The sequence below is a fragment of the Hyla sarda genome, chromosome 13, assembly GCF_029499605.1.
Source record: "Hyla sarda isolate aHylSar1 chromosome 13, aHylSar1.hap1, whole genome shotgun sequence".
NCBI classification, from domain to species: domain Eukaryota; kingdom Metazoa; phylum Chordata; class Amphibia; order Anura; family Hylidae; genus Hyla; species Hyla sarda.
This window is the reverse complement of record NC_079201.1, coordinates 35474691-35596586: the sequence shown is the minus strand read 5'-3', so window position 1 is coordinate 35596586 and position 121896 is coordinate 35474691. Positions and strand designations below refer to the sequence as shown.

Genomic DNA, 121896 nt, shown 5'->3' with positions numbered 1-121896 from the left:
TTCCAGCAACACAGTGTCCCTTTTATGGACTGGTGACCAAAACTGAACAGCATATTCCAGGTGTATTATGTCCCTGTCCCTCAAGTCCATGCCTCTTTTGATACATGACAATATCCTGCCGACCTTGGAAGCAGCAGCCTGACATTGCATGCTATTCTGTAGTCTGTGATCTACAAGTACACCCAGATCCTTCTCTACCAGTGACTGCCAGTTTAATCCCCCCTAAGACATACGACGCATGCAGGTTATTAGTACCCAGATGCATAACTTTACATTTATCCACATTGAACCTCATTTGCCAAGTGGATGCCCAGACACTTAGTCTATCCAAGTCATCTTGTAACCTATACACATCCTTTATAGACTGTACCGTGCTACAAAGCTTGGTGTCATCTGCAAAGATAGAAACAGAGCTGTTAATACCATCCTCTATATCATTGATAAATAAATGAAACAACAGCGGGCCCAGTACTGAACCTTGGGGTACACCACTAATAACCGGGGACCAATCAGAGTATGAATCATTGACCACCACTCGCTGGGTACAATCCATGAGCCAGTGTTCAATCCAGTTACAAACTAAAGTTTCCAAACCCAAAGACCTTAACTTACTTGTCAGACGTCTATGAGGGACAGTATCAAACGCTTTTGCAAAATCCAGAAACACTATATCCACAGCCATTCCTCTGTCAAGGCTTCTACTCACCTCTTCATAAAAGCAAATTGGTTTGACAACTTCTATCCTTAGTAAACCCATGCTGGCTATCACTTATAATACTATTATCCCCTATGTATTCCTGTATGTAATCCCGTATAAGTCCTTCAAACAATTTACCCACAATGCACGTTAAACTTACCGGTCTATAGTTTCCTGGGGAAGACCTAGAGCCCTTCTTGAAGATTGGTACCACATTCGCCTTGCGCCAGTCCCTTGGCACAATACCAGACACCAAAGAATCTCTAAATATCATGAACAAGGGTACAGATATTACTGAACTTACCTCTCTAAGAACTCTTGGGTGTAGTCCATCCGGTCCTGGAGATTTGCTTACATTTACTTTACTTAACTTACCTTGTACCATCTCTACATTAAGCCAGTTCAGTACATTACATAGTTACATAGTTAGTACTGTGGAAAAAAGACATATGTCCATCAAGTTCAACCAGGGAATTAAGGGGTAGGGGTGTGGCGCGATATTGGGGAAGGGATGGGATTTTATATTTCTTCATAAGCATTAATGTTATTTTGTTCCAGGAATGTATCTAATCCTGTTTTAAAGCTGTTAATTGTTCCTGCTGTGACCAGTTCCTGAGGTAGACCGTTCCATAAATTCACATTCCTCACGGTAAAGAAGGCGTGTCACCCCTTGAGACTAAACTTTTTCTTCTCCAGACGGACGGAGTGCCCCCTCGTCCTTTGGGGGGGTTTAACCTGGAACAGATTTTCTCCATATTTTTTGCATGGGCCATTAATATACTTATATACGTTTATCATATCCCCCCTTAAACGTCTCTTCTCAAGACTAAACAATTGTAACTCCTTTAATCGCTCCTCATAGCTAAGATGATCCATGCCCCATATTAGTTTAGTCGCGCGTCCCTGCACCCTTTCCAACTCCGCAGTGTCCCTTTTATGGACAGGTGCCCAAAACTGAACAGCATATTCCAGGTGAGGCCGAACCAATGCTTTATAAAGGGGGAGTATTATGTCCCTGTCCCTTGAGTCCATGCCTCTTTTGATACATGACAATATCCTGCCGGCTTTGGAAGCAGCAGCCTGACATTGCATGCTATTCTGTAGTCTGTGATCTACAAGTATACCCAGATCCTTCTCTACCAGTGACTCTGACAGTTTAATCCCCCCTAAGATATACGATGCATGCAGGTTATTAGTACCCAGATGCATAACTTTACATTTATCCACATTGAACCTCATTTGCCAAGTGGATGCCCAGACACTTAGTCTATCCAAGTCATCCTGTAACTTATGCACATCCTCTATAGACTGTACAGTGCTACAAAGCTTGGTGTCATCTGCAAAGATAGAAACAGAGCTGTTAATACCATCCTCTATATCATTGATAAATAAATGGAAAGGCAAACAAGGTAAGAGCCAGCTCACCCCGCCCCAAACAGTAGAGCACGGATCCAGGCGCTGGACGGCACCAGCCAATGGAAAAATGAAGGAGATTGGAACCAGCTCAATGCAGATAAAATCGGGTTTAATCCATGTTCCTTCCTTGTCCTATGGATTAAACCCGATTTTATCTGCATTGAGCTGGTTCCAATCTCCTTCATTTTTCCATTGATAAATAAATGAAACAACAGCGGGCCCAGTACAGAACCTTGGGGTACACCACTAATTACCGGGGACCAATCAGTTTACGAATCATTGACCACCACTCTCTGGGTACGATCCATGAGCCAGTGTTCAATCCAGTTACAAACTAAAATTTCCAAACCCAAAGACCTTAACTTACCTGTTAGACTTCTATGAGGGACAGTATCAAACGCTTTAGCAAAATCCAGAAACACTATATCCACAGCCATTCCTCTGTCAAGGCTTCTACTCACCTCTTCATAAAAGCAAATTAGATTGGTTTGACAACTTCTATCCTTAGTAAACCCATGCTGGCTATCACTTATAATACAATTATCCTCTATGTATTCCTGTATGTAATCCCTTATAAGTCCTTCAAACAATTTACCCACAATGCACGTTAAACTTACTGGTCTATAGTTTCCTGGGGAAGACCTAGAGCCCTTTTTGAAGATTGGCACCACATTCGCCTTGCGCCAGTCCCTTGGCACAATACCAGACACCAGAGAATCTCTAAATATCATGAACAGGGGTACAGATATTACTGAACTTACCTCTCTAAGAACTCTTGGGTGTAGTCCATCCGGTCCTGGAGATTTGCTTACATTTACTTTACTTAACTTACCTTGTACCATCTCTACATTAAGCCAGTTCAGTACATTACATGATGTGTTACCAGCACTGACCTGGCCAATGTCAGCTCCTTTTTCCATAGTGTATACAGAACTAAAGAACCCATTCAGTAGCTCCGCCTTCTCTTGATCGCCCGTGACAACCTCCCCATTATCATTATTAAGGGGTCCTACATGCTCTGTCCTTGTTTTTTTTTGCATTTATATATCTAAAAAACTATTTAGGATTAGTTTTGCTTTCTTTGGCCACCTGTCTCTCATTTTGAATTTTTGCTGTTTTTATTACATTTTTACAGATTTTATTAAGCTCTTTGTACTGTTTAAATGTTATCGCTGACCCATCAGATTTGTATTTTTTGAAGGCTATTTTTTTGTTGTTTATTGCTCTTTTAACATCATTTGTCAGCCATGTAGGATTTAGTTTTAATCGTTTATATTTGTTCCCCTTTGGTATATATTTAGCTGTATAGTTATTTAGAGTTGATCAGATCCAACAAGGCATCACTTCTTGTTGGGTCCTCCACAAACTGGCCCATAAAATTATCCTGCAATAAATTTAGGAATTTTCTCCCCTTTGTAGTTTTAGCCAACCCCGGACCCCAATCTATATCTGACCCCAACTATATCAATATGTTCCTCCAGTATCAAGGCCTCAAGCTCCCCCATTTTATTTGCTAGGCTTCTGGCATTTGTGAACATACACTTTACATTTCCATCCTTTATGTTATTGGGGTTAATGGGATTCAAGGGTGTAAGTTTTATTTTCCTATGAAGCCTATTCCTATTAACTATTCTAACCCCTCCCTCCGCTCCACCCCCAGGTACATTTATAATTCCCACCTCTCTATCTACACTATCTTCCCCCTCTTTGCTGTAGGTTCCCTCCCCCCAAGTCCCTAGTTTAAACACTCCTCCACCCTTCTAGCCATCTTCTCCCCAAGCAAAGCTGCACCCTCCCCATTGAGGTGCAGCCCGTCCCTACGGTAGAGCCGGTAACCGACAGCGAAGTCAGCCCAGTTCTCCATGAACCCAAACCCTTCCTTCCTACACCAGCTTACCAGCACTGACCTGTCCAATGTCAGCTCCTTCTTCCATAGTATATACAGAACTAAAGAACCCATTCAGTAGCTCCGCCTTCTCTTGATCGCCCATGACAACCTCCCCATTATCATTATTAAGGGGTCCTACATGCTCTGTCCTTGTTTTTTTTGTATTTATATATCTAAAAAAATATTAAGGATTAGTTTTGCTTTCTTTGGCCACCTTTTTGCTGTTTTTATTAAATTTTTACAGATTTTATTAAGCTCCTTGTACTGTTTAAATGTTATAGCTGACCCATCAGATTTGAATTTTTTGAAGGCTATTTTTTTGTTGTTTATTGCTCTTTTAACATCATTTGTCAACCATGTAGGATTTAGTTTTAATCGTTTATATTTGTTCCCCTTTGGTATATATTTAGCTGTATAGTTATTTAGAGTTGATTTAAAGATGTCCCATTTACCTTCTGTATCAGTATTTGAGAACACCTCCCCCCAGTCCATGTCCTGTAGTGCAGCTCTCAGCCCAGGGAAATTTGCCTTTTTGAAGATATATGTTTTTGCCTTCCCCGTCTGTCTTTGTTTTCTACATTTTAAGTCAAAAGTAACTATATTGTGGTCGCTATTACCAAGGTTTTCCCGCACAGTTACATTACCAACCAGCTCTGCGTTGTTGGAAATGATCAGATCCAACAAGGCATCACTTCTTGTTGGGTCCTCCACAAACTGGCCCATAAAATTATCCTGCAATAAATTTAGGAATTTTCTCCCCTTTGTAGTTTTAGCCAACCCCGGACCCCAATCTATATCTGGATAGTTAAAATCTCCCATTATTACCACTGTACCTGCCCGGGCAGCCCTCTCTATTTGTTTATGCAGCCGACCTTCTATCTCTTCAGTGATATTAGGGGGTCTGTAGATTACACCAAGTATAATTTTTTCAGTATTTCCCTCCTTTTGTAATTCTACCCACAATGATTCCACATCCTCAGAATCATCACACACTATGGCATCGTTCACACTGGCTTTCATACCACTTCTAACATACAGACAGACTCCACCACCTTTTCTGTTCATTCTATCCTTGCAAAACAATGTAAACCCCCTGCAGATTGACAGCCCAGTCATGCGAGGGGTCCAGCCATGTCTCAGTGACCCCAACTATATCAATATGTTCCTCCAGTATCAAGGCCTCAAGCTCCCCCATTTTATTTGCTAGGCTTCTGGCATTTGTGAACATACACTTTACATTTCCATTAAGTTTTACACATATAGTCTCACTAATGAGTTTTTCTGAGTTATTGGGGTTAATGTTATTATTTGAGTTATAAGGGCTAATTGTACTATTTAAGTTATTGGGGCTAATGGGATTTTTTGAGTTATTGGGTCTAACGTTATTATTTAAGTTATTGGGGCTAATGGTATTTTTTGCGTTATTGGGTCTAACGTTATTATTTAAGTTATTGGGGCTAATGGTATTTTTTGAGTTAATGGGGCTTATTGTAGTTATTGAGGCTAATGGAATTTTTTGAATTATTGAGATTACAATTTTTCGGGCTTCATTTATTTTTACGGCTGGTTTGTAACCCATGGATCTCCTTATCCACTGCTCTTAACCTCCGCCCACAGGACTCCTCTCCACCCACCATTATGTCCTGACCCCTCTCTAACCTATCCATCCCACTGTCTGCTTTCTTTGCTTTATTATCCCCCCCCCCCACTCACCTAGTTTAAATACTCTGCCACCCCTTCCAGGATTCTCTCCCCCAGCACAGTGGACCCCCTTCCATTCAGATGCAAATTATCCGTAGAATAGAGTTTGTACCCCAATGAAAAGTCAGCCCAGTGCTCTAAAAACCCAAACCCTTCCCCCTTACACCAAGACTTAAGCCATGCATTTAACTCCCTAAGCTCCCGCTGTCTTTCCTGCGATGCGCATGGCACAGGAAGTATATATAACACTTAGGATAGCAAAATACGCCCAAATGCGGTTACACCTGATTTAGGCGATAAAAGCAGGTGTGTAGGTAATTCTGGCCTTTAACAATAACTGGCCCCTATGAGTTTACCAGGAAAAAATTTAAAAGCGCTAAGTGTGTATATATTACACTTAGGACAGGAAAATACGCCCCAGTACGGTTACACCTGAACTTGGCGTTAAAAGCAGGTGACTAGGTCTTTTAGTGCTCACACTAACTGGCCCCTATTAGCTTTAAAGTAATACACCCTAGTATAGTTGCAACATAAAGTATACTCTCTCCCCTATCCCTGTCTATGTGCCTGCCTGCAGTGATGTGGGCTTCAGGTGAATGGATTTGCCGCTGTAAAGATCTTTTTTCTCAGTACCACACACAGACAGACACTGTCTGCTCTCTCAGGAAAAAATCCCAGCAATGCCTGTCTGCAACGATGGCTGCTGAATATATAGGGCTGTGACATCACAGGGCTGGCTGGCTGCTGATAGCCTGCATGCCACATGTGATTCAGGGTGATCCTGCCTACCTGCCTTCCCAGAGTTCTTTGCCCCATGACCTCAGACGTGTAGCCGCCATTTTAGATCCCCTGGTCTAGACCGCATTAAATGGAGTTTAATGAAGCGACTCGTTTTATCGAATCGCGGCGATATTCAGATTCATTACATATCAAATTTTTTACAAAATTCGTAACGAATTTGGATTCGTCCAATTCGATTCGCTCATCTCTAGTGGCCAACAAGGGTTTTGCCACCAAGAACTGATTTATGTTTCGCAAAGGTGTCAAATACTTATTTCATTAATCAACACATAGAAAAATTAGGGCACTATCTCCGTAATAGACCATGGGCCGCTAATACATATACACCGAAAATAGAGGCCAGAAAACTTGGTCATAAAAGTATTAATCTTTATTACAAAAATACTTAAAACAATTAAACAGATTAAAACAACATTAGTGAAAAGACGGTTACACATACAGAAGAAAAAGAGAAGAGGATATCGCATAAGGCGCCTACTAACAGTTCTCAATCTACATGAGGTGGAATTATATAGGTGGAAGATTGGAACAGGATTACAGGTAAGTAATATGTCTAATAGAATAAAAATGGCGCAACAGCAACTGATACAATGATAGTTATGTAATACAAGGGTGGAGGCTGGAAGGAGATAGGGTCACAAATAACAATGTAAAGACTGGCCACACCATATACCCCACATACAATACCTCACCTCACCCCGAACGCGTTTTCGTTAAGGCTTTATCAAGGGACGCCCACACACACACACCAACTATTCATGAGGGGGATAGCTGCTTAGTATTATGGTTGCACACAGATAAGGCATATACGGGGTGCCAGTAACATGATAACGTGTAGTGCACCATGCTGGCTTACAACCTATTAATGATGCCCATACTATCGGCCTGCCCAGCATCTTATGTACACCCCACATCGCACTGACACCCCAGGCTCCCCCCTCATCACAAGGCCACACCACATCATAAAAAATATATACTTCATATGTTAAACATGAGTTGATATTTTGGCCAAAATAATGGTGTTGGCGAGCTTGCATATTTTGGGCAAAATATCAACTAATACGTCATGTTTATCATATGTAGTATATATTTTATATGATTTGGTCTAGCCTTATGATGCTGGGGCAGCCTGGGGTGTCAGGGCATTGTGGGTGCATAGATAAGATGCTGGGTAGCCCTCGTGATCGAATAGTATGGGCGTCACTAATAGGTTGTAAGCCAGCATGGTGCACTACACACTATCATGTAACTGCCACCCTTTGTATGCCTTATCTTTATGCAGCTTTAATACTAAGCAGCTACCCCCCTCATGAATAGTAGGCATGCATGGTTGTTCATCAGTATTTTGCACCTATGCCACCTCCCCTTATATAGCATTGTGGCTGATCGGCATCATAAAGGAAATAGGTGCCTAACCTGCCCTTGTACCAGTTAGGCTTCTTTCACACTGCTGTTAGTACACGGCAGCGTGACGGCCGTCGGGAGAGCTGGGCAGAATAGCAGGAGAAAAATTACTGCATGTGCCGTCTTTTTCTCCCGCTATTCATAATGGTGCCCATAATAGTAAATGGGAGCTGCTGGGACCAGTGGTTGCCCGTTGCTTCCCGTCATGAGAATGGCTGTTAAAGTCAGAAAATAAAAAGAGACTTTGACGTCCATTCTCGACGGGGAGCAAGGCCAGTGTGAAAGGGGCCTAACCAGTAAGTATGGCCTTTTTTCTGTGATCAGCCTTTTTGCTGGATTGTTGTCCTATTTTCTGTGAAAATGTTCTGTTTGTAGTAGAATTTTGCAGACCTTGAGATGGAAGAACCATATTAAGAAGTGACATAGACTTCAAGCAACCCGCCAACACTGTGCATCCTGTAAAAGACTGATAGCGGGAGCCCAAAGTTGAGAATGGAAAACCAGACTGAAAAGCCATAGTATTCCCGTTCCAGACCATTTGTATACTGAGGATGTTCTCCAAAAGCTGACATGATCCATAGCTGCAAAACAAAGAAAAACATCTAAGTCTATAATGTAGAGAAGGAACCAATGTAGTTTACATGTGATTTGTGTCAAGCACAGTTTAAGCTCATGCTCTACATGAAGTATCTTCCTTCTCATATTGCTTAATCCTTGGTTGAAAGGTCTTTTCCAGTCAAAAATTCAAATCTACAAATATCACACTGATGAGGTATTGGAAATAAACAGTGTACAGGAGCTGGAAGTCCTGACTCCATACATTGTTTGTAATAGTGGCGCTGGTGGAGCTTCCATTTACTTCAGTTATCCAGCACCACCTCTACAAACAATCTATGGGACGGGGCTTCTGACTCTCATATACTCTTATTTTACGCTGCCACAGCAGTGCCAATCAGCTGAACGCCAAGAATAACGAGTGTTGATATTTCTAATCAACTAATGGTGGCCCATTCTGTGGATATCATAACCAAAACCTTCTGGAGGGATGACCACCTTGGGGACTAGAACCCTGTACTAGGGTTTCACTAAAAACAACCTTTATTGGTATATGTTAAAATTATATAAATGTAAATAAAGATAATGATAAACTGTTTTTAAAATTAATCAGAGATCTCTCTTATTAGCTAGCTATTAAAAGTGTATTACTGGCCAAATTGACAACCTCCAAGCCAATTATTCCAACAATGGCTATTTATTACAGGCTCTAATAACCTCGTATAGATGGCCTGCACTTTTAGATGTCTCTCACACCTCTATATGGTGTGCTCTATTAATGCTCCAGTGTGATATATAGGATTACAATAAGGTATCTGAGAGCTATAGTGGGTATCAAACATTTCTCATGCTTTGCAAATGATTCACTTTGCTCTCACTCACACATGGTGGGCATTAATAATGGATCTCTCACACCCAATGAACATTAATTGGGGGTTTCTCACACCCTCCAGTATACATCCCCAGTGGATCTCTCACACCCTCTATTGTAACATAGTAACTGTTACGCCTAGCGCTCCGGGTCCCCGCTCCTCCCCGGAGCGCTTACGGCGTCTCTCTCTCCGCAGCGCCCCGGTCGGTCCCGCTGACCGGGAGCGCTGCACTGTCATGCCCTTCGGGGATGCGATTCGCACAGCGGGACGCGCCCGCTCGCGAATCGCATCCTAGGTCACTTACCCGTCCCGGTCCCCTGCTGTCATGTGCTGGCGCGCGCGGCTCCGCTCTCTAGGGCGCGCGCGCGCCAGCTCCCTGAGACTTAAAGGGCCAGTGCACCAATGATTGGTGCTTGGCCCAATTAGCTTAATTGGCTTCCACCTGCTCCCAGACTATATCTAATCACTGCCCCTACACTCCCCTGCCGGATCTTGTTGCCTTAGAGCCTAGTGAAAGCGTTACTGTGTTTGTCCATACTGTGTACTTGACCTCCTGCTATTGCCTTATTGACTACGATTCTTGCTGCCTGCCCCGACCTTCTGCTACGTCCGACCTTGCTTCTGTCTACTCCCTTGTACCGCGCCTATCTTCAGCAGTCAGAGAGGTTGAGCCGTTGCTAGTGGATACGACCTGGTCACTACCGCCGCAGCAAGACCATCCCGCTTTGCGGCGGGCTCTGGTGAACACCAGTAGTGACTTAGAACCGGTCCACTAGCACGGTCCACGCCAATCCCTCTCTGGCACAGAGGATCCACCTCCTGCCAGCCGGCATCGTGACAGTAGATCCGGCCATGGATCCCGCTGAAGTTCCTCTGCCAGTTGTCGCCGACCTCACTACACTGGTCGCCCAGCAAGCCCGACAGATCGCCCAACAAGATCACCAGCTGTCGTACTTGACCACCATGACACAGCAACTCCAGTCGCAGCTACAGCAGCTTCAGTCACAGCTACAGCAATTTCAGTCTCAGCTACAGCAGCAACAACCATCTCCTCCGCCAGCTCCTGCACCTCTTCCGCAGCGAGTGGCCACTCCTAGCCTCCGCTTGTCCCTGCCGGACAAATTTGATGGGGACTCTAAGTTTTGCCGTGGCTTTCTTTCACAATGTTCCCTGCACTTGGAGATGATGTCGGACCAGTTTCCTACTGAAAGGTCTAAGGTGGCTTTCGTAGTCAGCCTTCTGTCTGGGAAAGCTCTGTCTTGTGCCACACCGCTCTGGGACCGCAATGACCCCATCACTGCCTCTGTACACTCCTTCTTCTCGGAAATTCGAAGTGTCTTTGAGGAACCTGCCCGAGCCTCTTCTGCTGAGACTGCCCTGCTGAACCTGGTCCAGGGTAATTCTTCCGTTGGCGAGTACGCCATACAATTCCGTACTCTTGCTTCTGAACTATCCTGGAATAATGAGGCCCTCTGCGCGACCTTTAAAAAAGGCCTATCCAGCAACATTAAAGATGTTCTGGCCGCACGAGAAACTCCTGCTAACCTGCATGAACTCATTCATCTAGCCACTCGCATTGACATGCGTTTTTCTGAGAGGCATCAAGAGCTCCGCCAGGAAAAAGACTTAGATCTCTGGACACCTCTCCCACAGTCTCCATTGCAATCTACGCCTAGGCCTCCCGCCGAGGAGGCCATGCAAGTGGATCGGTCTCGCCTGACCCAGGAAGAGAGGAATCGCCGTAGGGAAGAGAATCTTTGTCTGTACTGTGCCAGTACCGAACATTTCTTGGTGGATTGCCCTATCCGTCCTCCACGTCTGGGAAACGCACGCTCGCACCCAGCTCTCGTGGGTGTGGCGTCTCTTGATGCTAAGTCGGCTTCTCCACGTCTCACGGTGCCCGTACGGATTTCTCCTTCAGCCAACTCTTCCCTCTCAGCCGTGGCCTGCTTGGACTCCGGTGCCTCTGGGAATTTTATTCTGGATTCCTTGGTGAATAAATTCCACATCCCGGTGACCCGTCTCGTCAAGCCACTCTACATTTCCGCGGTCAACGGAGTCAGGTTGGATTGCACCGTGCGTTACCGCACGGAGCCCCTCCTAATGTGCATCGGACCTCATCACGAAAAAATTGAGTTTTTGGTCCTCTCCAATTGCACTTCCGAAATTCTCCTTGGACTACCCTGGCTTCAACACCATTCCCCAACCCTGGATTGGTCCACAGGGGAGATCAAGAGCTGGGGTACCTCTTGTTTCAAGGACTGCCTTAAACCGGTTCCCAGTACTCCCTGCCGTGACCCTGTGGTTCCCCCTGTAACCGGTCTCCCTAAGGTCTTTATGGACTCTGCCTTCCATAAGAAGTGCCTCTCCCCCCCTCCCAGTCCAGTCAGGCAAGCCTCGGTGCCTCCTCATGGCCCCCGTCCTGGTGTCACACTGCCCCATGCCAGGCCTCGCCCTCTGCCCTCCCTCCCCATTCCCACTCCTGCTGTACTGCCTGCCGTTGAGGAAACCCTCCATTCTTTCCCGGTGTCCTCATCCCAGGGGAGGCAGTTACCGGACAAAGAGAAGGGGAGACCTAAGGGGGGGGTACTGTTACGCCTAGCGCTCCGGGTCCCCGCTCCTCCCCGGAGCGCTTACGGCGTCTCTCTCTCCGCAGCGCCCCGGTCGGTCCCGCTGACCGGGAGCGCTGCACTGTCATGGCCGTCGGGGATGCGATTCGCACAGCGGGACGCGCCCGCTCGCGAATCGCATCCCAGGTCACTTACCCGTCCCGGTCCCCTGCTGTCATGTGCTGGCGCGCGCGGCTCCGCTCTCTAGGGCGCGCGCGCGCCAGCTCCCTGAGACTTAAAGGGCCAGTGCACCAATGATTGGTGCCTGGCCCAATTAGCTTAATTGGCTTCCACCTGCTCCCAGACTATATCTGATCACTGCCCCTGCACTCCCCTGCCGGATCTTGTTGCCTTAGAGCCTAGTGAAAGCGTTACTGTGTTTGTCCATACTGTGTACTTGACCTCCTGCTATTGCCTTATTGACTACGATTCTTGCTGCCTGCCCCGACCTTCTGCTACGTCCGACCTTGCTTCTGTCTACTCCCTTGTACCGCGCCTATCTTCAGCAGTCAGAGAGGTTGAGCCATTGCTAGTGGATACGACCTGGTCACTACCGCCGCAGCAAGACCATCCCGCTTTGCGGCGGGCTCTGGTGACTTAGTGGCTTAGAACCGGTCCACTAGCACGGTCCACGCCAATCCCTCTCTGGCACAGAGGATCCTCCTCCTGCCAGCCGGCATCGTGACAGTAACATAGTTCATAAGGTTGAAAAAAGACCATCAAGTTCAACCTATAACCCTAATAAGCCCCTATTGAGTTGAGTTGATCCAGAAGAACGCAAAAAACCCTCATACTAGAGGTAAAAATTCATTCCCGACTCCAAATATGGCAGTCAGAATAAATCCCTGGATCAACCTTCTGTCCCTATAAATCTAGGATACATAACCAGCAATGTTATTACTCTCCAGATATGCATCAAGCCCCTTTTTGAACTCTATTACAGAGTTCATCATGACCACCTCCTCCGGGAGAGAATTCCACAGTCTCAATGCTCTTACAGTAAAGAACCCCCGTCTGTGCTGGTGTAGGAACCTTCTTTCCTCTAGACGTAGAGGATGCCCCCTTGTTATTGATACAGTCCTGGGTATAAATAGATCATGGGAGAGATCTCTGTATTGTCCCCTGATATATTTATACATAGTTATTAGGTCTCCCCTAAGCCTTTTTTTGTTCGCCCCCCAGTGCTGGGTCTGCTAGGAGGTTAAATTTTTGCTCAGTACGTTTAATACATTATTATTATAAGCTGCTACAGAGGATCTCTGTATAAAATATCACCAGCCTCCCCAACGTTTCACCAGAGTATTGGCTTTTTCAAGGGCAATTGGCTTATGATGGCAATTGGCTCACGCTTCCCTATTTATAGACTTTTATTGTGACGCCACTTCCGTTCCCTCTATTGCGTCCCTTCCGATTATTTACACCAATCAATAAATGTCACGTCATTCACCACATGTTCTCTTGTTGTGATCATGTTATGATCCAGTCACATGATCACGTGTCCGCATCACATGATCACGTGTCCGCACCACATGACTTCAATCCCAGCGTTTATGTCCTTGCGCATTCTCGCGTTAATATAAATGTTCACACATGCGCGCAGACTTAATCTTTGTGTCCTATTCAATGGGATCTGCGCATGCCCGGGATTCCCAATCAAGGGCTTCCTTCTTCATGTTATATATTGCGGACCATAAATTCATTGGTTGCACAATGAGGTGGACATCTCTATTGCTATGGAATTATTCTTCAAAAGGTTATTTTCCAAAATGGTTACTTCTTCATATAATATATTATGGGCTATTAGTTTATTTATTGCACTAGGAGATGAACATTACTATTACTATGCGATTGTCATTCAAAAGGATTATTATTCAGAAAAGTATCAACATGAGCTTAGAATAAGAAGGTGCTCAGTATTAATTAAACTGAGCTAGATATAAATTGGACTAGATGTAGTTAAAGGGTAACCCCTTAATAAAACTAATTTTTGCTATTGAACTCCTTTGTTTAAAAAAAATGAAGTTTTCTATGTTTTATTTGTGCTTAAAAAAAAGCTCAAGAGCACATTTACCCCCATCTTATACACAGACTTTGGACCGAAGTCCAAACACAGAAAGTGCAGCCTGGAGTGCAGAGGGGGGGGGGAGGGGTGTACAGCCTCATCCAATCATAGCTCCTATCACACTTAACTGCCATATGCTGTTGGTTGTACACCCCCCCCCCCCCCCCGCACTCCCGGTTGCACTCCCTATGTTTGGGCTTCGTTCCAAAGTCTGTGTACAAGATGGGGGAAAATGTGCTCTTGAGCTTTTTTAAGCACAAAGAAGACATAGAAATATTTTTTTTAAACAAAGTATATTAGAAATATTTTTTATTTGCCATAAGGAGTGCAATAGCAAAATTAGTTTTAATGAGAGTGCCCATTTAAATTAGACTAGATGTCAGTACCAATCATGGGTAGCCTTCCCGTAGCTAGATATCCTACTACATTATATTCCATCTCCATATTTACATATTACATCATGGCATACTGGAATCTTGAAAAAATCTCATAGGGAATCGTATACCAACCTGAAGTATTTTCCGTATCATCTCTATCTATCAAACATATTAATTATTACTATTGCTAAAGTACATTAGGAATCTATCATACAGGAATAGGAATACATATAAAAGTATCCTCATCTACTGCCATGTGGTCTTTATGTATAGACAAATTTTGGTACCGAATGATTCCTCACCTATGGGGATCAATAAATTATTGCACCTCATCTAGAATTTGACTGGCTTGTTGCCATGATATGTTGTATATTAGTTCTTATTAGTTGGGACATCTAGTTCTCTAAACGCTCTTGTCCCAATCCCGTAATCCCCCTCTTGTAATCATAGTACTGTTGTACTATTGGTAGATGATGTGGTCTTAGTCCTATCTTTCTGTTATCTCATGTTATTAGTCTAAACAATCTCCTTATTATTTTTCATGAGGATCTTCATCATTCCATCCATCCAGTTCACCAGACTCAAGCAACCTCCTCCATTCCTCATCTCCCAGGTAAGTATCAACCGAAATTCTAATTACAGGATATCGTGTCTTACCATTGTTCCATTTACAGTATCTTTTCCAATCTTATTTAGAACTACTCTTATGTCTCATGTTAAAAATGCTGAATATGAAAATCCCTCATTTAAACCCATTGGAAATCTACTGTTCATTCTAAATATCCATTTTGCCTCTTCCTTTAATAAGGACTTGTCAATGTCTCCCTTCCTTGGGCCTATTTTAAAGTTTAATGTTAATGTTGTTTCTGTGTACAGTATTAATATGTCTGGCCAATGGCGTATCTGCTCTTGTTCGTTTTGTACTTAAGAGTTTCCCAATCCTTTTCGCTACTGTTGGGTGGTTTTCCCCACATACAGTTTCGGACAGGAGCACTTTGCTATGTAAATAACATTGCGACTACTGCAGTTGATAAACTGTCTATATTTACGTTTATCTAAGGGATTTTCAAAAGTTTTTGTCTTAGGCATCATCTTGCATACCAAGCTGTGCTCACATGGGTATGACCCCTCCGGTGGTTTGGGAAGCCACATCTCTGCTCTTTCCTCCATTGGTTCATAATAACTATGTACCAAAAGATCTCTCAAATTGGATCCTCTCCTATATGTGATATTTGGGTTCTCACCTAGTACTTCCTTCAGGTCAGGGTCCAGTCTTAAAATGTTCCAATATGATCTTAAGATTCTCATTACTTGCAAGGTATATGCATCATATGTTCCGATGCATCTAATAATTTTCAGATCTTCTTTTTTCCTAGCCCAATCTGCTAATAGGATATCTCGTTCACTATGTCGGGCCTTATGAAAGGTTTTCCTCATCCCCTTTTTAGGGTACCCTCTGTTAAAAAAGCATTCCATCTGGTTTTGGCTCTCTGCTATGAAATTAAAGTCTTCCGAGCAATTCCTTCTGGCTCACAGATATTGACCTGTTGGGATGCTGCGTTTTAATGGGACCACATGCCAGCTTGTCCAATGCAGAAAGCTGTTCGTAGCTGTCGGCTTTCGATATATATTAGTTTGTATGGGATTATTTGCATCTATATATCGTGAGATCCAAAAAATTCAGAGATCTACCTCCTACTTCTGCTGTAAACTTCATCCCTATGTCATTGGTGTTCAATTTCTCCACAAACTCATAGAATAAAGTGCAACCCCCTTCCCTAAAAAATTAAATCTCATCTATGTATCTACCCCACTATAGAATGTGTTATGTGTAATGTGAGAAATCATCTCCAAAAACAATTGTACTCTCCCACCACCCTAAAAACAAATTAGCAAATGTTGGTGCACATGCTGTCCCCATTGCTGATTCTTGCGTATTATCAATGTTTTCTCTTCTATCATTAGTCTCATGTACTTTATGTAAAGCTAATTTGCGGCAAATAAATTCATGTCTTTCACCCAATTATACACATCAAACTTAGGTGTCGGTGTAAACGGGAGTCCCTTCATTAATAATGATCTTTCTGTTTTTGTTATAACTCGTGAAGAGAAATTAAAAACTGAATAGCTATTCACCAATCAGAGCTCCCGTCTTCCGGCGGTGGGGATTATGAATTATGACAGCTGTATACAGGAGTCGGTGGGCAGTGCAGTGGAGCCGCATGTGCCACTGGCTTGTACAGTTAATAAATACGGATCGCAGCGGGTCTCTGGAGAATGAACTGCTGCGATCTGCCCCTCAGCCCCTGGACTATAACTCCCATCATGGGCAGAGTCTGTCCATGATGGGAATAGTAGCCTTAACTGTCCCAAAAGAGTCCCGCAGCCGGGGGATGTGCAAGTGCCATCCCATGATGGGATTAGTTGTCATTCAGCAGTGTTGAGGGACGGCTCCTGCATCCCTCGGCTGTGTCGGTAGAACACTTTCCTACGTGTCCTTTTTGATGGTGTATTTTTGCGTAAAAATTTTTTATTTGCGCCAAAAAAATGCGTCTAAACAAAAAAAGCACAAATTAGTATGCACTGCAAAATGCATTCCACAATACACAAAAAAATAGAGTACTTGATTTTTGCTCTATGAAAAGAGACGCAAAATAACTCACTGCGCAGAAATTTGCGCTACATATAGAAAAGAAAAAGCTTTTACCACTAATGATAAATTCCCCCCTATGTGTTTGCGTGGATGATATATGTTGGCCCTCAGATGACTAGTTAGACACTTCCTACTCCTTTCCCGTCTTGTTGCTTGTATCCTTGTTAGTTAGGTTTCCCTTGATTGAGGACAACTGGATCTTTGAGATGTATGTTACAAACTATATAATAAAAATAAATGCAATTATTAAGGCACCCCAAACCGAACAGTTTCTCCAGAAGGACTTGGCATTTAGTAAGTCTCTGTACTTGGCTCTCTCTATACCTTGGCAGAATTACTTAGTTTTTCACATTAAAACAGTGCGGGGAAGAATATAACTTACTATAATATTACAAAGCACTAGAAAGAGGGCCATCTCCTTCACCAGTCTGCGGCTGACATTGAGACGTCCAACATCTTGTAAGTAAGCCAGAGATGCCCTGCGGATCTCAACCATGGAGAGCCTACGAGGGGCTTCATTATGTTCCTCTTTGCTCTCCTTGGTTGCCTGTAAATAATAATGTTCATTGTGCTCCTTTTTCATGCCCTCTATTATGAAAATATTTTGGAACATGTGCTGTAAAATAATCAGAATGGAGTATGACAGGTTTAAAGTGTTGAGTAGATTCCATGAACCAGTGGCTATGATGGCAACCATGGAATAATAAGAAATAGAAAACTGACCAAGGGCAGCCCCAAGCAGGAGCATAATTTCCAGACTGCGGGTATAGTTTTTAGGGGGACTCCTATGTCTAACGATCATCTCCTGATGATGTGCGTCTATCTCTGTGCTGTGTTGCTTTGTTTGATGATTGATATCTAGATGGTCCATCTTATTTTCCTTGCACAAGTCCTGCATTCCAATATGTCCATTGCAGATTTCATTCTCTGCTTGCTTTTCAGTGTCCTCACACTTTCCCTCCTCTTCTGATGTGTGATACTCAATATGTTCCTGATCCTCAAAGTTCTTATTCTGTTCTCCATTTGGCTCCTTGTCCCCTTCTGCTTCTCCCTCTGATTGCCAATGGTCTTTATACTTCTCTACATTACGATGCCTACATTCACATTTACTCTTTTTTTGCCTCTTTTCTTTATTCTGTTTATCGGGGTCTTCACCATTTTCATTATCATGTCTTGTGTATTTCACATGTTGTTTATCTCTAAAGGTTTGAGCAATTATCCCTATAAAGCAGGCTATAACCATGACGGACAGCAGAATGATACTGTACATAAAATATATGACGAAGGAAATGGTGGTTACAGCTCCTGCTGAAGCTTGTATCTGATACTGGATGAAGATGTAAATTCCAACTAGTAACGCAACAGCTCCTAGAATTGGACCATAAAGGACCCCTCGCAGATGAAATCTGGGGTGAGACAATCCAGAATGGTGCACTTCTCTCCTGCCAACATTCCTCCACATTATGAAAAGCATGGAAGCACACATCAAACTGTATTCAAGGTTGAAAGGATATAAAGTCACATATCCCCGCTGAAAGATGAAACAAGATGAAAATTTAGGGCACAAGCATCCATTTTCAACTCCATCTGGAAAGAAAGGTAACATCATGTTATTTATAGGACTCAGTGATGGTCAAGTATTCAAAAGGCATGGAATGGTAAAAAATATATTGCACAGATACTGAAGGTGTTGGGTTAGGGTTACTTGCCTGATGTGTCATTTGGTTGTAAACTTTCTATCTCTCGGTGCACTGAATCATTTATCACAGCCAGGAGCCACAGAAGAAAATTGGTGGCCATAGCCAAGATAATGCCCCATCTGCAAAATAAACTTGAATGAATAGCTGTACAGTACAGAAGTTAAATTGCAACCCTTGGAAAAGTGGATTTTCACACATGGGCTGTACACGTGTACTGTATATAAAGTATTATCAGTGGCTAAAATTTACAGGCTATTTAGGGTCAGTTCACATGTCCTTATTTTTGCTGTCCATTGACAAATTTGTAGAAAAATAAGGTTGTGTGAACGTACCATTCATACTGGAGCGCATCTGCAGCGTATTTGACCCCGCGGATGTGCTGCCGGCACACACAGTTAAGGCAGAGCGAATTCCTTGCTGCTACTCTGTGTGTCCCTCGTGACCGCTGGCAGGAAATCCATAGATAAGAGCAGACACACAGAGCTATGGCAGCAGCAACAGGATGCTCGCTTTGCCTGAACTCTGAGTATGGCGGCAGTGCATCCGCGGCATCAAATACGCTGTGGATGCACTCTCGTGTGAACGTACCCTTAGGCTGTTTTTCTTTATTTTCCACTCAATAGGGGATAGAAAGTGACTTAGGAAGTTGATCATCACTTCTTTTTTTTTCATCCCCACTTTATGTCTTCAGGTAATAGTCTTACTGCTTTCACTTCTTTCCTGTAGACACGTGTACGTACAGTGCTGTGCCTGGATAAACAACCAAGAGGCTAAGGCAGCATTTCCCAACCGGGTTGCCTGTAGGCCCTGCCAGGGGGGTCAGGACTCTCCGATTAAAAAGATGGCACCCCCTGTCAGCCATGTCCACCCTTCTGTCATCCATGTCCACCTTGGCCACCCCTCTGTCACCCCTGTCCATCCCCCTGTCACCCATGTTCACCCACCCCTGTCTACCCCCTCCCAGTCTACCCCCCTCTCACCCCTGTCCCACTCCCTATTCACCCCTCTCTGTCACTCCTGTCCACCCCTCTTTTACCCCCTTGTCACCCCTGTCCACCCCTCTGACCCCCTGTCTCCCATGTCCACCCTCCTGTCATCCATGTCAACCTTGGCCACCCCCCTATCCACCTCTGTCCATCCTCCTTTCACCCATGTTCACCCCCTTTGACCACCCCCCTTTTCATCCATATCCACCCCCTATTCACCCCTTTGTTCCTTTGTCACCCCTATCCACCCCTCTCCGTCACCCATGTCTACTCCTCTGTTACCCCCTTGTCAATCCTGTCCACCCTTCTGTCACCCTGGTCCATCCCCTTGTCACCCCTGTCCACCCCTCAGACTCCCAGTCTCCCATGTCCACCCTCCGGTCATCCATGTCCACCTTGCCCCCCCCCCCTATCCACCTCTCTATCACCTCTGTCCATCCCCCTGTCACCCATGTTCACCCCCCATTGTCCACCCCTCTGACCACCCCCTTGTCACCAATGTCAACCCCTATTCACCCCTCTGTCCCTTTGTCACCCCTGTCCAACCCTCTGTTACCACCTTGTCACTCCTGTCCACCCCTCTGTCACCCTGGTCTATCCCCCAGTCACCCATGTTCACCCCCTTATTCACCCCTTTGACCACCCCCTTGTCTACCCCCTATCACCCATGTTTACCCACTGTCACCCCCCTTTTCACCCCCGTCCACCCCTCTGTCTACCCATCACCCTGCCTACCACCCGTCCACCCCTGTCCTCCCCTCTGTTACCTATGTACACCCTGCTACACCCCTCTGTCACCCATATTCACTCCTCTGCCACCAATGTACACCCCTCTACACCCCTGTGTCACCCATGTACACCAATCTATCACCCATGTACACTCCTCTTCACCCCTCTGACACCCATGTACACTCCTACTCCCCTCTGTCACCCCCTATGCCCCCCCCCCATTACCAATGTACACTCTTCTACACCCCTTTCACTAATGTACACTCTTCTACACCCCTCTACCACCCATGCACATCTCTCTGCCATCCATGTACACTACTCTGTCACCCATGTACACTCCTCTACACCCATCCGTTACCCATGCACACCCCTCTGTCACCCCCTACATGCCTCTGTCACCCATGTACACTCCTCTACACCCCTCTGTCACCCCCTACACCCCTCTGTCACCCATGATCACCCCTCTGCCACCCAATTACACCCCTCTGTCACTCATGTACACTCCTCTACACCCTTTTTCACCCATGTACACCCCTCTGTCAGCCCCTACACCCCTCTGTCACCCATATAAACTCCTCTACACCCCTCTGTCACCCATGTACACCCCTCTGTCACCCATGTACATCCCTCTGTCACCCAGGTACACACTTCTACACCCCTCTGTCACCCAGGTACACTCCTCTACACCCATCTGTCACCCATTTACACCCCTCTGTCAACCCCTAAACCCCTCTGTCACCCATGTAAACTCCTTTACACCTTTCTGTCACAAATGTACACCCATCTATCACCCCTGTACACCCCTCTGTCACCCATGTACACTCCCCTACACCTCTCTGTCACCCATGTACACCCCTCTGTCACCCATGGACACCCCTCTACACTTCTATCACCAATGTACACTCCTCTACACCCCAATATCCCTCTGTTTCCCATGTATACTCCTCTGTCACCCATGTACACTCCTCTACCTGTCACCCCTCTACAAGTTTCTACACCCCTCTGGTACTCCTTTACACCTTTACACCCCTGTATTCCTCTTCACTTGTAAAAGGGGTAAGATCGGAGTCAAGCTACCTACCTACAGGCTAGAGGCATTGTGTGTGGGTGAGGCTGGAGGCATTTGGGTGCGTTTGTTGGGAAGTAGGATACATTATGTGTGGCGGAATCTGGATGCTGATGCTGGTAAAGTGCAGAGCAGGTTTTACGGTGAAGAGTTTTGGCTGGAAGAAATCGTTATGATGGCCCGGACCAGATGGAGAAGAAAAGGGAACGACACTGATCAGAGAAGATGTCATTTGTGAGTTGCTGTATATAGCAGCACTGTAATCTACATAGCCGACAGATATATAGGTATTGTGCATTTCTTCTTTTTAGCCTTTATTTTTTGGTTGTGCGTCAAAAAATTAGGGACGCCCCGCGAAAACATTTTTCTCAAGGGGCGCTCTGAGTTGAAAAAGGTTGGGAACCACAGGGCTAAGGTGATGATAGGTGAGGGCTCTGGGGTTGGGACTTACCTGTTCATACTATGACGCCTTAAATCACCATAACATGAAAAAACAGTACAACCTGTTTAATCCCATTCCATAATACAATGGTTATTCTAAACACCATATTCATCTATGTTTTAATATTTTAACTCTGTACACCCACCTATTAAGGTTGTGTTGCACCTGGACACAGTCCCTGCAGGAAAGCCACAGAAAAGACGTCTGCAAAGAAAAGCCACTATGAACTACAGTTGTACTTTGGTTAAAAAAAACACATATCTGAATCTAGCTTTCACTGTTTGAAGAGGATTTTCAAGCAACGTGTAAAGGTGGTCATTGGTCTGTAAAACAGAAATTAGAGCTGCAGACACCATTTAGCATTTATGTAACTACTACTTACAGAAATATTGGCATTTTTCTATTTGTTTGCGATGGCTGTGGGAGGTGGTCAGGTGGCCAAAAACAGTCAGTCCAGGTGTTTTATGGGTCAGTAACACTTATTTATCTTATTTATTTATCATAGACTTTGTTAATGGTTGACAAATTAATCCCATTTCCAGATTAGGTGGTAAAATAAGCTCTCAAGACTTAGTGGTACAGTAGATAACCATGCTATATTACATAGGGTAGTGACCAACTAGGGCAGACAGATGCATATCATATCAAATATAGTAATTCAGGACCTTATTACATTGCCCAACCCTACACTGTAAAACAAAGCAAGCTTGCAAATTGACTCTTGTTTACAGGGCCTTCCCATCTTGCCTCAGGCCATGGATAGTTTTGCGGTACTTTATTGCAATCACTTTGTTGGCAACACATTCCCTTTTAAATGGAGAGATGTGTAGCAGGTGGCCAATGATTTTTTTGACAGGTGACCCGATCAGCTGATGAGGGGGCATTTGCTTATTAGTCGGCCTATCCCTGACCCTTTTACATAGGGCAATATCAGTCTGGGTAATAACCTCAGTGATTACTTCAAGTACATATGTATTTAAAGGAGCATTCTGGAGAAAAAAAATTGTTCAAATCAACTGGTGCCAGTATGTTATACAAATTTGTAAATTAGTTATATTCAAAAATCTTAAAGAGTACCTTTAATGAGCTTGATAAATTTTTTAATCCTCCCAGTTCACTCCCCCCCCCCACCCTGATAAACCATCATCTGCCTTTATTTCTATTTTTTTTTTTTTTTAGTTTTCTACCTTGGTATCTTCTTCTTAGTCTTAGTGAGCTCCATAGACTGGGAAGGGCTGTTCCTCAGCAGGCATGACATCATCTAAAGCCCTGCAGGGAAGAACTTCCTCCCTCACTCTGCTACACACAACCAAGAGCAGTTCAGTGTGAGAACTCTATCGGCACTGAACGCTATCATGTGTAATCTCTGCTCAGCAGCTACAAAAGGGAGCTGAAATATTCAGTTTTACATACTCTATACACTGTGCTGAGCTTAGGCCCCACCTGCATTTCCTAACTTTTGTTTCTGCCAGGCTGCTGCAGGAAACAATCTGCAAGAAGGACTGTAGGCAGGACAAGAAGGAGGACTCCTTGTGGTCAAACTTATAGGGGTTAATTTAACACATAAAGTTGCATAATTTTATTAAGATGTATATTAGTAAGGTAATTTCAATAGACAAATCTATAACATATACATTTTTATTACTAATGACAGGTACTATTTAAGCCTTCTAGTACTTATCAGCTGCTGTATGCCTGGAGAAAGTTGTGTAGTTTTTCCAATCAGGCATGGAGCTCTCTACTGCCACCTCTGTCTGTGTCAGGAACTGTCCAGAGCGGGAGCAAACTCTCCTGGTCCCAACTTTGTCTGATTGGAAAAACTACACAACTTACTACAGGGCATACAGCAGCTGATAAGTACTGTAAAGGATTGAGATTTTTTTATAATATAATTTGTATACACTTTTTTTTTTACTTTGAGTACCCTTTAATGACTGCAGCCGATTATTGGCCTCATCTTCCTCATCCTCCATGTACAGTAGGTGACAGCTAAGGCCAGCGATTGGCTGTAGCTTCACATGCACAATGATGTCATTGCAGCACTTCTAGTAGCAGACACTGGAGCCATGGCGGTATACTGAGTTGTGAGTAAAGTATTTTTTTTTACCCCAGTCCCAGCCTGTATGAGAATTTTTTAAACTAATGGAAAACCCCTTTAACCAGTTGCCAACTGCCCATAGACTTAAAATATCTGGAGGTTGACAATTAACCCTGTGCGGATGTTATAGAAAGTCTGTGCAGTGTTCTGAGACTGCAGAGAGATTGTGCCACTGCTAAAGAAAAGATCCGTCAGCTAGCGACAGCTGAGGTCATCAGACAAAAGCATGGACAGTTTATTTTTTTCCCTTCCTGATGGCTGTATACACAGAACTCAATGAGCCCTGTGTTTACAGCTCAGCAGGAATCCATCATATCTGCAGGGTGTCTGCAAGAGTTGCTTAGTCTAAGGCTATGTTTACACCACGGAAGGTCAGCATAGAAAATCTCCCTGCTGACATTACACAGACTGCGGACGCCGGCACAATATGCCGGTGCTAGGACCGCTCGGGAATGTGTCATCTCATAGACTACAATGCATTCCATGCAGAGTCCACAAAAAGAGTGAGCAGGTTCTTTCTTTCTGCTGAAACGGAAATCGGAATTTCCGTGGCAGAAAAATCTGGTGCAGAAATTTTGCCGTGTGCACAACGCAGCATAATCAAATTGAAAATAATGGGACTCTGCTGCTGCGCAATCTCCGTGCAGCATTCTGCACAGAAATTCTGGCGTCTGAACATAGCATTAGGGGGCTGTATTCCTGCTGTAACTGAAGCTACTATTTCAGCCCCAGTTACAGGGAAAATTCCAGCAATAAAAAGTATAAGTATAGTATAGTGTGAAATGTATACTAGCTGAGTACCCGGGGTTGCCCCGTTTTTCCTTCCTAATCCTTGTTGGGGAGGAAAATCAACAAAGGATGAAGCTTTTGACTTCATATCCTGTCCTCATATACTTTTGTCATATCCTGTCCCCATATCCCGTCCTCATATCTCAACCTCATATCCTGTCCTCATATCCCAACCTCCTATCCAGTCCTCATATCCCATCAAATCTCAACCTCATATCCTGACCACCTATCCTGTCCTCATATCTCGACCTCATATCCCGTCATCATATCCCAACCTCCTATCCAGTTCTAATATCCCATCAAATCTCAACCTCATATCCTGACCACCTATCCTGTCCTCATATCTCGACCTCATATCCCGTCCTCGTATCCCGACCTCCTATCTCGAACTCATATCACGTCCTCATATCCCGACCTCCTATCCCATCCTCCTATCCTGACCTCATATCTAGAGATGAGCGAATTTACAGTAAATTCGATTCGTCATGAACTTCTCGGCTCGGCAGTTGATGACTTATCCTGCATAAATGAGTTCAGCTTTCAGGTGCTCCCGTGGGCTGGAAAAGATGGATACAGTCCTAGGAGACTCTTTCCTAGGACTATATCCACCTTTTCCAGCCCACCGGAGCACCGGAAAGCTGAACTAATTTATGCAGGATAAGTCATCAACTGCCGAGCCGAGAAGTTCGTGACAAATCGAATTTACTGTAAGTTCGCTCATCATTACTCATATCCATCCTCATATCCCATCATATCTCGACCTCATATCCTAACCTCCTATCTTATTCTCATATCTTGACGTCCTGTCTCGACCTCATATGCTGTCCTCACATCCCATTCTCATATCCTGTCCTCATATCCAGACCTCCTATCCCGCCCTCCTATTTCGACCTCATATCCTGTCTTCTTATCCCATCCTCATATCCTGACCTCCTATCCTGATCTCATATTCCGTCCTCATATGTCGACCTCATATCCCATCCTCATATCCCGTCCTCATATCCCAACCTCATATCCAGTCCTCATATTCCATCAAATCTCAACCTCATATCCTGACCACCTATCCTGTCCTCATATTTCGACCTCATATCCCGTCCTCATATCCTGACCTCCTATCTCAAACTCATATCACGTCCTCATATCCTGACCTCCTATCCCATCCTCCTATCCTGACCTCATATCCCATCCTCATATCCCATCATATCTCGACCTCATATCCTGACCTCCTATCTTAGTCTCATATCTTGACCTCCTGTCTCGACCTAATATGCTGTCCTCATATCCCATTCTCATATCCTGTCCTCATATCCAGACTTCCTATCCCGTCCTCCTATCTCGACCTCATATCCTGTCCTCTTATCCCATCCTCATATCCCGACCTCCTATCCTGATCTCATATTCCGTCCTCATATTCCGTCCTCATATCTCGACCTCATATCCCGACCTCATATCCCGACCTCATATCTCGATCTCATATCCCATCCTCATATCCCATCCTCATATCCTGACCTCCTGTCTCGAACTCATATCCCGACCTCATAGCCTGCCCCAATATCCAGTCCCCATATCCCATCCCATCTTTGTGAGATGGGGTGTGGCTTGCAAGCCAGACCGAAACATTCACCAGGAGATGCAGAGCGGAGCTTGTGGAGTAAGGTACTGGAAGTCCCATATACTTGCATGGGACTTAAAACAAAAAAAACATATATTTTTTTTTCCCCCCATAATAAATTTTTATTAAAGATTTACCAAACAATGGTAAACATACAACTTCATGTCAAGAGGTAAGGCTGGGTTCACACTACGGTTTGTAACTACGGTTCCCGTATACAGCTGGGAGGAGGGGTGGGCGGGGCTTAATTGCGGCGCCTGCACTCAGCCGTATTCGGGAACCGTAGTTAATGTATGTCTATGAGGTCGACCACGTTTTTGCCTGCGGTCGGGAAACCGCATATGGCCGAAAAAGCAGCCAACCGGAGGCTGCGATTCACTCCGGTCAGCTCATATACATACATTAACTACGGTTCCCGAATACGGCTGAGTGCGGGCGCTGCGATTAAGCCCCGCCCACCCCTCCCCCCAGCCGTATACGGGAACCGTAGTTACAAACCGTAGTGTGAACCCAGCCTAACATAGAAAAAAGGATGGAGAGGCATATTTCAATACACAGCCAGGAAGGCAAAATAATGCAGTAAGAGCATACATATCAGGTCTCGGTGGTTGTCATAGGGCTTACAGTGTGAGAGCGACAAAGAAGCCTCCCAGCAGAGGGGAATAAACATGAAAACCAATTCAGGCGATCTACGTAAAACAATCACACAAATATGGAGGAATTAGGGAATGCACTTTCCATGTTACGGTGTGCAGACTAGCATAGGAGAAAAAGCACAGAAAGAGGAGAGGAGAGGGAGAGGAGAAGGAAGAAAGAGAGTACTAGCAAATGGAGTAAGTAGGGGAGTAGAAGAAGAGTAGATGGAATAACACTGGACATACCTCTCAGGATGGCAGGCGCCGGCGGGCCCCTCAGGGGGAAGGATATCGAAAATGACACATGGCGGTTAACACGCCCGAGAAGCAAATGAGTGGGTTAATGAGTATTTTGCGGTGAGAGGTCTAGAGATCTGAATTCAGGCGAGGAAACAAAGGTGGTTCGAGGCTCCCAGATCAAACAGTGTTTCACAAATTGACGTTTGGAGTCAGCCATAAGTTCCTCCATGCAGTGGATATGTGAAAGTTCTTGAGCCCATGAGGAGAAGGAGGGGGTGAGGTGGTTTTCCATAAGTGCGGTATTACCGACTTGGCTGCTAGAAGCATGAATCTAATTAGACGGGCGTTCCATTTCGGGACCAATGGGGGTAAGATGGAGAGGAGCAGAGGGGCCGGGGTCAGTGTAAGGCATATTGTAGTCAGTTTATGTATCACGTCAATGACACTATTCCAAAAGGGCCTTATACCCAGATATGCGACATCGTGCCGCCACATCGCCAACAGGAGTCCTCCACATTTGGGTAAATGCGGGACAACACATCTGGCACTCTGTACCACCTCAATAACACTTTGTAGTTCATTTCAAGAGCTTTGCACAAGATGGACGTTTTATGCCAGTGTTGAAGTGCTGCATTCCAGTCCCCATCTGAGAATGAACTACTAATCTATTTTTCCCAACCTTTCAGGTAGGGCAGGGGCTCATTATGATGAGCTCCTAGTATAAGAGCATATATTTGTCTCACCGGGGGAGTCTCGCCGGTAGGAGAGCAGCAGAGTTTCTCGAATGGGGAGGGAGAGCGGGTCAACAGAAGCGAAGCGGAGCAAGAGTTAAAAAAATGTTTAAGTTGCATGTATTGGAAGTGATGAGTCGGTGTGAGAGTTGGCAGAGCAACAATGTCGCGTAGTGGTTTCAAGCCCGTGGCATCTAGGAAGGCGGAGAATGAAATGCCTTCAGATCTATGGTGACCCAGGAAGGAGGAGGAGGACAGGGCAGGCGGGAAGTACTGGTTATTGAAAACTGGGGCAAGAGGTCCATTAGGAGAGAATCGAATATTACCGACCGGGAGTAGGCGTTTAACATTCACAATGGAGAGAGTTACTGGGGGAACCATGGGGGCCAGGCCAGCCGGGACCGTTCGCATGGGCAGCCAGAGTACAGATTTGGGGTCAAGTGGAGAGACATGTCTTTCCAGGGCAACCCATTGCTTTGTGGTCTGGCCAGTGCTGCATTCGAGAACTCTTGTCAGGACAGCTGCTAGAAAATAATACAGACAATCCGGCAAACCCAGACCCCTGTGTTCTTTACGTCCAGTCAGGACGCGTCGGGATATTCTCGGGTGTTTGCGGGCCCAGACAAAGCTAGAGAGGAACGAAGCAATCCCTCCGAAGAACGACCTGGGGGGGGCATATCGGCGTGCAGGAGAAGAGGTAGAGGAGTCTCGGCAGCACATTCATTTTTATTATATTAATCCTCCCAAGCCAGGAGAAATCTTTCTGCTCCCATCCAGCCAAGTCTGTTTTAATAAGATGCAAAAGGGGAGGGAAATTGAGTTGAAAGGCGTCCTTGGGGTCTTTAGGTACTTGGATCCCAAGATAGGTGAGAGAAGTGGGCCACCACTTGAAGGGGTAGTTGGCTTGCAATTGTCGGACGATTTCTGGGGAGAGGGAAACGTTAAGCGCTTCGCTTTTAGAGGAGTTTAATTTGTAGTTCGAGTGAAGAGCAAAGGTGCGTATGGTCGCAAGTAGGGCAGGCAGGGAAGTGTGCGGGGAGGAGAGGAATAACAGTAGATCGTCCGCAAAGGCCGAACATTTATGATGGTGAGAGGCAGCGGGAAAGCCCCTGATGTCCACATTATCACGAATCGCTATGAGTAAATGTTCCATGCAGAGCACGAACAAGAGGGGCGATAAGGGACACCCCTGCCTAGTACCATTACAAGTGTGGAAAGGGTGTGACCATTAACTCTGACCTGGGCTTGCGGGTCCGAGTAAAGGGCCATAATGCGAGCGAGCATCTGCAATCCCAAGCTTATCTGAGAGAGGGTTGCCCTCATTAAGCCCCAGTCCATACGATCAAAGGCTTTCTCGGCGTCTAAAGAGAGCAGGCATAAGGGTGTCTTAGTCCTGCGTGCCTGGTGTATAATTGAGAAGGTGTTATCCCTTGCTTCTCTGCCCCGTATGAAGCCAACTTGATCGTTGTGGACTAGGGCCTCCATGTATGGGGCCAATCTGTTCGAGATCAGTTTTGCAAAGAGCTTCGTGTCTGTGTTCAACAGTTATATGGGGCGGCAGTTTTGGCATAGGGATGGGTCTTTATCTCCCTTGGGGATCACTGTAATAAAGGCCCGCAGGAAGGATTGAGGAAGAGCGGTGGAGTCAGAGATAGTGTTGAAGGCAGAGAGAAGGGGTGAAGACAGTTCTGACCCAAGGAATTTATAAAATTTGTCTGTGTAGCCATCCGGTCCTGGGCTTTTGCCCGCCAGGAGAGATGTGATTGTGGAGCTCAATTCCTCAGGTGAGAACGGTGCTTCCAGAGCCGATATGGCATCCGGCGGCAGTGACGGCAGCGCCGTCGTGTTAATATAGGAATAAAGAGAGGACTGGTTTGAAGGAGAGGATGATGGGAGGCTGTATAGCTTAGCGTAATAGGAGCGAAAGACGTCAAGAATGTTCGAGGTAAGATGGGTGAGGGATCCTGACGAATCTCTGATACCAGAGACAAAAAGGGAGGCTCTCTTTTGTCTGAGAGCCCTGGCTAATATTTTACCAGGCTTATTCCCCCATTCATAAAAGGACTTTCCCCCAATCTGTTTATAATTAGTGTTGCTCGCGAATATTCGCAAAGCGAATTTTATTCGCGAATATCGCATATTCGCGAATATTCGCGAATATAGCACTATATATTCGTAATTACGAATTTTCGCCTATGCTAATTTATATATATGCTAATTTTTGCATATGCCAATTTTCGCATACGCAAATTTTCGCATACACGAAAATAAAATGAGAGTATTACGAATATGCGAATATTCGCGAATATATGGCAAATATTCGTCCATATATTTGCGAATATTCGCGAATTCGAATATGGCCTATGCCGATCAACACTATTTAGAATATCTGTGTTTCACGTTCAGGATGGTTAGGATTTCCTGACGGACTCGTATAATGTCACGGAGGGTGTGTTCCAGTTGAGATTGCTTGTGTTGGGATTCTAGGGCATGTAGTTCCGTTTGAAGGGAGGACAGTTTAAATGACGCCTCCCTCTTCAGCCTCGCCCCATGTTTCACCAACACCCCGCGGAGCATGCATTTCAATGCTTCCCATTTAATAAGTGGAGAGGAAGCATCTGAGTCGTGGTCCGTGAGGAAATTGGCAATCGATTCTTTCAGTTCCTGGGCACAGAGGGAGTCCAGAAGGAGACTCTCATTAAGCCTCCAGGTGGCGTGGGGTTTGGCGAAAGAGGGGAGCGTAAAGGTAAGCCTCACGGAAGCATGGTCTGAGATGGTTATAGATCCAATGGACGCGTGGATGATCGATGAGAGAAGATTATGGGGGCAGAAGATGTAATCAATACGGGAATATGAGTTGCGAGGATGGGAAAAGAAGGTATAGTCTCTGCCATTTGGGTGTAGGGAGCGCCATGTATCGGCGAGTTGTAATTCATGAAGTTTAGAACGAATGAGCCTCAGTCTGCTGTTGGGGAGGAGGGAGCGGCCAGAAGAGGTGTCTAGTGTGGGGAATAGAGGGAGGTTAAGGTCTCCGCAGAGTAAAATTTGACCCGTCGCAAAGGAGGCGAGAGCCTCCAGGGTATTTAGGAGGAATGTGGTTTGATGACGATTAGGTGCGTATATGGAGGCGATGGTAAGCTTATGACCAGAGCGGTCACAGTTAGCAAATAGATATCTGGCATGAGGATCAGAGACAGAGTCCAGAATTTTTAATGGGAGGGATTTATGGAAAGCTAGGGAGACGCCTTTAGTGCGCGCATCAGGGTTCGTGCTGTGCAGCCAGGTCGAGTAATATCTGGTGATAAGGGTGTGGAGGTGATCTGTTTTGAAGTGTGTCTCCTGTAGGGCAAGTATATGTGTGCGTTGCTTATGTTGGGAGTTCAGAATTTGCACACACTTCTCGGGCCTGTTGAACCATTTGACATTCAGTGTAGTGACATTAATGTCAGCTGCCATGTGTGCGTGAGGGATGAAGAAAAAGCTTACCAACCCCCCAGGAGTCCGCCCACACCGCCATCCATCGAGGCCGCACAGTTAGAGGATTACGCCATCTAGGAAGGAAGAGAGGTGAAGAGAGGTGAAAGCAGGTGAAAAGTAGGAGCTGAAAAAGCAGCTGTAAGAGAACGGATACAAAGGGACTATGTGTGGAAGCCATAAGGGCTAAGGTAAGGTGCAACCAGGACCGGCCTGGACACTCAACTAGTGGGTAGCGGGGAAGAGGCGCTAGCCGCCCACTCGTGGGGGAACTAAAATGAACTGTAGCGGGACAACAAGAGTACGGCAGGTGGCCCACTATGTACTAGAGGAATTTCCCCTCATAACAGAGGGAACCAAGGAGGGTTTGAGAGCTAAGGACACCTACGTGGCATGGGAAACGTAGCGAAGTATAACTGGTAATGAAATACAATGACTAGAGTGTAAGAATAACTTGTAAGGAGCAATATACTACGTCTGGGGCGACACTAAACGGAAAGTCAGCCCCCAAGAACAGTCAACAGGAGAAGCAGTGCACAGTGACCATGTGAAACATCACACGGGGGAAGAAGAACCAGATGACTTGCAGGATGTCTCAGCCTCAGGTCGTGCGGCCTCTCCTCTGGGGGAGAGGTGCCAAGTCCTTCTCTTTTCCGGTATGCCTCAAGGCTTGGCGAATCTCAGCCGAGTGACTCGCTGGCAATTTAACAGGGGAGAACAGCCTTTCCCATTCCGGGAGGTTCACTGGAGGTAACTTGAAAGCTGCCAAGAATTCAGGGAGGTCATCCGGCTTGCGAAGGGTGGCCGCTGTTGAACCATGTCGAGCTGTTAGGGAGAACGGGTAACCCCGGCGGTATACAATCTTTGCGTTCTGGAGAATAGAGAGCAGGGGCTTCAGCGTGGCCCGCAGGCGGAGGGTGCGAAGCGACAGATCAGGGAACAGGAAAATTTCAGCCCCTTTGCACTGTATCGACTTCAGGTTACGCGATTTTCTCATAATGTCCTCCTTCAAAGTATAATGATGGACCCTGCATATGACATCCCTCGGTTTGAGCGGGTCTGGGGACTTCACTTTTAGAGTGTGGTGGGCTCGATCTAACTCCAGGGGGGTGTCAGGGGGTCTTTGGAGTATATTATTGAACAATTTTTGAAGGGTAGTAGGGATCTCTTGGGGGTAACAGATTCAGGCAGTCCCTTAATGCGTATGTTATTTCGCCTGTTTCTGTTATCCATATCGTCCATATGGTCAACCATTTGAGCATGCTGGGCAAGAAGAGAGGTAGTAGCATCCCGCAGGGGGTGGACTTCCGACGAAATGGATGATCGAAAAGTCTCTAGATCAGTCATTCTGGTTGATAATTGGGCAACATCCGCCTTGACAGGTTCCAGATCTTGGCGTAAAGATTTTTTCATTTCCTCGGCCATGGAGAGCATATCCATTTTGGTCGGGATCAGAGCTAACAACGCCTGCCGTTCTGGATGATTTTTCAATGTGTTGGCAGCAGCCTCAGGACTAGGCAATGCAGGCGCTGTCTTTCTATTAGTGAGTTGAGCAGCAGAGGGTTGTGAGGGAGGTACCGGTGGACCACCTGATGTATCATGATGCGACCTCTTAGTGCCGGCAGGGTCCTGCGAGTCATCAGAGGAAGAGTAAGCACCACTGTATGCTGCCCGCGGGCGAGACTTGGAGGGCGTGCGGAATAATTTCTGTTTAGCAGGAGGGCTATCACCCCAGTATTCTGGGACATCACTATTGTCCGTGAAGTCATCATCACAGGGCGAGGCATCTGAGTCCATATGTTGAGAATATGGGGGGGTTAGCTGCATCTGGGCCCAATAGAGGAGGACCATATGGAGCAGGAGTGGTACAAGATTTCTGTGTGGCAGCAGTCCCCTTCTTGTTAAGTGACATTGGTGGTGTGGCGTTTGCTGCAAGGGGTTGTCCCTCCTCCAAGGTGGAGGAGGGGGTTAATACAATGTCCATTTCGGCAGCCGGAGTTGTGGCTTACCCACAGCTCAAAGGTGGGGAGATGGGGAAGAGCGGACTCACCATATTCTGCACAGCAGGGCTGTTTGGTACCTCCATGGATGTAGCTGTCTGCGACCCGGATGCAGGCCTGACGGTCACATGGGTAGCCGGGACTGCCAGCGCCGCTGTCTGAAGCAACTGCAGCGGCGGGAACTCGGTCCAGGAGACTTCAGCAGGGACCCCCGGAGGAACCGCAGTGGGGTCGCAGATCCTGGGCGAGTGAAGCGCTCACTCCGGCAGCAGAGGGTGAGCCAGCGGCTCGAGCCGTGGGGACGGGCGGCGGGGAACTCACAGGCGCCGGCAGGCTTTTATAGAAGGCAGTGATCTGCCGAGTCGGGTGGCTGGTGTCTGGCGAGCTCCCGCTGTGCTTTTTGTGGCGGTTTCCCATGCCAGGGATAATCCTCCTTTTAGCAGGGCTAAAGTGCTATCTCTAAGTGCGTGCGGTCGCCAGCGCGTCAAGCCACGCCCCCCTGGCCCGGTTTTTCTTTACTAATCCTTGTTGGGGAGGAAAATCAACAAAAGAGGATGCTTTTGACTTAATATCCCATCCTCATATATTGTTGTCATATCCCATCCTCCTCAACCTCATATGCTGTCCTCATATCCTGTCATCATATCTTGACCTCATAGACTGACCTCCTATCCCATCCTCCTATCCCAACCTCCTATCTCGACCTCCTATCTTGACCTCATATCCTGTCCTTATATCCAAAACTCCTATCCCGTCCTTCTATCTCGACCTCATATCCTGTCCTCATATCCCGTCCTCATATCCAGACCTCATAACTCGGCCTCCTATCCCGACCTCATATCCTGTCCTCATATCCTGACCTCCTATTCCGTCCTCCTATCTCTACCTCATAGACGGACCTCCTATCCCATCCTCATATCTTGATCTCCTATCCCGTCCTCCTATCCCAAACTCCTATCTCGACCTCATATCCTGTCCTCATATCCTGAGCTTCTATCCGGTCCTCCTATCTCGACCTCATATCCCGACCTCATATCCCATCCACATATCTTGACCTCTTATCCCGACCTCCTATCTTGACCTCCTATCCTGTCCTCATATTCTGTCCTCCTATATCAACCTCATCTCCCATCTTCATATCCCGTCTTCATATCCCGTCCTCATATCCTGACCTCCTATCCCATCCTCCGATCTCGACCTCATATGCCGACCTCATATCCCATCCTCATATCTCGACCTCCTATCCCATCCTCATATCTCATGCTCATATACCGTCCTCATATCCCGACCAACTACCTCAACCTCATATCCCGTCCTCATATTCCGTCCTCATATCCCGACCTCATATCCTGTCCTCATATCCTGTCCTCAGGTGGGAGAGATTTGTGATGAAGGTGATGAAGATATTGTAAGCTGAAAATAGAAAGGGATGTGGCTTTGTGGGACTCGGCATGATTTGCAAGCCAGACCGATGCACAAAAAGGGAAGACAATAAAAGGGATGGGGCTTAAAATGTGGGCATGTCTTTGTGAGATGGGGTGTGGCTTGCAAACCGGATTGACGCATTCACTGGGAGATGCAGAGTGGAGATTGTGGAGTAAGGTACTGGAAGTCCCATATACTTGCATGGGACGCGAAGCAAAAACCCATCTTTAATGTAAGGGTGAAGGTAAGGGTTAATTTAACTATCATATCTTTTTATTTGACATATAAGTAATATGTGTACCAGGTTTTATTGAAATATCTCCAGCCGTACGGAAGTTATGTGGGAACATTCATTTCCATTGATTTGCATGGGACCGACCCTCACAAATGGGGGTAGTTAAGGGTTAAATTAACTATCCTCTATTTTAAGTGGACATATAAGTAATTAGCCGTTTGGACGTGATGCTGGAACATACACACACACACACACACACACACACACACACAAACACACATTGGGGGACATGTATCATTATTTGTGTATGGTACAAGCAGTTTACCCCTTTTGCCGAATTCTAAATTATGCGAAGAAGCGCTAAATTTATCAATCAAGTGCAATGAGTTTCATAAATTGCAGGAAAATATAGTAATCTCCTCATACCTCCACTCTTTGAAAAATAGAATCTATGATTTAGAGCATCTTACTATTTAAACACAAAACAGGGCTAAAGTCATTGATACATGTCCCCCTTTGAGTTATATATATATGTGTGTGTATATATATATATATATATATATATATATATATATATATATATATAAAAATAAAGATGTATTAATTGGCACAAACATGATTTAAATTCTACTTTAACAAGAATAAACCATATAGCTTTGAAATCTACATATACTTAAAACAAAATGTGTCTGGTCAGAAAAGGGGGTAAGGATCCAAGTCTGGAAGCAGTTATGTTACTTTGGCCATATATTTTCAGATGTGCAGTTTTAGATTTTGAGTTTCTATTTCTTCCCCATATAGAACTAAATAAATACTGTAACTTAAAGGGGTACTCCAGTGGAAAAAAAATATTTTAAATCAACTGGTGCCAGAAAGTTAAAGAAAGAACAGGCTGCACTCACCGATCTGTTTTCTTCACTGCTTTATTTGAGCATAGTGGTGGTTACACATAGCGGGTGCTTTCATGGCTCTCAAATGAACCTTCAGGACAATGCTGTATAAATACACAGAACCAATTAATGTTCACCTGAATAGATGATTGCCGTTCCGGGTTATTCATGCTCTTCTTCCTTCCCTGTGCACCTACGGCAGGAACCGAGTGGTGGGTCCGGAAGTCGCCGCGCTCGCCAAATCACGTGATCCGACTCATGTGACTGCCGCCCCGCCCTCCGCACGAGGAGGAAAACTGGGGCGCTTAGCAACCAGGGACGCCACTCTGTCCAGCGGCCATGCATATCAGGGGAAGGAAACCGGAAGACCGCACGCAACAACTTAACCCTAGCATGTCTGAAGGCAAAGGTGCAATACAAACCAAGTGAAGGATAATGAAGGGGAGGATACAATAAATAAAACTAAAAATATTAATCTAATCATAGAAAAGGGGCTGAAACTAGAAGATTACTAGAGAAAGACTGACATGTCAGTTTTATCATTTAGACCTGGGGGGCCCATTGCATTTGTGCGTAAGATCCACTTCGCTTCCTGCTGGAGTAGTAACTTATTTCTGTCACCCCCATTTTACATGAATCTTAAAACATAGGATAACCCCCATTAAATACTCTTCACATGTTCAATTAAACGAGGTGATCCTATTCCCATGCGGACTGACTTAACCTCTTCAGGACCCATGACGTATGCATACGTCATCACACCCTGGGTCTTAAGAACCCAGGACGTATGCATACGTCATGTCTTTTCCTGGTCTCCGCCGCTCACCCGGCGGAGATCGGAAGCGGATCCCTGCTGAAATCCTTCAGCAGGGATCCAGAGCAAACGCCGAGGGGGGCCATGTAGGCCCCCCATGTCGGCGATCGCCGCAAATCGCAAGGGAAATCGCCCTTGCGATCTGCGGCGATACCGGGCTGATCGGGTCTCTGGGACCCGACCGCCCGGTAATTTCGCATGATCCCGGCTGTCACAGACAGCCAGGACCATGCTGGAGTATAGGAGCGAGGTGGCAAGCCTGCCACCTCCTCCTCTTCCCTGCGATCTGTCGGTTAGTTAACCGACCAATCGCAGGAGGGGGGGGGGGGAGGTTACTTCCTCCCATCCTGCCCGGCCCCTGGAAGTCCGGAGAGGACGGGCGGAAGACCGGAGGACACGGCGGGGGACGGGGGAGTGCTGGGGACCGGCCCCGGTACTTACCTCGTCCCTGAAGACCCGGATCCCGGCGAGGAAGATGGCGGCGGCGGCGACAGGTGAGTAGATCTTAAGCCGCGGTCGGGCCCTTTACAGCAATGCACGTCGCCGTAAAGCGACATGCATTGCTGTATTGGGACCCTATATACTACAACTCCCAGCATGCCCAGACAGCCCTTGGCATCTGGGCATGCTGGTAGTTGCAGTTTTGCAACATCTGGAGGTCCACAGTTTGGAGACCACTGTGCCCTTCCAGATGTTGCAAAACTACACATTCTCAGCATGCCCTTACTGTCCAGGCATGCTGAGAGTTGTAGTTCTGTAACATCTGGCCCTTCAGATGTTGCAGAACTACAACACCCAGCATGCCTGGACAGTTTTGGCATACTGGGAGTTGTAGTTTTGCAACATCTGGAAGGGCACAGATTGGGAACCACTGTATTAGTGGTCTGCAAACTGTAGTCCTCCAGATGTTGCAAACTACAACTCCAAGCATGCTGGGAGTTGTAGTTTGGCAACATCTGGCTCTAAAGATGTTGCCGAACTACTACTCCCAGCATGCCTGAGAATGTTTGGGAGTTGTGGTTTTGCAACAACAGGAGGCACACTGGTTGGGAAACATTGTCTGTTTCCTAACTCAGTGTTTCCCAACCCGTGTGCCTCCAGCTGTTGCAAAACTATAACTACCAGCATGCACTGATAGACTGTGCATGCTGGGAGTTGTAGTTTTGCAACAGCTGGAGGTCCCCCCCTTGTGAATGTACAGGGTACATTCACATGGGCAGGGGGCTTACAGTGAGCATCAGGCTGCAAGTTTGCGATGCAGCAAATTTTGCGCGGCAGCTCAAACTCGCAGCGGGAAAATCGCTGTAACCCCCCCCTGCCCGTGTGACTGTACCCTAAAAACACTACACTACACTAACACAAAATAAAATAAAAAGTAAAAAACACTACATATACACATACCCCTACACAGCCCCCCCTCCCCAATAAAAATGAAAAACGTCTGGTACGCCACTTTTTTCAAAATGGAGCCTCCAGCTGTTGCAAAACAACAACTCCCAGTATTGCCGGATAGCCGTTGACTGTCCAAGCATGCTGGGAGTTTTGCAACAGCTGGAGGCACCCTGTTTGGGAATCACTGGCGTAGAATACCCCTATGTCCACCCCAATGCAAATCCCTAATTCAGGCCTCAAATGCGCATGGCGCTCTCACTTCGGAGCCCTGTCGTATTTCAAGGCAACAGTTTAGGGTCACATATGGGGTATCGCCGTACTCGGGAGAAATTGCCTTACAAATTAAATTTTTTACACTAACACGCTGGTGTTGCCCTATACTTTTCATTTTGACAAGAGGTAAAAGGGAAAAAAGCCCCCCAAAATTTGTAATGCAACTTCTCCCGACTACGGAGATACCCCATATGTGGGCGCAAAGTGCTCTGGGGGCGCACAACAAGGCTCAGAAGGGAGAGTCCACCATGTACATTTGAGGTGATTTGCACAGGGGTGGCTGATTGTTACAGCGGTTTTGACAAACGCAAAAAAAAAACCCACATGTGACCCCATTTCGGAAACTACACCCCTCACTGAATGTAATGAGGGGTGCAGTGAGAATTTACACCCCACTGGTGTCTGACAGATCTTTGGAACAGTGGGCTGCGCAAATTAAAAATTTTGTACAGCCCACTGTTCCAAAGATCTGACAGACACCAGTGGGGGGTAAATGCTCACTGTACCCCTTGTTACGTTCCTCAAGGGGTCTAGTTTCCAAAATGGTATGCCATGTGGGGGTTATATTGCTGTTCTGGAACCATTGGGGCTTCCTAAATGCGACAAGCCCCCTGAGCAAAATTTGCTCTCAAAAAGCCAAATATGACTCCTTCTCTTCTGAGCATTGTAGTTCGCCCGTAGTGTGCTTCAGGTCAACTTATGGGGTACCTCCATACTCGGAAGAGATGGGGTTACAAATTTTGCAGGGTATTTTCTGCTATTAACCGTTGTAAAAATGTAAAATTTGGGGGGGAAACACACATTTTAGTGAAATTTTTTTTTTTTTACGTATGCAAAAGTCGTGAAACCCCTGTGGGGTATTAAGGCTCACTTTATTCCTTGTTACATTCCTCAAGGGGTCTAGTTTCCAAAATGGTATGGCATGCGGGTATTTTTTGCTGTCCTGGCACCATAGGGGCTTCCTAAATGCGACATGCCCCCGAGCTAAATTTGCTCTCAAAAAGCCAAATATGACTCCTTCTCTTCTGAGCATTGTAGTTCGCCCATAGTGCACTTCATGTCAACTTATGGGGTACCGCCATACTCAGAAGAGATGGGGTTACAAATTTTGGGGGGTATTTTCTGCTATTAACCCTTGCAAAAATGTGAAATTTGGGGGGAAACACACATTTTATTGAAATTTTTTAAATTTTTTTTTTTACATATGCAAAAGTCGTGAAACACCTGTGGGGTATTAAGGCTCACTTTATTCCTTGTTACGTTCCTCAAGGGGTCTAGTTTCCTAAAATGGTATGCCATGCCATAGGGGCTTCCTAAATGCAACATGCCCCCCAAAAACCATTTCAGAAAAACGTACGCTCCAAAATCCCCTTGTCGCTCCTTCCCTTCTGAGCCCTCTACTGCGCCCCCCGAACACTTTACATAGACTATTGAGGTATGTGCTTACTCGAGAGAAATTGGGCTACAAATATAAGTATACATTTTCTCCTTTTACCCCTTGTAAAAATTCAAAAATTGGGTCTACAAGAACATGCGAGTGTAAAAAATGGAAATTGTGAATTTTCTCCTTCACTTTGCTGCTATTCCTGTGAAACACCTAAAGGGTTAAAATGCTGACTGAATGTCATTTTGAATATTTTGGGGGGTGCAGTTTTTATAATGGGGTCATTTGTGGGGTATTTCTAGGATGAAGATCCTTCAAATCCACTTCAAACCTGAACTGGTCCCTGAAAAATTGTGATTTTGGAAATTTTGTGAAAAATTGGAAAATTGCTGCTGATCTTTGAAGCCCTCTGATGTCTTCCAAAAGTAAAAACTCGTCAATTTTATGATGCAAATATAAAGTAGACATATTGTATATGTGAATAAAATAAAATAATATTTGGAATATCCATTTTCATTACAAGCAGAGAGCTTCAAAGTTAGAAAAATGCTAAATTTTCTAATTTTTCATCAAATTTGGGGATTTTTGAAGCAGAGAGCTTCAACGTTAGAAAAATGCAAAATTTTCACATTTTTCATCAAATTTTGGGATTTTTCACCAAGAAAGGATGCAAGTTACCAAAATTTTTTACCACTAAGTTAAAGTAGAATATGTCACGAAAAAACAATCTCGGATTCAGAATGATAACTAAAAGCATTCCAGAGTTATTAATGTTTAAAGTGACAGTGGTCAGATGTGCAAAAAATGTCCGGGTCCTAAGGTGTAAAATGGCTGGGTCCTTAAGGGGTTGAAATGCTCACGAATTCTATGGTAAAGACTGCGAATAGTCTTACCTATGTAAAATCATCCACAGGGACATAGGATTGCGTAAACCACGTACTTACTCTTACAGGTTATAAAGTTTCTAACCCTATGTTCTATTCCTCCAAGCCTTAGGAATTTTGTTTCAAGATTGAAGACACAATGGGAACATTGTTTACATTTGAAATTTCCCTGTAGGACAGCACTTTCCAACCAGGAACTTTTCTTTTCTTCCTTATATTGGTTAGTACCCAAAAGACTAGCCAGTCTTTAGTTTTTCCGATAACTAAACTCTTGCCGCTACTTCTTTTAAGTCAGGGTCATTTTCTATGATGCACCAGTGCTTACAAATTGCATTTTGGATAATAGTTTCCACATTTGTATGTTTGAAGGAGAAGACAAACCGTTTGTCAGTTTTTCTTTTTCTCTTCTCCTTCAACAAATCTTCCCGTTTCAGGGTTTTAGCTTTTTCGTAAGCTTTCTGGATCACATCAACTGGGTAGCCTCGTTCCTTTAATCGGCCTGACAGTTCTTTGCCCTGCCATTCAAAGGTGTTGTCATCACTATTTTTTCGTTTTATATGAATGACCTGACCATAGGGGATGGCCTTTTTGACATGCAGGGGATGGAAGCTCTGGAAGTGGAGTAGCGAATTAGTAGCTGTAGATTTTCTTAAATTAGAAGGTTTTATTGTATAGTTTTCGATTTCCACTTTTCCATTCAGAAATTCCATCTCCCGGCCGCCAAGCACATAAATGAAGTGCATTCCAAAATTTTTGTTTAGATACTCTGCGAACTGACTAAATTGGGACTCACTGCCCCTCCAGACCACAAAAATATCATCCATATACCTGATGAATGTACCAATGAACCGAGCAAAAGGATTCCTATCCGGAAATTTATTTATTTTTTTTAAACTGCCAAAAATAAATAGCAAACGTACAAGCCACGGGTTTGTGTAACGCCAAGCGCTCCGGGTCCCGCTCCTCCCCCGGAGCGCTCGCAGCATTCTGATCTTGCTTGCAGCACCCTGGTCAGACTCGCTGACCGGGAGTTCTGCTCTGTGTCCCCCGGCGGGGATGCGATCCGCGCTGCGGGACGTGCCTGCCCGTGGGTCGCATCCCATTCCATTCACGTGCCCCGTCCTCCTGCTCAGTCCCGGGTGCGCCCGGTCTCTCAGATTTAAAGGGTCAGTGCACCATTAATTGGTGCCTGGTCCAATCAGTTCCAATGACTCCCTACACATATAAACCCACTTCCCCTTCCTGTCCTTGCCGGATCTTGTTGCCCTAGTGACCTGAGAAAGTGTTTTGCGTGTATCCCTAGCCTGTGTATCCAGACCCTTTGCCGTTGCTCCTGACTACGAACCATTGGCGCCTGCCTTGACCTTTTGCCACGTCTGACCTTGCCTTCGCCTTATTCTTGTGTACCATGCCTGTCTCAGCTGTCAGGGGATACGACCTGGGAGTTACCGCTGCAGCAAGGCGGCGGGCTCTGGTGAAAACCGGTAACTTCTTAGAACCGGTCCCCTGGTACGGCCCACGTCATCGCCTCACTGACACAGAGGATCCACTACCCGCATACCAGTCCGGTTCCTGACAGTTTGCTAATTTATTTTTGGCGGATATGATTTTTGTTTTTCCGGATAGGAATCCTTTAGCCCGGTTCATCGGTACATTCAGGTACATTCAGGTATATGGACGATATTTTTGCGGTCCATAGCCTCTTCACACCAGAAATCAAGAAGACATGGCTTGAAAAACCGATCATGGGCACGTGCCCATGTGGCAAATGTAGCTTTTGTGGCTACATCGCCAGACGAAAAGAGTTTACCAATCCAGCAGATGGTAAAGTCAATAAATTTGATTATGTGAATTGCCGGAGTCAAGGAGTGATCTATGGGGCCCTGTGCCCATGTCCTATGCTATACATAGGCAAAGCCATACAGGAGCTTAGAAGGAGGGTATCAAAGCATGTAACTCATGCTGATACACCTCTGACCCGACATACATGGCTGAAACATGATGGAAATCCTAAGAGTCTACAATTTTTCGGACTAAGGCAGATCAAGCTAGGCCCAAGAGGAGTGAGCTTGGATAAGATCCTCCTCAAAGAGGAGTCCAAATGGATTTTTAGGCTCCGGTGCCTGGCCCCAACGGGACTAAATGAAGGTTTTACCTTCACATCTTTTATATGAGGTATCTATGAATGGATATGATATTAAACCTATAATTTGTGTATATATTTTAATTTGATTTATTGGAGTTAGTGCACAGAGGGATGAGAGCATGTGTCACCCGGCCTGAGACCTCTAATGAATATATGTCAACTTCTGACCAGTTAGATACTACATGTTGTGGTTCACAATAAGGGTTTTGAGTTATGAGGTAATCTTCCTATAATATACAGATATAAAAATGACACAAGATTATGGCCATGTTAAATATGGTTTAATATAAGTTTAATTGACAACTAAAATACATCAGGTAATATCCTAACTGTCAGACTTAATACTGTTGACAAATTGTGGTCACATAAACCACTATTAAACCTGTTCATTTTGAGACTAACACCTGGCCGTGGATGCTCAGGCGCAGTGCTGTTGTACTGCGTGAATGCGCGTCTGCGAGCGGGGTCCGGGATCAGAGCCTGGATCCGGGTCTCCGTGGCAACTTCTAAACATCGACAGGTAGGACGCTACAGCTGATTGGCTGAGACCAATAGGTATATGAGTAACAGAGTATCAATGGTATGACATCATACTGATGCGACCTGCGATCGTTGTGATGTCATGAACAGAGGTCTTAAGAGCCGTGTGTGGCGCATGGACTCTCAGTCTGCTACTGACATCCTTGAGAAAGCCACGCTCCAGTGGCAAAACATGTAGGATGTAGCAGTACACTTATATTTTAAGCCGCACCACTGTCTTTAGGCACCATAAGAGCAGGGTGTAGTATACACTTGCTCATTGGCAAATACCACAAGTTAGTGCCATTTCAGCACTAATATCCCAAACCCCATAAGGACTGGTTAATAAAGTGTTTAAAGGGGTTATCCAGGAAAAAAAAAATGTTTATATATCAACTGGCTTCAGAAAGTTAAACAGATTTGTAAATTACTTCTATTAAAATATCTTAATCCTTTCAGTACTTATGAGCTTCTGAAGTTAAAGTTGTTCTTTTATGTCTAAGTCCTCTCTGACACGTGTCTCGGGAACCGCCCAGTTTAGAAGCAAATCCCCATAGCAAACCTCTTCTAAACTGGGCGTTTCCCGAGACAGGTGTCATCATAGAGGACTTAGACAGAAAAGAACAACCTTAAATTCAGAAGCTCACTAGTACTGCAAGAATTAAGATTTTTTAATAGAAATAATTTACAAATCTGTTTAACTTTCTGGAGCCAGTTGATATATATATAAAAAGTTTTTTCCTGGAATACCCCTTTAATGCTGGATTTAATAAAAGGATTAATCCAGCATATACATAGTGACAGGGGTGGAGATAAGTAAATTAGTGCTTTGACAGTGGATGTGCTTTTAACCTACGTGCACATGATTTTATATGTTTATAAAAAAATAAAAGTTAAGTTTTACGGTGGAGGGATTTATGAGGGATTGTTGTTGTAGCATGGTAAGTCACCAGCACCAGCTGGCAGCACGTCATCTTTGGTGTTCCGACCACCGCTTCTCCGGTCCCGGGACCTACTGCTATGGTCTATAGGCCATAGCAGTAGATCGTGACCCCGGACCGAAGAAAAGTGGAATAGTGGAGAAGGACCAGGAGTGTTGAAGGGGGGACTTAAGGACCAGGGGAGGACTAAGGCTAAGTTTGCAGAGAAGGCAAAAGCACAAGAAAAAAATTCCAAAAAAATTACCACAACACAGGAAAAAGCAGTAGCAGTTTTTCTGTGCTTTTGCAGGTAAAAAAAAATAGGGAGAAACCTAGCCTTAGGGGTCTCTGGGAGCAGGAGTCTGGAGGAGGGCTTGGAGGGCAGAGGGGTCTGGGGGAATTAGGACTCGTCCACACTACGAACTTCCACCAGCAGAATTTTGCTTGTTTGCAATGGGATGCTGCTGCTCTGTGCACACCATGGAAGACAGTGTGTGGTAGTATTATTTTTAGAGGGCATGATGTTTGGCAGTATAAAATACAGGGTACACAGGGTTTGGCAGTATTATATTTAGGAAGCACAGCAAGGGTCAAGTTCTGGAAAAAAAAGTGCAGGAACTCACCCAAGATTTCCACTGAAGGGCTGGTCCTGCAGAACTCCTGCTAATGGGAACTGTGTTCCTGCTGTGGAAAAAGTGCAAGAACTTAGATCCCACGCGTTCCTGCAGGACTTGAGCCCTGAAGCACAGTCTCTCAAAGGGTTATAATGATTGTTGTCTTTATACAGAGGATGAGGATCGGCTGGCAGAGTGAGGAACCAATGATGTCCAGGCATCGAACTTTACAGAGGAAGATGGAGCTGGAAGAAGACCTGGCGTCTGGACCAGATGAAGAAGAAAAGGAAAGACAACAGAGAAGACGTCTCCTGTGAGTCATTTTATGTTTGTGTATTCTCCTCACTGTTCCATTAGATCTCTCGTCACTTCAAGTTTTGCAGTACTAATGGATGAAACTGTACCCCAATATGAGCTGATACAAAACTACAACTCCAATAGTGCCTGTAGCTCTCCAGACATAATGGGTGTTGTAGCTTTGCAACAGCTGGAAAGAGTGACTTGAACTGAAGTGACTTTAGACCATGCAGCCCATTTTATTTTAACGGGGCCGGACTCCTGTGACACCCAAAAAAAAAAAAAAAGACATAGTCTAATATGCCCAGGCCTATTTTTGGTCTCAGTCTGTTCCCTACTTGACAGGCCCGCAACAAGTCTCAGTGGAAGGGAAGAGGGGGGGGGGGGGGGACATCATAAAGAAGTGCTCCGTCTTCCAGGCAGCCTTAATCTTGCCCTGAGAGCAGGATAGATTTGCAATGAGGATTTCCTCCTGCTCTGCACAGTTCCTGACATGGACAGAGGGGTCAGCAGAGAGCACTGTGGACAGACAGAAATGAAATTAAAAAAGAAAATAACTTTCTCTGTAGTAAACAGCAGCTGAGTAGTACTGGAAGGATTAAGATTTTTTAATAGAAGTAACTTACAAATCTGTTTAACTTTCTGGCACCAGTTGACACCGGCCTCTAACAACGTCCGGGACTCGTGGCTAATAGTGCGTGGTACTGATCGCGGTGCCACACTCTATTAACCCTTTAGACACGGCGTTCAAAGTTGAATGCCGCATCTAAAGTGAAAGTAAAACGTTGCCAGTTAGCTGTGGGGGCTGTTCGGGATCGCCGTGGGATGCTGGGCATGCTGGAAAGTCTGGGCATGCTTGGAGTTGTAGTTTTGCAACATCTGGAGGACTACAGTTTGGAGACCACTACTTAGCGGTCTCCAAACTGTTCTTCCCCAGTTGTTGCATAACTACAACTCCTAGCATGCCCAGACTGAAGGGCCAGATATTGCAGAACTACATGCCCAGCATCCCTGATTGTCTGGCCATGCTGGGAATTGTAGTTTAGCAACAGCTGTAGGCACACTGATTGGTAAACACTGAGCTAGAGTCTGTTTCCTAACTCAGTGATTCTAACCCCTGTGCCTCAAGGTGTTGCAAAACTACAACTCCCAGAATGCACTGACAGACCGTACATGCTGGGAGTTGTAGTTTTGCAACAGCTGGAGGCACATTGGTTGGAATCACTGAGCTAGAGTCTGTTTTCTAACTCAGTGGTTCCCGACCAGTGTGCCTACAGCTGTTGTAAAACTACAGCTCCCAGCAAGTACGGTCTGTCAGTGCATTCTGGGAGTTGTCATTTTGCCACAGCTGAAGGTTTGGGGCATCCCCCCCATGTGAATGTACAGGGTACATTCACACGGGCGGGTTTATAGTGGGTTTCCTTCAACAAGTTTGAGCTGCGGCAAATCTTCTGCCGCAGCTAAAACTCCCAGCTGAAAACTTACTGTGAACATCCGCCTGTGTGAATGTACCCTAAAAACACTACACTACACTAACAAATAATAAAATGTAAAACACTACATATACACTTACATGTCCCCCCCCCCCCCAAATAAAAATGAAAAACATCTCATACGGTAGTGTTTCCTAAACGGAGCCTCCAGCTGTTGCAAAACCTCAACTCCCACAACTCCCAGGCTGGGAATCTTGCAACAGCTGGAGGCACCCTGTTTGGGAAACACTGCTGTAGGGTTTTACTGTAGGTAACTGGGTCCGTCACTATTGCAAATTCCTTATTTAAGCCTCAAATGCGCATGGCGCCCTCTCACTTCAGAACCCTGTCGTATTTCAAGGCAACAGTTTAGGGCCACATATGGGGTATTTCCATACTCGGGAGAAATTGCACTACAAATTTTGGGGGGATTTTTCTCCTTTTACCCCTTATGAAAAGGTAACGTTGGGGGCTACACCGGCATGTTAGTGTAAAAAAAATTAACATTTTTACACTAATATGCTGGTGTTGCCCCACACTTTTCATTTTCACAAGAGGTAAAAGGAGAAAATGACCCCCAAAATTTGTAACACAATTTCTTCTAAGTACAGTAATACCCCATATGTGTATGTAAAATGCACTGCGGACGAACTACATGGCTCAGGAGTGAGAGAGCGCCATGTACATTTGAGGCCTAAATTGATGATTTGCACAGGGGTGGCTGATCGTTACAGCGGTTCTGACACGCAAAAAAAAAAGAAAACACCCACATGTGACCCCATTTTGGAAACTACACCCCTCATGGAACGTAACAAGGGGTATAGTGAGCCTTAACACCCTACAGGTCTTTGACAAATTTTCACTAAAGTTGGACATGAAAATAAAAAAATAAACATTTTCCCCTGAAATGCTGGCATTACCCCAAATTTTTGATTTTCACAAGGGGTAATAGGAAAAAAAGCCCCCCCAAATTTGTAACCCCATTTCTTCTGAGTATATAAATACCCCATTTGTGGAAGTAAAGTGCTCTGCGGGCGAATTACAATGCTCAGAAGAGAAGGAGCACCATTGGGCTTTTTGGGAGAGAATTAGGCTGGAATTGAAGGCTATGTGTGTTTACAAAGCCCCCATGGTGCCAGAACAGTGGACCCCCTCCACATGTGACCCCATTTTGGAAACTACACCCCTCATGGAATGTAACAAGGGGTACAGTGAGCATTTACTCCCCACAGGTGTCTGACAGATTTTTTAAACAGTCGTCCGTAAAAATGAAAAATGTAATTTTTCATTTGCACAGCCAACTGTTCCAAAGATCTGTCAAACGCCAGTGGGGTGTAAATGCTCACTGCACCCCTTATTAAGTTCTTTGAGGGGTGTAGTTTTCAAAATAAGTATGCTATGTGTTTTTTTTTTTTTTTTTTTTTTTTTTTTACTGTTCTGCCATCATGGGGGCTTCCCAAATGCAACATGCCCCAAAAAAACAATTTCAGCAAAATTCGCTCTCCAAAAGCCTAATGTTGCTCCTTCCCTTCTGAGCCCTCTAGTGGACCCACAGAGCACTTTACATACACATATGAGGTATTTCCTTACTCGAGAAAAATGGGGTTACAAATTTTGTGGGGCATTTTCTCCTATTACTCCTTATGAAAATGAAAAGTTTGGGGTAACACCAGCATTTCAGTGTTAAAAATCAAATTTTTCATTTTCACGTCCCACTTTAACGAAAAGTCGTCAAACACCTGTGGGGGGTTAAGGCTCACTGGACCCCTTGTTACGTGCCTTGAGGGATGTAGTTTCCAAAATAATATGCCATGTGGGGTTTTCTTTTGCTGTTCTGGCATCATAGGGGCTTCCTAAATGTGACATGCCCCTCAAAAACCATTTCCGAAAAATTCACTCTCCAAAATCCCATTGTTGCTCCTTCCCTTCTGTGCCCTCTACTGCATCCACCGAACACTTGACATACACATATGAGGTATTTCCTTAGAGAAATTGGGTTACAAATTTTGGTGGCTTTTTCTCCTTTCCCCTTGTAAAAATTCAAAAACTGGGTCTACAAGAACATGCGAGTGTAAAAAATGAAGATTTTGAATTTTCTCCTTCACTTTGCTGCTATTCCTGTGAAACACCTAAAGGGTTAACAAACTTTCTGAATGTCATTTTGAATACTTTGAGGGTGCAGTTTTTATAATGGGGTCATTATGGGGTATTTCTAATATGAAGGCCCTTCAAATCCACTTCAAAACCGAACTGATCCCTGAAAAATTCCGATTTTGAAAATTTTGTGAAAAATTGAAAAATTGCTGCTGAACTTTGAAGCCCTCTGAAGTTTTCCAAAAGTAAAAACATGTCAACTTTATGATGAAAATATAAAGTAGACATATTGTATTTGTGAATCAATATATCATTTATTTGGAATGTCTGTTTTCCTTACAAGCAGAGAGCTTAGAGAAATACATTTTACATTTTTTCATCAAATTTTGGAATTTTTCACCAAGAAATGATGCACGTATCGACAAAAATTTACCACTAACATGAAATAGAATATGTCACGAAAAAACTATCTCTGAATCAGAATGAAAAGTAAAAGCATCCCAGAGTTATTAATGCTTAAAGGGACAGTGGTCAGAATTGCAAAAAATGCTCCCGTCCTTAGGGTTATAATGGGCTCCGTCCCCAAGGAGTTAAACGTATAAATTTTCCTGCATGTAGTTATGATTTTTCCCAGAAGTATGACAAAATCAAACCCATAAAAGTAGGGGATCATTTTAATTGTGTGGACCTACAGAATAGACCTACAGAATTAGGTGTTATTTTTACTGAAAAATGTACTGCGTAGAAACGGAAGCCCCCAAAAGTTACAAGATGGCGTTTTTTCTTCCATTTTGTCGCACAATGATTTTTTTTCCGTTTCAACATAGATTTTTGGGTGACATGACTGATGTAATTAAGTAGAATTGGTGGCGCAAAAATAAGCCATCATATGGATTTTTAGGTGTAAAATTCAAAGGGTTAGGATTTTTAAAAGGTAAGTAGGAAAAAACGAAAGTGCAGAAATGGAAAAATGCTGAGTCCTTAAGGGGTTAACTGTGTGTATATTTACAAAGCACAAAATCAAATTGTTTTTCATTAGATACATAGTTTTTTTATTACTGTCAAAAAGTTTAACATGTATCATGCATTTAAAAAAAACTAATCCAGTGCCTGACAAAGACGTGGCCTTATGTGTTACCTGTATCATTATAAAGATGATTTCCGTGACGGAGAAGACAATATCAGTCGGCTGCTTACATGTTAACAGACTTGAATCATAACAAATCTTAAAGACAGAAACTAGAAGACTGCAGGTTCCAAACAATACAAGACAAACTGAAAAAAAGGAAAAATAGTTAGAATTTTCAAAAGAGGTTTCAATATTTAGTGTTTAGCAGAGCAGAGTGTGTGTGTTTAGCAGAGCTGAGTGTGTGCATGTGTACATCACAGCTGAGTGTGTAGGGCTTTGTGTATTGCGCTTTAGTAGTATGCTGTGTGTATTCAGCAGAGCTGAGTATGTAGGCTAGGTGTGAAGGGCTAAGCTGTGTGTGTGTGTGAGTAGTAGAAATGTGTATGTAGTTGTGTTTCCTTCTGCTCTGTGTATCTTGGAGGTGAACATAGAGAAAACTGTAGGGGGGACTGCAGCTGATTGGCTGCTGATGCAGCTGATTGGCTGCTGATGCAGCCTGGCAACTAAGGGACAAGAAGTTTACAGCAGTGAGGCCAAGCATCATCACTGCCTGGGAGCACCCACAGAGTGCAGGAGAACTGCAGAAGCTCATACAGGAGATAAAGGGTGCTTCCAGCATAGGGACAAAAAAAAAAAAGAAAAAAAGGCTGGAAATGATCAGAGACCATTACAAGTATGGCTGCAGGGTCTCTTTTTTGTTTTTGATTACTGATGACATGTACGCTTTAAGTATGAGGGATTTAGAATTTATGTTATATATTGCTTAACAGGTCAGCTCCAGTGTTCAAAATACAGCTTTGAACAAAGACATTATTATCAACAAATTAGTGCTCACCCAATTTGTGTGAAGGTATTATACATAATGGGCACCATCATTTAAAAAAACTTTTGAAATGTTACAGAGACATACATTTTGATATATATATATATATATATATATATATATATATATGTATAAAAAAATTGGATCAGTCTGGGTTTGGGTTTTTGCTAGATAGAGCTGGGAAAAGTATGCTCTAAGTGTATTTTCTCATTCGTCACTAAGAGACCAAGATGGTCTCATAGTGTAAGTCTCAAATGCAGGCTTTTCTCCCCACTAGAGATTGGTCAGGGTCTGATTAAAATTTTTTTACATTTTTCTAGGACATTTCAAAAGCTATTAACACCTATAGTATATGTGCTGTAAATGTATGGTGCTGCAGGCTAGTACTTCACACACAGTGCTGTACATTTACAGGGTGGTTATGAAGCAAATGCAGGAGTGCTGGAGATCACAATGATGTCTGCTGATCATGGCATGTATGGGGAAATTAACAGATGCCAGTGGGTTCAATGGGCTTATCGCACCCCTGCAGTGCGTTCAAGAGGGGTCAAGTGAGTTTAAATGATGGCCAATGGTCTATTACCCTCATTAGTGCTGCAGAATAGCTCACCTTCTTGTACAGTCTGCCTAGGCAGGCTGTACAAGAAAATCACCAATAGTACAGCTCAGTACAGTGTTATTGCATAGTACTGATCAGTTCATGCAATCTAATGATTGTAAAATAAATAATAAAGTTGGAAATAAATAAATAAAGGCACCCTAAAAACATTGTAAATCACCTTCCCTTTCCCATTAAAAAATTCAAAAAAGCAACAACCACAAAAAAATAATTTGGTATTGCAACAATGCCAAAACTATTAAAATATAATATTTATGATCACGCATGATGAAAGGCGTAAACATAAAAAAAATACCAAAAACCAGAATTGCAGATTTTTGGTCAAATAATGTATCAGAAAACAATAAATAAAAATTCATTAAAAAGTCCCTTCAAAACAAAGGTACAAACAAATAATAGAATATGTAGAAATATAGAATATGTCGACAGATAAGAACCATTCTGCCCATTTAGCCTGGCCAATATCCTGAATACTATAAATAGTCCTTGGCCCTATTTTATATGAAGGATAGCCTTATGCTAATCCCATGCATGCTTAAATGGGCACTGCCAGATCCAAAAACTTTTTCTATATGATGTTACTGATGAAAATAAAAAACCTTTTGTAATATAGTTGATTAAATTTTTTTTTATATTTAATAAAGAAATTGGCTTCTGAAAATGCCACCACTAGGGGTCCCCATACCTACTGGGACACAAACTAGTTCTGTAGCAGCATCAGCTTGTCCATGAGTCATGGACAAGAGATGACTCATGGACAAGGCTGCATATGCAGGTCCACCAATCACCTCCCACCAGCACAAGGATTTCTAACACTATGAGCTAATGAAAATAGGTATTTAAAAAAAAAATAAATATAGGTGATAGATGTACATAGTCAGAATTAGATACTGAGTAACCATATTTTTTTTTTTGTGGGATCTGACAGGTACGTTTTAAATTTCTTTATTGTATTTGCAGTTATCACTTTTACAGGAAGGCTACTCCATGCATCCACTACTCTCAGAGATAAGTAATACTTTCTGATATTACTGCAGAAACCTTTGCCCCTTTCATTTAAAACTATGTCCTCTTGTAGTAGTGTTTGTTACTTTAAAGAGTTCCTGTCACCAAACTAAACTTTTAATGGAAAACTGTCCACTTGCTCCTCCTGCATTAACCAGCAGTACTGGTTGGTAGTGCGGGGGACGCTGATCAGTTTGATGCATACCATGCAGAGATCATTCGTCCATTGCAAATGCAAATGCAAATTAGCTGCTAACTGGCACGGGAGGGGTTACTGCCTTCATCTGGCACTGTGACGTAACTGCCGCCCGGCCCGCAGCACTGTCCGGCTTATGAATATTCATGTTCTCCCTCAGTGGAGTCCTGAAATCAGTGGAGAGGAGAGGGAGATGATGAGGGAGAACATGAATATTCATAAGCCGGGCGGTGCTGCGGGCCAGGTGGAGATTAAATCACAGTGCCAGATGAAGGCAGTAACCCCTGCCAATTAGCAGCTAATTTGCATATCAAGAACAAAGAAGATAAAGGACGAACGGCGCGGCAGATCCGGGCATGGTATGCATTAAACTGATCAGCGTTCCCCGCACTACCAGCCAGTACCGCTGGTTAGTGCGGGGGGGAGCAAGCTGACAGTTTTCTTTAACCCCTAAACGACCACGGGTGTAAATGTACGAACTGGTTTGGCGGTACTTCGCGCACCAGGACGTACATTGACGTCCTATGTATGACCGGGAGCATCAGAGCGGTGGTCGCGTCATACACTGCAGGTTCCGGCTGCTGTCAGCAGCCGGGGACCCGCCGGTAATGGCTAACATCGGCGATCACGCGGATGTCTGCCATTAACCCCTCAGATGCCATGATCAGTACAGATCACGGCATCTGTGGCAATGCGCAAGTTAAAATGGATGATCGGATCACCCGCAGCACTGCCGCGGTGATCCGATCATCTGTAGTGGTGGACTGAGGTCCCCTCACCTGCCTCCGTGTGTCTCCCGGCATCTCCTGCTCTGGTCTGAGATCGAGCAGACCATAGCAGAAGATCACCGATAATACTGATTAGTGCTATGTCCTTTGCATAGCACTGAACAGTATTAGCAATCAAATGATTGCTATAAATGGGGACATCCCCCCCTATGGGGTCATAAAAAGTGTAAAAAAAAAGTTGAAAATTGTAAAAATTAAAAAGTAAAAAAAATTAAAAATCCCCTCCCCCAATAAAAATGAAAATTGTCAGTTCTTCCCATTTTACCCCCAAAAAGCGTAATTTAAAAAAAAATAAACATATTTGGTATCGCTGCATGCGTAAATGTCCGGTCTATCAAAATATAATGTTAATGATCCTGTACGGTGAACGGCGTAAACGTATAAAAATTTAAAAAAGGCCAAAAATTCAGCTTTTTTGTCCCGTTTTATTCCCCCCCCCAAAAAATCATAAAAAATGATCTAAAAGTTTTATATAGGCAAATGTGGTATCAATAAAAAGTACAGATGACGGCACAAAAAATAAGCCCTCATACCCCCCTATATACGGAAAAATGAAAAAGTTATAGGTGGTCAAAATAGGGCGATTTTAGATATTTTAGATTACTGATTTTGTACAAAAATTTTTAGAGTTACATTTTTTTTAAAGGGCAGGAAGGGTGTTAGGAGTAATTAGGGAATATAGTCTGAGTTAGTGAGAAAATATGGTTTGATTGACAGGTACTCTTTAACCCCTTGAAAACGCAAGAATTATAAATTTTAGCATTTTTGTTTTTTACCCCTCACTTTCTAATATACACTTAAAAGTTTCCTCCTATAGACCAATATGAGGGCTTGGTTTTTTGAGCCGCCAATTGTTCTTTCTAATGAAATCAATGATTTTACCACAAAATCTACAGAGAATAAAAAAATATATATTTGTGGTGCGAAAATGAAAAAAAAATGCCATTTTGTAAATTTTGGGGGCTTCCATTTCTACGCAGTGCACTTTTTGGTAAAAATTACACATTATCTTTACTCTGTAGTTCCATACAATTACAACAATATTCAATTAGTTTTGGTTTTAATTTAGTTGTAAAATATAACTTTTGGTACAAAATTATTCTTAAAATTGGTCTCTTCTAGGGATGTATGAGCACCGGGATCTATGGTTTTGATCTGTGCCATTTTTGTTTTTATGGGATTTTTGTTGGCTTTTTATGAATTTATGGTATATGAAGTGACCAAAAATATAGTTACATATAGTTACATAGTTAGTACTGTTGAAAAAAGACATACGTCCATCAAGTTCAGCCAGGGAATTGAAGGGTAGGGGTGTGTATGCATTGTGTGTATGCAATATGCATTTCTGGACTTTGGTATTTTTTCTTATGTATACACCATTGACTGTGCACTTAAATTAACATTCTATTTTAATAGTTTAGAAATTTGCACATGCCAAATATGTTTATGTTTATTTTTATTTACATTATTTTATTTAAAAATGGGAAAACAGGGGGTGAGTAAAACTTTTATTAGGGAAGGGGCTTATTTACATTTATTAACATTCTTTAATCTTAAGGTCACAATTTTTTAGTCCCCATGAGGGACTAATACGTGCAATCTTTCGATTGACTGGCTGCCATTCTATCAGAGCCTGTAGGGAAGCGAGGGAGGTAAGTACAGCCTTTTTCTTACAGCCTGGGCATATTTATGTTAAAAACACTTTTTTTTTCCAGACATCTCCTGTTACAACAATGGATATAGATTTATGTCCATTGTTGACTCCCGCTGTATAAGTCACACTTCATACCCAGTGGGTCCCTATTGCTATCGGCAACCAAGACCTGTGGCTAATGATGGACATCACCGATCAGGCTGATGTTCAGCAATAACCCTTTAGAGAACTAATCCCGGATAGTCCAGTGAGCTGATCTGAACTACCGAGACAAAATTGCGACATCTCGATCAGCTGCGAGGACTGCAGGGGGTCCTTTCCTTGGCTTCTTGCCCTTCAATCATTGCTCCAATGTCCAGTCAGCCATGACAGGCTGGAGCATTGGAGTGCCGATAACACTAATCATTGCAGTGCAATGGCATAGCATGAAATGGGTATTCCCCTAGCCAAAGCAATGCTGCTGGCCAAAAATTTTTGCCAGGAGAATGTTAAAGGGGTATTCCAGGCAAAAACGTTTTTTTATATATCAACTGGCTCCGGAAAGTTAAACAGATTTGTAAATGACTTCTATTAAAAAATCTTAATCCTTCCAATAGTTATTCGCTTCTGAAGTTGAGTTGCTGTTTTCTGTCTAACTGCTTTCTGATGACTCACGTCCCGGGAGCTGTCCAGCTCCTATGGGGATATTTTCTCATCATGCAAGGGATATTCTCCCATCATGCACAGCTCCCGAGATGTGACATCATCATTGAGCAGTTAGACAGAAAACTTCAGAAGCTAATAACTATTGGAAGGATTAAGATTTTTTAATAGAAGTAATTTACAAATCTGTTTAACTTTCCGGAGCCAGTTGATATATATAAAAAAAGTTTTTGCCTGGAATACCCCTTTAACACAGGATTTTTTTGACGTTTTTGGAAAAGTGCCTCTGCAATTTTTGAGCCAAAGCCAGAAGTGTATTTAAAAGGAATGAGAAATATAATGGAAGGATTTATACTTCTTCTTCCTACTGTTTGAAACCTGTGTGGATACCTAGTCTAAACAGGATAGGGGATAACTAGCAGATTGGTGGGAGACTGATCGCTGTGCTTGGCAATGTTCAAAAGCCCCATAGGGAATGACTGCAGCACTTACTGCGCCTACGCACTGGCACACGGAAAGTACATTTTAGTGACATGTAATGTGTTCCCTGTTCTACAGGTTTAGCACATAAAGTCTAGAGGAGGACATTGGAGAATCTCCCCAACAGCAATTTGAGCAAGTAAATCCTTATAACCAGGACAAACCTGAATAATAAAATATGGTATTGATTATTTAATGCATATACTGCAGTTATGAATGCTGCCTAATGAATTTGCTAGAATACTGAGGAGCATCTAACAACTGCAAACCATATAAACTGTGAGCAGGTGAGTAACAAAGCAGAAATATATACAGCACACCTCTTTCTATTCATCCACTCTAATTACCTCTCAGCCATAGTGCGCCAGCATGGTGGTCCTGTAGAATTGCTGCATATCTTTTTCTGCGTGACCACAGTAAATAGTAGATTGCCCATGCTGAGCTGCAGAACATAAGGACTGAAAGAAAAATATATGCGTTCTTGGCAGGCATTGAACTGATAACTACACTACTGATCAGTGCAGCACCCAGCAATGTGACATTCACAGCCAAGAGTCCAGAAAAAAGTCGTCCAGTTCCCCGCGCCCGCTGGTGATGAATCAATGTAGATGGGCAATGTCGGTGGAGCCAGGAATGTTCATAATTTATACTGGGACCTTCATGGGTCATAGGCTGGTTGGGCTCTGTAAGTTCCATATCTATAAAGAAAACAAGAACCACATTAAATGAAATCTAAATATCCTGAACAATTAAGGACCTCTACACAGGAAGATTACTGGCTGAACAGGTTGATATTGCCTGGTGTAATAGGGCCAGCGATCAGCCAATGAAAAGGCAAACGCTTATTTGTCATCTGATCGGGCTGCTTTGACCCGTTAAAAAAAAAATCATTGCCCTGAGCTGCAAATCTTCCTGTCTAATAGGGGATGTGAGGCTGAGAAGTGATGGCAGAAAAGGGCCAAACGAACAAACCAGCGATTATTTGTGCGACCCTTCAAGCCCAAGGACTGTTTCTTCAAGGAAGCCTTTTAACCCCTTGGGGACGGAGGGTTTTTCTGTTTTTGCACTTTCGTTTTTTTCCTCCTTACCTTTTAAAAATCATAACCCTTTCGATTTAGCACCTAAAAATCCATATGATGGCTTATCTTTTGCGCCACCAATTCTACTTTGTGATGACATCAGTCATTTTACCCAAAAATCTACAGCGAAACGGAAAATAAATCATTGTGCGACAAAATTGAAGAAAAAACGCCATTTTGTAACTTTTGGGGGCTTCCGTTTCTACGCAATAAATTTTTTGGTAAAAAGACACCTTATCTTTATGCAGGAAAATTTATGCGTTTAAAATTGTCATCTTCTGTCATCTTATAACTTTTTTTTTATTTTTCTGCACATCTGGCAGTATTAGGGCTAATTGTTTGTGCCGTGATCTGAAGTTTTTAACAGTACTATTTTTGCATTGATCGGACTTTTTGATCGCTTTTTATTCATTTTTTTATGATGTAAAACAAAAATACACTATTTTGGACTTTGGAATTTTTTTGCACCTACGCCATTGACCGTGCGGTTTAATTAACAATATATTTTTATAATTCGGACATTTTCGCATGCAGCGATATCACATTTGTTTATTTTTATTTACGTTGTTTTTTTTATAAAATGGGAAAAGGGGGTGATTCAAACTTTTCTTAGGGAAGGGATTTAATGATTTTTATTAACCTTTTTTTTCAACTTTTTTTTTTTTTTAATGTTATAGCTCCCATAGGGGGCTATAGCACTGCACTCACTGATCTTTTACATTGATCAGTGGTTTCTAATAGGAAACCATTGATCAATGATTCTGCCGTTTGACTGCTCATGCCTGGATCTCAGGCACTGAGCAGTCATTTGGCGATTGGACACCAGGAGGTAGGTAAGGGGACCCTCCTGCTTTCCTACAGCTGTTCGGGATGCCGTGATTTCGCCACGGCGATCACAAATTCCCCCATGAGCTAACCGGCATTAGTTTACTTTCACTTTAGACGTGGTGTTCAACTTTGTAATATTTCTAAAGGTTTAATAGCGTGCGGCACCGCGATCAGTGCCGCGCGCTATTAGCCACGGGTCCCAGCCATTGTTAGAAGCTGGGCCCGACCCGCTATGACCTAGGTACAGGTGCGTCCTCCGTCCCCAACAGGTTAAGATTGTATTTAGATATTACATAGATGTAAGGTAGAAAAAAAACATACATTCAGTTCAGTCTATTAACCTATAGTGTTGGTCCAGAGTAAGGTGAAATACCCCATGAGCTAGAAGCCAAGAAAGATTCCTTCCTGACTCCAAATCTGGCAATCGGAATAAATCCCAGAAACAACAACCTTGTCCAGAATCTAGTCACTTTAACCTGTAATATTATTACTCTCTAGAAATGCATCCAGGCCCCTTTTGATCTTTTTTTTTGTTCACCATGATCACTTCCTCTGGCAGAGCATTCCATATTCTCACTGCTCTTACAGTAAAGAACCCCTTTCTGTGCTGGTGTAGAAACCTTCTACCTGCTAAGATGTAATAGATACAGTCCTGGGTATAAATAGTTCATGGGAGAGATCTCTGTACTGCACACTGATTTTTACATAGTTGTAGGGTGATCCATAAGCCATTTTTTTTCAGAACTAAATAACCCTAATTCTTATAATCTTTCTGGGTACTGTAGTCCTCCTATTCCCCTTATTACTCTGGTTGCCTGTCTTTGAACCCTCTCCAGCTCCACTTGAATTCTCTGCACCAGTGTACAAGAAATAAATAGTCTCACTTCTCTGGAAACCTTCTACCCTCTAAGATGTAATAGATACAGTCCTGGGTATGTGTCACGTTGGGCGTGCAGCCCTGAACTTGCCCACACCCTCTGACCCTGCCTACTTGCGTACCTGTCTGTCAAAACCCGTAGAGTTAATTGGTTCTGAGAGTCTTTTGTTTATCTGGTTGCTGTGGCTACGCCTAGCTCTGGGCTGGTCAGCTGACCTTGTTTAGTTCACCTGTGTAGCTGCCTATTTAAACCTGCTATGTGCTTTCAGACCTCACCTGCGAAAGAGTTCCTCCAGTAGCTAGCATATTTACCCTGTATTCCTGATCTTCTGGTATTTCTGACTTTTGGCTTGGCATTCTGAATTTACTATTGTATTTGCCCCTTGGCACCTTTGACATATCCTGGTAAAGACTCGGCTAGCTGACTTTGACTTATTGTGAGTGTTTGTTTTATATTATTTCTGTTAGTGTTTCCTGACTGTATCCCCACCTGTGACTGTTTTTGTAGTTTATTTTGTTGACAGTGACTTACTTCACTTATTTCGGAAGGGATCGTTATCGTGGTTGTCGATCTGCTGTTTTGGGCAGATAGGCAAGTAGGCAGGGTCAGAGGGAGTGGGTGAGAACTGGGCTACACTTCTTTCCTGCACAGACGTGATATTGTCCTAAACAATGGATCCACAACCACGAGGATTGTCCCTTCCTAACTACCCTGTTTCCCCAAAAGTAAACCCTACCCCGAAAGTAAGCCCTAGCAGGATTATCAGGGTGGGCTGCAATATAAGCCCTACCCCAAAAATAAGACCTAGGCCAGGGGTAATCAACTGGCAGACTGCGGTCCAGATCCGGACCACGGCTGCCAGTAATGCCCGCAGACTTCCCAAACCCTCCCCCTGGCTGGTCCCGCGGCAAGTTACCGTAATTGAGCCGGGGCTGCCCCCGGCTGCTAAGCAACAGAAGGAGATCCCACCGCCGCTGAAAGCTGCAGCTTCCGTACAGTACAAGTTGCGGACGCTACCGTATGAAGGTAGGGAAGTGCTGGTCTCTGCTGGGGATGAAATGTGTACCGTAGTTTATTATGGCAGAGGGGTGGGGGGCACTGTAGGAGTGTGGAGGATGGAGGGCTGTAGGAGTGTGGAGGATGGGGGCTGCAGGAGTGTGGAGGATGGGGGACTGTGGGAGGATGGGGGGCTGTAGCAGTGTGGAAGATGGGGGGGTGCGGCATCCTCCACACTGCTATAGCCCCTCATCCTCCACACTGCTACAGCCCCCCATCCCCCACACTGCTACAGCCCCCCCCCATCCTCCACACTGCTACAGCCTCCCATGTTGTTCAAGGTACATACCATAAGTAAATAAGCCCTACCCTGAAAATAAGCCCTAGTGTGTTTTTTGTGACTAAAATTTATATAAGACCCGGTCTTATTTTCGGAGAAACACGGTATGTGCAGGGACTGTCGGAGTCATAATAATTAAATACAATTCTGTGGCTGTTGGGAACAGCTGGAGGCACACAAAACTAACATAAATAAAACTAAACACACACAGAAATTGTAGTCAGACATCCAGTTCAACCACAGATAGAAAGCGAGGTATCAATACTCAAAAGCAGAAGAAAGGTCAGAAAACAGAGCCAAGATCAATATCCAAAACTTACAGAGAACAATAATGCTGGTTACTGGAACAAGTTCTTTCACTGGCAACCAAGCAAAGAGTGAGCTGGCTTTAACTGCTCCCCCCACAGGTGTAGACTCAGCCTGATTAGCTGCTACAGCACAGAATGGCTAGGGCGCAGCCAAGCAACCAGGCCAAGCCAAAACCTCAGGGAGGGTTAACCCTTTGAGTTCTTACACCTTGGAGAGTGTTCTCCCTCCTTCCTTGGGACAGGAAACAGTTAAAAAAAGAGGTATTCATAAGAGATTTCCTGTCCTGGGGCAGGAGGCAGCTTTGCTTTTTTCTCTCTCCAAGGAATGCATAGAAGGAAGAACTGTGGGCCCCTGTCTGTATATCAGGGATGTCAGGCATCACAAGTGTTGTAAGTCTCCCTGGGGAGCCGCTGTGGTACCAAAGCTCTCATCCATGGTTACCTGTCCCATTGGGGGTCCAGTGCTCTCCGTCTGGTGTTCTCCCTGCTGGTGATGGTAGGAGCCTCTGACTTGTTCCGCTGGTGGAGCTGAGGCCAGGGGTGTTACAGAGCAGTGTCCGCTGTGAGTTTTATGTGGGAGGGGCACAACCCATGTGGAAGCGTGCATCTGCAGGTAGCACACACAGAGGGCATCACCAGAGACGATTACATTGGAGGGAAGTAACCAGAGGCAATGTCTTCTGGTCTCTCTGAACCGCATGTGGAGTCTGGCGGACACAGTCTGCAGACTGTCTACTTGAAGGGGGCCTATTTAAAAGGTGCACAGTGAAGGATGGAGCTAGCCAGTTCCTTATCGGCAACCCTGCTGTATGATTGGCAGCATGAAAGATCATATGCAGCTTGCGGAGACCCAAGAAACTACCAAAGAGGTGATGTCTACTATGGGTAAGGGGTCTGTGGCCCTTGATTCTTTATGGACATGAGTGACTTATTTTCTTTTGCTTGGGATATCCTTAGGTGTTTTCCTTTCAGGTCTTATTAGAGATGAGATTAGACACGCCATTCCCCTTTTCTGGGGAACTATCTTCCACCTCACTACCTCATGAAACTATAACAAGTTTTTTATCTGTGGGATGTCAGGGTTCTGAGAAGGTGAATGGAAGGAGGCTTTTGAAATCTCTTCCTTGGAGGAATTATCTGGAAGACCCTTTTTTCCAGTGGAAAGTGTAAAGCCTTTATTTAAGGCGGTCCACGTCACAATGAATGTGAAAGATGTGAGGGATCCTCAGTCTACCCAAGACAGGATGTTTGAAGGTCTTGTCCCAAAAAAGAGAAAAGTATTTCCCATTCATAAGCATGTGACAGCTTTCATAAAAAGGAAATGGAAGATGACAGATAAAAAGTTTTTTTCTTCCTTCTGTGCTTAAGCTCAAATACCCTTTTTTGAAAGACGAGACTATAGCATGGGATAAGGCCCCTAGAGTGCTCTTAAAAATATAGCACTTCAATTTGAGGCTAGAGGATCCCTAAAGGACCCTATGGACAAAAAGGAAGGTGGATGGATTTTTGAGGAAGGGATAGGAGTCAGGAACTGTAGCTTTTAAGCCTATTATAGCTACCACTTCTGTAGCCAGGTCCCTTAGACTTTGGTTAGACAAAAGGAAGAACATATCAAAGGAGGCACTTAAAGAGAAGAACCTCCATGCCTACTCTAATATCGTCTGTAGATTTTTTATCAGATGCATCGGCAGATGCACTACGCCTGACTGCCATAGCCACTATTTCCTCAAATTCTGCCAGGAGTGCTTTGTGGCTGAAGGACTGGAAAGGTGATATCACTTCCAAGTCAAAGTTATGTGCCATTCTATGCCATGGAGAACTTTTATTTGGCCCAGAGCTGCATACACCATTAGAAAGGGCCTCAGACAAGAAAAATGGATTCCCTGTTATGCCACCTCCCTTTCGGAGTAGGGGAGGAAGGATCCCCAATCAGACACCACAAGGGGTAGAGGTTGGAGGGATCTAGACGGGGTAGAGAGTTTCTTTTTCCCACTCCTGACCCCGCAAAAAAAAACAAAAAACGGCAATGACACCAGGCCTCTTGTGGGAGGAGAGCTTACCGGGTATTTTCATGAGTGGGAAAAGATCACGTCAAGTATTTGCATAAATGACACAATAAAACACAGTCCATCAGAAAGGTTTATTGTAACAATTTTCCATATGGAACAGTCAAGACAGGAGGTTTTAGAATTAGAGATTATTTCTCAGAGGAGAAAGACGTTTCTAATTCCTGTACCAGGGGAAAAAAGGGGCAGGGGTTTTTACTCCTCTCTTCTCCTCATATGAAAACCATTTCGTCTCTTCTGTACGATTAAAAATCTAAAACAATTAAATCAGAGATTGGTGTATGAAAAATTCAGGATGGAGACTATTCCATCAGGCATTCTGAACCTCTTGGAAATTGTTTTATGCCACTCTAGATTTACGTGACGCGTATAATCATGTCCCCAATTTATCCCCCACACCAGAAGCTCCTGAGAGTAGCGGTTTACATCAGAGGGGGGAGTTAGTTCATCTTCAGTACAAAGCCCTTCCTTTCGGTCTGTCTCAGTCACCGAGGGCTTTCACCAAGGTTATAGTGGAATTCAAGAAAATCCTATTATAATCCTGTATCTAGGTGATTTTCTCCTTCTATTACAGACAGAAGATGTTCTCTGCTGACAGATTGTAAAGGTAGAGGAGATCTTTATGACATTAGGATTGAAGGTGAACTTAGAGTCCAGCTAGATTCTGAGGGACAGGCTACATATTTTCCTCAGTAGTCAGGGATGTGCTGGTCAGGAAGACATTCTCTATAAGAGAGGCTATATCAGTTTTAGGAATTTTGACATCATCCATCCCTGCAGTCAGGTGGGCACAGTACCATACAAGAACCCTTCATGCCCAGATACTAGAGGTTTGGGGATGGTTTGAACACTTCTCTGGACTTAAAAATAAAGTCATCCCCAGTAACATTAAGATCTTTTTATTGATGGACAGAGGAAGCCAGCTTATTCAGAGGCATTCCTTGGAACTGCCTAGATCTATTTTTGATCACATCAGATGCCAGCCCCTTGGAGTGGGGGGCTCATGCAGAGTGTCTTCTCATTCAAGGAAGTTGGAACAGGGAGGAAACCTATCCCAGGCCTTACCAAAGATAAAGGAAAGGAATATCAGGATTTACTCCGACAACGCAACTACAGAAGCCTACATAAACCATCATGGGAACAAGGTCAAAATATCAAAAGAGAGTAAGGCCTTATACTGTATTTTCAGATTAGCGGAGCCTCATCTACTGTGACTTCAGAAATCTATTTGAGGGCCTGGAAGTCCTTCTTCAGACTTTCAGATGTATTGGTAAATGTCCTACAACCTCCTGATATACCTCTAGTGTTAGACTTCCTTCAGGCAGGGCTAGACAAGGGTCTTAGACCCAGAACTATTAGGGTCCAGGTTTCGGCACCATGACCCCTGTTTGAATGTAAGTTGGTTTGAATGCAAGTCACCCATGAGTTAAAAGATCCATAAAGGCAGCTGGTAGGCTGATACCTAATATAAGAAGTTTACTTCTCCCTTGGAATTTAAATTTGGTTTTGTCAGCTTTAGTAAAAGCTCCCTTTGAACCTTTGTGTGAGTTATCTATTAACTTGCTAATAATTAAGTTAGCTTTCTTGTTAGCCATTAAGTTGGCGAGAAGGGTAGGGGGAATTATGGCTATCTCTATTGAGGAACCCTTTATGTGTATCCAGGAATATAGAATAGTTATCTCCCCAGATCCAGCTTTTTAGCCAAAAGGTGGTAACAAACTTCCACCGCTCACAGGAGATAGTGATGCCTTCATTTTGTGTAAATCTGGCTAATGAGGGCTATTAATCTGTCTTACTCTGCTTCAAATAGGCTGACTCTGTTAAGGTTTGGAGCACACTCTACCTGGGCAGTCTCTACGTCCTGGGCGCAAAGGGAGGCAGCCACAATTGACCAAATTTGTGGAGCAGCTACATGGGGTCACCACATACCTTTTTTAACCCCCTTCAGGACCAGGCATTACAACAAATTTTTGATATTGCACTCCTTATGGTAACTAAAGAAATCTTTCTACTGTACTTTGTTAAAAATAACACAAATAACAAATAAAAAAGCTGCCACTAGGACATTCCCCCCCATCTCTTGCACATACTTTGGACTCCTGCTGGTGTGGCAAAAAGGCCCCCAAAACTTGTAATTAATTTCCTCTCGAGTAAGGAAATACCTCATATGTGGATGTAAAGTGCTCTGTGGGTGCACAATAGGGCTCAGAAGAGAAGGAGCAACAATGGGATTTTGGAGAGCGAGTTTTGCTGAAATGGTTTTTAACGAAAGTTCGTCAATCACCTGTGGGGTATAACAACTCAATTTACCCCTTGTTATGTTCCTTGAGGGGTGTAGTTTCCAAAATAGTATGCCATGTGTTTTTTTTTTTTACTGTTCTGACATTATGGGGGCTTACTAAATACTCACTGCACCCCTTGTTACAATCCATGAGGGGTACAACAAAAGAAAATGGAGTCACTTTATAGAAATACACAAAATCCAAAGTTTATTAAATCACATATACTTAAAAACACATTGGAGGCATAACACACTCAAAAAACTAGAAAACAAAAAACACCAAGGTGTCACACTTTACCCCGTTCACTGAAAGTAATGACACATAATAAACATAATGGAGAGCAACAAAGAAAAAGAAAAACAGCCCTATAGTAGTAAATACATACTTAGACAATGCACGGTCCCGGGGAGCAGGGTGACACCACCCCAACGCAGCGTTTCGGACAAACCTTTGTCGACAACAAACAGTAACAGTGCGTTACTATTAGCAATTGGATTATCCTATAATTTTTAAGGCAATATATTTTGATGTTTACAGTAACCCAATTTTTGTTGTGTTTTTTGTATTTATAATCCATGAGGGGTGCAGTTTCCAAAATGGGGTCACATGTGGGGGGGGGGGGGGTCCACTGTTCTGGCAGCACGGGGGCTTTTTAAACGCACATGGCCTTCAATTCCAGCCAAATTCTCTGTCCAAAAGCCCAATGGTGCTCCTTCTTTTCTGAGCCTTCTAGTTCGCCAGCAGAGCAATTTACATCTACATATGGGGTATTTCCATACTCAGAAGAAATGGGGTTACACATTTTGGGAGGGTTTTTTCCTATTACCCCCTTGAGAAAATGAAAAATTTGGTGGTAGTGTAGTGTAGTGTTTTTAGGGTACATTCACACGGGCGGGTTCACAGTGAGTTTTCTGCTTGGAGTTTGAGCTGCGGCAGAAAATTTGCTGCAGCTCAAACTTGTAGGAGGAAACCCACTGTAAACCCGCCCGTGTGAATGTACCCCAAACCTTCAGCTGTTGCAAAATTACAACTCCCAGAATGCACTGACAGACTGTACATGCTGGGAGTTGCAGTTTTGCAACAGCTGGAGGCACACGGGTTGGAATCATTGAGTTAGGAAACAGACTCTAGCTCAGTGTTTCCCAACCAGTGTGCCTACAGCTATTGCAAAACTACAATTCCCAGCATGCTCTGACAGTGAGGAATGCTGGGCGGTGTAGTTTTGCAATATCTGTCCCTTCAGATGTATCTGGACCGTCTGGGCATGCTAGGAGTTGTAGTTATGCAACAACTGGGGAAGAACAGTTTGGAGACCGCTAAGTAGTGGTCTCCAAACTGTAGCCCTCCAGATGTTGCAAAACTACAACTCCATGCATGCCCAGACTTTCCAGGCATGCTGGGAGTTGTAGTTCTGCAACATATGAAGGGCCAAATATTGCAGAACTACACGCCCAGCATCCCTGACTCTGGCCATGCTGGGAATTGTAGATTTGCAACATCTGGGGGGCTACAGTTTGGAGACCACCGTATAGTGGTCTCCAAACTGTGCCACTTCAGATGTTGCAAAACTACAACTCCCAGCATACCTAGACAGTCAGTGCATGCTGAAAGTTGTATTTTTGCAACATCTGGAGGACCACAGTTTGGAGACCACTACACAGTGGTCTCCAAACTGTGGCCCTCCAGATGTTGCAAATCTACAACTCCCAGCATGCCCAGACAGCTTTTGGCTATCTGGGCATGCTGGGAGATATCGTTTTGAAACTTTTAGAAGGCCACAGTGAAGATCACTTACCAGCGGTCTTCATTGCAGCCTCCTCCTCACTTTCCAGCCGCATTCCTCCTGATAACTCCCAATGGTCTCTCCCACCGCCGCTGCTCCGGTAAGCCGGTTGGGAAATTAATTTGAACCCTTCCGCCCTGAATTGCCATTGGTCAGTTAGCCTGACCGACCAATGGCAGTGGATAGGAGGAAGTGGCAGCACTGCCACCTCGCTCCTATCCTTTAGTATGGTTGGAACTGTCTGTGACAGCTCCGATCACTGTTATTTTCTGGGCGATCAGGTCACCAGTGAACCAATTTTCCAGAATAGCCGCAAAACGCAGGTCTGAAGAATTGACCGGTGATTTGCGGCGATCGCCGGCATGGGGGGGGTTGCCACGGGATGCCTGCTGATAGATATCAGCGGTCATCCCGGTCCGGTCCCTGCCCGGCGCACTGCGGGGACCAAAATTCGTCCCCAACAGGTTAAGAACCAAGGGCCATTTTTCAAATCTGACCTACCCCCCTTTATGTTGTGATAACTTTGGGGCACTTTAACTTATCTTTGATTCTGAGATAGTTTTTTTGTGACATATTGTGCTGTTAGTGTTAAAGTTTGGAATATATATTCTGCATTTTTGTTAGAAAATTGATTGAAAATGAATATGGGGGCTTTTTCTCCTATTACTCCTTGTGAAAATGAATTCCAGATTATCTGCTTATAAGAAAGATAGTCATGCCATATAGACAAGTTATTAATTTGCATTTACAATTTGCAAATTTACAATTTACAATTTAGGAAGTGTATTAACCCTTTTGGTGTTTCACAGAAATTAAAGGGGTATTCCAGGATTTTTTTTATTTGACTATGCTACAGGGGCTGTAAAGTTAGTGTAGTTCATAATATAGTGTCTGTACCTGTGTGTGACGGTTTTCTCACAATTCTTCTGTGATTTTCACCCCAATATTTATTTTTACCAGCATACAAAATGACTGTTGTCTCGGATTTTTCCCAGCTTGCAATACGGCCAAGACCTGACTCACTAGTCAGCTGATGACAGGGAGCCTGTCTGCTTCAATGGTTGGAGGGATCAATCTGCAACTAATGCAACAGCTGTAGGCACCCTTATTGAAAACCACAGGTCTTTTGAACGGAAGCAGCTCATTTATGTTTCAATGGGTGGGGTGGCTGATGTGTGGGAGGGAGGAAAATGGAATTGTGGGATTTGTAGGCAAAGAAGAAAACTCGCCAGAAACACCAGTTCACAAACAGCTAGCCACAGTATTATGGTAATCTCACAACATAGCCATTTAGCCCCAAGACAAGCGCAGATCCTTCCTAAGCATGTCCATTACTGTCTGCCAGGTACGTACTAAAATTACCTTATGCTGGATAATCCCTTTAAAGCAAAGAGGAATAAAAAATTATTATTTTCTTTTTGCAAATATGCCATTTTGTTCAATTTTTTCTGAAGCACAGTGGGTGCTTATAGAGAAATGCCACTCAATATTTATTCCCCTAATTCTGACAGAGTACTGTGTGGATTTTGGGCCTTCCTTTTATTTAGGATATTTTGTAAACATCTTCGCAAGAGGCAGAGGCCTTTGGGTTCCAAAATATTTTTAAACGACAAATTGATGTTTTCATTGGTATCATTTTGGGGGTAGATATGACACTCTGATCGCTTTTTATTCCATATTTTATGAGGTGGTACAAATAAAAAATTCGGTTTTGCCATTGTTTTTCAGTAAAAAAAAATTTTACTGGCATTTTTCATGGAGTATAAGTTATTTTTAGTCTGCTGTTCGGTACGTTTATGGTAATACCTTATTTGTATAGGTTTTTATTGTTTATCACATTGACATCACAAAAATAATTTTCTGAGAGCTGTAACTTTTTTAAATTACATTTTATTTTTTTACCAAAGGAGCTATGTAAGGGCTTATTGTTTGCGGGATAAGTAGTGGTTTTCAATGGTACTATTTTTGGGTATGTCTGACATTTTAATCACTTTCAACATAATTTTTAGTGAAAAAGCAGTAATTTTTTTCAAGATTATTATTATTATATGTTTTTTATGGTGGTCACCATTCGGTATCAATGACATGGTAATTTTATTTTGCAATTCGGTACGATACTTAATTTATGTTCATTATCTGATGGTTTATTACTTTTACACTATAAAAACTTTTTAATAAAAAAAAAAATCTTGCTTGTGCATTGTCATTTTATTTTTAATTTTTAACAGTCAAACCAAGAAGCTTTATTAAAGCACAAGACAGCAAAATTACAGTGCAAGATAAACATAGATAACAAGCAGGCCATAACCAAATACAATAAAAATAACCGCGGGCTCAAAAAACTCTAGCTACAAAGGAAATGGCTGACAGTAGGACACATAGTAAAGGTATTCCCCAAAGTAAATATAAGAATCAGTTATGGGGCCATCCCCTCCTTAACACAACCAGGCAAGAATAGCAGAGCCTAATACAGGGATAAGCAATGTGGCATGGGCGGACAGTGCGGGACGAGGGCCAGGGCTCCCAAACCACATTAAAGCGGTCATCGCTGACGGCCGACAACTACTCATTCAGCATGATTTGGTTCATTCAGGCCACAACAGGTGGGAGGCATTGGATTGGCTGCTTTCAAGACTTTTATTATTATACAGACAATGTTGTATGATGGCAATTTTTTTCCAGGAAGAGTTGATGTTTTTAGTGGTACTATTTTGGGTTACATGGGACATTTTGATCACTTTTTATTTTAATTTAGGGGGCATTGATATAAAGCTGTAAATTTCTCAAGGCTTTTATTCATTTTTTTTACCGTGTTTATTGTGCGGGTTAAACAAGGTGATAGCTTTATTGCTTGGGTCATTACAGACACGGCGATACCAAATATGTGTATATAATTTTTTTTTGGGGGGGGGGGAGGGAGATTGTGTTTATGTTTATTTAATTTTTTTATTGATTTAATTTTTTATTTTTATTTAAATGTATTGTTTATTCCACAATGTGAACTCTTTTCAGGGTCCAATTTGATGCATGCTTATCACTAAAACTGTCGAGTCGGATCCCGAACAGTTATTCATAACTCCTATACAACCCCTTTTTAACTTCATTTTTTATTACGAAATTCAGTAGAGTTGAATTTAATGTCCTGGTGCGTTGGTACTTAACACACCAGAATGTACATTTACATCCTGTACATGACCGTGAGCACTGGGAGGGGGGTGTTGTGGTGGTGGAGCTCGCGGCAGGTCGTGGCTGCTTTCAGCAGCCAGGGATCCACTGGCAATGGTGCACATCAGCGATCGCACTGATGTGTGCCATTAACCCCTCAGATGCCGTGATCATTACAAATCACGGGATCTGCGGCAGTGCAGTCACTAAAACGGATGAACGGATCACCAGCAGCGCTGCCGCAGGGATCCTATCGTCCAAACCTGCGGACGGAGCTCCCCTCATCTGCCTCCACCGCCTTCCTGGGGTCTTCTGCTCTGGTCTGCGATCGAGCAGACCAGAGCAGAAGATAGCCGATAATACTGATCAGTGCTATTGTCACGATGCCGGCTGGCAGGTAGTGGATCCTCTGTGCCAGAGAGGGATTGGCGTGGACCGTGCTAGTGGATCGGTTCTAAGTCACTACTGGTTTTCACCAGAGCCCGCCGCAAAGCGGGATGGTCTTGCTGCGGCGGTAGTGACCAGGTCGTATCCACTAGCAACGGCTCAACCTCTCTGGCTGCTGAAGATAGGCGCGGTACAAGGGAGTAGACAGAAGCAAGGTCGGACGTAGCAGAAGGTCGGGGCAGGCAGCAAGGATCGTAGTCAGGGGCAACGGCAGGAGGTCTGGAACACAGGCTAGGAACATACAAGGAAACGCTTTCACTGGCACGATGGCAACAAGATCCGGCAAGGAAGTGCAGGGGAAGTGAGGTGATATAGGGAAGTGCACAGGTGATCAGACTAATTGGAACCACTGCGCCAATCAGCGGCGCAGTGGCCCTTTAAATCGCAAAGACCCGGCGCGAGCGCGCCCTAAGGAGCGGGGCCGCGCGCGCCGGGACAGGACCGACGGGGAGCGAGTCAGGTACGGGAGCCGGGGTGCGCATCGCGAGCGGGCGCTACCCGCATCGCGAATCGCATCCCGGCTGGAGGCGGTATCGCAGCGCCCCGGGTCAGTGGATCTGACCGGAGCGCTGCAGTGAGGAGAGTGTAGCGAGCGCTCCGGGGAGGAGCGGGGACCCGGAGCGCTCGGCGTAACAGTACCCCCCCCCTTGGGTCTCCCCCTCTTCTTAGAGCCTGAGAACCTGAGGAGCAGACTTTTGTCTAGGATATTGTCCTCAGGTTCCCAGGATCTCTCTTCTGGACCACAACCCTCCCAATCCACTAAAAAAAAGGTTTTCCCTCTGACCTTTTTGGATGCCAGAATTTCTTTGACGGAGAAGATGTCCGAGGAGCCGGAAACAGGAGTGGGAGGAACAGATTTGGGAGAGAAACGGTTGATGATAAGTGGTTTAAGAAGAGAAACGTGAAAGGCATTAGGAATACGAAGAGAAGGAGGAAGAAGAAGTTTGTAAGAGACAGGATTAATCTGGCACAAAATTTTGAAAGGACCAAGATAGCGTGGTCCCAACTTGTAGCTAGGGACACGGAAGCGGACATATTTAGCGGAGAGCCATACCTTGTCTCCAGGGGAAAAAATGGGAGGAGCTCTTCTTTTCTTATCCGCGAACTTCTTCATGCGTGATGAAGCCTGTAAGAGAGAATTTTGGGTCTCTCTCCATATGATGGAAAGGTCACGAGAAATTTCATCCACAGCGGGCAGACCAGAGGGCAACGGGGTAGGGAGGGGGGGAAGAGGGTGACGGCCGTACACCACGAAAAATGGGGATTTGGAGGAAGATTCAGAGACTCTGAAGTTATACGAGAATTCGGCCCATGGAAGAAGATCTGCCCAGTCATCCTGGCGGGAGGAAACAAAATGTCGTAAATAATCACCCAAGACCTGGTTAACTCTTTCTACTTGTCCATTGGATTGAGGATGATATGCAGAAGAAAAATTTAATTTAATCTTGAGTTGTTTACAGAGAGCCCTCCAGAATTTAGACACGAATTGGACGCCTCTATCCGAGACGATCTGCGTAGGCAACCCGTGAAGACGAAAAATGTGTACAAAAAATTGTTTAGCCAACTGAGGCGCTGAAGGAAGACCAGGAAGAGGGATGAAATGTGCCATTTTGGAGAATCGATCAACGATCACCCAAATAACAGTGTTGCCACGGGAAGGGGGTAAATCAGTAATAAAATCCATACCAATCAGAGACCAAGGCTGTTCGGGGACAGGCAGAGGATGAAGAAAACCAGCGGGCTTCTGGCGAGGAGTCTTATCCCGGGCACAGATAGTGCAGGCTCGCACAAAGTCCACAACATCCGTCTCCAGAGTCGGCCACCAATAGAAGCGAGAGATGAGTTGCACAGATTTCTTGATGCCTGCATGACCTGCGAGATGGGAGGAGTGACCCCATTTGAGGATTCCGAGGCGTTGGCGTGGAGAAACAAAGGTCTTTCCTGGAGGAGTTTGCCTGATGGAGGCTGGAGAAGTGGAAATCAGGCAGTCAGGAGGAATGATGTGTTGCGGAGAGAGTTCAACTTCAGAAGCATCCGAGGAACGAGAGAGAGCATCGGCCCTAATGTTCTTATCGGCAGGCCGAAAGTGAATTTCAAAATTAAATCGGGCAAAGAACAGAGACCACCTGGCCTGGCGAGGATTCAGCCGTTGGGCAGACTGGAGGTAGGAGAGGTTCTTGTGATCGGTGTAAATAATAACTGGAAATCTTGATCCCTCCAGCAGATGCCTCCATTCCTCAAGTGCTAATTTAATGGCTAGAAGCTCTCGATCCCCGATGGAGTAGTTCCTCTCCGCCGGAGAGAAGGTCCTAGAAAAAAAACCACAAGTAACAGCATGCCCGGAAGAATTTTTTTGTAGAAGGACAGCTCCAGCTCCCACTGAGGAGGCATCAACCTCCAATAGGAAGGGTTTGGAAGGGTCAGGTCTGGAGAGCACGGGAGCCGAAGAAAAGGCAGACTTGAGCCGTTTAAAGGCGTCTTCCGCTTGAGGAGGCCAAGACTTGGGATCGGCATTTTTTTTGGTTAAAGCCACGATAGGAGCCACAACGGTAGAAAAATGTGGAATAAATTGCCTGTAATAATTGGCGAACCCCAAAAAGCGTTGAATAGCACGGAGTCCGGAGGGGCGTGGCCAATCTAAGACGGCAGAGAGTTTGTCTGGATCCATTTGTAGTCCCTGGCCAGAGACCAAGTATCCTAGGAAAGGAAGAGATTGGCATTCAAACAGACATTTCTCTATTTTGGCATAGAGTTGATTGTCACGAAGTCTCTGAAGAACCATACGGACATGCTGGCGGTGTTCTTCTAGATTGGCAGAAAAAATCAGGATATCATCCAGATATACAACAACACAGGAGTATAAAAGATCACGAAAAATTTCATTAACAAAGTCTTGGAAGACGGCAGGGGCGTTGCACAGGCCAAAGGGCATGACCAGATACTCAAAGTGTCCATCTCTGGTGTTAAATGCCGTTTTCCACTCATCCCCCTCTCTGATGCGGATGAGATTATAAGCACCTCTTAAGTCCAGTTTGGTAAAGATGTGGGCACCTTGGAGGCGATCAAAGAGTTCAGAGATGAGGGGTAGGGGGTAGCGGTTCTTAACCGTGATTTTATTAAGACCGCGGTAGTCAATGCAAGGACGTAGGGAGCCATCTTTTTTGGACACAAAGAAAAATCCGGCTCCGGCAGGAGAGGAGGATTTACGGATAAAGCCCTTTTTTAAATTTTCCTGGACGTATTCAGACATGGCAAGAGTCTCTGGGGCGGATAGAGGATAAATTCTGCCCCGGGGTGGAGTAGTGCCCGGGAGGAGGTCGATAGGACAATCATAAGGCCTGTGAGGAGGTAGAGTCTCAGCTTGTTTTTTGCAAAAAACATCCGCAAAGTCCATATAGGCCTTAGGGAGACCGGTCACAGGAGGAACCACAGAGTCACGGCAAGGGTTACTGGGAACCGGTTTTAGGCAGTCCTTGGAACAAGAGGGCCCCCAACTCTTGATCTCCCCAGTGGACCAATCCAGGGTTGGGGAATGAAGTTGAAGCCAGGGAAGTCCAAGGAGAATTTCAGAAGTGCAATTGGGGAGGACCAAAAGTTCAATCCTCTCGTGGTGAGATCCGATGCACATTAGAAGGGGCTCCGTGCGGAAACGTATGGTACAGTCCAATCTTTCATTGTTTACACAATTGATGTAGAGGGGTCTGGCGAGACTGGTCACTGGGATGTTGAACCTGTTGACGAGAGAGGCCAAAATAAAATTTCCTGCAGATCCGGAGTCCAAGAAGGCCATAGTAGAGAAGGAGAAGGCAGAGGCAGACATCCGCACAGGCACAGTAAGACGTGGAGAAGCAGAGTAGACATCAAGGACTGTCTCACCTTTGTGCGGAGTCAGCGTACGTCTTTCCAGGCGGGGAGGACGGATAGGACAATCCTTCAGGAAGTGTTCGGTACTAGCACAGTACAGGCAGAGGTTCTCCATGCGGCGTCGTGTCCTCTCTTGAGGTGTCAGGCGAGACCGGTCGACCTGCATAGCCTCCACGGCGGGAGGCACAGGAACGGATTGCAGGGGACCAGAGGAGAGAGGAGCCGAGGAGAAGAAACGCCTCGTGCAAACAGAGTCCATATCCTGGCGGAGCTCCTGACGCCTTTCGGAAAAACGCATGTCAATGCGAGTGGCTAGGTGAATGAGTTCATGTAGATTAGCAGGGATTTCTCGTGCGGCCAGAACATCTTTAATGTTGCTGGATAGGCCTTTTTTAAAGGTCGCGCAGAGGGCCTCATTATTCCAGGATAATTCTGAAGCAAGAGTACGGAATTGTACGGCATACTCGCCAACGGAAGAATTACCCTGGACCAGGTTCAACAGGGCAGTCTCAGCAGAAGAGGCTCGGGCAGGTTCCTCAAAGACACTTCGGATTTCCGAGAAGAAGGAGTGTACAGAGGCAGTGACGGGGTCATTGCGGTCCCAGAGCGGTGTGGCCCAAGACAGGGCTTTTCCAGACAGAAGGCTGACTACGAAAGCCACCTTAGACCTTTCAGTGGGAAACTGGTCCGACATCATCTCCAAGTGCAGGGAGCATTGGGAAAGAAAGCCACGGCAAAACTTAGAGTCCCCATCAAATTTATCCGGCAAGGATAGGCGTAAACCAGAAGCGGCCACTCGCTGCGGAGGAGGTGCAGGAGCTGGCGGAGGAGATGATTGCTGAAGCTGTGGTAGTAACTGTTGTAGCATAACGGTCAGTTGAGACAGCTGTTGGCCTTGTTGCGCTATCTGTTGTGACTGCTGGGCGACCACCGTGGTGAGGTCAGCGACAACTGGCAGAGGAACTTCAGCGGGATCCATGGCCGGATCTACTGTCACGATGCCGGCTGGCAGGTAGTGGATCCTCTGTGCCAGAGAGGGATTGGCGTGGACCGTGCTAGTGGATCGGTTCTAAGTCACTACTGGTTTTCACCAGAGCCCGCCGCAAAGCGGGATGGTCTTGCTGCGGCGGTAGTGACCAGGTCGTATCCACTAGCAACGGCTCAACCTCTCTGGCTGCTGAAGATAGGCGCGGTACAAGGGAGTAGACAGAAGCAAGGTCGGACGTAGCAGAAGGTCGGGGCAGGCAGCAAGGATCGTAGTCAGGGGCAACGGCAGGAGGTCTGGAACACAGGCTAGGAACATACAAGGAAACGCTTTCACTGGCACGATGGCAACAAGATCCGGCAAGGAAGTGCAGGGGAAGTGAGGTGATATAGGGAAGTGCACAGGTGATCAGACTAATTGGAACCACTGCGCCAATCAGCGGCGCAGTGGCCCTTTAAATCGCAAAGACCCGGCGCGCGCGCGCCCTAAGGAGCGGGGCCGCGCGCGCCGGGACAGGACCGACGGGGAGCGAGTCAGGTACGGGAGCCGGGGTGCGCATCGCGAGCGGGCGCTACCCGCATCGCGAATCGCATCCCGGCTGGAGGCGGTATCGCAGCGCCCCGGGTCAGTGGATCTGACCGGAGCGCTGCAGTGAGGAGAGTGTAGCGAGCGCTCCGGGGAGGAGCGGGGACCCGGAGCGCTCGGCGTAACAGCTATGTCCTATGCATAGCCCTGTTCAGTATCTGCAATCAAGTGACTGCAATAAATAGTCCCCTATGGGGACATAATAAGTGTAAAAAAAAAGTTTAAAATAAAAAGGATTTTTTTTTAATCCCCTCCCCCAATAAAAATGTAATTGTCCCCTTTTCCCATTTTACCCCCAAAAAGTGTAAAAAAAAAAAATGTCCGAACTATCAAAATATAATGTTAATGATCCCATACAGTGAACGGCGTAAACATTTAAAAAAAATTGTCCAAAATTGCTGCTTTTTTTCACATCATATTCCCAAAAAATTTATAAAAAATGTATTAAAAGGTTTTTATATGCAAATGTGGTACCAATAAAAAGTACATATCACAGTGCAAAAATCTTGCCCTCATACCGCTGCTTATATGCAAAAATGAAAAAGTTATAGGTTGTCAAAATAGAGGGATTTTAAATGTTCTAATTTGGTAAAAAAGTTTGAGATGTTTTTAAAGTGGTACAATGATAGAAAAGTATGTAATAATGGGTATCATTTTAATTGTATTGACCCACAGAATAAAGAAAACATTTAATTTTTATTGTAAATTGTACAGTGTGAAAACGAAACCTTCCAAAATTTGCAAAATTGCGGTTTTCTCATAAATTACCCCACACAAATAGTATTTTTTTGGTTGCGCCATACATTTTAGGGTAAAATGAGTGATGTCATTACAATGGAAAACTGGTTGCGCAAAAATCAAGCCCTCATACTTGTCCCAGTGGTCGGACCCCCCGCGATCTATAACTTATCCCCTATCCTTTGGATAGGGGATAAGTCATGTTTCACTTCACTACTCCTTTAAACTTCTACAGTAATATATACAGTAACCTTTAGTTTACATTTAATAGATCTTAACGGATGCAGAAAGAAAAATGTAACAAAATCAATGAGAGATAAATGTTAATAGTAGATAATAGTAATAGTAATAAAAGTTAATAGTAAAGTAAACTTTATGGTAAACACTAGTCAAATGACAGACATTAAGGAACGTATTTGAGACTTTAAATCATGCCGAAGAAAAATAATAACGATAATTTCTAGGCCAAACTATTTTATTTTAGTTTTTATAGCTCCAATCAAAGGCATCTATAGATTATGAAATTATATATTCAGTTTGTTTAAATTAACATTGTTACAGCACTGCCCATCTACACAACTGGGCTGCCCCATTCATGTCAAATAAATTCTAACATTTTGCACAGCTGAAAAATCCAAAAAGTCCACAAGTCGAGTTTAAAGGGGTACTCTGTTGCCCCAGTGTTGGGAACATTTTGTTCCGAATGCTTGGAGCGGGGAAAACGAGGGTCATGACGTCACAGCCACACCCCTCTTGACATCACACCCCGCCCCCACAATGCAAGTCTATAGGAGGGGACGTGGCGGCCACCACGCCCTCTCCCATAGACTTGCATTGAAGGGGCTTGGTGTGACATCAGGAGGGGCATGGCTCACAACCCCCGCCACCTGCACCCAGCATTCTAAATGAACGCCGGGTGCTGCACAGAGATCGCGGGGTCCCAGCGGTGGAACCCCCACGATCAGATATCTTATCCCCTATCCTATGAATAAGGGATAAAATGTCTAGGGGCATAGTACTCCTTTAATTCAAGTCCTTCCTTGTTATGTTGTGTGATAGACACAACCACTATAAGAGCGTAGTAGAGATAGTGCAGTCCTCTGAGTATTGGAAGTCAGTGAATCATGTTAACTATGGTGGGGCACTAATGTTGGGTTCTGTCTCTACTTTGTATGTCCCCTTGGCCTTTTACAATTGTTTTTACGCATACACATTGATTTGCATATAACAAACTACTACAGTATTTATTTATTTATTTATTTATATAGCGCCTACAGATTCCGCAGCGCTTACAATCATGGGGTACAAACAAAGACAAGTATCAGACATAATATTACACAATAACTATTCAAACAAGAGGTGTGGGGATATGTTGGGGATATGTTGGGGATATATTGAGAATATGTTGGGGATATATTGAGGATATGTTGGGGATATATTGAGGATATGTTGGGGATATGTTGAGACTGTTATAGGCCTGTCTGAAGAGATGTGTTTTTAGGCCACGTTTGAAACTATGGATGTTGTTGTTGAGTCTGAGGGACTGAGGTATAGCATTCCAGAGAACCTGTGCAGCACGAGGGAAGTCTTGGAGACGGGAGTGAGAAGTTCGGATTATAGAAGATGTTAGTGTGAGGTCATTAGCAGATCGGAGAGAATGTGTAGGATGGTAGACAGAGATGAGAGAGGAGATGTAGGGAGGTGCAGCATTGTGGAGAGCTTTGTGTGTGAGACTGAGGATTTTGTACTGTATTCTGGACTGAATTGGTAACCAGTGTAGTGACTGGCACAGGGAGGAAGCGTCGGTGTAGCGGCTGGAGAGGAAGATGAGTCTGGCTGCGGCATTAAGGATGGACTGGAGAGGAGAGAGTTTGGAGAAAGGAAGGCCTATTAGTAAAGAGTTACAGTAGTCGAGGCGGGAGTGAATCAAAGCAATAATGAGAGTCTTAGCAGTTTCAATAGTGAGAAACGGGCGGATTCTTGAAATGTTTTTGAGATGCAGGTGACAAGAACGTGAAAGAGACTGAATATCGGGAGTGAAAGACAGATCAGAGTCAAGTATAACTCCAAGACAGCGAACCTGCTGCCCGGGAGTTATGGTAGTCCCACATACCGAGATGGAAATGTCAGGGTTAGGTACAGTATCAGTTGATGGAGAAAAGACAAGAAGTTCTGTTTTAGAAAGATTTAGTTTCAGATATAAAGAGGACATGATGTCTGAGACGGCAGAGAGACAGTCACTGGTATTCTGTAGCAGACATTTTCTGAGGCACTACATTGGATATGTTGACATGGGCACCTTGTATGTGGCATGCATTTTGAATGTACAGGTATATATACTTATTCTTGTGAACTAATCTTATTTATTTCATTACAGTCGATGTTTGTGTACATACTTTTACAGCTGGACTTCTCAGTGACCCTATCCTATTTCCCCTGTGTGGATTCTATTTTAAGTTTATTTGTATTGTTTTATATTTCTTTCTTTTTTTTTTTCTATCTACTTTTTATGTATACAGTTGTCCTATAGTGTGTTATTTCTATAGGGTGTGATTTATCATTTAACACACTGGACTATATTTGTGCGGAAACCTTTTTGCTTCTTTTTTTGGTTATATTATTATTTTAAGCCAAAATTTAGTTTGAAAGGAAAAGTGTGTTTATGGTGCATCCACAAGAGAAACTAACTTGGATGGATGACTAAAAAAATTATGGCTAAAAAAAAGAAACAATATAAAAACTATGCTCTCTATGCTACGAGTGTTACATTTTTGGTGTTTGGAAATGTAAGTGTTTTTACTGATTATCTCTTTATGGTGTACTTGTCATATTAAAGGGGAATTGAGGAGGGAAGGTATGACAAGGTACGAAGCATTCAGGGTCAAAATGGAGTCCTTGGGTGTTGAGAATAACGATGAGCGAGCTAAGCCTGGTGAACCCATTCTCTCTAAGAACTTAAAGGGGTACTCCGGTGGAAAACATTTTTTTTTTTTAAATCAACTGGTGCCAGAAAGTTAAACAGATTTGTAAATTAGAAAGAAGAAATGTATAACCAATCCTCAAGGATTTTACCCCAAAAGGTACATAATGATATTCAAATAAAATAAGTTTGTTTCAGTTAACAATTTTATTAAATATATAAAATCAATAGAATAAATTGCACTATTTAGTAAAATATCAAAAAATGTATATAAAAAATATATATAATGTCTCGTAATCTGGCAACTTTATAATGTAAGTAAAGTTTGCTGAATAGTTCCGATCTATAAGAGTTATTAAAAGTTCTCTTATGTGTGACTGATATTAGAATCTTTGCAATAGATATTGTAGCAAATGATGTAACATAAGTATTGTAACTTGTGTCTTTCTCTGAATATTATAGTCTCTTTGATGAGCCCAATAGAATACTGCTGGTAATATTGTATCTCACCCACTCTTGTGGGACTCTGTATGCGATATCCTCTCCATTCACCACGTACCGATGGCGTTGGCAAAGGCTGTTACTCCTGCAGGGATGGATTTTCACGGGTTTGCGCTTGGCACAGCGCCTCTTGCGACCTCCGCATTGATGTAATTATGGTGCGGGCAATGCTGTCACTGCTGCAGAGATGGACTTTTGCAGACCTCCGCACTGGTGTTATAATGCGGGCAACGCTGGATGGTGTGGCGTCCCTCGTGTTAAATGGATGGAGTCCTGGGCGGATGGATAGGTGAATCCCTCCCCGCAGGTTCAGGCTGTAGCAGGCATAATAAAGATCCGGAACAGATAAAGCTGGAATGGTTGCCGATCGCAGGTAATGGTGCCAGGTTCACACCTAGTAAATGGTTGTGCGGTGCGATAGTGCATAAATGTATATCCTAGACGCGTTTCAGGGTTCTTTTGCTGGATAACGCACGACCCTTTCTTCAGTAGGGATTAAAAGCATATCACACCGCACAACCATTTACTAGGTGTGAACCTGGCACCATTACCTGTGATCTAATGAAAGAGACCGTGATCGGCAACCATTCCAGCTTTATCTGTTCCGGATCTTTACTATGCCTGCTACAGCCTGAACCTGCTGGGAGAGATTCACCTATCCATCCGCCCAGGACTCCATCCATTTACCACGAGGGACGCCACACCATCCAGCATTGCCCGCACTATAATAACACCAGTGCGGTGGTCACAAGAGGCGCTGTGTCAAGCGCATATCCGCGAAAATCCAGCCATGCAGGAGTAACAGCCTTTGCCAATGCCGTCGGTAGGTGGTGAATGGAGAGGATATCGCATACAGAGTCCCACAAGATCGGGTGAGATACAATATTACCAGCAGTATTCTATTGGGCTCAACAAAGAGACTATAATATTCAGAGAAAGACACAAGTTACAATACTTATGTTACATCATTTGCTACAATATCTATTGCAAAGATTCTAATATCAGTCACACATAAGAGAACTTTTAACAACTCTTATAGATCGGAACTATTCAGCAAACTTTACTTACATTATAAAGTTGCCAGATTACGGGACATTATATATATTTTTTATATATATTTTTTTATTTTTTTTATAGGTGATTATTACCACTAGGGCCCAGTGGTTTTTCACCCCCTTTTATTACATCTGTGCCAGAGTACTAAATAGTGCAACTTATTCTATTGATTTTATATATTTAATAAAATTTTAACTGAAACAAACCTATTTTATTTGAATATCATTATGTACCTTTTGGGGTAAAATCCTTAAGGATTGGTTATACATTTCTTCTTTCTATATTTTATCCTCGGCCGTTGGGTTTCGGCTTATAACCAAATATATCCTCGGATTGTGGTTTGTGAGCTGCACACACATTGTATTTTTTTTAGATTTGTAAATTACTTCTATTAAAAAAATCTTTACCTTGCCAGTACTTTTTAGCAGCTGTATGCTATAGAGGAAATTATTTTCCTTTTTGTTTAGTGCACAGTGCTCTCTGCTGACACTTGATGCCCATATCAGGAACTGTCCAGAGCAGGAGAAAATCCCCATAGCAAACCTATGCTGCTCTGGACAGTTCCTGACATGGACAGAGGTGTCAGCAGAGAGCACTATTTACAAGACAAAAAAGAAGTTCAAAAAGAAAAATATTTCCTCTGTAGCATACAGCTGCTAAAAAGTACTGGAAGGGTAAAGATTGTTTTAATAGAAGTCATTGACAAATCTGTTAAACTTTCCGGCATCAGTTCATTTAAAAAAAAAAAAAAAAAAAAAAAAAAAAAAGTTTTCCACCGGAGTACCGGTAAAATCATCTTGCAGAACTCAAATTTTTTCAGGCTCAGCAAACGCAAAACTGTCATCAGCGCTATTATTAGCAAACTAAATTAGGAACACATGGCTTTTGAATGCCTGAATGAATCATGAAATTACAAGGAACACTGAGATGATGTCAAGGTAGCCCAGCATACCTTGCAGCTAGCTGCAAGATCACATGACCCCGAGTCATCCAATTACTGCTTGCATTATGTGGCATACAGCTCCCAGGCCAGTCAGGAGACAGCTTGAGGGTGGGTTTAAGAGGCTGATTAAACGATATGTACTGCATTGCAGCCGTCATCTAGAAGAAAAAGGTAATAGAGAGCAGACAGTGCACAGGAACTACTGATCCCCAAAACCTCCAGCCAAAGGCTGTCTGGGCATGCTGGGAGTTGTAGTTTTACAACATCTGGAGGCATCCTGGTAAGGAAACACTGCTCTATTCAATAAAAAGCAAGCTAAAGAAAGCAATGATCAGTGAGCTGTCCTTTGACAGCGACCTCCTGTCACCTACCTGCATTACTGTTTCCAGTTGGTGCACTATGTTTTCCCACATAGACCAATATATGGTGGGTCCCTTAGTTAATTCACCTATAGATCACCTTAGTGATCCAGCAAAAACCCTTTTTCCCATATACCATTAAAAAGTGCTTTATTGTCAATGGCACATCAATTGTGAATTAAAATAATAGTGCACATCAACCCCCAGTCTATCAAAGGTATTCAGCGTGCCTTACTGGCCACACAGTATTAAGCCTCATGCACTGCAGCTGCTATGTGGCTATCGCTGGGGAGATGTGTCACTATGGTTAAAACACTGAACCTCAGCCCCCCCTCAACATGTTTCACTGCTGCCGCAGCTTTGTCAAGAGGTAAACAGGGCACTGAGCGTGACAGGAGTTTATAATACCTCCCTCAATGACATCACTCCATCGGAAGTGCACTACAGTGATTGGTTATCACAACGTCGCACCAATCACACGGTTATGTGTTTTAGTGACATCTGCATTGACCTATCATCATCTATAGTAATGTACCAATCATCAACCTGTACATGCCGACAGTCATGACGTATCGGCGCTGTGACCCATGCGCCGACACTTATATTCTCGCTGCACTGACAAGTGTGCGCAGTGACCCCTGCGCATACACTTGTATCGTAGCAGTGCTTCGCCGCTCTGAAGACCACGCATGCGCCATTGCAAGCAGTCTCCAGCTCCCGGTTCATAGATTGCTCTGTCCCAACCATGTGAGTATACGCATGCACTAGAACTTATACTCACGATCTCCCTGTGCCAGAGATCCGCCGTATGAGCAGTCCAATAAGCACCCTCTTGATAGACAGCTCATACGTCGCTGTTCCTAAGTCACTGAGCGCTCCTAAGTGCTCCTGATGTATATTAGCAACCTGTCGGCATATCTCTTGTATGGGTTACCTCATCCCTTCTTCATGCAATTAACACTGAGCAGAAGAGACTTTCTAGTTGTCCCTCATTCTGCCCTAATATCTGTATGTATATGAATCATAAGGATTGTGTACATAGAATTTAGGACTGCCCATATATCAATTCTCATATCTCTGAGCGCATTGTCACCATAAGATAATTATAGAATGAGGTAATACTATAAATCTCAGCACTGATTGATAAAATTATTCACATATCACATGTATTAAAAGGTCAGAGATATTCCTGTTGTTGTATTTGCAATAATTGTGCTTCATTGTGCCATTTCTATTTTTCCGTAGGTCAATCTCCCCTTACACACTACAACCACCGCTTCCACGGTAAGTATATTATTATTATTTTAATTTTAATTTTCACATGGATATGTTTATTATAGATGTTATAATGCTAGAGACTAATATTACATGTATATCCATGTATATCTATTTAAATATCATACTAGGATATTGATACTCATGGTTACTATAAAAATCATGGTACAGAGAGCTCAAAATCATATACCGTATATACTCGAGTATAAGCCGAGTTTTTCAGCACGATTTTTCGTGCTGAAAACACCCCCCCTCGGCTTATACTCGAGTGAACTCTCCACCCGCAGTGGTCTTCAACCTGCGGACCTACAGAGGTTTCAAAAGTACAACTCCCAGCAAGCCCGGGCAGCCATCGGCTGTCCGGGCTTGCTGGGAGTTGTAGTTTTGAAACCTTCGGAGGTCCGCAGGTTGAAGACCACTGCGGCCTTCGACATCATCCAGCCCTCTCTCACCCCCTTTAGTTCTGTACAGTACTCGCCTCCGCTCGGCGCTGGTCCGGTGCTGCAGGGCTGTCCGGTGAGGAGGTCGTCCGGTGGGATAGTGGTTCTGGGCTGCTATCTTCCCCGGGGAGGCCTCTTCTAAGCGCTTCGGGCCCGGCCCCAGAATAGTCACGTTGCCTTGACAACGACGCAGAGGTACATTTATTGCCAACGTACTTCTGCGTCATCGTCCAGGCAACGCCTCTATTCTGGGCCCGCAGCGCGGAGAAGAGGCGCCCCCGGTGAAGATAGCAGCCCGGAACCACTATCCCACCGGACGACCTCCTCACCGGACAGCCCTGCAGCACCGGACCAGCGCCGAGCGGAGGTGAGTACTGTACAGAACTAAAGGGGGTGAGAGGGGGCTGGATGATGTCGAAGGCCGCAGTGGTCTTCAACCTGCGGACCTCCGGAGGTTTCAAAACTACAACTCCCAGCAAGCCCGGACAGCCGATGGCTGCCCGGGCTTGCTGGGAGTTGTAGTTTTGAAACCTCTGGAGGTCCGCAGGTTGAAGACCACTGCGGGCGGATGATGACAAGAGGATGATGAAGGGGGGGTGTGGGATGATGACAAGAGGATGATGAAGGGGGGGGTGTGGGATGATTACAAGGGGATGATGAAGGGGGTGGGGATGATGACAAGGGGATGATGAAGGGGGTGGGGATGATGAAGGGGGGTGTGTGGGATGATGATGAAGGGGGGTGGGGATGATGACAAGGGGATGATGAAGGGGGGTGGGGATGATGACAAGGGGATGATGAAGGGGGGGTGTGGGATGATGACAGGTGATGAGGGTCTGGATGATGACAGGCGGTGATGATGATGAGGATGTTAATGACGGGGGTCTGGATGATGACAGGGGGGATGATGTATTTCCCACCCTAGGCTTATACTCGAGTCAATAACTTTTCCTGGGATTTTGGGTTGAAATTAGGGGTCTCGGCTTATACTCGGGTCGGCTTATCCTCGAGTATATACGGTACATATACATATCCCCAATTATGATGTCAGGTTGAGATGTTGATTCTCATTATTTACTCATGACACAAGGAAATCAACAATGTATATGAATGTCACCCTAGGGTGATCATATTCACGATTATCATTGATATTGTCATAGAACATCCCAAATGTATATACATCCAGGATTAATTGTCTATTAGGGGATGTTAATACTCCAAATGACTAGGAACTTCCATATTGGAGTATCTGGTTGCTCATATTGATAGGCTGCCTGATATGAATCTTAATACGGAATCGACAGGGCGACAGGACTGGGAAGGGGATACTTGAAAGGTGATTGGTCATTCATATGTCAAGATGGTGATGTATAATTACATCCCATATTGACCCCATAGTCAAACTATGCTAGACTTGGTCAATGCAATGTCTGTGCACTTGATTGCCTCCTGTAATGTTATTTTATGGCGATGTGCCTTCCATTATATACTTATGTATTCATTAATCTAAACGCAGGTCATGGTCAAATAAATGCTATGAAGGTAAATCCTTCATTTAGGCCGGACGGCTCAAACTTTTTAATCTTTGAATCCACCTTGCTTCCTCACGGAGCAGCTTCCTATCCAGGTTCCCTCTTCTGGGGCCCAAGCTCATCTTAATCAATCCCCAAAATTTAAGGGTCCGTATATCTCCTCTGTGAGCATCTCGGATGTGTCTTGCCAGGGGTGTGTCAGTTCCAGTGCGAATGGTGCTAAGATGTTGGGAGATCCGTCTCCTCAATTGTTGGGTAGTTTTTCCTACGTAAAGCTTCATGCACTCGCACTGGGTTATATACACTACCCCTGTTGATTGGCAGTTAATGAAATCCCTGATAACATACCTGCGGTTGTCCACCGGGTTAGTAAATTCCTTCATTTTAGGGAGATACTTGCAGAAGGAACAATTTCCGCATGGATGAGATCCCTGAACTGAGGTTTGCAACCATGTTTTTTGAGGTTTTTCATAGAAGAGGCTATGAACTAAATGTTCACGAATATTTTTGCCTCTTCTATATGTGACCGCTGGATAGGTTGATATTACTTCTCTAAGATCTCCATCTGCTTGCAGTATGGGCCAAAATTGACGCAAGATATTCATAATCTGGTGATTGTGTTCATCAAAGGTTCTGATGAAATGGACCATCTTGGGTTCAGAGTCATGGGTTACCTTGTTATGCAATAATTAATGCCTGGGAGTATCACGTGCTCTCGCGAAAGCTCTATGTAGGACCCTCTTCAGATATCCCCGTTTGATAAACCGTTCATACAAGATCTTACTCTCCTGTAGAAATACCTCCTGACTTGAACTGTTCCTTTTTGCCCGGAGGTATTGTCCGACCGGAATACCTCTCTTGAGGGGGCCTGGATGGTAACTGCCCCACTCAAGGAAACTATTAGTAGATGTAGGCTTCCTATATATTCTCGTTTGGACATTATCTTCAGTATCAAGAGTAATCTCAAGATCCAAGAAATTGATGGTGCTCTTGTGAATTTCAGAAGTGAAAAACATGCCTATATCATTAGTATTAAGTGTCTTAACAAATTGATTAAATAAATCTACAGTGCTGTCCCAAAATAATAACACATCGTCAGTTGGTGCACTAAAGATCCCTGCAGTGTCACTGCAGAACAAGCCCATTAAAGCAAGCTGAGCAGAATCATGTGTATTTTCTGGGTTTAATCAAACATTTAGAATTTCTTCCTGGGTTTACACATAAACACACGTTAAAAGTATGTATAGGGAACATGGAAAATGCATTTTAGGCCAAGTTATGTATATTTTCTGGGTTTAAACAAAGATATTGTATTTCTACCTGGCTTTAACATAAATTAAAAGCAGTTACAATAAATGCAGAATATGCATTTCAGGCCAAGTTTCCTGTGTTTTCTGGGTTTAATCACAAAGTGTTTCTTCCGGTGTTAAACATAAATATGCACTGAAAGCATTAAGAGTTAAGTTGACTGGCAATTTCTCCACCTCTTTACTACTTAGTGAGTGCCAAATCACCCCAAAATATAATATTACAGGTTATAGATACTAGATGTATGTGGATAGAATGTTAATCCAGGGATTTATTCTGTTTACCATATTGGAGTCGGGGAAGACTTTTTATTAGCCTGACTAGCCTCCTGGCTTTTTTATGCCTATCTCTGGATCAAACCAGTAGGGTTTTAGGATGAATTTTAAGAACTCCCTTTTTCCTTTAAGGACTCCCTTTTTTTAACCTTCCAAGAAGAATCTCCCGTGCACTTGTGGTGCAAGACCTGGGATGTAGTCAACAAGAAGTCCCCAGCGGCGGGACCCCCGCGATCAGGCATCTTATCCCCTATCCTTTGGATAGGGGATAAGATGTCTTAGTGCCAGAGTACCCCTTTAAAAGACATGAAGGAAAAAAATCTAAAACGCAAAAATGAAAACGTGCTGTCTTTGTCCTTAAGAGGTTATTATTGCATGCCTGCCGTTGCTATATAATAATTAGGGTGTATATAGAATAATTTGTATGATACATTTGCTCATTAGTTTAATTTGCTGTTCTTGTGTCTGCTTGAAACCACAACAGCAGAAAAAAATGATGATACAGTCAAGATCTGCAGATACATAGTAACATAGAGGGGTAAAGGTATAGGTGGATGAAGAGGAGGAGATCTTATAATACTATTTCTACATACACGTTAACCCTCATGGACGTTGGACGTAAATGTACATCCTTGTGCTCTAGTAGTTAAAGGGGTACTCCAGTGGAAAACATTTTTTGGTGCCATTAAAAAATGGTGCCATAAAGTTAAACAGATTTGTAAATTACTTATATCAAAAAATCTTAATTCTTCCAGCACTTATCAGCTGCTGTTATGATCCCCAGGAAGTTCTTTCCTTTTTGAATTTCCTTTGTGCCTGACCACAGTGCTCTCTGCTGACACCTCTGTCCATTTTAGGAACTGTCCAGAGCAGGATAGGTTTTCTATGGGGATTTAAACTACTCTGGACAGTTCCTAAAATGGACAAAGGTGTCAGCAGAGAGCACTGTAGTCAGGCACAAAGGAAATTCAAAAAGAAAATAACTTCCTGTGGATCATGACAGCAGCTGCTAAGTACTGGAAGGATTAAGATTTTTTTTTTTATAGAAAAAATATACAAATCTGTTTAACTTTCTGGCACCAGTTGATTAAAAAAATAAAATAAAATTTTTATTTAATTTCCAGTGGAGTACCCCTTTAACCCCTTAAGGACTCAGCCCATTTTCACCTTAAGGACGCGGCCAATTTTATTTTTGTGTTTTTGTTTTTTCCTCCTCGCCTTCTAAAATTCATAACTCTTTTATGTTTCCATTCCCAGACCCATATGATGGCTTGTTTTTGCGTGACCAGTTGTACTTTGTAATGACATAACTCATTTTACCCTTAAATGTATGGTAAACCCCAAAAATTATTTTTTGTGTAAGGAAATTTAAACGAAAATCCAAATTTTGCTAATTTGGGGGGCTTCATTTTTGCGCTGCACACTTTATTGTAAAAAATACATGTTTTCTTTATTCTCTGGGTCAATAAGATTAAAATGATACCCATGGTTACGTACTTTTCTACTATTGTACTGCTTTTAAAAATCTCCAACTTTTTTTTTACAAAATCAGTTGTCACAAGCGGCGCTCCGGCCAGACATTCCGGCCGTGAGCACATCTTCCCCTGTGTCCCGGCCCCCGGCAGGGCTGGGATTCGCATCGCGGGACACGCCCGCATGCGAGTCCCAGCCGGTCAGTCACCTCTGTCCGTCAGCTCCGACACACGCGCACACGCCTTCTAGCGCACGCACCAGAGCCCGTAATTAGTAATTGCACCTGCACCTTTTTTTTTATAAGTTCTAGCTCCTCCTTAGCACCCCTAGCGGATCTTTGTTTGCCCTGCGCCTTAGAGAAAGCACTTCTAGTTATTTCCTTGCCGTGTACCAGACCTCTGTATTCCATGACCCGACCGTGTTTCTTGTCACCAGCCTATTGTCCTTCTGCTACCCTACTGACTACTCTCCTGTGCCACCTGCCCTGACCTCTAGCCTGCCCGACTACGTCTGCCTATTCCTTTGGTACCACGTTTCACCTCAGCCACCTGTGTGGTCAAGTCGTGCCAGGGGTAGCGACTTGGGTGTCGCCTGCGGCAGCAAGTCCGACCCGCCTTGCGGCGGGCTCTGGTGAAAACCAGCGGCACCTTAGACTCCGCTCCCTGGCACGCCCCGCATCATCTGCCACACAGGTCCAGCGGATCTACTACTTCACCTGCCCCAGTCTACCGTGGGATTACGGGTCATCTACTCCCTGGGTACCTGCCATCTGCGGTGAGTCTTACATCAGTATGTTTAAAATTGCCCTATTTTGACCACCTCTAACTTTCTTATTTTACCTTATTCAGGGATTTGTGAGGGTTAATTTTTTGCGCGGTACCTTATTTGCGTATATGTGAGTTCTTGATTATTTTTTATTAAAATTTTGCAGTTTGATGTGACAATGTGACATTTTTTACGTTTACCCCATTTGCCGTAGGACATTTTTACGCATGCAATGATACCAAATATGTTTATAATTTATTGTTTGTTTTCCCCATAGGGGATTATTTATAGCAATCATTAGATTGCTAATACTGTTCAATGCTATGCATAGGGCATAGCAAAGATCAGTATTATCGGCGATCTTCTGCTCTGTTGGAGGTCCACTCCCCTGCTCAATGCAGGTCCAGTCTTCTAAGACAGACTCTATTAGTAGATCGCTGATAACATGAAGTAAGGTCATGCAATAGCATAACATTATTCAGTGTTAGCAGTCTAATGATTGTGTGTAGAAATCCCCTATGGAGACCTTAAAAAATGCACATAAAATCATTAAAACCTTTTTTTTTTATTTTTTTTTTAACAAATAAGCTCCTCCCTTATACTTTTTTCCCCCCATTTTTCAAATAAATGATAATTTAAAAAAATAATAATTTGACACGGAATAAGGAGAACATGTCAGTTTAAGGCTGGAATTCCACTGAGGTTTTTTTTTTTTGCAAAAATGCCATAAAAAACGCCAATTTTCCCGCATGTCGTTTTTTCAGCGAAAAAACGCTGCATCCAGATGTTAGCTGCAAGTCAATAGTAAACTGCAATATGCCAGATTCACTTGGCGTTTTTCAGTTTGGTGTTTTTAAAAAAATCTTTTTGGTGTTTTTCAGCAATTTCGGGCTCAGAGGCTGGATTTTCAAAATGCCCGACGAAACCTAGTTTGGCGTTTTTTGCCCTGAAAACGTGGCGTTTTCCTCCCATAGAAGTCTATGGGAGAGCAGAAACGCCATGTTGGTTGATTTTTGCAGGCGTTTTTTATTCTTTTTTGGACTTTAGCGGTCCAAAAAAGTGATTAAAATTAAAATTTCGTAGGGTACCATTAAAAAAAAATTATAAAGAAGATACAGTACTGATTGAAAAAATTGTACCTAACGAAATTTATCTTTTTTATTACGAAATGTTTATTAATTTTTAAACAGGGATCAATTTATGTGGGCGGGTAAAGCAATAAAAATGTAGTGTGTGTGTTTTTCACTTTTTTTTTTTAAACATTTTTTAGGTAGTACTACTACTCCCAGCATGGAACACACTGTTCCATGATGGGAGTAGTAGTACCTGTACTAATAGACAGATCACCTGTTGCGATCCTCCTGTATAATGTATAGATGCGGCGGCTGCTCTTTTATAGTCCCCTGCACTGCCATATATTTACAGCTATTCATATTTCCCGCAGAGAGCGGTGATTGGCCAGATGATTCCAGCCAATCACAGCTCTCTGTATGAAATAGGAACATGTGTATATATACGTCAGTGCAGGGAACCAGAGAAGAGCGCCGGCCGCATCTTTACATTATACAGGAGGATCACTGCAGGTGTCAGTAGTGATACCCGCTGTGATCTTTCCTTAACTACAAGTACTACTACTCCCAACATGGAGCACACTCTGCTCAATGCTGAAAGCTGTAGTACCTGCATTAATAGACAGATCACATCATGTGTCAGAAATTACAGTCTCTGCGATCTGTCTATTAATGCAGGTACTACAGCTCCCAGCATGGAGCAGAGTGTGCTCCATGTTGGGAGTAGTAGTACCTGCAGTTATGGACAGATCACAGCGGGTATCACTACTGACACCCATTGCGATCGTCCTGTCTAAAGCAGAGATGGAGTGGTTGTATAGAGCGCTCGCATCCCTGCTCTGTACTCCGGCCGGCCACTCACTCATTCAGATTTTCCTCAGAGCTGTGATTGGCTGCAACTATCCGGCCAATCACAGCTCTGGGAGGAAAATATGAACGGCCAGTGATGTGAATAGAACATCACTCAGAGTACAGTGCAGAGGTGCAAGCGCTGTATAGAGCCGCATCTCTGCTATATTATGGACGATCGCATCGGGTGTCAGACTGACACCCGGGGCGGTATGTCTAAAGTACAGGTACTACTGCTTCTATCATGGAACAGTGTGTTCCATGCTGGGAGTAGTAGGACTACATAAAAAATTTGAAAATATATTATATTATAAAATAATTTATTAACATTTTGTTATGAAAAATAAACATTTAGTTAAATACATTTTTACATCCCTACTGCATCCTTATTTATTTATTGACTTATTTTTTGGTACCCAACTATTTTGTAACAAAAAAAAACAAAAAACGCCAAAGGCAAATTCCACACAAAGATAAAAACGCCAGAAAAAACGCCAAGATGCAGGGAAAAACTGTGGCAGTTTTTCTGGCATTTTTTTCTGGCATTTTTATGCCAAAAAAATCGCAGGGCAAAAATCTCAGTGGAATTCTAGCCTTACTGTAAAGTTCAGTTACAAATCGCAATGCAACTGCAACTCCGCCTGAATGTGTGGTTCCACCCTATGGTTTGGGTCACACATTGCTTATACATAGTGAATTTCACGCTGCACAAAATTTGCTGCACATCGGGAAATTATCCTGCATTATTATTATGCATATTATCCTTGTCACGATGCCGGCTGGCAGGTAGTGGATCCTCTGTGCCAGAGAGGGATGGCGAGGACCGCGCTAGTGGACCGGTTCTAAGCCACTACAGGTTTTCACCAGAGCCCGCCGCAAAGCGGGATGGTCTTGCTGCGGCGGTAGTGACCAGGTCGTATCCACTAGCAACGGTTCACCTCTCTGGCTGCTGAAGATAGGCGAGGTACAAGGGAGTAGGCAGAAGCAAAGTCGGACGTAGCAGAAGGTCGGGGGCAGGCGGCAAGGTTCGTAGTCAGGGGAGATAGCAGAAGTTCTGGTACACAGGCTTTAAACACACAAAACGCTTTCACTAGGCACAAGGGCAACAAGATCCGGCAAGGAAGTGCATGGGAGGAGGTTAGATATAGTCAGGGACCAGGTGGAAGCCAATTAAGCTAATTGGGCCAGGCACCAATCATTGGTGCACTGGCCCTTTAAGTCTCAGGGAGCTGGCGCGCGCGCGCCCTAGAGAGCGGAGCCGCGCGCGCCAGCACATGACAGCAGGGGACGGGAACGGGTAAGTGACCTGGGATGCGATTCGCGAGCGGGCGCGTCCCGCTGTGCGAATCGCATCCCCAACGGCCATGACAGAGCAGCGCTCCCGGTCAGCGGGACTGACCGGGGAGCTGCAGGGAGAAAGACGCCGTGAGCGCTCCGGGGAGGAGCGGGGGCCCGGAGCGCTAGGCGTAACAGTACCCCCCCCCTTAGGTCTCCCCTTCTCTTTGTCCGGTAACTGCCTCCCCTGGGATGAGGACACCGGGAAAGGATGGAGGGATTCCTCAACGGCAGGCAGAACAGCAGGAGTAGGAATGGGGAGAGAGGGCAGAGGGCGAGACCTGGCACGGGGCAGTGTGACACCAGGACGAGGGCCATGAGGGGACACAGAGGCTTGCCTGATGGGACTGGGAGGGGGGGAGAGGCATTTCCTGTGGAAGGCAGAGTCCTTAATGACCTTAGGGGGACCGGATACAGGAGGAACCACAGGGTCACGGCAGGGAGTACTGGGAACCGGTTGAAGGCAGTCCTTGGAACAAGAGGGACCCCAACTCTTGATCTCCCCAGTGGACCAATCCAGGGTTGGGGAATGGTGTTGAAGCCAGGGTAGTCCAAGGAGAACTTCAGAAGTGCAATTAGGAAGGACAAAAAATACAATTTCCTCGTGATGAGGTCCGATGCACATTAGGAGGGGCTCCGTGCGGTAACGCACGGTGCAGTCCAACCTGGCTCCGTTGACCGCGGAAATGTGGAGTGGCTTGACAAGACGGGTCACCGGAATGCGGAATTTATTCACTAAGGACTCCCGAATAAAATTCCCAGAAGCTCCAGAGTCCAGGCAGGCCACGGCTGAGAGGGGAGAGCTGGCTGAAGTAGAAATCCGAACAGGCACCGTGAGACGTGGAGAAGCCGACTTAGCATCAAGAGACGCCACACCCACGAGAGCTGGGTGCGAGCGTGCGTTTCCCAGACGTGGAGGGCGGATTGGGCAATCCACCAAAAAATGTTCAGTACTGGCACAGTACAGACAAAGATTCTCTTCCTTACGGCGATTCCTCTCTTCCAGGGTCAGGCGAGACCGATCCACTTGCATGGCCTCCTCGGCGGGAGGCCTAGGCGCAGATTGCAGTGGAGACTGTGGGAGAGGTGTCCAGAGATCTAAGTCTTTTTCCTGGCGGAGCTCTTGATGCCTCTCAGAAAAACGCATGTCAATGCGAGTGGCTAGATGAATGAGTTCATGCAGGTTAGCAGGAGTCTCTCGTGCGGCCAGAACATCTTTAATGTTGCTGGATAGGCCTTTTTTAAAGGTCGCGCAGAGAGCCTCATTATTCCAGGATAGTTCAGAAGCAAGAGTACGGAATTGTATGGCGTACTCGCCAACGGAGGAATTACCCTGGACCAGGTTCAGCAGGGCAGTCTCAGCAGAAGAGGCTCGGGCAGGTTCCTCAAAGACACTTCGAATTTCCGAGAAGAAGGAGTGTACAGAGGCAGTGACGGGGTCATTGCGGTCCCAGAGCGGTGTGGCCCATGACAGGGCTTTTCCAGACAGAAGGCTGACTACGAAAGACCTTTCAGTAGGAAACTGGTCCGACATCATCTCCAAGTGCAGGGAACATTGCGAAAGAAAGCCACGGCAAAACTTAGAGTCCCCATTAAATTTGTCCGGCAAGGACAGGCGGAGGCTAGGAGTGGCCACTCGCTGCGGAAGGGGTGCAGGAGCTGGCGGAGGAGATGGTTGTTGCTGCTGTAGCTGTGACTGTACTTGCTGTAGTTGTGACTGGAGTTGCTGTGTCATGGTGGTCAAGTACGACAGCTGGTGATCTTGTTGGGCGATCTGACGAGCTTGCTGGGCGACCAGCGTAGGGAGGTCAGCGACAGCTGGCAGAGGAACTTCAGCGGGATCCATGGCCGGATCTACTGTCACGATGCCGGCTGGCAGGTAGTGGATCCTCTGTGCCAGAGAGGGATGGCGAGGACCGTGCTAGTGGACCGGTTCTAAGCCACTACAGGTTTTCACCAGAGCCCGCCGCAAAGCGGGATGGTCTTGCTGCGGCGGTAGTGACCAGGTCGTATCCACTAGCAACGGTTCACCTCTCTGGCTGCTGAAGATAGGCGAGGTACAAGGGAGTAGGCAGAAGCAAAGTCGGACGTAGCAGAAGGTCGGGGGCAGGCGGCAAGGTTCGTAGTCAGGGGAGATAGCAGAAGTTCTGGTACACAGGCTTTAAACACACAAAACGCTTTCACTAGGCACAAGGGCAACAAGATCCGGCAAGGAAGTGCATGGGAGGAGGTTAGATATAGTCAGGGACCAGGTGGAAGCCAATTAAGCTAATTGGGCCAGGCACCAATCATTGGTGCACTGGCCCTTTAAGTCTCAGGGAGCTGGCGCGCGCGCGCCCTAGAGAGCGGAGCCGCGCGCGCCAGCACATGACAGCAGGGGACGGGAACGGGTAAGTGACCTGGGATGCGATTCGCGAGCGGGCGCGTCCCGCTGTGCGAATCGCATCCCCAACGGCCATGACAGAGCAGCGCTCCCGGTCAGCGGGACTGACCGGGGAGCTGCAGGGAGAAAGACGCCGTGAGCGCTCCGGGGAGGAGCGGGGGCCCGGAGCGCTAGGCGTAACAATCCTATCTGCGGCAGCCCTATGTGCGCAGTGTGGTTTGGAGGTGGGCCTGTGATTCATAGTTACTTCTGCGCTCTGGGCTCGCCTCCAAACCTCACTGCGCACATAGGGCTGCCGCGGGGAAGCCCTGCTCATAGGTAAATATGCAGTAGTGTGAAATACGCTGTGTTTGCGCAATGTGTGACCCCTCCCTTAGGGTGTGTTCATTTGCAGTTGCGGAGTTTACAAGGCAATCAAAAATACATGAGAATCGCTTTGCAAAATCTGCAAATGTACAAATGCGGATTATACTTCCTCAAATTCACAACTGCAAATTTCATTTCTTCAAACCCGTAGTCCATACTGTGTGTGTGCAGTCACCCTTAGGGATTTGAAGCTGTATTCAATCATTTAGTTTACATTGGACTCCGCAGCATAAAATCTGCAGCTTCAAATTCACACCCATACAGTATCCTGTGCATATTCGATAGACTCTTAGGGTCATTCATTGATACATATTTTGCTACTAATTTTGGTGCAGATTTTCTTGCTACCTATTGACTTCAAGGGGTAGTAATCCATTGAAATGGACCTCCTACAAAGGCATCTGAATTTGACACCTAGGACAGAAAGGTCTGGTGTTCATTTCCCCTTGCTTTCCATGACACATTGGTCAATACCCTCCTCCATTAATTTGCTGACAATGCAATTGTGGTAGCCCTTGGGGGGGTGTTGATAGTGGGGGTATTGTTTTTTTAGATGAGGGGTTAATGTTAACCCTATAGTTCGTGACGCCAGGCTGAGGGCTAGTATGCTGAGGTAATTCTCCGGCCTATCGCCGCCCTTCCCAGAAACGACAGGTGCATGTAATGAAATGACTGAAGGTCCACAATGTACTTGAACTTGAACTTGAGTAACTTTACTTATGTGCTTGCGGTACATCAGATGAACAATGACAGTCTCAGGAATACAGTCTTTATATAGCTCAATGACTGACAATTGTTGCGGACCTTGAAATAAATTAAAGTCTCTGAATTTAGGGTAATTATTGCAGATCCGTCCGGATTTAGGGGATAGATAAGGTCCGGTGATCTTGCAGAGTGCGTGGGGATTGATACACTCAGAATTTAGAAGTTAACGGCCGTCGCCACAAGGTTCAGGCCTAGACTCACAGATCTCAGCAGCGCAGATGCTTCTTGCTTGCTTGAACAGGAACAGAGAGCAAGAGCGAGAAAAAATGGCCGCCGCTCCCTTATATGGGCAGAGGCCGGGGCTAATCTGATTGGTCCAAACACCTGTCACTCACTGTTACACAGTGTGAAGGGATTAACTACGTCACAAGGACCTCCAAAAGGTCCTAAAGCAGAAATACCATAGAGTTCACTTAACCACCTGACCCGCAGGTCCTGCTACACCATAGACAGGTAATTAACTATTTATAGGGCATTTATATAATATTTACATGCTTCCTAAGTAAGCTATTGGAGCAATAACTATCTGGATGCGAGATGACTAGGGGTGAACTAGACAATGGGGACTCTTACGTCCTAGGGACTCTGGCTAAGGGGACCCATATACAAAGGTACCAGATAGGATACGGTACCGGGATACCACACAATTCCCTGGAGAAAGGAATTCTCTTCAGTTTCTTACCAATAGAAAAATTATTGTGGCCAACCAGGACAGGGGTGCAGTTTTTATAATGGGGTCATTTGTGGGGTATTTCAAATATGAAGGCCCTTCAAATCCACTTCAAAACTGAAGTGGTCCCTGAAAAATTCCGATTTTGAAAATTTTGTGAAAAATTGGAAAATTGCTGCTGAACTTTGAAGCCCTCTGATGTCTTCCAAAAGTAAAAACATGTCAACTTTATGATGCAAACATAAAGTAGACATATTGTATATGTGAATATATATATAATGTATTTGGAATATCCATTTCCCTTATAAGCAGAGAGCTTCAAAGTAAAAAAAAAAAAGCAACATTTTCAATTTTTTCATCAAATTTTGGAATTTTTCACCTAGAAATGATGCAAGTATCGACAAGAATTTACTTCTGACATAATGTATAATATAACCAACCAAATACTCATAAGTGTCTCAGGGCCAAACAATGAAAATTACAATTTTAGGGACAAGTCCCCAAGGACTGCCCTAAACTAGAGACCACTTAACTAAATTATTAAAACTTAACTTTTATTCAAATTTCTCAAAAATAAATATGAATCGTGCTTATTGGTACCATAGTGAATAAATGTTAAAAGTCCGGTCATCCATTATGTGACTACAACTAGAATGATCCTTCCAATGTGTTTAGTGAACAGTGTCACTGTGGGAACCTGAAGTTCCTCTAGACAGTGCTGCCACCACTGACCAGAGAGAACCCTCACACACTTGCAAATATTGCTATTGTGTCACTTGGATGCCGTTTTTAAAAACATTATAGCCCCTCCTGCTGACGTTTCGCCAGTGTACCCTGGCTTTTTCAAAGAAATGAGGTCCTCATTTCCATCAGACCCCCCTATGTCGGCGGTGAATTCATACTGGCGATTTGCGCCGATTCTGGGTCATGCGGGTCTATGGTGACCCGGTGACCCAGAATATAAGGGGGATCGCTGTTGTCAAAGACACCCACGATCCCCCTGAAGCGATGACCAATAGCAGATCGGGGGTAGGGGGGTTAACTATCGGTTTCCCCGTTCTGCCCACCCACAATAGGCAGGGCAGAATGGGGAAACCGACAGAAGACTGTACGGAGATACCCCATATGTGGGCGCAAAGTGTTCTGGGGACGCACAACAAGGCTCAGAAGGGAGAGTGCACCATGTAAATTTGAGGTCTAAATTGGTGATTTGCACAGGGGTGGCTGATTTTACAGCGGTTCTGACATAAGTGCAAAACAATAAATACCCACATGTGACCCCATTTTGGAAACTACACCCCTCACGGAATGTAATAAGGGGTACAGTGAGCATTTACACCCCACAGGTGTCTGACAGATCTTTGAAACAGGGGTCTGTGAAAATGAAAAATAAAATTTTAATTTGCACAGCCCACTGTTCCAAAGATCCGTCAAATGCCAGTGGGGTGTAAATTCTCCCTGCACCCCTTATTACCTTCCGTGAGGGGTGTAGTTTTAAAAATGGGGTCACATGTGGGGGGGTCCACTGTTCTGGCACCACGGGGGGCTTTGGAAATGCACATGGCCAAATTCTCTCTCCAAAAGCTCAATGATGCTCCTTCTCTTCTGAGCATTGTAGTTCGCCCCCAGTGCACTTCACGTCCACTTATGGGGTATTTCCATACTCAGAAGAGATGGAGTTACAAATTTTGGGGAGTATTTTCTGCTATTATCCCTTGTAAAAATTTAAAATTTGGGGGAAAACAAGCATTTTAGTGTAAAAAAAAAATATTTTTTTTTACATATGCAAAAGTCGTGAAACACCTGTGGGGTATTAAGGTTCACTTTACCCCTTGTTACATTCCCCAAGGGGTCTAGTTTCCAAAATGGTATGCCATGTGTTTTTTTTTTCTGTCCTGGCACCATACGGGCTTCCTAAAAGCAGCATGCCCCCAGAGCAAAATTTGCTTCCAAAAAGCCAAATGTGACTCCTTCTCTTCTGAGACCTGTAGTGCGCCAGCAGAGCACTTTTCATCCCCATATTGGGTGTTTTCTGAATCGGGAGAAATTGGGCTTCAAATTTTGGGGGGTATTTTCTGCTATTACCTTTTTTTTAAATGTAACATTTTTGCTAAACCAAGCATTTTTGGTAAAAAAAAAAAATTTTTTTTTTACATATGCAAAAGTCGTGAAACACCTGTGGGGTATTAAGGTTCACTTTATCCCTTGTTACGTTCCTCAAGGGGTCTAGTTTCCATAATGGTATGCCATGTGTTTTTTTTTTGCTGTCCTGGCACCATAGGGGCTTCCTAAATGCGACATGCCCCCCGAGCAAAATTTGCTCTCAAAAAGCCAAATATGACTCCTTCTCTTCTGAGCATTGTAGTTCGCCCGTAGTGCACTTCAGGTCAACTTATGGGGTACCTCCATACTAAGAAGAGATGGGGTTACAAATTTTGGGGGGTATTTTCTGCTATTAACCCTTGCAAAAATGTGAAATTTGGGGGGAAACACACATTTTAGTGAAAAAATTATTATTCTTTTTTTACATATGCAAAAGTCATGAAACACCTGTGGGGTATTAAGGCTCACTTAATTCCTTGTTACGTTCCTCAAGAGGTCTAGTTTCCAAAATGATATGCCATGTGTTTTTTATTTTTTGCTATTTTGGCACCATAGGGGCTTCCTAAATGCAACATGCCCCCCAAAAACCATTTCAGAAAAACGTACTCTCCAAAATCCCCTTGTCGCTCCTTCGCTTCTGAGCCCTCTACTGCGCCCGCCAAACAATTTACATAGACATATGAGGTATGTGCTTACTCGAGAGAAATTGGGCTACAAATTCAAGTATAAATTGTATCCTTTTACCCCTTGTAAAAATTCAAAAATTAGGTCTACAAGAACATGCAAGTGTAAAAAATGAAGATTTTGAATTTTCTCCTTCACTTTGCTGCTTTTCCTGTGAAACACCTAAAGGGTTAAAACACTTACTGAATGTCATTTTGAATACTTTGGGGGGTGCAGTTTTTGTAATGGGGTCATTTATGGGGTATTTCTAATATGAAGACCCTTTAAATCCACTTCAAATCTGAACTGGTCCATTAAAAATAGCGAGTTTGAAAATTTTGTGAAAAATTGTAAAATTGCTCTTGAAATTTGAAGCCCTCTGATGTCTTCCAATAGTAAAAACACGTCAATTTTATGATGCAAACATAAAGTAGACATATTGTATATGTGAATCCCAAAAAAAAAATATTTGGAATATCCATTTTCCTTACAAGCAGAGAGCTTCAAAGTTAGAAAAATGCAAAATTTTCAATTTTTCATCAAATTTGGGGATTTTTCACCAAGAAAGGATACAAGTTACCACAAAAATGTACCACAATGTTAAAGTAGAATATGTCACGAAAAAACCATCTCGGAATCAGATTGATAAATAAAAGCATTCCAGAGTTATTAATGTTTAAAGTGACAGTGGTCAGATGTGCAAAAAAGGGCTGCGTCCTAGAGGTGAAAATGGGCTGTGTCCTTAAGGGGTTAATATATTATTTAGTGTATAGGAAATATATATATGTATAGGACCTTTCCCGGGTCACGTGATGTACAGTTGTAATGTATAATTGCTTAAGGACCTTCCAGGGTTATGTGATGTACCCAGAGTTCACTGGGTTCAGGACTTACAGGTTTTCTGACCAATGAGCTTAGTCCAGCCCCCTATTATATAAAGGGCTGTAGCCACTAAATTCACTCTCTTGTTCCTGCACTACAAAGCCAAGCACATCTCAGCAGAAATCTCAAGTCATCTAGGCCAAAGCCTAAGAATCTGCAGCCACTAAACCATGAGTTACAAAGCTCAATCTATCAAATCCTGTGTGACTACTACCAGCTAAAATATTATAATTAGTAGCACAGTGGCCTGCATCAAAGCTCATTGCTTCAAAGTCCCAGCAAATCCTGTGATGAACCTACATTCCGGTTGCCTCTTAAGAGACTGTTAAGTATAGAGACTGTTGCATAAAATCTTCAAGTCAAGGTCTTCAGTTTATTCATAAAGTCTGCTGTGGACATTCTGTTATTTTCCCTTATGTTTCTGGGACGATTGGTGGTAGGACCGTTAACACTAAGGAAACCGCACCCTATCATCACGACATCTAAGGGTTAATACCACCAGACCCTGCACTTACATCACTGCAACACCCGAGACTCCACAACTCTCCTGGTTCACCACAACTCTTTTGGTATCACGAACAGGATATGGGTGTGTGCCTTAAAGAACTTTGCTACCCTGACAAAAGCCATAGTCCTATTCAGAGATGTGCTTTGTGAACTGTCCGGAATTATCGCATGTAGCGAATACAATTGCTCCCAGAAGTGTACGTGACTTTACTGTTGAGATTGTGCTTAGCAAGGGCGCAAGAAAAAGTAATGGGGGAGGTGAAGATTGTCTTTCTGTGGTCATGTGCAAAATTCTCAGTGAAGCCATGCTGCGCTCTCTGCTGCAACAAGTACCTGAAAGGGTTAAAGACTTACCAGAAAAGCACAGGAAAAAGTCCCGCGCTGGTCCGCGACCCACCCCTGGGCGTGGCCACCAAGTACACATTTCAATGCTGAAGTGGAACTGTAATCTTTTGCTTGTGTTTGCCAGGGGACAGGAAGTCAGAGCTGCACCAATGAATTTCTTCCGGATGGCGGCCATCTTGTGGGAGCCCCATATAAAAGAAGCCACGCGGCCAGACCTCTACAGTCTGGAGATGGCAGCGCGGTGTACAGAGATGGCGGAGCCCACCACAACACATGAAGAGAATCCTAAGATGGCACAGAGGCACAGGAAAGTTGCCACGGCCGCAGAGCAACTTTTTCAAGATCTTGCCGACCACTTGCAGCAGTTGTCCCTTGGGGCCGAGGAGGCCTACAACCTACCCCCGCTAAACGGAGGACAACGAGTGGCTGGCTACCCCGAAAGGGGCATCACCCGGGACATCCAAAACGGCATCACCGGTGAGACTGTCCCCTCACCACCGCACATGGGGATCCTGGGCCGAGATTCCGACTAAAGAATCTGACGTGAGTACTCCGGCTGAAGCTGCCTTTTCTTCTTCATCCAGCCCAGAGAGAGAGGTCCCTTGTCCCAGGAGACTCCAGCCAGCTCACGCCCACGAGCCACGATCACCCCCTCTTCCGAAATGGGTGTTTGGCGATGAGCCGGCGTTATTACAGTATATGTGGGACCACGTCCTTCCCCTGCCGGGAAGGCTCATCCACCAGTCCCCACAGCAGAGGCAGAAAGGGCCCACAGGGAAGCTGAAATCTCTGATGTGATCGAAAAACTAAAGGACCAGCACAGGGAGAGATATGGCCCAAAACGCCTCCCGTATGAAGTCCACGTGGAACAGTAGAATGACACAAAGAAACTAGAATCGCTGTATATCCGCATGTTGGACCAACCAGGAGAGGGTGAAGCACCCTTAGAGCGCCGACGCACCACAGTGGTAAAGTTTGACAAGGCCAGAGGCTTCGGGACCCTCCTGGACTGCCAACACGGAGGGACAATCTTGTTCAACAGAAGGGCCATACAACTGGACTATCTGCCCAAAACTTATCACTCCCTGGAGCGAGGGGAGATTGTCGAATACACCCCAGTCAAAAGTCTGCGGGGTGAATGGGCTGCAGCAGTGACAAGACCTAAGAACCCGACACAAATTCCTTTCACGTACTGATGCAGATCCAAACGGAATCGGGCCGATGAAGAGGAGGAGTACAGAGTACCCGTCATGGATCCTAAATATATGCCGAGGTCCTATTCTTCTGCAGCAGCTCTAACAGAGGATGTGCCAAGTCCTACTCCCTCTGAGGAGGTGAGGCCTAAGCAGCAGGCACCAACATATGTGCCCAGGCCTACTCCCTCTGAGGAGGTGAGGCCTAAGCAATGGGCACCAACGGATGTGCCTAGGCCTACGCCATGCCAGGAGGTGTGGCTTAATCAGCAGTGCCGTGGCCTACTGAAGCGCCGCGGCCTACTCCACCCAAGGAGTGGCCTCAGCCGCTGCTATCAATTTTGTGGTGAGCGTTAACCCCTCAGTGTCACAGTCTCGACTAAGCAATGTCTAATGGGACAATGCTATAAACCCCATGAGAGAATCCCAACCTCGTGCTCTCCGCTATATGTCACAGATCCGGAAGCATGCTGATAGGCGAGGTTGGGAATCTAGAAGATTCCCTGTTTCATCTTTTTTTTCTCTCTTCTCTGCTTGCCATTAACTGTTGGTACTCCAGTACCTTATTTTCTGCAGATTTCTTAGTGTTGCAACCTGTTCAAGAAGAAGTGCCTGGCAGGACTATGCCAAGAAGTTCATTCACCCATTCAGCAATGTAACCACTTTCCTAAGCATGTGCCCGGCCCCAGGCCGAGAGACTCCTTACCTGAGGAGATCCTTGTAAGTCTATACCCGGCTCCGGCAACAGCCGTGATGTTTTTTGTTTGTTTTGGACTCATAACGTAGGTGAACTGCTGATCCTTATGTGTCAGTTTATTGTAAGTATCCTCATAGTAATATATTTTGTGCATAAAATGTTGCACCCACACAGCAGGTAAATGTTACCTGAATGCTTCAAGTGTTGTGCTGCTCTCAGGTAGCCCTTGTGTTTTAATAAATAAAATGTCTGTTGACATAAAATGTCAAACAAATGTAAGTGGTTATTGTTCAGAAATATCCAATCCCGGTACACAAAGTACATATCTATTCCAGGTGTTATAGTGTTTACTTAAAGGTGCCCTCCCAGCTCCTCTGGGAGTAACAATAATGTCACCCTTCACTAGCGCCTACCAAAACATACCAATTAGGTATCAAGACTGACAACATTAATAAATACAGTGTACACATAATACATAAACTTCATTAGTGTACATTCAGAATTCAGTGCACATAACGCAGAAAAAATATCTCACAAAAACACAAACTTAAGTCTTAGGGACTGTAACATGCTATATCTCAGTCCATACCACTGTTATGCAGCACTAATGTCATGCACTTATGTGTTCTTTTGTCTTTACGTGTTCAGGATGCTCTTCCATGCCAGAAGGTATACCTGTAGCTAACCAAAAATACACGTATCCAAAAAGGTAACAGTATGTAAATTGTTATCTAGTATAGAGTTCTAGGGGTAAGTGTGTAGTACCGATAGACCCTAGTAGCTAAGGCATTGGGCAGAAAGCCTCAGGCAGCCCAATCCGCAACCAGTGTATAACATGGTAAATAATATGTGGTATAATATTTACCGTATGTCAAGAAGAAAAAAAATTAAAGTGAGATTCATTACAGTATGTAGAAGCTTTACCATCCTAATACATACTTCAAAATAAGAATCAGTTAAAAGGTTGTATAGTAAAAAATGTTGTCAGTCAAATATCAGTCCAAAGTCAGATATCACTTAATTTTGTACAAAGTCAGTAATGCATAGTCTTATGTACTAAGAAAAGAAAAATACTTAAGGTATAAAATTATACTTTCCCTATTTAGTTATTGTTACGCCGAGCGCTCCGGGTCCCCGCTCCTCCCCGGAGCGCTCGCAACATCCTCGCTACTGCAGCGCCCCGGTCAGATCTGCTGACCGGGTGCGCTGCGATTCCTCTCCCAGCCGGGATGCGATTCGCGATGCGGGTGGCGCCCGCTCGCGATGCGCACCCCGGCTCCCGTACCTGACTCGCTCTCCGTCGGTCCTGTCCCGGCGCGCCGGCCCCGCTCCCTAGGGCGCGCGCGCGCCGGGTCTCTGCGATTTAAAGGGCCACAGTTGGTTCAATCAGTGTGTTCACCTGTGCACTCCCTATTTCTACCTCACTTCCCCTGCACTCCCTCGCCGGATCTTGTTGCCATCGTGCCAGTGAAAGCGTTCCCTTGTGTGTTCCTAGCCTGTGTTCCAGACCTCCTGCCGTTGCCCCTGACTACGATCCTTGCTGCCTGCCCCGACCTTCTGCTACGTCCGACCTTGCTCTTGTCTACTCCCTTGTACCGCGCCTATCTTCAGCAGTCAGAGAGGTTGAGCCGTTGCTAGTGGATACGACCTGGTTACTACCGCCGCTGCAAGACCATCCCGCTTTGCGGTGGGCTCTGGTGAAAACCAGTAGTAACTTAGAACCGGTCCACTAGCACGGTCCACGCCAATCCCTCTCTGGCACAGAGGATCCACCTCCTGCCAGCCGAATCGTAACAGTAGATCCGGCCATGGATCCCGCTGAAGTTCCACTGCCAGTTGTCGCCGACCTCACCACGGTGGTCGCCCAGCAGTCGCAAAAGATAGCGCAACAAGGCCACCAGCTGTCTCAACTGACCGTGATGCTACAGCAGCTACTACCACAGCTTCAGCAATCATCTCCTCCGCCAGCTCCTGCACCTCCTCCGCAGCGAGTGGCCGCGTCCGGCCTACGACTATCCTTGCCGGATAAATTTGATGGGGACTCTAAGTTTTGCCGTGGCTTTCTTTCACAATGTTCCCTGCACTTGGAGATGATGTCGGACCAGTTTCCTACTGAAAGGTCTAAGGTGGCTTTCGTAGTCAGCCTTCTGTCTGGGAAAGCTCTGTCATGGGCCACACCGCTCTGGGACCGCAATGACCCCGTCACTGCCTCTGTACACTCCTTCTTCTCGGAAATTCGAAGTGTCTTTGAGGAACCTGCCCGAGCCTCTTCTGCTGAGACAGCCCTGCTGAACCTGGTCCAGGGTAATTCTTCCGTTGGCGAGTACGCCATCCAATTCCGTACTCTTGCTTCCGAATTATCCTGGAATAATGAGGCCCTCTGCGCGACCTTTAAAAAAGGCCTATCCAGCAACATTAAAGATGTTCTGGCCGCACGAGAAATTCATGCTAACCTGCATGAACTTATTCATCTAGCCACTCGCATTGACATGCGTTTTTCCGAAAGGCGTCAGGAGCTCCGCCAGGATATGGACTTTGTTCGCACGAGGCGTTTTTTCTCCCCGGCTCCTCTCTCCTCTGGTCCTCTGCAATCCGTTCCTGTGCCTCCCGCCGTGGAAGCTATGCAAGTTGACCGGTCTCGCTTGACACCTCAAGAGAGGACACGACGCCGCATGGAGAATCTTTGCCTGTACTGTGCCGGTACCGAACACTTCCTGAAGGATTGTCCTATCCGTCCTCCCCGCCTGGAAAGACGTACGCTGACTCCGCACAAAGGGGACACAGTTCTTGGTGTCAACTCTGCTTCTCCACGCCTTACTGTGCCTGTGCGGATATCTGCCTCTACCTTCTCCTTCTCTACTATGGCCTTCTTGGATTCCGGATCTGCAGGAAACTTTATTTTGGCCTCTCTCATCAACAGGTTCAACATCCCGGTGACCAGTCTCGCCAGACCCCTCTACATCAATTGTGTTAACAATGAAAGATTGGACTGTACCGTGCGTTACCGCACGGAACCCCTCCTAATGTGCATCGGACCTCATCACGAAAAAATTTAGTTTTTGGTCCTCTCCAATTGCACTTCCGAAATTCTCCTTGGATTACCGTGGCTTCAACGCCATTCCCCAACCCTTGATTGGTCCACAGGAGAGATCAAGAGCTGGGGTACTTCTTGTTTCAAGGACTGTCTTAAACCGGTTCCCAGTACTCCCTGCCGTGACCCTGTGGTTCCCCCTGTAACCGGTCTCCCTAAGGCTTATATGGACTATGCTGACGTGTTTTGCAAAAAGCAAGCTGAGACTTTACCTCCTCACAGGCCTTATGACTGTCCTATTGACCTCCTCCCGGGCACTACTCCACCCCGGGGCAGAATTTATCCTCTGTCCGCCCCAGAGACTCTTGCTATGTCTGAATACATCCAGGAAAATTTAAAAAAGGGGTTTATCCGCAAATCCTCCTCTCCTGCCGGAGCTGGATTTTTTTTTGTGTCCAAAAAAGATGGCTCCCTACGTCCTTGCATTGATTACCGCGGACTTAATAAAATCACGGTAAAGAACCGCTACCCCCTACCTCTTTCTTATCTCAGAACTCTTTGATCGCCTTCAAGGTGCCCACATCTTTACCAAACTGGACTTAAGAGGTGCTTATAATCTCATCCGCATCAGGGAGGGGGACGAATGGAAAACGGCATTTAACACCAGAGATGGACACTTTGAGTATCTGGTCATGCCCTTTGGCCTGTGCAACGCCCCTGCCGTCTTCCAAGACTTTGTTAATGAAATTTTTCGTGATCTCTTATATTCCTGTGTTGTTGTGTATCTGGACGATATTCTGATTTTTTCTGCCAACTTAGAAGAACACCGCCAGCATGTCCGCATGGTTCTTCAGAGACTTCGAGACAATCAACTTTATGCCAAAATGGAGAAATGTCTGTTTGAATGTCAATCTCTTCCTTTCCTAGGATACTTGGTCTCTGGCCAGGGATTACAAATGGACCCGGATAAACTCTCTGCCGTCTTAGATTGGCCACGCCCCTCCGGACTCCGTGCTATCCAACGTTTTTTGGGGTTCGCCAATTATTACAGACAATTTATTCCACACTTTTCCACTATTGTGGCTCCTATCGTGGCTTTAACCAAGAAGAATGCCAATCCCAAGTCCTGGTCTCCCCAAGCGGAAGACGCATTTAAACGGCTCAAGTCTGCCTTTTCTTCTGCTCCCGTGCTCTCCAGACCTGACCCATCTAAACCCTTCCTATTGGAGGTTGATGCCTCCTCAGTGGGAGCTGGAGCGGTCCTTCTACAAAAAAATTCTTCCGGGCATGCTGTTACTTGTGGTTTTTTTTCTAGGACCTTCTCTCCGGCGGAGAGAAACTACTCCATCGGGGATCGAGAACTACTGGCCATTAAATTGGCACTTGAGGAATGGAGGCATCTGCTGGAGGGATCAAAATTTCCAGTTATCATTTACACCGATCACAAGAATCTCTCCTATCTCCAGTCTGCCCAACGGCTGAACCCTCGCCAGGCCAGGTGGTCGTTGTTTTTTGCCCGTTTCAACTTTGAAATTCATTTTCGCCCTGCCGACAAGAACATTAGGGCCGATGCTCTCTCTCGTTCCTCGGATGCCTCGGAAGTAGAGGTCTCTCCGCAACACATCATTCCTCCTGACTGTCTGATCTCCACTTCTCCAGCCTCCATCAGGCAAACTCCTCCAGGGAAGACCTTCGTTTCTCCACGCCAACGTCTCGGGATTCTCAAATGGGGTCACTCCTCCCACCTCGCAGGCCATGTGGGCATCAAAAAGTCCTTGCAACTCATCTCTCGCTTCTATTGGTGGCCGACCCTGGAGACGGATGTTGTTGATTTTGTGCGGGCCTGCACTGTCTGTGCCCGGGATAAGACTCCTCGCCAGAAGCCTGCTGGTCTCCTTCATCCTCTGCCTGTCCCTGAACAGCCTTGGTCTCTGATTGGTATGGACTTTATTACAGACCTACCCCCATCCCGTGGCAACACTGTTGTTTGGGTGGTCGTTGATCGATTTTCCAAGATGGCACATTTTATTCCTCTTCCTGGTCTTCCTTCAGCGCCTCAGTTGGCAAAACAATTTTTTGTACACATTTTTCGTCTTCACGGTTTGCCCACGCAGATCGTCTCGGATAGAGGCGTCCAATTCGTGTCAAAATTCTGGAGGGCTCTCTGTAAACAACTCAAGATTAAATTAAACTTCTCTTCTGCTTATCATCCTCAATCCAATGGGCAAGTAGAAAGAATTAACCAGGTCCTGGGTGACTATTTACGGCATTTTGTTTCCTCCCGCCAGGATGACTGGGCAGATCTTCTACCGTGGGCCGAATTCTCATACAACTTCAGAGTCTCTGAATCTTCTGCTAAATCCCCATTTTTCGTGGTGTACGGCCGTCACCCTCTTCCCCCCCTCCCTACTCCCTTGCCCTCTGGTTTGCCCGCTGTGGATGAAGTGACTCGTGATCTTTCCACCATATGGAAAGAGACCCAAAATTCCCTTCTACAGGCTTCATCTCGCATGAAAAGGTTTGCCGATAAGGAAAGAAGAAATCCCCCCATTTTTGCTCCCGGAGACAAGGTATGGCTCTCCGCTAAATATGTCCGCTTTCGTGTCCCCAGTTACAAACTGGGACCACGCTATCTTGGTCCTTTCAAAGTCTTGTGCCAGATCAATCCTGTCTCTTACAAACTCCTTCTTCCTCCTTCTCTTCGTATTCCCAATGCCTTCCATGTCTCTCTCCTTAAACCTCTCACCATCAACCGTTTCTCTCCCAAACTTGTTTCTCCCACTCCTGTTTCCGGCTCTTCTGACATCTTCTCCGTGAAGGAGATACTGGCCTCCAAGACGGTCAGAGGGAAAAAAATTTTTTTGGTTGATTGGGAGGGCTGTGGTCCAGAAGAGAGATCCTGGGAACCTGAGGACAACATCCTAGACAAAAGTCTGGTCCTCAGGTTCTCAGGCTCCAAGAAGAGGGGGAGACCCAAGGGGGGGGGGTACTGTTACGCCGAGCGCTCCGGGTCCCCGCTCCTCCCCGGAGCGCTCGCAACATCCTCGCTACTGCAGCGCCCCGGTCAGATCTGCTGACCGGGTGCGCTGCGATTCCTCTCCCAGCCGGGATGCGATTCGCGATGCGGGTGGCGCCCGCTCGCGATGCGCACCCCGGCTCCCGTACCTGACTCGCTCTCCGTCGGTCCTGTCCCGGCGCGCGCGGCCCCGCTCCCTAGGGCGCGCGCGCACCGGGTCTCTGCGATTTAAAGGGCCACTGCGCCGTTGATTGGCGCAGTTGGTTCAATCAGTGTGTTCACCTGTGCACTCCCTATTTCTACCTCACTTCCCCTGCACTCCCTCGTCGGATCTTGTTGCCATCGTGCCAGTGAAAGCGTTCCCTTGTGTGTTCCTAGCCTGTGTTCCAGACCTCCTGCCGTTGCCCCTGACTACGATCCTTGCTGCCTGCCCCGACCTTCTGCTACGTCCGACCTTGCTCTTGTCTACTCCCTTGTACCGCGCCTATCTTCAGCAGTCAGAGAGGTTGAGCCGTTGCTAGTGGATACGACCTGGTTACTACCGCCGCTGCAAGACCATCCCGCTTTGCGGCGGGCTCTGGTGAAAACCAGTAGTAACTTAGAACCGGTCCACTAGCACGGTCCACGCCAATCCCTCTCTGGCACAGAGGATCCACCTCCTGCCAGCCGAATTGTGACAGTTATCTTGTGTAGGAATAGGAACTAATACAATCCTGTCCTTGAGATGATAATATGATCATTTTATTTCTATATGATATTATATCCTGTGCTATATCCTGTTCGGATGTTATCCTATCCGTAAATAAATTCCCACAATCCTGTTCGCATATACATTTTTAGAGCCTGTATGGACATTTCTTACATGCACAGAGACTCTCTATTTTTCTGCACTTATTCATCAACAGCCTCAATATGGACATTTGTTTTAATGCTCAGGACTGCATCCGGCCCTATGGCCATTCCGTCCCTCTACCTTAGGGGACCTATGTCGAGGATGACTTTTCTCAAGTAAGGGGGTTTGTGGTGTCCCGGTACAGGACCTGGTCTTGTCCCTGTCTAAAGTCCCCTCAGCCAGAGTCCCTGCATTACCACAGGGCTCTCCTGCAGGACTTACCCCTGGTCGCTTCATACAACTTATATTAATATATTATTTAGTGTATAGGAAATATATGTATAGGACCTTTCTCGGGTCACGTGATTTACAGTTGTAATGTATAATTGCTTAAGGACCTTCCAGGGTCATGTGATGTACCCAGAGTTCACTGGGTTCAGGACTTACAGGTTTGCTGACCAATGAACTTAGTCCAGCCCCCTACTATATAAAGGGCTGTAGCCCCTAAATTCACTCTCTTGTTGCTGCACTACAAAGCCAAGAACATCTCAGCAGAAATCTCATGTCATCTAGGCCAAAGCCTAAGAACCTGCAGCCACTAAACTGTGAGTTACAAAGCTCAATCTATCAAATCCTGTGTGACTACTACCAGTTAAAATATTATAATTAGTAGCACAGTGGCCTGCATCAAAGCTCATTGCTTCAAAGTCCCAGCAAAACCTGTGAGGAGCCTGCATTCCGGTTGCTTCTTAAGAGACTGTTAAGTATAGAGACTGTTGCATAAAATCTTCAAGTAAAGGGCTTCAGCGTATTCATAAAGTCTGCTGAGGACATTCTGTTATTTTCCCTAATGTTTCTGGGACAGTTGGCGGTAGGACCATAAACACTAAGGAAACTTCACCCTGGCATCACGACATCTAAGGGTTAGTACCACCAGACCCTGCACTTACATCACTGCAACACCCCAGACTCCACAACTCTCCTGGTTCACCACAGAATGTCCCCTAAAAACACTACACTACAGTACACTAACACATAATAAAGGGTAAAATAGTACATATACACCCCCTTACACTGTCCCCCCCCCCCCCCAATAAAAATGAAAAACGTATTGTACGGCAGTGTTTCCAAAACGGAGCCTCCAGATGTTGCAAAACAACAACTCCCAGCATTTCCGAACAGCCCCTGACTGTACAGGCATGCTGGGAGTTTAGCAACAGCTGTAGGCACCCTGTTTGGGAATCACTGGCGTAGAATACCCCTCTGTCCACCCCTATGCAATCCCTAACTTAGTCCTCAAATGCGCATGGTGCTCTCTCACTTCAGAGACCTGTCGTATTTCAAGGAAACAGTTTAGGGTCACATTTTACAAATTTTGGGGGGCTTTTTCTCGTTTTACCCCTTATGAAAAGGAAAAGTTGGGGTCTACACAAGGCTGTTAGTGTAAAAAAATAAAAAGTTTTACACTAACATGCTGGTGTTGCCCCACACTTTTTATTTTCACTAAAGGAAAAAGTAAAAAAAGACCCCCCAAATTTGTAACACAATTTCTCCTGAGTACGGAAATACCCCATATGTAGGCGTAAAAATCTCTGCGGACGCACAAGGCGGCTCAGGAGTGAGAGAGCACTATGTACATTTGAGGCCTAAATTGGTGATTTGCACAGGGGTGGCTGATTTTACAGCAGTTCTGACATAAATGGAAAAAAATAAATTACCCACATGTGACCCCATTTTGGAAACTAAACCCCTCAAGGAATGTAACAAGGAATTTTCGTTAAAGTTGGATGGGAAAATGAATTTTGCAAAAATGCTGGTGTTACCCTAAATTTTTCATTTTCACAAGGAAAAATAGGAAAAAAGCTCCCCAAAATTTGTAACCCCATTTCTTCTGAGTAAGAGCATACCCCATATGTGTATGTAAAGTGCTCTGCTTGCGGACTACAATGCTCAGAAGAGAAGGAGCGCCATTGGGCTTTTGAAGAGAAAATTTGTCCAGAATTGAAGGCCAAGTGTGTTTACAAAGCCCCCCTTGGTGCCAGAACAGTGGAACCCCACCCCCCACCCCCACATGTGACCCCATTTTGAAAACTACACCCCTCACGTAATGTAATAAAGGGTACAGTGAGCATTCACGCCCCACTGGCGTTTGACAGATCTTTGGAACAGTGGGCTGTGAAAATGAAAAATGGTCCGTGAAAATTTTGAATGTCTATTTTCCTTACAAGCAGAGAGCTTCAAAGTTAGAAAAATGCAAAATGTTCAATTTTTCATCAAATTTTGGAATTTTTCACCAAGAAATGAAGCAAGTATAGACAAAATTTTACCATTAACATAGAGTAGAATATGTCACGAAAAAACTATTTTGGAATCAGAATGAAAGGTAAAAGCATCCCAGAGTTATTAATGCTTAAATTGACAGTGGTCAGATGTGCACAAAACGCTCTGGTCCTACAGTGAAAATTGGCCTAGTTGTTAAGGGGTTAAGTATATGGTTTGTGTGTACATAACATAGACATGACTTGCATGTTAATACTCATTCTTATAAAACTTATTAACTACGTTATTTCCCAGCCTGCTGCAATTACACATTAGAGTGTTCAGCATTGCGTCTAATAATTTGTATGGTTACCCATAATTATAAACCAGCATCAGTCTTGCTTGCACAACACTAATACATAGTAAAAATTTTTAGCAATTGCTAGGTCCTACATATGTCTGTCTATTTTTATCTTACACATGCGCTTGTACTATACTAATTATACACTGCTCAAAAAAATAAAGGGAACACTAAAATAACACATCCTAGATCTGAATGAATTAACTAATCATATGAAATACTTTCATCTTTACATAGTTGAATGTGCTGCCAACAAAATCACACAAAAATTATCAGTGGAAATCAAATTTGTCAACCTATGGAGGTCTGGATATGGAGTCACACTCAAAATCAAAGTGGAAAACCACACCACAGGCTGATCCAACTTTGATGTAATGTCCTTAAAACAAGTAAAAATGAGGCTCAGTAATGTGTGGCCTCCACGTGCCCGTATACCTCCCTACAACGCCTGGGCATGCTCCTGATGAGGTCGCTGATGGTCTCCTGAGGGATGTCCTCCCAGACCTGGACTAAATCATCCACCAACTCCTGGACAGGAGTGAGACATGATGTTCCAGATGTGCTCAATCGGATTCAGGTCTGGGGAACGGGTGGGCCAGTCCATGGCATCAATGCCTTCCTCTTGCAGGAACTGCTGACACACTCCAGCCACATGAGTTCTAGCATTGTCTTGCATTAGGAGGAACCCAGGGCCAACCACACTAGCCAGCATATGGTCTCACAAGGGGTCTGAGGATCTCATCTCAGTACCTAATGGCAGTTAGGTTACCTCTGGCAAGCACATGGAGGGCTGTACGGCCCCCCAAAGAAATGCCACCCCACACCATTACTGACCCACCCCCAAACGGGTCATGCTGGAAGATGTTGCAGGCAGCAGAACATTCTCCACGGCGTCTCCAGACTCTGTCACATCTGTCACATGTGCTCAGTGTGAACCTGCTTTCATCTGTGAAGAGCACAGGGTGCCAGTGGTGAATTTGCCAATCTTGGTGTTCTCTGGCAAATTCCAAACGTCCTGCACGGTGTTGGGCTGTAAGCACAACCCCCACATGTGGACGTTGGGCCCTCATACCACCCTCATGGAGTCTGTTTCTGAACGTTTGAGTGAACATATGCACATTTGTGGCCAGCTGGAGGTCATTTTGCAGGGCTCTGGCAGTGCCCCTCATGCTCCTCCTTGAACAAAGGCAGAGGCAGCGGTCCTGCTGCCGAGTTGTTGCCCTCCTACATCATCCTCCACGTCTCCGGAAGTACTGGCCTATCTCCTGGTAGCGCCTTCATGCTCTGGACACTACACTGATAGACACAGCAAACCTTCTTGCCACAGCTCGCATTGATGTGCCATCCTGGATGAGCTGTACTACCTAAGCCACTTTGTGGGTTGTAGACTCCGTCTCATGCTACCACTAGAGTAAAAGCACCGCCAGCATTCAAAAGTGACCAAAACATCAGCCAGGAAGCATAGGAACTGAGAGGTGGTCTGTGGTTACCACCGGTAGAAACAATCCTTTATTGGGAGTGTCTTGCTAATTGCCTATAATTTCCACCTGTTGTCTGTTTCATTTGCACAACAGCATGTGGAATTGATTGTCAACCAGTGTTGCTTCGTGAGTGGACAGTGTGATTTCACTGAAGTGTGATTGACTTGGAGTTACATTGTGTTGTTTAAGTGTTCCCTTTATTTTTTTGAGCAGTGTAATAATTTTTTAATTAAAATCCAGAATAATTTTTCTAGCGGTCATTTAATAGAAACAATCTGATCTCTCTATAGATGTCACAAGTACTTTAGTGATCTCTGAGAAACTAAGTGCAATAAGAGAGAATGGTGTAAACCACTTCAAAAAGAGTATGGGAGGTTTGGTTGCCCTCCCAACGCTGCCCATATCATAGATACTACATGTCTCTGTACTTACTGCTAAGCTATCGTACTAAATGTATACTGTATGTCACCCCTTTATTGTTCTACCTTGTCATACATGTTCAGTTTGTTTGTCTTTGGTTTGATACTGGTTGTGTATCTATAATGATTCTGTTTAAAGGGGTACTCCCGTGGAAAACTTTTTTTTTTTTTTTTTAATCAGCTGGTGCCAGAAAGTGAAACAGATTTGTAAATCACTATTAAAAAATCTTAATCCTTCCAGTACTTTTTAGGGGCTGTACACTAAAAAGAAATCCAAAAAAGAAATGAATTTCCTCTGATGTCGTGACCACAGAGCTCTCTGCTGACCTCTGCTGTCCATTTTAGGAACTGTCCAGAGCAGCATATATTTTCTATCGGGATTTTCTCCTGCTCTGGACAGTTCCTGAAATGGACAGCAGAGGTCAGCAGAGAGCACTGTGGTCATGACATCAGAGGAAATGCATTTCTTTTTTGGATTTCTCTTTAGTATACAGCCCCTAAAAAGTACTGGAAGGATTAAGATTTTTAATAGATGTGATTTACAAATCTGTTTAACTTTCTGGCACCAGTTGATTAAAAAAAAAAAAAGTTTTCCATGGGAGTACCCCTTTAAAGGGGTACTCCGGTGAAACCCTTTTTTCTTTTAAATCAACTGGTGGCAGAAAGTTAAACATATTTGTAAATTAGCAAAGTGGAAAATAGTCAGCTCACCCAGCCACCACACGGCAAAATAGTCCTCCAAAGATATGAAGAAAGCAGGTAGATGCCAGCGATAAAGAAACTTCACCTTTATTAGAACCACGTTAAAATCATCGACATGGAGAGACTTCAATAAGACAAATGTTTAAAATTCCAGGAATCTAGTATTCCAGTACTCCGGTGAAAACCTTTTTTCTTTTAAATCAACTGGTGGCAGAAAGTTAAACATATTTGTAAATTACTTCTATTAAAAAATCTTAATCCTTCCTGTACTTATTAGCTGCTGAATACAACAGAGGAAATTATTTTCTTTTTGGAATGCTCTCTGATGACATCACAAGCACAGTTCTCTCTGCTGACGTTATTATAATAATAATAATAATGCTTTATTTATTGTTGTCCTTAGTGGGATTTGAACCCAAGTGCTAACCACTGAGCCACCATGCTGCCCTTAGCATACATCTGCTGTGCATGGTTGCTAAAATGGACAGAGATTTCAGCAGAGAGCACTGTGGTTGTGATGTCATCAGTGTTCCAAAAAGAAAGGAATTTCCTCTGTAGCATTCAGCAGCTAATAAGTACTGGAAGGATTAAGATTTTTTAATAGAAGTAATTTACAAATATGTTTAACTTTCTGCCACCAGTTGATTTAAAAGAAAAAAGGTTTTCACCGGAGTACCCCTTTAAGGCTGTGCTACATACCGCCAATGTTTTCACCATCATCTTGCTAATCAAATAAACTTGATTCGTTTGACACAAAAATAAAGAATCATAGGAAAGAGTGAAAATTTATGTAACTATTATATAACCAGCTTTGTGGCTGTGGAATTTATTTTGCCTAGAAAATTATTTTGCCTAGTGAAATATTCACTTGTCAGCTTAGTGGTTAAAGGGGTACTCCGGCCTGAAGACATCTTATCCCCTATCCTTTGATTGTGGGGGTCTGGAGCTGGGGAACCCCGCAATCTTTTGTTCCCCATCCACTGGAGGCTCCGAGTGTGAAGAGTATTGTGACATCACGACTCCGCCCCTTTGTGACGCTACGCTTGATTTACCTCCTTAAACACCCGGCCATTTTTCATTTTTGCGCTTTTGATTTTCCTCTTTCCTTTCAAATAACCATCATGCTTTTAATTTACCTCCTACAGACCCATATGGGGGCTTGTTTTTTGTGCCAACAATTTCACTTTTTAATGACATCAATCATTTCATAACAAATTCTACGGCGAAACAATAAAAAACATTTGTGGGGTGAAATTGAAAAAAATCGGGCATTTTGTAACTTTTGAGGGCTTCCTCTTCTACACAGTGCATTTTTCGATAACAATGAAACCTTATATTCTTATGTCGCTCCATACAATTACAATGATGCCAAATTTATATAGGTTTCATTTTATATTACTACTTTAAAAAAATTATAACTTTTTCTATGAAAATGTATATGCTTAAAATTGTCCTATTCTGACCCATATAACTTTTCCATATACGGTGATGTATGAGGGCTATTTTTTTTTGCGCTGTGATCTGTAGTTTTAAACGGTGCCACTTTTGTTTTGATGGGACTTTTTGATCGCATTTTATTAATTTTTTTAATGGTATATGAAGTGACCAAAAATTTCCTATAGAGGACTATTACCGTATATACTCGAGTATAAGCCGAGTTTTTCAGCATGATTTTTCGTGCTGAAAACACCCCCCTCGGCTTATACTCGAGTGAACTCCCCCACCCGCAGTGGTCTTCAACCTGCGGACCTCCAGAGGTTTCAAAACTACAACTCCCAGCAAGCCCGGGCAGCCATCGGCTGTCCGGGCTTGCTGGGAGTTGTAGTTTTGAAACCTCCGGAGGTCCGCAGGTTGAAGACCACTGCGGCCTTCGACATCATCCAGCCCCCTCTCACCCCCCTTTAGTTCTGTACAGTACTCACCTCCGCTCGGCGCTGGTCCGGTCCAGCAGGACTGTCCGGTGAGGAGGTGGTCCAGTGGGATAGTGGTTCCGGGCTGCTATCTTCACCGGGGAGGCCTCTTCTAAGCGCTTCGGGCCCGGCCTCAGAATAGTCACGTTGCCTTGACAACGACGCAGAGGTGCGTTCATTGCCAACGTACTTCTGCGTCATTGTCAAGGCAACGCCTCTATTCCGGGCCGGAAGCGCGGAGAAGAGGCGCCCCCGGTGAAGATAGCAGCCCGGAACCACTATCCCACCGGACCACCTCCTCTCCGGACAGCCCTGCAGGACCGGACCAGCGCCGAGCGGAGGTGAGTACTCAGAACTAAAGGGGGTGAGAGGGGGCTGGATGATGTCGAAGGCCGCAGTGGTCTTCAACCTGCGGACCTCCGGAGGTTTCAAAACTACAACTCCCAGCAAGCCCGGACAGCCGATGGCTGCCCGGGCTTGCTGGGAGTTGTAGTTTTGAAACCTCTGGAGGTCCGCAGGTTGAAGACAACTGAGGGCGAATGATGAGAAGAGGATGATGAAGGGGGGGGTGTGGGATGATGACAAGAGGATGATGAAGGGGGGATGTGTGGGATGATGACAAGGGGATGATGAAGGGGGGATGTGTGGGATGATGACAAGGGGATGATGAAGGGGGGATGTGTGGGATGATGACAAGGGGATGATGAAGGGGGGATGTGTGGGATGATGACAAGGGGATGATGAAGGGGGGATGTGCGGGATGATGACAAGGGGATGATGAAGGGGGGATGTGTGGGATGATGACAAGGGGATGATGAAGGGGGGATGTGTGGGATGATGACAAGGGGATGATGAAGGGGGGATGTGCGGGATGATAAGGGGATGATGAAGGGGGGATGTGTGGGATGATGACAAGGGGATGATGATGAGGATGTTAATGACGGGTCTGGATGATGACAGGGGGGGATGATGTATTTCCCACCCTAGGCTTATACTCGAGTCAATAACTTTTCCTGTGATTTTGGGTTGAAATTAGGGGTCTCGGCTTATACTCGGGTCGGCTTATACTCGAGTATATACGGTACATACAATCTTCTGATCGCATGCACTGTTCAATGCTGCTCCATAGAGCTCCATTGCTCCAGCTTGCCATGGATGACTGGAGCATAGGTTCCATTATTGGACGGCGGGGAGGCAGGTAAGGGCCCTCCCGCCGTCCTGTCAGCTGTCCTGTCAGCTGATCAGGACATTGCAATTTTTCCGCTGTGGTCACGATCAGCTCTGCTGGTCAGCCGGGAGAGCAAAATAGTGATCAAAATCCTAAGCAGAATCCTGAACAAAATACTATGGGTGAACATAGCCTAAGGGTGCGTTAAGACGGTTGTAACTAGCAGCGAGTTTCCCGCTGTGAAAAACAGCTCCAAGTCATGCTACCAATAATTGAATGAGTCCGTGGACAGCCCGCAATAGTGGCAGATTTGCAGTTCGCCAGCTCACCAATTCAAATGAATAGTAGTGAAACTTGCAGTGGATTTCCTTCAGCAAGAAACCCACTTCTAGTTACTAGCAGTAGCCCTGTGTGTTTAGTGAGGTTTGGGTGTGGGGCTGTGTGCTGGCGTGACTGTGATACACGTCTGCGCCACCAAACCTCCCTCAACATACAGGGCTGCCGCTGGGTAGCACTGTTTGTATGCTCATAGCAGATTACGCAGTGTATTTCCTGCTGCGCAGCACATTTTGTGCAGCGTGAAATTTGCTGCGTTGCTACATGGGACCGTACCCTAAAGCTGAGTTCACATAGAGTAAGAAAAATGTTGTGACTCTTTAACTTGTTGTAACAAATTATGTGACCTTCTAACACACCAGAAAAGTTAAGCCATGTCTGAATGCCCAACAAAATAATGGTAATAACACGTCATCGTGCAGCAGTGCAAATGTTGACTGGTACTTTTAAGATTTTGTTTGCGACAAAATGTGTACCTTTTCCCAAAGTCCCACATAATAAATGACTACTACAGAAAAACCACTTGATTTCTTTCTCTCTCTCTCTCTCTATATTATACATATATATATAGTCTATGGAAACATCCCCAAAGAGGCCTCTGTAACTCCATATGCCACCAATTTTATAGAAAATCATGGCACTTCTCCGATAGTGTATTAAGGAGGTTTTCTAAGGCATTTACAAAACCTCAATCGTGTACAATAGAAAAAAAAAATTTTGAAATCTATTTCGAGCTCTGTCTATTACAGATATCCTGTTGTATGTGAGGGTTAAAATGCGCAGCATAGTTCTCAATAACATGAGCATAACACATTGAATAAAGATTCTGAAATATGGAGCATGCGAACATAGTGATATCATATATATATATCTGAACTGACAACTAAATAAGCATATGCTACAAAGCCAATGCTTGGACTCAATATCATGGAGTTTTTTTTTTTTTTTGTGAATTAAAGCTCAGTTTATGAGTGAAACCATAATGCAGTGTCTGATCTGTCACACTGACTTCTGTCCTGGGAAAATATCTCAGCTTTCTGTACTATTTTCCTAATATAGCCTCCGACACAAGAGCCTTACAAAAGTTGTGGCAGAGAATAGAAATCAATCCAAATTTGTGCTTTCTGTCCTTGTCTGGTTTCTATATATATATATATATATATATATATATATATATATATATATATATGAATCAAACACAATTTTCTAAGAAAACGTAACATCATTTGCCTTTTGTCTAAGCCAGTAATACAAACTAATTCCCCAAAATAGCACTTGCTACTGTGGGTATATTCACACAATGCATAGTTTTTACTGCAATTACCTATAACCATTAACAAAACATAAATTTCCAATAATTATAAAATTAAGCATTATGAAGATTTTAACCAAATTAGTTTCTTTTGCATACGTCATGTACATCCACGATTTCTATAGTGTCAATTCCACGATTTCCAAGTATTTGTTACCTTAAGAAAAATACTTTGTTTTCACTTCTTTAACTTTAAAATAATTGATAGTAAAAACCCCTCTCCATTTATCCATCTGTCACCTGAACATCCTCATAAGTTTAACTGTTCAAGATGCGCTAGAGAGAGATCTGTAATCTACAAAGAGATCTATAATCTAATAACAAGTGACTCCTACATTCTCAGTGACGGATCACCCACCTGATGGCTCAGGCTCTTCCTCAGGCTTCTCTGTCTTATGCGACACCTTGAACTCCTAACAAGCTGCCTCTGCTCTTTCCTTCCGCCCTGTAGGGCAGGTGCATTGATTTTTCTCTGTTTGCTTTATGAATAATCCTCCAATTGTATTAATTACTGTAACAAGTGGCCTATTAATGCCGAAGCTTGAAAGGGCCGCTAATTGTCACAGCAAGTGCGCACATGAGGCAAGGGCTGGATAGATAACCACAACTACATGGCAGCCAGCCTCTGAACTTGGAAGAGCAAGTTGCTAACGCTTATAGAAAGGTGTGTGGTAAACAAGCATGACTAAAAAGTGTGTACAGCCAAGAACGGAAGAGTAGAGCAAAGCTTCTCATTACTGGGGATTAACTGTCTTTAAAGCTTTCTGAGGCTTACTGAGAACCAATAATCCCACTTGATCAATCATACTATTACAATTCTAAAGCCAGTGGTGGATACAGTTTATGTTGAGGTCAGGCTATTCACAAAACTGGGTTGGCTCGGCTCTGCAGATAGACGCTTGAAGTACAGAGACAGGGACACTGGCGCACAGGGCTTGAATGGCCTATCTAACTGAATTACATACAAGTTATTGAATACCATGTTGATAAAGATTGTGATGACCAAAACATCTGTATTGGTATCTTGTTTTGTCGAGCAGATAAATTAAGTTACTATGTGTTTGTTTTGTCTCAGTGTCCTCAATGGAAAAGGTCTGTAACACTCACGTTTCTGAAGACAGGAACCCCGGTGTATGTGGATCCGCTGGACCTGTGTGGCAGATGACTCGGACCGTACCAGGGAGCGGAGTCTAAGGTGCCGCTGGTTTTCACCAGAGCCCACCACAAAGCGGCATGGGCTTGCAGTTGCAGGTGACACCCAGGTCACTAACCCTTGCACGGCTGGACCACACAGGCGGCTGAGGAGATGCGAGGGACAGGAGGGATGAGGCAACTCGTAGTCTGGATAACGGAAGGTCAGGGCAGGCGGCACAGTAGCGTAGTCAGGACGTAGCAGGAGTTCAGTAGACAGGCGGCAGAGGAGCAAGGTCAAGTCACAAGAGCAGGAGATCTGGTACACGGCAAGGCAATACATTGGAACGCTTTCTCTAGGGCACAAGGCAACAAAGATCCGGAAGAGAACTGAGGAGGGTGGAGGAATTTATAAATAAGCCACAGGTGGATTATACTAATGAGCATACTGGCCCTTTAAATCTTAAAGCTCCGATGTGCGCACGCCCTAAGGGACGGGGACACGCGCGCCGGAGCAGAGAGGCGGAGGCAGGAGAAACACCCAGAGAGTGATGGACTGGAGCTCGCATGCGGGCACGTACCACGATGCGAGTCCCAGCGACGTCGGCAGCAGAAGGTAAGGGGACCATGCGCTCACGGCCAGCATGGGAGACTGGAGCGCATAGCATAACAGTACCCCACCCCCCT

At 44.7% G+C, this 121896-nt stretch overlaps 1 protein-coding gene across 1 annotated transcript; it reads right to left on the bottom strand.

The window, feature by feature from the left end:
* Positions 1-8317: 8317 nt before the first annotated feature.
* Positions 8318-66847, bottom strand: LOC130297294 (proton channel OTOP3-like). The gene is made up of 10 exons (XM_056549603.1): positions 66805-66847; positions 63793-63847; positions 62312-62498; positions 61082-61268; positions 56580-56930; positions 50035-50171; positions 22104-22162; positions 18745-18854; positions 17418-18622; positions 8318-8488 (listed from the first exon to the last, which is right to left on the bottom strand). The coding sequence occupies exons 1-10, from the start codon at positions 66845-66847 to the stop codon at positions 8318-8320; spliced, it is 2505 nt and encodes an 834-aa protein (XP_056405578.1).
* Positions 66848-121896: the final 55049 nt, after the last annotated feature.

Coding starts and splice junctions, on each gene's coding strand:
- LOC130297294 (XM_056549603.1), bottom strand. CDS start 66,847: ATGCGGCTGGAAAGTGAGGAGGAGGCTGCAATGAAGACCGCTG. Junction 18,855..22,103: donor GTGCAACACAACCTTAATAG/GTGGGTGTACAG, acceptor TTTATTTTGCAG/ATGGGGCATTATCTTGGCTA. Junction 8,489..17,417: donor TAGTGCTTTGTAATATTATA/GTAAGTTATATT, acceptor TTTGTTTTGCAG/CTATGGATCATGTCAGCTTT.